The sequence below is a fragment of the Apteryx rowi genome, unplaced genomic scaffold (genome assembly GCF_003343035.1).
Source record: "Apteryx rowi isolate R43461 unplaced genomic scaffold, aptRow1 scaffold_35, whole genome shotgun sequence".
NCBI lineage: Eukaryota > Metazoa > Chordata > Aves > Apterygiformes > Apterygidae > Apteryx > Apteryx rowi.
The window spans coordinates 1,484,224-1,626,685 of NW_020449974.1; the positions used below are offsets into that span (position 1 = coordinate 1,484,224).

Here is a 142,462-nt window from a genome sequence, read left to right on the forward strand (position 1 = left end):
CTGGCTTCCTCCAGATATTTGAAAACCTAGAGAGCAGGCTTTGAAGGCCTGCTGCCTGCTCCCCTGCCTGCTGCTTTAATACTTCTAAGAATTGAATGCTGTTTGCAGATTGTGGCACTGGGAGTAGTGTGACACTTATAAGTGACACCATTAATTGGGATCTGCCTTATGGACAAACTTGTTCAGTAATAAGATACAGCATTTCTTGCACATAAGTCATGATTTCTTTTTTTCTTCCCCATGAGCCAGGAAGCTTAAAGCGAACATGCTGTTTTCAGCTGTAGCTTTCTTCCCTGCTGCTCCTGGTAGGGATAGGCTTTGTCCCAGCAATAGCCCCTCTGTGGTGTATAAAGGAATCGGGATGGGGGATGTCAGGCTTATCTGAGTAAGGAATGAGCCACAGTGAGTTGRAAGGAGTAGGAAGGATTGCCCAGACACCAGGCTGGGACCGAGGAGACCCAAGTCTTGCTCTCTTCCCCTTGTGAACTCTGGCAAGYGGGTCTATCTCTGCCTTGATCTCCTCAAACGCTTCCCCCCACACACACACACCTCAAAGCTGGAAAAACCATGCAGGAGCTGGGGTACCTCCCCAGGAGATGCTGAAAGGCCGGGACGTTTTCAGGCATTGTTATCCGATCTTGCGGCTCGGTTCCCGGTGCGCGAGCGCAGCCCGAGGGGGGCAGTCCCTGGAATCGGGTAATTGCTGCAAGCTGAGCCGAGCGAGCGCGGTGTCTCCCTCGCCGGGGCTGCCAGCACAAACAGCTTCCCCGGCTGTCCGAGTCAGGAAGCGGCTGAGCGAGCACTTCCCCTCCGAGCCGCTTCCTGAGGCAGGGGGCCTTCCTGCCTGGGAGAATGCATGCCCTTTCACGGCTATATTTGGAGGAGCCCCGCAGCCCGGCCCGCTGTAACTCTTGCAGCATCGGTCCGGGCGCAGCGCTGCTGCGAGAAGCTGCCAGAAAGCTCTGGGTCGGGCGGCGGGTCTGTGGATGCGAGGCTGTGGGCTGGCCTGCAGCCACAGCCTTCCTCCCCCTGGGGACAGGCAGTGGTGGCAGAGCTGATGAATGGTGCTGGCTTCAGATGGTGAGCCTGGGGGCAAGGCTACCCCCTAGGAAATCCACRGAGCTTGTGTTTCCCTGCCTCCCGCTTGGGACAAGGGTTCCTGAGCAAGCCGTGAACCAGATGGCGAGAGCTATCCTGGTGTGAATTGGCTCTTTTCTTTCTGCAACTCACTGTTAGTGTGCCATGCTACCCAAAGACAAAATGCAAAACGAGGCATCTGTGCAGTGTGTGCCTCACGAGTTAGGGTGCCACGTGGTGGGAGGTGCAATCAGGGACCTTCTGCTCTCTCTGCTCTGCAGAGCTGCAGGGTGGAGGAGAGGAGGTGGTGTTTTGGGATACCCTGGATAGCTCCTGCACTTGCTGATCCCATTCAGACTCCCACGAAGTAGCAGCTTCGTTCACATGCRTGCTCTTAGCACAAGTATGTGAGCRGCAGTGTGCTTTGCTAATGGCTGGGACTTGCAGCCCTCATGTCTCAGAACTGGGTTGGCCAAGAGCTGCTTATGAAAAACACTTGGAATCTACTCAAAAACTGCTAATCTCAGATTCATTGAGATGTTCCAGCTCGGAGGATTTGGCTCCGAAGGCCAGAGGACACAGGTAGAAAAGGGCTGTTCTTGCGGTTTCCTGTAACGGTGACAGCCAAGTGTGTTCCAAGATTTCAATGGCATTGAGGTGTTTTGGGCAACATTGGGTTCTCCTGGTTATTGGGGGATCCCTGGTCAAGTTGCATACTTTCACAGTCCCCAGTCACTTAGCACTCCAGTGCCAAACACTGTGCTGATGTCTAATGTGTAATGGGAACACCACTTTCTCAAGTGCACTGTCTTCACCCAGAACGTATGGATGTCCCTGCTGCTAGGTTTAGGAAATGTACGGTGTGGGAAAACTTGATTCTCCTATCCTGAGTACACCCTGCTGCCCAGCCAGTTCTTGAGGAGGGTTGTTTGCAAGGATGTCTGTTACTCCCTCTGATATGGAGGTCTGTACCTSCAGGAAGCCAGCTTCAAGGCATCTCAGCTGCTTCCCCCAGGGCTCCCAGGTCTGTTCCTCTTGGCTGCTGTGCTTGGGCCTTTCAAACAAATCAACCAGATGGCAGAAATCACTGGTGCAAATCACCTGGCTTTGGAGCAGAGGTGCTACTGCTTCATCAGGCACCCAACTTCCAGATTTGAATCCTTTTCTGTTAGCAGCAAGCATGCTGTCAGGATGCTTTGGGTGGGCAATTATTTAACCCCTTAACTTGGTTTCTGTAGTGTTCCCCTTTGTACTGTTAATCAATTCAGTCTTTGTTAAACTATGCTTGTCTCAGTATTGTTATTGAGGTGTAATTCATGGATAGAAGTGGAATGTAAACTTGTGTTACTGAGCCCAATTTGCTTAACCTTTCCTCCAGGCCACTGCTAGTTTTGTTTCAAAGTTGTGCAGATCTGAATGGCTTTATGATCTGATCTCTGATTTCTAGAACCACTTGGTTACTGGAAGTGGAGAGAAAATTGCAGCTTATCCAGCAGATGATGAAGGAAAAGCTCTGGGAGCCAAGGAGAAGTGTTCTCTTCCCTAGTTCCTTGAACTTATCTTGTCTTCCTGTAAAATACTGCACTCCAAAATGTAGAGGTGTCCGGGCTGCCTCCTGCCCAGCAGGCCTAGGCATTGCTGCAGTGTCAAAGGCAATGATGAGCATAGGTAAAGGGTAGCTTCTGTATGAGGAATGACCAAAACTTAAGGTTTCTTGAGCTGGAAGGGACCATGAGACTAAGAGCACAGGAAAAGTAAGTGGGAATGAAGGCATATCAGGCAAGTTGTCAGTTAAACTGGCAGAAGAAAGCTGTTCTTGTGACCCATGCTATGCTGTGGACCTCCTTGCTGCAGGACTATGCAGGTGCTAAAACACATGTGGCTTCAAGGAGAGACTGGATCCTTTCATGGAGAAGTGTGCTGCAGCCTATTAAGTGCAAAGACCTCTCCTGTAACTCAGGAAGTCCTTGGAGTCCAGAGTTGCTGGAGGCTCAGAATAACCTAGGAGGTCTCCCTTATAGGCTGGTCTAGTGCTGAAGTTATCCTCTAAGCATTTGCTGGTAGCTGTTTTCTAGTCAGGATACTGGGCTGGATGGAGACATTTTGATTGGTGGATGGGGTGGTTCTTAAACTCTTGATGCTCTTGCTTTGCCCCTACCTATCATTGGGAATTGCCATTATATTCAAAGCTAATGTGCCTATAGCAACTGCCTCAGGCCTCAGCTAGCTTTCTCTGCAGGACTGAAATCTTAATGGGATGTGTGGAGGAAGTGTAACCAGGAACCCTTACTACTGTGTGCGTGTTGTAAGGAGGCTGGATGAGCCTTTAACTGTCTGCATTTCTCACCCAGTTCTTACTAAGCTGCTCCTGGATACTTTTTGCAGGACTTCCTAAACTGTTTCTCACTGTTTCTATTACTTGTTCTTGACTTTAATCTCTTATATGGAGGAAGTGTACCAGCTGAACCTTTTAATCCTTCAGAAAGGTAACAGTCTTGAATCTGGCTCAGATGGTGCTCTTGGCACTTCCCTGTGCTCTGTGGGGTTGGGACACTGCTACTGAGTGACTTCAGCATCTTTCATGAATGAGACTGAAAGCAGTCTGGTGACTCAACCCATACCAGATCAAGGCAGTGATAAGTCAGAGTTTGAAGTCAGCTGGAAATTGCACTAAATGGTTCTGAGCTGGAGCATGTACCTTGGGCAATAAGGGCAAGACAAACAGGCTTTGAACTGCTCAAGTGCTGCCAGATCTCATTTTCCTGGCTTGGGGTAGAGTTTGAAGCCTGAACTGTTCTTGSTATTGGGACAGAACCAGCCTGTCTCCAGTGAGGGCACAAAGTGCTTCTCCCAGTCTGCTGCCAGGGGATAGCAAACCAGAGACATGATGTCTGGGCAGGCTGTCTGGTGAAGGATTGCTCATGGTGAGGCTACCTGAAGATGAGCAGCAAACTTAGGTCAACCCTTCAGGGAAGTCTCTTCCTAAAATGGGTAAGAGCACGTAATTTATCAATGAGGACCAAGATGGATATCTTCATCCTGACCTCTTGGGTACCAAATGCTCCTATACTGCTGAGGTGACAAAAGGCCCAGGAAGGTGGTGTTGGCTGACCACTATTGCACTGTTAGCGCTTGGCAATCCATGTAGTGTTGCTTTAAAGTATTCAGACTGTGATAGTTCAGGTAGTAATTATCAAAATGGCCTGGCTAAACTGAGGGAGTTCTGGAGCATGTGTTAATAGCAGTTAACTGCTAGCCATATCCTGTGTTGGTCTCTGGTGTATGTAGTCAGTAAAATACTTACAGTAAAATACTTAATACAATGCGTTTGAATAGAGGAGTTGACTGCTCACTGTATAYGCTTTATGTCTCCAGGCTGCCAACAGTACTACATGAAAGCCACAATCTGCCTGAGCAATGCAGTCATTCCTTTAAAACACTGCCTTGATTTGCTCCCCTCTGATTTTTGCAAGCTGACAGCAATACAGAAGCTGTTGGTAGTTTGGACTGAAAGTGAGAGAAAGAGCCTTGAAGGAATAAAGTAATGCTGTGACCTGGGTGGGTGCAGGGTTGGGGAAGACAGACGACCGTTCTGAAATACCCTATCTCTTTGGCCACGAGGCTATGCGCAGCCACGAGGCTTCTTATCCAAACCTCTTTGCATTGTTCTAGGGAACAGCAGTGCTATCTCCTTAAAGTACAACACAAACGCTTGGCAGGTTTGTGCTTAGACAAATAGACTTGTAGAAACACTGGGATTTTTTTGGCAAGGTATCTTTTGACTAGTGTATTGGGTACTTAGGGGAAGGGAGGTCACCCTGCAGGAAGGTTGCTGTGGGATTTGCCTCACTGGGCCATGCACCTTCTTTCCGCAAAGCCTAGAACAGGATGGAGTTGCAGTAGACTCGACCACTTAAGGGCATGCTCTGCTTGGCTGTATTGTGCATCAGTGGTTTAATAATGCGAACTCTCTGACCCTCCTTCTAGTTACTGTTTTGGTTCTCAGCAGGTCTCAAGTTAAAGTTCTTGATGCTGAGAGAAAATGATCAAGATGGCACTGTCTCTGAGAAAGCTGGGAAGGGACAAGCAGTTTTTCAGGGGAAACAAAATGTTGTGATTAGAGAAAAGAGCTGTTCCTRGCTCTGAACTCAAATGTTCCCAAAATCAAACAGCTGTCTAACTTTCCAAGGTGTAAAAGTATTCTTTAGTGGGAAAAGCATTTGCAGGTCAGTCTAATAAGCTGAATGCAACTTTCTGCAGATCTGTCAATTGGAGTTAATCTCTGATACAGCTTAAATCCCCTGAAGACTTCTAGTGTGTTTCCTCCCCCACCTTTCCCCCCCCAAGTATGTTTTTCATCAGGAGAGTTGGGAAAACCTTTACACTACCAAGAATATTTGGATGCACTTAAAGCATTTAGAAGACGCATGGCTGTTCTGCAGCCAGTGTTAAAGCAGTGCAAGGCAAAGCACTGGATTTGGCTGTTCTGGTGCTGTCAGATCAGAAATGATATCAAGGCTCCTTTTGCAGACACCCACRGCCTGGCTGAACTTTTGTGGACTTCACCCATCCAAAAAGGGAAGGACACAGTTTTTTGTGGCAAAGCAGCTAGTTTGACAGATATGATTTACTCAGTCTCTGGGTAGTCACTTGCTGCATCCTGGGACTGCAGGACCTTCTTGCTCCCAGAAGGCTGATGAAAGGGCAGGGCATGTGGGAGCTCCCTGGAGAAGCAAATTACTGTYGAGTTGCTCTCGGCTTTAATTTCAGTCCCTTCTACCTACTTCCTCAGGATTTCTAGTCAGGAGCCAGTCTGTCTGCAAGAGGAAACCATCTGAATGGATGGTAGTGTGCCAGCACTTCTGTAGGTGGCTTTTTGAAGTCTCGTCATTATCTTCAGCTAGGACACCCGAAAATGCAGAAACAAAGAATGGGATAGGTGTTGTAACCGCAACTGTCTGCGGAACAGGATCTGCAGCTTGCTGTACAGAAGTCTGTTGTGGTGAAYGTTTCTGAATACAGCGCTCAAACCGGCAAATGGCTTCTGTGGGCTGGTTTTGTCAGTTTGGCTTATAAAACCTATCTTGGTTCTGTGTTGGGGTAAATGCTCTACTAATGCCTACAAAGGCATTCCATATAATTCTGCAACCTCAAGTGAAGAATGAAGGCAGGGGAGAATCCATGAAGTACGGCTAGGCTAATGCAAAAAAGGAGGAGAAAAAAGTRGAGTCCCAGAAACTGTAACTTTCAAGCTACTCTTCTCTTACCTAAGAGCTGGTAAGGGGTTTGAAGGGTCTGAGCATTTGAACACGGTTGTATAGCAGTTTGCAGACCCCAGACTTYAGAGAGAAGAATCATACACTGAATATCTTGCATTGCCTTACATATGAAGATCTTTCCTGTCACAAGGAAGTGATTTTATATTCTCCTGGCACAGAACTGGAAGTAAGACACTGAATTCAGAGATAAGAACCCACTTGTTTTTCTTCCAACTCTATTTAAAAAAAAAGCTTGTTTGCTATATGGTAACCCCTGTTTTTTTTCCAGTTTGTGCAGGAATAATWCTCTCGTGGGAGAGGATGACTAGATTATAGTCTAACTGGCTTAATCATTGAAAACTTTCCTGCTAGTCAGCCAAAATTACCTTGCTCAGTTTTGTTCTGTTCTTTTCCAGTTCCTCTGTCTTGAAACCTATCCACAATTGCTTTCCTCACAGGTCCGTTTTCTGAGAAAYGGTAATCATTTTATTGTTTGCTCTCAGGATCCTGTCAGTTCTGCCAACGACCCTGAAGGGAGCAATTCCAACTGTAAGCTTTAAACCTACCTACCCCAATATTTAATGCTAAGTAATGGAGCTGAATTATTAAAGTTCTGACTATTAACACTAAGCTGCTTGCTTATGGGTAGAAACTGGTCAAATATAAGCCACAATCTGCAAAACATAGAAAACTTCCAGGCAGATTGTTCCAAGAAAGTTTCCAATGTCCCTCTTAACCCTTTCTAGGCTGGCAGGTGACATTAAGCTTACTGAATGCTGGAAGTTCCCCTTTCTGCCTTGCAAAGACTGAAAACAAAGCCAGAAGCTTCCAGTTCTATCCAAAACAGTTTCTTTCTTTCATGAAGAGTCATGGAATAGCAGTCACTTGTGAATGATCTCAAGAATGGCTTATCCAACTGTGCTTTTTTCCCCTCCTTGAGAGCAGACCTCCTATGGAAGATGGAGGTTTATGCCCAGTGCTTGAAGCACTGGGGGGGAGGAAGAGGTGGTGGTTGATGGTGGGGGAAGGTGCAGATGGATATGACCCAGTCTCAGATAGATCAGTGACTTCTGTGTCTGTAGACCCTCCGAGCTCCTACAAGGGGCTCTTGCAAAAGCGAACATCTACCTGCTGACAACAAGCCCATTGCTTAGCATTTAGGAAAACTCTCCTTGAAAAGGACCAACTGGTTCAACATGGGCCGTGGATAGTTCGTAGAGAAATGGTGGACTAAAATGAAGGCGGAGAAGCAAGGCTCTAACCTTTGAGTTAACTGCCCTACACTCATGGTCGTGCTGTGAAGCAGTATCTTTTGCATTAATGAACAGAAGAGAAATGCAATTGAGACTTTAAGACTCTTGTTCAAAGCATTTCAAATAGCAATCTCTCCTGCATGGCCTTGTACTTTGCCAGTATTCACAGAAGGAACAGATAAGCCCCTGATGGCATCAACAGTCTATGGCATTTCATGCAAAAATGTAATCTGAGCTAATGGCAGTAAGGGTTTTATTTAGCCAGTCCTCCAGGCAAGAGGAATGCTACTGGTCCAAACTAGTTCTAAAGAACAAGTGCTATCTAATAGCTTGTATATTTGGGTCAGATGGACTTTTGACATCAAAAGAGCTTGGTTTCTTTTAATCTGGCAGTAGGGTAACTTTCTCTTTGTGTGGGAGCTGGTTTGCAAACTCTTGAATTTGCTGTTGAGAGGTGCTACTAGTGTTTATGCTATAGCAACCACCAGGGCTGCATAATGACATGCTAAACAGCCCTGTGTGACAGCCCCTCTGCAACTGTCTGGGGTGTGTGTGTGTGTAAATAAGGCAAAGCTGTGGCTGCATCTTCAGGCACCAGCTCCTGTGGTCTATTATGCCACTGATCATCAAGCAACTGATTAAGTTTATTTGATTAACAAGAGCACTAACTTAATAGTCTGTGCTCCAGTATGTACCCAGCTATGGCTTTCATGCCCTAATTAGTTCTGAAAGGCTCACTTGTAAATGGGAGTATTTCTATCCCGTATCTGTAAGGGAGGAATTGGATGGAATGTTTTTGTTGAGACTTGAGTGATTTTAGGAGGTAAATTCTACATAGTTGCTGTGTGCTGGAGTGCTCCTTCCCAAGGAAGGTCATGGAAGTGGTTAATATCTCCTTAAATCTATGATCTTGGTGACTAAAACATGTGCCTCCATCCTCTAGTGGGAGTAGGAGATTGCTAACCAGGCAGCTCTGCACTTGTCCCTTAGTGACCACCACTAAATTGTAAAGGCTGTTAAATGGGTTGTGTCCCATCTGCTGCTGAGGTGCTTTAACTCTTGTGGCTTTTTTTCTGGAAGACTGGGACAGTGTTCCCTTGGCCCTTCCTTATTGCAGCCTGAAATTTGGGTTTGTGCTAATGGTGGGGGAGGTAAAGCCATGAACTGGCATGTCCACAAATATGGAGCATGGTACATCCCTGCTACTTGTATCCTACTGTCCCATTGCTGGGGAAGGGTGGCACTTCAAGGAGAGAAGCGAGAGGCTCTTCATGCACCACAAATTAAATTAAGCAAGCATAGCAAACTGTGAATCTGTTTTAGTGGCAAGTAAAACATTATTGGGCTTTGAAGCTTATTGTGGAACTTGAGGTTTTTTCTGTTCTTGGGCATTTGCTGCCAGCAGCTATATCTGCTCAGTAAGATGAAAGTTGTTATCCCAAAGTGTGAAGAACCTTCACAACCGCATCCCAGCATATGATCCCTTTTTGTGTCAGAAGTGAGGTTTTAGCCTGTCTGAGAACTTTTCCAGTTGTTCTTGACTACCAGCTTCTCTCTGTGGGTCCTCATGAACCTGCTGCTGAGACCTTTAAAAATGACTTTTTGCCTGGAAAATGTTTGTCTTCATTAGGTTTGTTTTCATATCTATTGCTTTCTGTGTGCATTTTCTTGGTATGAAACTGCACTGGTGCCCTTGTCTTGGTGTTCATTGAAGGCTTCAGGTAAATCTTTATTTCCATAGATGGAGTGTGATCTAACTGGATGTTGGGCAAGGGGCTTTGCAAGTGTGCATGTTTAGTAAGAAATAACTTTAAATCTTCTTACATTTTTAGATGTTGCTGAGTCTTTCTGTTCTTTATCTATTGCTTTCAGCTGTGTAATTATTCATTGCTCTATTATGTGACATCATTTGGATCTGCTGCTCTAGTCTGTTCATTGAGCTTCATAACATGTTCAGCTGAGTCTTGGGTAAGGACCATCATTTATTTCTAAATCCATTAGCATTCTGAAAATAACTAAATAAACACCGTGCTAAACTCCTTAACTCCAGTGCGTTGCCTCCAGCAGCAGTGAAAACATTCCCGTTGTTTGAGTTGCTGTTCTCTGCAGAAGAGAGGCTGTGTTTCCACCAGCTAGACTAGTTACTGAGGTTTTTTCTTTAAATTGTGCTCTTGCACAAAAAAGGCTGGCAAGTGTGTTCTGTACTGGAATTACAGATCTCTCAATGTTCTGAGGCTAAACTAAGGCTGAAGTCAGCTATTCAGTTGTGGCTCTGTACAAATCTCTATTGTGTGTTTTATCTCAGCCTAAGAACCACTTATTATGTTAGCAGGACTCTTTGTATAGCTGTAACATCATTTAAGGGTGTATTTTTTCTCTCCTTCCTTTTTCCATGGTCCTCTTCATCTAGAAAGTGAAGCAATGGAAGACTAACTTTCATTCTTGCTGTGTGTTATGTCTAAAATGTCACTTTGGTACAGATGGATCTTGGTGATCCTGCTATGTCAGTTGATACTCTACCCCATAATGATGAGACACATCGGTTCTCAGGCACATGCCAGCAGAAGGGAGATGGAGCCAAGGCTGTCTAGCATGTGGGTAACTTGTGCTTCAGTTCCTGGTTGCCTGTTGCTGTGGGGTCTAAGGAGCCAACGATTCAGGCAGAGATGTTGTGTCTTGTTGTTAATGACCCATGAAATGTAGATGTGCTTCAAGAGCTCCATGGAGACGCCCTTTGTTTAATTTCCATGGAAAGGTAAACTGACACTGGGGTGTTAAAGTGGCAGGGTGTAACTTAAGCTRCTAGCAGGGAGGTGGATTTGAATGCCACACTCCTTTAGCAGTGGATTTTTTCTCTGATAGTGAAACAACCATGAACAGTGTTTCTTGAAACTGTCCCAAATCCTGCCTTCAGGTGGAGGGTGCCCCAGTGCCTGAGGACAGACCGTATAGCTGCAGGAGCAATGAATTCTGCAGGCCTGTATGCTAGTGCTCCTCTCTTGAGGTGCCCTCTTAATTTTATCTCCCTCTACCCTTTTCATTCTTTCTACTCTTAGAGCATGCTGCTATTCTTCTTTCCTACAAGAGACGGATAGACTCCAGACAGTGTCTGTGTGGTAGCACTCCAAGATCTGCATTAGACTGAATACTTTGACACTTTATTGGGGAAACCTCTCTTGCTTTCCTTTACCTATTTACCCAAGAGTTTGGGGTGCCTTGCTATATGGTGTACTGTACAGGATGCTTTAATGAGGCAGCAAAGAGGAGTGCATGGGGCTGTGCTGTCTAGTGGAAGCTTTCAGCTGCAGCAAGCCCATGCCAAATTTATAACTTGCTGCACATTTGGGTCAAAGCAAGCATGTGTTTTAATAATGTAGCAAAAGCTGTGTCAGGCTGTGRTCTAGAGAGATTTCCAGATAAATCTTTAGCTGACTAAATTTCAGCCAGAGACCACCCAAATGTCATTCTAGCTCTCCTTCTTTCAAAAGAAAGACCAGCTATTAGGGAGATGGGTGTGATTGCCTTGTCTTAGTGCTGTGTCCCCATCCTTCCAGTAAGGTGCAAGTTTGGCTAGTGTCAGACTGATCTCAAATGTTGCTTGTAAAAGTCTTGTGAAAACAGGCAGCTGGATGAGGGGTGACTCTCAAATGAGGAGGAAGGGAATGGCCTGAGCTTCCTCCATTCTTGGACACATGGGAAAGGGGTGACTTTCTTAACCACGCCACTGTCTTACCAGTTAATACCCCTTTGGGGAAAGGAGCATCCAGAGTGAGGAAGAGCTGAGCRTTTCTGGTATCTCTTATTTTGTGAGTGAGGAAACCTGCCCTCCTTCAATGCAAACTGTTGCTGGCTTAAACTTTAAGCTTAATGCTTGCGTTTTCCTGTGTGCATGGTAATATCCAGGCAGTAATCATGCTTACAGTGTGAGCAAGAGTATGGCAACCTTCATGTGCAAGGCAAGCACAAATGTACCTTGTTTTGAGTGGCTTTATGTAAATTTTGCTGTGGGCACTTTGTTCCAGCCAGCAGGATGTTGGAGATATGCCCTTAGGGTCTCTGAAAAGGAGAACGTCRGGGGTTTGCGCAGTCCCTCCTAGCCAATGTGATCAGGAGACGCGTGCCAGGGCAGCATTGGTGTCCCTCACGTGAACCACAGCTTAGTGTTGCCAGTGTCCAGCCTTGCTGGCATTTGCTCAGCTGCAGGATGGGATCTACACAAGGGACCTTCCAGCCAGGATGTCTGGGTTTTGACAGGGAGTCCTTACTCTTGCTGCTCCAGCAGAGGTGATACCTGCTTCAAAAACTGCCTAAAGAGGAAAGTTTGTTCCTGCCCTGTACCTATAGCCTCTTAGAGGGGCTGGCTGTGGGGGACTTGGCAGCCAGCTCCTTTCTATGCTTCTGTTTCTTCCTCCTGTGGAGTTCAGCTCCCCTTCAGAAAGGCGATGGTTTGGTCAGTTGCCTGCTTTGCAAGGGAATCCTTAAATGCCCCTTGAAGGCAAGGGCATCCTCCTTTGCCAAAAGGAATTGTGTTTTGGAGCATGAGGAGGGAGTTGCATTTAGGATAGGGACTACATAGCAAATATGCTTAATCACTTGGTCTTGTATCTTCCTGGTCTACTTGATGGTAACATTAAATTGCCAGAACAGTCCTGGCTTCACAAAACTTGCACRCTGGTATGACTTTTGCCAGGGGGGTTCTGGCTCTGGCACAGTCTGCAGGGGAGACTGGCAGAGGATTTGGGGAAATCGGCCAATGCCAGGAGGAAATCTGGATGGAGTCTGTCTATGGGAGTCTGACCTTCCCAGTAGCCCTTGGTCCAAATGCTGGCTGTGTCCTTGCTGGCCTTGTGTAGCTCCAGGCATCCTTATGTGAGAGCCAGCTGTACTTGCACAGCTGTAGGAAGCTTTAGAAAGAAGATCTAAAGGAGAAGGAGAAAAGTTATGTGCATTTTTGTTTCTTGGTCAAAGAACTAATTTCTCCTTCTCTCATCAGACATGATGCCTTTCCCCTTCTTAGGCGTGAACATGTGTGAGGAGAGGTATGGTCTGTAAGAAGCAAAGTGCTGTGTTTGTCTCTAAAGCATCAAACTTGTGCATTGTCTCCTTGTGCTGCCAGCCCTTAAACTCTCCTGATCCCCCTCATCCTCAAAGGGACAGTCTTGCCTTCTAGACTGGCTGTTGCTTTGTGTATATACTTTTGTTTTGTTTTCCCCCCTCTGTGACTGTTTCTTTGCAGTGGTCTTTATCTGCTAGTTGGATGAGTCTCTCTCTGGGTGGAGGGGGGAAACTAAGAGAAAAGGAGATTTGACTTTTAAATAGTAACTTGAGATGTGCTCCCTTGCATCTGGAGGGACTGACTCAGTCCTGCCTCAGTCTGTCTCTGTAGGACAACCAACAAAAAATGAAGACTGCTGCCGAATCCACAGTGAGCCCTTAACCTGCAAGCTGCAACTGTTCAGATGGTGAGGTCACTAGTCACTTTGGCCTTTAATACTGACTTTTTTTTCCCTAATTAAAGACAAATCTGGTGTCCAGAACCAACCTGGGGAAAAGCCTCTGCAGGCTAGGGTGCCAGTGCAGCTTCAAATGTGCATCCTGAAATGGGATCTTTGGGACTGGGAGAGATCTGTGGGATCCAGCTCCAGGAGCAAGCTGGAAGAGCATCAAAGCAAACCATGGTGGTAGGATAAATGCTTAACTCTTCCTAGTGCCAAGAGCTTGAAAAAGGAGCTGTGATCTGGTTGCTGGCCCCCCTGGAGGGGGCGGTTCCCAGCAGGTTTCTGTGCTCCCTCTGCCGTGCTGCAGCATTTATTGCACTGTCCTGGAAACAGAGCTGGCCCCTTGCAGCTGATTGCACAAACCAGGCTATGTTTGACAGGAGTTTGATTTGTGAAGCAATCTTATGTTTAACTTGAGTTACAGTCAGAGCACCAGGAGCAAGGGGGGGTTCGAAGGAGTTCCAGGTATGATTAAAACTGAATAAAACAACTCTGAGTGCAGGTATAGTAGTACTTAAATTTTTTGATCTCATGAGCAACTCTTTTAACGTCCTGGCAGTGTCACAGGCATGGGAATCCCAGCACTACTTCATGCATTAGTATTGGATAAGTTTCTCTGCAATGCTTGGGTCCACCTAGTGTTGCTTTCTGGGCTCCAGACTCTTGTAGTCTCCAGTACCAGCCCACCAGAAAAATCATAATCTTGATGGCAGTGTCCTACTCAAAAAAGTATAGTTGATATCTGCCCGTGGCTTGGAGGAAACCCAGGTATCTTCTGCTCAGATATGTGGCTGATCTTGCTGCACCAGGGCATCAGGTCCTGTATTATCTGGTTGTGAAGGCAAGCAAAAAGCCCACTTCCAGTTGGATTCAGCATGAAACCAGTCTAGGTACAAAGACAGACCTATTTAATGTCAATCAGACAGTCCTTGAAGTGACTTGCTAAGAGGATAATAACCATCCTCCCTGAAAGGAAGTTGTCCTTGTGCATAAAGTTAGTTACCTGCCAGAGGTGAACACAAGGATAAGGATCCTGAGAAGCTGAAGAGCTCAGGGTAGGGTGCAAACTCTTGCTTCTTGTATCTTGCTCTCTCTGGGTGACCATGCTTAACGTGCCAATGAAGACTGTCTCAAATGCTTGCAAAGAGCAGGCTGGAGCCATCAGGAGAGACCAGATAGTGCCAGACAGAAGGTATTTGATATCTACTCTGGTGCCTCACATCAAATCAGATAAGCTGATACCTGTGTTCATCTTCCAGAAAGCTATCCTGGCAGTGGGACTAATCTCTGGCAAGAGACACCTGCTGCTATAATAATTCTTCATGGTGAAATCTAGCTGGGTTTGAAGTAGAAAAGGAAATTAATATGGGGCTCTGGGGGTTTTTTTGGTGCCTGTTAGCTGCGTGCCCACAGGATATAGGTCTCTGAGGAGTCCCCACAACCCTCTGGGAGATTTGTGTGAAGTAAAACTGGGATATAGCCTGAAATCCACTAGAATAGCAGGGAGCACAGGGAAGCAGAGAACTTGGCTCCTTAGCCTCTCCTCAATATGCAGCTCCCATGCAGCCCAGCTCCTTTCTCCCATGTGGTCTCTGCTCCTGGATTTGCAGGGGATAGTCCTGTTAAAAGTCTCTCTTCATGCTCTTGCATGCAGTCCCTTTCTTCAGCACTGTCTGCTCTTTCCCCTGCCAATCTGGCTAACTCATCACTAGTTAGGGGTCTCAGTAGCAGAATCATGGGATGGTAGGAAACACTATGGTCTCTTAGTGTCTCTCTTCCAAACCTGCAAATGCCCCTGCTGTTTTATTGTTTGTTTTGGCAACTCTTCTTCCAGCTGCCCTCTTCCTCCTCCATGCCCTAAACTTGATGGCTTCTCCATGTGCCCTGGCCCCTTGCTGCAAGCTGGGGAATGGGGTTTTGCTACCAGCTGGGGTTTGTCCACCCCCACCATGCCCACGGCTGAAGTCCTGGTGCAGCTGCATGTCCCATGTTATTCCAGACTATCACTGTGGAGGAGCAGGAGGAAGAGCTGTTTGTCTCATTAAAAAGACTTCCACTCCTAGAAATGTGTTTTTCCTCTTATCGAAACATTTATGATGTCCAGATTAGGATCAAAAGGCAGTAACTTTACTAGAGCCTTCTGCTTTGCCTTCCTTGCTGTTCTTCCTCCYTTCCCCTTGGTCATCCCCTTTCAGGAGGGGCTGGCCAGGTCACCAGTGGAGATGGGGCTGCCCCAGTCTGGGGATTAGCAGGGACACCCCCCACCATCTGATAGTCCAGTGCAGAGAGGATGTGGAGGAGTGAACGGTGATCTTGTTCCTTCTCCCATGCAGCATGTATGTCTCTTGTTAGCACAGGACACAGTTTTGTTCTTGCCCAATGCTTATGGACAGGTCTAGCCTATCATATTCTCCAAATTCTGTGTTGTCACCTCAGTAYGGTACAGGTGTCCTTGGGAGGACTTGCCTGGCATTGCAGGACCCACATCGTGCAGGGCTTCACCCAGCATCGACTAGTTGAAGGCTGAAACTGTTGAACATCAGTAACAGACAACTGCAAAAGCCTCCATCTAATCACCTGGGGTAACTGAACTTGGTGTGTCAGCTTGTGCGAGGAGTTAAACGCTGTATTAAATCTGCACAGTTTAAACTACCAAAGCATCTATCAGCTTATGCAACATAAGCAAAGCTTCAGCAGAACCACGAATCATTGCTTTAAAATATGTTCATCCTCCAAACCAACATAAGCAGCTTAAAACCAGAGCTCCCCACTCTTCTTGTGATTTTTTTTTTGGATGGTTTGATCTTGTGAGCCGAAGGAGGTTACACTTTGCATTTGAAACTGGAAAATTAGTTGACTTCTCCAAACTAACCTAGGTACTAAGTAAGCCTAAAGGCTTCTCTCCAGTATTTGCTGCCTGGATCTAGGCACTAGTTTAGCCCTTCAAGCCTTAGGTGGAAGGGAATTTGATTCCCACCTTCAGCTGAATTGGTGCAGACTACTTGATTTGGGGGGGAGGAGGGAAGAGGAGGTGTCTGTTTTCCCTCCTGAATGTGGCTTAGAGGATGGGGAAGGTTCAGTCTGGGTATAAAGCCTTGAGACCAATTCCTGGTAGCAACTGCATGCTAAGACATTTCTGGATTTACTACTTCTACCTGTTTTTTTCCCCCCTGCCACCCCAAACTTCCAAAACTGATTGCTGCAGCTAGTTCACCTCAAAGAACTTTTCTCCTGAAGAAAGGAAAAATGGGGAAATGGGCAAAATGGTTTTGGGGTCCAGCTTTTATGATGCGTTATATTGCATTAGGATAAATACCTGTATGCACTGGAGATAATGCAAATGTCCCCTTGCTTTTGCTTGAACAGAAGTGTTAAGTTTTGTTCACTACCTTTATGTTGATATTCAAGCTGTGCTGACATGCAACAGGCTCCTCGCGAGTCCCTGCTCCCCTTCTCTAATTTCTGTATTTTGCATTCCTGGTGTCAGCACCTCCCTGCTTTTGGCGTGCTTTACACAGGGTGGCTAAACACCAAAGGTTGTGAATAAGGTAGCAGCAGCTGGGAAAAGCTCATAAAAAGTGAAGTCTCCTGTAGCTTAAGTGCCTGCTTGCTTTAAGCAAAGGATGCAGAACACTGCATCTGCTTTCAAAAACTTTTTTCGAAGCTTGACTTTGTGTGCAAACTCAACTTGCAACACATGCAAGTGGATCTGTGCAAAAGGGTGGGGGTGTTTGGGGACAAAGCTGGCTGGTTCAAATGTACCTTCATCAGGTTATCTCAAAAGAACCAGGTTTTGAAGGGCTTTTGGACAAAGATAGAGACCTGGACCAAATGAGGAGACCTCTTGGTGTAAATCAGCCCTTGGAGGGTATCGGGGAACTGGGATTTGCTAGCCTTGTTTTTACCTGGTGCCAAAGTTTTTAGTTGCTTCTCATCTAGCAATGATTTTGGTAGCATTGCRTACAGTCTATTGCACTCTTTCCTTGTCGAGAAAAGTAAAATGATTTTTTTGTTCGTTTCCCCCACACACACACTTAAAACTTTAAGACTCAACATAGTTTGGGGGGGGGGGGGAGAAAAACTTTAAATCCTGTGTTTCCGTGCACCTCAGGCTGCGCTGATCAAGCCGGCAGCATCCCGGTGGGCTCTTGGCAGCAGGCCGGGAAAAGGCTGGAGGCGGCGGCGGCAGCGGGGCCTTGGAGCGAAGCGGCTGCGTGGAGGGTGCCGGGGTCGCGGCGGCGGCGTCGCCCCGCGGCTGCGTCCGGCCCCGAGCGCGAGTGGGCAGAGGCTGCGGGCGGGCGCTAGGACCCGGGCGGGGCTGTGACACCGCGCGGTCCCTTCCCCTTTCAGCCTGCGCTAATGCACAGCGAGTTTCATTTTTGGCCGCGCTGCCCCTTTTTTTGGAAGGGGAGGGGGGGGAGGGAAGAGGGGGAAATAAATAATAAAAACTCGAAACCCCAAACCGCAAAAAAAAAAAGTCCGAAAGTGTCAAGATGGTGAAGACAGGATGAGAGGAAAAGGCGAAGCGGCCCCAGCAGCCATGGCAGCGCGACGGGTGTTTCACCTCCAGCCATGCGGTGAGAGGCAAAGTTGGCACGAGCGGGGAGCCACAAGTGTGATGAGCTGCGCCGGGCAGCTTGCAGGGGTCCGTCCCCCCCCCCCCATTGCTTCGGCTTTTTGGAGAGGTGGTGGAGGGGGTGCGGGGCGAGGGTCCCGCTTGCACCGTAGCCCTTGGGCTGCGGGATGCAACGGGGAGGGAGGCTGGACTGGTCCGAGAAATGCGGTGCGGTGGGGACAGACGGACGGATTCCGGGTTGCCGTTTCCTCCTCTTGCGGCGGGGGGGAGCGACCTGGAGGGGGGTCGGAGCTGCAACTGCTTGAGGCTTTTGTGCAGGAGCTGGTCGCTGTCTGCTGGGAGGCAACGACACGCTGCAAATCCAGGCGGACTTGACAGCCGCGAGCTGCTTAAACCCAGCCGGTGCGGATACGGTGTTAAGGAACTAGCAGAGGATAAAGGAGCGGTTTTAAACTTTAGGTTTTCCGTCCTTTTTGTTTATTTACTTTTTTCCCTCTGCGCTCTGGTACTTGTTTATACCTAACCGGGGGAGGAGGGCAGAGCGCGGCGTTTAACTCTGCTCCGCCGCTTTGCTGACGGATGCGGCGTTGCCCGACTTCACATCGGTAAATGGTGCAAAAGCGGCAACAACAAGGTGAAAAAAAAACTTCGTGGCTCAGACGGAACCGGCGCAAAGGGCCGGGGTGTTAGTACGCCCCGGCGAAAGCGCAGCGGTGTGTTATTGAAATCCCCGTTTTGAAAGAGTGGGAGAGGCTGGGTCTTTAAGCGCGCTTAGAAATATGGCTCTCGATTCATGCTCAACTCCGAAAGTTATCTTCTGAAGTGTCTCTTCCCCTCCGCCTTACAAAAGGAAGCACTTCCTTAATCAGCATGGCTGCGTTACTGCTGCTTTTATGCTAAATTAAATGCCACTGACTCCGCAGCAGCTTGCTAGGAAAGTTTGGTCTGGAGTAAAAGCAACTGTAGGTGGCACAACAGCTTTGCTGCCTGTAGAGCGGGCGATCTCCAAACTGGTCCTCAAGCTTCTTCCTGGGGATGTGTTCTTGGCGAGGAGAGTGCCCCTGCCACCTTGTCCCACTGTAGTTTTTAAAATATTAAACAATTTGCTTCAGATCTGATGTTGTTCCTCTGCTTTCTTCTGTGCTGCTGCCTTTCATGTCCAGGACTATCACCTTTTCTTTCTMAGACCTGGTGGTACAGGCTGGCTGGTCGCCTTGTCTAGCACATTGGTTGCCATCAGTGGTGTGCGGGAGAATAGTTGTCTTTTCTCCCCACTATTGAAATGTGCAGTGTTTGCAGAACTTCTTAGTAACCTGGAGGCTTTCCTAAGGTGTGAGAACCTTGTCCCTGCTGAGCAGAATTATTGCTCCACCTTGCCCAGAGTTCAAGCAAGGGATAAACCACTCAACCCAGCAAAACCTGCAGCGTTTGAACCTTCTCACCGAGGTTGCTGTCAGGGTTGGGATTGTGGCAGGGGTGGCTTTTGCATGCCAGAAGGAACCAGTGATGTAAGGCTTTAGTCTCATCTCTGCTACAACCTCCATGGTGGCTCCTACCACCCCGTGAGCCRTGTCCCCACTTCCCTCCTGTAATCGAGGCATGTTGACTAAGGCAGCTCAGCCAGAGCCCTCTAGTTTTGAAATGTCTGTGGCTTTTAGGCAGATGCCGCTTTGTAAGAATTACGCACTGCAGAGGAAGCTCCTCTGTCTCGCGTGTCATTCCCTGGCAATTCGAGCGCTTCAGCTTGTTTGAATGAACATGGCTAGAAATATGGGTTTGGCTTTTAAGCGCAGTATTCAGTTGACTCCCCCAGTGGCATAAGATACCAGTCTGTAAACTTGTGGTGCCTTGACTTCGAGTAAAGCTGTAGTAAATCATCTGCAGCTGTAAACAGTTGTTAAAGCTTCAGTTTGGTGTTGAGTGAATGTGAAAACAAAGATGCCTTGGCTTTAAAAGCAAAGGGGTGCAGAAACGGAAGCTTTCTATATTGTCTTAGTGTCAGTAAAAAGCTTGATACTCCTTGCAGCTAACTTGCCAAGCTGCCTTCTAATTCTGGATTAAAATCAAACTTTGCAGCTTAGTCTGATGCTATTTGATTTGCCTATTAGACCCTATATGATACTAAAACCTCAAACCTTGTACTTACACACGTGGAATATCACTGCAGCTCTGCACTTCATKCATAAAAAAGGTGTTAAATCATTATCTAGTGGGGAAGCTGCTCTTTTTTGTCAGTAAACTATCCAAATGCCATGCTTTGATTTTTAGGTGGCTCTGGAAGCCCTGGTAATTACTACCCAAAACCTTTCTACTGCTCTAGTCAGGGCGATACTTAAGCTACCAAGAATCTTCCTAATGCAAAACCACTTCTCAAAAGGTCCCATTCTCTTATGCAGGATTTCTCTGGGAGTAAACAGCTCTCCAGGACACTTTAATGACTTGTCATGGTGAAAGTGTCATCCACCCTCTAAATATGCAAATTACTGCCAAGTGCACCAGCAGATACCCAGCATACATTAAATCCAAGCTGCCTCTGTGACCGCTGCTAGAAGCAGTGCAGGCATGGTGCTGTGGCTGGGAAAGGAGTAGGGGGTCTGCAAAAAGGACGTGCTGCCCTAAGACTACAAACAGGGAGCACTGAGGCTATTTCTTCAGTGAATTAACACTAATTGGGGGGGGGGGGTGAGCAGTGTTTTGCCATCCTGAAGCCTGCAAAGTGGCTCCTTCAGGACCCCATGGTGGGATTTGGTGAAACAGAAGTCTATGCTGCGTTTAAAACAGTTCTCCTAAATGGGATCTAGCATAAGCTCCCATTAAAGCTGTTGCGAATCCGGTGACTTGCTGGCCCCAAAGCAGAGCACTGCAGGCTTCTGCATCTGTCAGCACTGGCTGTGATATCAAAGTATTTAGCTGTCACTTAACTCCTCTGTTTTTTTTCCTCTCAATTCCCTGTGTGTAAATTCAGCCCTGATTCTCACTGGCAATTTAAAGTGGGGAGAAGCAGTACTAAGGGCTTCAGTCTGACACAGCCAGTCCRGCCCTGCTGTCAAACCAGTGGAGAAAGGTCTCTGCAAGGTCCTATGCACTGGTTGGTGCCCTACTTTTGGTAGGGCACCAAAAAGGAATAGCAAACTGGTGGTGCTACTCATAGAAACTGCAAGGAGAGCCCAAAAATCCAACGTTGGTCACCAGCAGGGGTAATGCTGACTACTAAACCAGGTTCATGTGTAAGGCAGGAGCCTTTTCATGTGGGCTCTGCTCAGAACCCTGGGTTTGAGGACCCCAATGCTTCCCTGCAGACCTGCTTGGCTGCTCTTGGGGCTGGCAGTTGTGCTGGGGAAGCACTGCTGCACCCCACGGGGCAGCTCGGGTGGGCGATGGTGCAGGCACATGTGGGGAAGGAGCAAGCGCAGCCCCACRGAGCAGGTGGGGAAGGAGCAAGCGCAGCCCCACGGAGCAGGTGGGGAGAAGTGCTTGGAGGAGCAGCCTTGGGTGTGTGATGTGGTGGGTTTTGAGCCAGAAGGGTGATGAGTGGGTTGCTAACATGTGCTTGCCATCAGTGCCATGCTGCAGTGCCCACAGGGTGCCCCGAAGGGGACTGCTCATGCAGTCCCTGCTGTATGGCTTCCACGTGGCTTGATGCACGGTTTCTTCTGCCCCTGTTTTTGAACAGACCTGGAAACACCCAAACAGACCCTCACGTGGGAGTGACAGCAAGACGAACCCCAAAAGTCCCACCGTGCTTAAGAGCAAGGGYGAAATGGTGCACATGAGCTCACTTAGAGGCAGCGTGAGGGGCTGCCTGCTCAAGGGGGCAGGTGAGGAGCAGAAAGCCCAGCAAGGGACAGGACCTGAGGAAGAGGTGGCCTTCCTCCCCTTTCAGCCAAGGGGATGGCGTCAGGGCAGGCACCGCTGCCCTGCAGAGGCGGTGGCTGCAGCTCTGGCTTGTCCCCCTGCAAAAGGCACCCCTGGGGGTGCTGAGCCAGGCGCCAGGTTTATTCCCAGCCCTCCTTTTTTCCCTTGCCCACTGCYATCTCCAACAGTTAAATGCCTCTTTCCTCTGCTCGGAGCCTAATTGCGTCCCCAGGGTTTAACACGCGTGTGTTTGTTTTATTCAATGCATTGGCTGTTCCCACCGGAACAGGCTGACTTTTTTGTAGGGATTGGGCTTTTGCTTTTTTTTTTTTTGCTTATTGTGCACAACAAGCTACCGCTCGAGATATTCATGGGGGGGGGGTGGAGGAGGAGTTGTAGTAATGCCAATACTTCTTGAATATTATAAACCTGGCTTATCAGCCTGACGCAGGGCTGGAATTTGTCTCTTCCTGTGCTGCATCTCCGCTCTCGGAGCGAGGCGCGTTTAAATACGGGCTGGAGACGCAGCCCTTCCAGTGCGCTCTGCTGGGCTGCGACAGCCGGGACGGGGTTTCTGTAGGGGGTTCTCCCTTGAATCCCCTTCTGGAAGGAGCTGTGCGGCAAGGCGGCTCCGAGCCTGCATGTCCCGAGAGCACCCGCTCAAGGAGGCGAAGGGGGACGCGGTTTGCTTCGTACCTGGCTCGCCTCTCTTCTCCGTCCTCATGGAGCCGGCGCCTTTCTGCTACCCCCGGCTCACGTTTCTCCGCTCGCCCTACGGCCAGTTCGGGGCCAGCACCGACACCGCGCAGAGCTTGGCCCCGTGGCCCCAGCGCTTGGTGACGAGGTGGACCGGGGCTGCGGATGGTGCGTGCCAGGGTGGAAGGGGCTGAGGAATGGTGGGGTGGGAGCTGGGGAGTCCCTGAATGTGATGTCCAGGCATCATGTTAGGTTTGGTAGGCGCGCTGGGGTGGTTGGGTTGATGTTCCCCTTCTGGGACATCTCTTGGCACTTGCTTGAGCGATTGCATCCCTTCCCCAGGAGCAGAGCTCCTGCGGCTGCTCGGAGAAAGCTGATAAACAATCTCAGTGCAGACCAACAACAACAGCAACAAAAAAATCTTGGCTGGCCTTTTGCTCCGTAAGGCTGTTCGCTGGCCAAAATGGATCTGGTGGCATTGGAGACCTGAAGCACCTGCTGAAGCCTAGGTGGGCTCGGCTTGCCTTTAGGACTGTGGTGCTTTGAGCTCGATTTCATTTAAACGGCTGTTAGAGGCATCAAGGGTGGGTGGTGGAGGGGTGGAAGACCCTCTATTACTGATTACATGAGGAAATACTTTTTCACTGTGAGGGTGACAGAGCCCTGGAACAGGTTGCCCAGAGAGGTTGTGGAGTCTCCTTCTCCGGAGATATTCAAAACCCGCCTGGATGCAATCCTGCACAGTGTGCTGTAGGTGACCCTGCTTGGGCAGGGGGGTTGGACTAGATGATCTCCAGAGGTCCCTTCCAACCTCAGCGATTCTGTGATTTTAGTCTTCCTGCAGGAATTAGCTTAGATGTTTCAGTTTGGGTCAGAAGTGAATTTTACGTGTTATGTTGTTGTGAAGATGCTAAACTCTGTAAACGCTGCTGTTTTGGGTTGAGCCCTGCTTTAAGTGTTGATCCTGAGGAATCTCTTGCTTTCTGTAAAGCTCATTTGAGAAGCTGTTAGACTCCCTGAGACGAGGTCCTGCCAATCTGATTTAATGTTGAAGCCAGACCCGCTCCGAGAGCTCCCAAGGCCCTTTCCAACCTCAGTCATTCCATAACTCTAGAAAACTTTCTCGATGCAGTAATAACGCCCTGACTGTGATGGGCCCTACCTGGAAAAGCTGGTCAGGTGGCACACAAAAACGGAGAGGACTGGATGAGCAGTCTCAGCAGAGAAAATGCGTAGGAGGTGTTTAAAAACATGCATTGCCGGTGGTTTTGTGCAGCGGAAACAAGCCTGTAGCAGGGACTTAAAAAAGGGGTATGTGGCTTTGACTGAATCGGTCTGCTAAACCATAGCTTTTCTAGAACGGTGCCCTGCCTAGGTTCGCTTCGTGATGGAGGATGTTTGCTGCCTCCTGGTAAACTTGATCCCTGGGAACTTCTTTAGGCACCATAATTGTCCAAGTTACTGTAAGGGTCTTGGAGATGGAAGTGACCCAGTCATTCCAGCATTTGGGCAATTAAATACTTATTTAGGATTCTACTTTTTTTTTTTTTAAGGCTGACTTAATGTTGCTTTGGAGTTTTGGAGGGGTTTTTTGCTGTGTTTTTTGGGGGGTGTGTGTTTTTGTTTTGGCCAGTGTAAACCATTCCTCTAGGCTTTAAACATCCAGCTGGGGACACTTGGGTTATTGTTATGAAAATCTTGAATTATAAGGAAAGTGAAGTAGTAGAACAGGCTGGTGGGGGGGGGGGACAGGACAGGGGGAGGATGTGGCATCTTCCCCTTGAAGCTTTTTAGGAGCTGGCTAGTTGAGTGCTGGTCAACCAGACTTGGAAACAAGGTCTGCTTGGATGAGGTGAGGTCTCTTCAGCTCCGTTTCCTGCAACTCGCCGTTTCGTTGCAGGGCGTACTGCCCTGTCTCTCGTGCAGGCTCCGCGCTCGCTTCTGAGTTTCTGCGTTAACCGTTGCRTTGCTGCTGCGCACGCTGCTGAGCTGTCTGCCGTGTCGGGCAGCGTGCAAAACGCTTGTGCGCCGCTCTGCAGCGGGGCGGACAGCGCGCTCGCAGAATGCAGCGGCTACGTCTTTAAGAGACTTGCTCTAGCTACCTCTCGGCAGCGGTTTTTCCTCTTCTTCCTGCATCTTCACATCCTCTTGTTTTTTCTCCCTGTACTTCTGTCCGTAAGGTACAGTATCTCCTCACTTGCTGCGAAGCTTTCTTAAGGAGGCGCCCAAGCTTTCTCGGCACGGCAGCCAGCGCAAAGGGCTCAGCCGAGAAGCGCAGGGTCACTTTAATTGTTCCATTTTTTCCCCTCCTTTCCTACCAGAGGCAAATAGCTCCGAGAGACGGCAAAGCTCTCGGCTGCAGGAGCGCGAGCCCAAATCCCAGCCCAGCCGGCTCCGCGGTGGGATGCGGAGCGCGGCCGCGTTCGTGCGCTCGGCGGCTCGCCGGCACCTGGGCTGTCCCGGCGCTTGACTTGGTGCAAAGGCTGCTCTTGGAGCCGAATTGCCTGGGCACCTCTGGGCTCTCATGGGTCGCGCTCTCACTCCACCCATTCGCCAGGCGCCAATTGGAAGTGAGGGAGAAAGATGCCCTGGATGGATTAATCTTGGAGCCATTGAAAAACCACAAGCCGCTGCCTCCGTGGCCACCTGAGCAAGTGGCTTTCAGGAGCAAGTGGTTGCCTTGGGGAGGGCACCAAGGAAGGGACTTCTGAGGCTGTTTGCATTTGAGCAGCATCTCTATTAAAGAAGTAGTGCAGGTAAGTTGTGGTCTGAAAAAATACTGAAGCGCTACTGTTGCTGGATATTGCGATTGCACAGGAGATTTAGAAAACCAGCTCTTTATTTAATTCACTAAAGTAAGGCAGCACTTGGTGTGATTTCAATAGKYTTTTCTGCTTCGTGATGATATCTATTGCTTGTGCCTGATGTCTCTGTGCTGATGCGTTTAGGGATGGAGAATACCTTTTGGATTTGGGGTTAAATTAACCAGAGCGCTGTCTTTCAGAATTTGATTTTAGTTTCAAGAAATGCATGGGGAGATGAGTGCAGAGAGCTTACCTTTCTTTTCTAAAATTAATGCTAAAGCATCCTAACAGCCTGTCAGATAGGCTTTACATACTGATGTTTCACGTGGGCAAAGTGCGCTGCTCGGTGAAAATAAAATGCATCTGTGTAATCTGTCCAACATGCTAGCAAACATCATCCCTGTTGCTGTAGCCATGGAAGCCATGTAGACGAACCATAAACAATGTTCTAATGAATAACACTCAAAYGTGTGCTGTCAGCCTGCAATTATTTCACCAGCTGGACCATGGCATTTTTATTTTGGGCTGATGATGGACAGCAAAAGCAGATTTGGTGCTGCTCGCTCCCTGGTCCTCCTCCCACCCATGTTGTTGTTGTTGTCGCTGCTGCTGCTGTTTTGTGGCTCCTCGATATAGAAACTGTATGGGGTTAAGATTTGTTATCCTGCCAAGCCTCTCTTGACCYGAAATCCCTGTTTCTATGGGGAGGGTTCAGACTGCAAAGGGCAGCTGGGCTGCCATTTGTGCGCCCTCGGACTGTTTTCACTTTTAATGGCAGGGAGAGATTTTTCTTCTTTTGGTGTGCTGTCTGGAACCACAACTAAAAATATGCAACTTTTTGGTGATCAGGTGACTGGGCTGGCTGCTATACTTCCGTGTCTTTCAGTGTTTCTAGTATAGAACTTGGTTTTCGATCTAACTTCTGGTTTCGTATGAATTAAAGCTGGCCTCTTGGTCCATCCAGATGCCTTTTGGGTGGTGGTGGGGAAGGGTGCAGAATTAAGTTAGCTGCCAAACTTGGCCCAGCCACAGCTGCCTTTTTAACAGCTATTTTTATTCTTTGTGGCAAGAAGATAAAGACTCACATGTTGCAAAACCATGATTTGGGTACCCCCAGGGAATGCCAAAGTGTGAAACTGCTTGGTGCTGCTGGTGGAAATGAGCATCTTTCGCCCAAAACCTAAGCAAGGGGGCTGTATCTACTATTTTACACCTTGCAGCTTCTTGTTTTTTTTTTTTTTTTACAATGCTTAACACAGCTGATCTGTTCCAGAGAACAGCTCCCTTTCTGAGTAGCCTTGAGCAAGTGAAATGTTGATAGACTTCTAATCTTTTTTCTCTTGTGTGTCTTACACAGCAATAATGCAGATAAGTGGCAGGCGGTGGCCTCTGGAAGCCCAGCCTGTACAAGGAAAGCGTTTTAACAAAAAACATCCGAAGCACCTTTTGGAAGCCCAGTCCAATCCTGACCAAGATTTGGGGCCAGTCAAGTGTCTCTCCTAATTAGGAGTCATGAGGATTTTTTGATAGGGCCCTGCAAGTAAAATAGCTGGCTGAAAAGCTGTCAGCAAGAGTTAATGCTTTCTGAATTATTTAAATGTTTCAGGAAAAGTCTACTGAAAAGCCTCAACTGGTCTCTCCTTGGGTCTTTGCCAGCTTGTGGGATCTCTGGAGGTATTTGCTTTCTCTCCTCTCTGTGTAGCACTTATGCAAGAAATCCTTGCAAGTCTTAAATCACTTTTCTTTTAAGCAGGCCCAACAAAACGAAACCTCCCCCTTCAATCTGAAAAATGTGAATTGCCCAAATTCTTTGTCCGCCAGCCAAATCCCGAAGTGTCACTGTTCCCTGGCTCCTCCGCTTTTCCTGATCACCTACCGAAGGCCGCTGCTGTGCGTAAACCCCGTGCAATTTCACGCTGGACAGCCACAGCTGTGCAAAGCGCAGGAAGCGCCAAGAGCCTCGGTCCCTCTGCCACGCGGGGACCTGTCACTCCAGTGTGACACCTGTACAGAGACGCCAGCCAAGAGACGGAGCTGAGGAGGGGAGCGTATCCTGCTAGTGAAGCAGCTGCGCAGCTCTCCCTTCGCAGGGCCGCTTCCTTTTCCGAATCACCTCTGGGAGGCAGCCTTGCATATTAATTGCTCGGGTGGGCTAATTTGTGATGAGTCAACCTGGGCAGSCTGGTGCTGCTGGTTAAATCCGAATGCCACCGACACCAACCTTTTGTGTGCGTGCTGCTTTTTGAGGTCTGGGGTCGCGGTCATCGCTGCTGCAACTGGTGATCTCTTAGCAAATGGTTTTACTGGGGTGTTGGGTGCTCTAGAGGAGGCTGCGGAGGGACTAAAGAGAGGAGGTATTCAATGCACTAAGGCAAATGCTTTGGAAGCAGACATGTCTGGTGCCTGAGCTTGTGCGTGGGTGTGTGTTTGCCTGGGAGCGAGCAGGCAGAAGGATGCTTCCTGCTCTATCCTTTCAATATGATGCTTTCTCTCCTCGCAGCCAGCTCCTGTGAAAATGAGTTTTCCTGATGGCAGGCTGGGATTTCATTTACCGGAGTGACCATGGCATGATTTAAGACCTCCTTGCCCCGTATCTCTGGATCTGAAGAATATCCAACTCCTTGCACATAATCTCTGGGCTGTTACTTTAGTGCCTCCTGAGCTGTGAGGCTATAAAGTTGTATTTTCCCTCTGTCAGCAGGGTTTGGATCCGGACTAGCATCCCGGGACAGTCACGCTTTGGTCAAGGATACTGTTTAGCTAGATCCATGAAGCAAAGTTTTATGTCTGAGTAACCTCTGGTGCACTTTGGGGTACCCCAGGAAATGTCAGAGGGTTAGTGTTGTGTTCTCAAAAAAAGGAAATGGGACACATCCCAGGGGTTTTAGAGCGTTTCAGGGTTAATGCAGACCTCTGTCCCAGAAATGGGAACTCTGGGGACATGAGATCCTTCGGGAAGTAAAGATTGGGTGAAAAGCCTTCAGGAATACTTTGGCAGGAGAGAAACACATCTACACATGTTACTGTAGTAAATAGAGTATGTGAGATTAAAATGCCTTTGACTAACAGAAACATGCTCCTCCTGCAAGGACTGCTAGAGGATTAGCCCATGTCCCCAGCACTTCTGCGCGTAAGGAGAGCAAAGCTGGGTTTCCCTGCAGATCTGAGTCTCTTGGCTAGAGCTACTGCTACAGTAATTTGCCATTGAATTGAGCTACTTAAAAGCACTTTCCTCCTTAATGCTGGCTCTAGCCAATGTTTTATCATCTTCTAAAAGCTTACTGAGGTGAAGGGGGTTTGTAGTAGCTTTAAATCTCACCAGGTCATGGCTGTTGTCTCGGCTACCTCGCAAACCTCACAAGCTGATTTCTTGGGCGCTCTGTAGCTATTTGCACATAGAGGATGTGTTAAATAGCCCATTTAAGTTATGGTCTCCAAAGAAATCAGTGCTCTGCTATGATGTCATGCCAATGCCTGCGATAGTGTACTGATACCTGCTTTAAACTTCTGGGCATGCTGTATGTGCGTAGGTATCTGAGACTAAATGGGTTTGGTGCATTGTGCCTGTCCTTCAGCACCTGGCAGCATTTTGCAAAGACTTGATAGTTTCACAAGAATAAGCTATGAAGAAAAGTGTGGGGTGAGTGGTATACGAAGGAAATGTAGACAGAGGGAGTCTACATTCCTGTGAATACCAGCTCAAGTATATCCTTAGGCTATCACAGTGGTGATCAGTATTTACTAACTCAAATAAAGCTGTAGAAAGCATTAGGAGCATCTCATTAGACACATGTGATGGAGAGGCACCATGCATATCTAATTGGGAGGAAGAAGGTAGAGAACTGTTCGTGGAGCCCAGCCAGCAGCTTGTCTGCAGGGCTCTGCTTCGCCCTTCCCTGCGGCCATAGCCATGGGCTGAAAAACAGGCAAGGGAAGGAGGGACCGTGCTCCTGCATGTCTCGGGAAAGAAGACTTTCTCAAGCAGAGGCTGACAGGGATATGAGGCACTGATGGGTGTGTGTATTCCTTGAAAAGGCATGCGTGGTGCTTCCAGGGGGGAATAAGATGGTAAAATCGCAGTGAAGATGAGGCCTTTCATTGATCTTAGTTTTCTCCCCTGACAATAAACCTCCCTGGAAGGTGGTAGAGTGCTGATATTGCCCATTTAACAAATTATCAAAGTTCTCCCCCGCACTGCTCTGAGCTTTTCCTATTACATAGTCCTCTACCTTTATCAGTGTAAACTGCTTTCTGGGGAGAGGTCTATGTTTGAGCTTGCTGTGTACATTGTATTTACCTGGAGCTTTCCTGCCCAAGTACTAACAAGCGTGCCTTACTCATCTTACACTTCCTTGAATTAAGGTGATCAGTTTTGAAACCATTGAGTTGTGTGGTTTGTTTTTCTTGCCTGTTGCACCTTTTAGGTGTAGGGAAAATGGGTAAAATTTCAAGCCTTTGTTTTGAACTTGAATCATTATTGCCCAGAATGGCAGCATAAGGGTATGTTTCTTATCTTTGTGCCAGTATGACAGATGTGTTTTCACCAGAGCTTTCCAGTTGAAGTATGCAGTGCCGTGGGAATGGGTCAGCTACTTAAGTTACTTGTGCCACTTGTCATTTCTGTCTACACCTTAAGGCAAAATAGGAAGGTTTTCAAATGCTGCTGTCCATTAATTCTTGTTCACTCGAGCAGTTTTCAATAACTTGCAGCAAATGCCTCTGCCAGGAGACCTCACTTTTCTTTGGTTCTTTCTTGAACGCCCACTCCTAGAAACGATTGTGTTCTGTGATAAACGTGAGCAATGCTACCTGAGAAAATCCTGTGATATCAATACCTTTAGACCTGATCAACAGGCTAATGCAGTCAGCGGATTCTTATTAGCTGTCAGTCGGGCTCATTTCCTATTCCTCTAAGGCTATCCAGTTCTGTGTCTCGAAGTATGAGGCTTCCTCTTCCTCCTGTTGTTCAGCTCTTGCTGCATACAGAGATTTCTAGACTCATTTGCAAGCTCCTTTCTGTCAATGTTCCTTATTTTTAAAAATAAGTCCTCCCCTGCAGGCTTTCCCTTGGGACATAATTCCTTGTGTGTGGTTTTTCCTCTTATGTCTGTCTGGTTTTCTGCTGACTTTGGGTGGAGGAAGGAAACAATGCAATTTGGTTATTAGGTATGTGAGTAAAAAAAACCTGCTGCTCCATTCCTGCCCCAAATCACATGAACCCAGTGATGCCTGGGTGCAGCTCTCTGGTTATGCATACAGCTGCAAAGTACCTTGTCCTGCAGTGTTAACGCATGATGGGGGCAGGAGGACAAAGAATAAGAAGCAAGTCCATAGCTGAATATTAAAATACCAGATCTGGTGGAGTCCTGGACAGGGATAGCTTTGTCATTTTTCTCTAGCTTTGCTTGTGTTCAGGTGAGGATGTTCACTTATTTAAACTGAGATCTGGGGCCAAGCCCATCTGAGGTAGCATGACCAACTGCAGTGTTCCCACCATGCAGGGAAGCCTGCAGCCATTTCTTTAATGGTAGTGACAGATGCTTTCAGCCTTGACCAATGAGTTCCTGGAAGTCAACTTGAAATGGCCAAAACCTTGCTTGAAAGCTGAAGACCTACTTGTCTTTTGAAAGAAGGCTTCTTTCTGTGGATAACTGGTTTCTTCTGTCATGCTGAGAATTAGTAATTGCTCCTGACAGGCAACTGGGAAAAGTTGAAAGGTTATTCAGCTGAACAGATTATTTTTTGTTGTGATTTCTAGCTCAGAGGTGGCTCAAGTGATTGCTTTTTTATCAACTGTGAGGCAAGGTGTTGTATGTGCTGAGGAGATTCACAATTGTTCCCAAAGCTCCAGTAATGCAGTGCTGAAGAAGGGTTTACCAAGGAGTAAGCAATGCAGGAAATGGGATACTGGAGCACACGCTGGGTAGAAGATCAGTAAGGTACCTAATGCTTCTGATCCTGAAACAATACTTATGGGGCAAGTAAAATAGCACTACCCGTAYGTACTCCAGACATATTTGTGAATGCAGGCAGCCTCTACAGTGGAAGAGGTGTCATCATTAAAGGCCTATAAATGCAAAAATTCCTTTCAGATAATTGTTTAAAAACAATATTGCCTCAAAGTAGGCTTCTGCTAAATAACAAGATACCAGAACTTGGAGAGCTCTATTGGCAGGAGGTAATAAGATGCAGAAGTCTGTAGTACTGCTTGTAGAAGTGTCCATGCAGTAAACTTGTTAGAGCTATGTTTTGCTTCAGTATAAGGCTTGAGCTGCAGAGGTCTGTTTACTTGGAAGATGCCAGCAGCAGAACATTTTAATCAAGTTACCAAAGTATCTAGAGAATGTGTTTTTATTTGTAATCCACTAATATTGCAAGGCTCAAGAGAGCTTATTACTAACCTTAAAACAAGAGAGTTAAAATAGGTTATTAGGAGATCTGAGACGCATCTCCCAAAGGAATTTAATAATAGAAGATAGCGTGGTAGGGTTTTGTCTCTGTTTTTGTTGTTAAATGCAAATGTAAAAATGGTAAGAATGTAAGAAATCAGGAAGCACGTCCACTCTGTCTGATACTTCCCACTACAGAACGATGGATTTGTCCTAGCCTTAAGACTGAGCACCTTAAACTACAACAAACTTGACTGTCCTACTAGTTAAGTACTGCAAACTTCATATGCCTTTCCCTTGGTGGCTCTTTGAGTCACTGAAACAGCTTCAAGTCAGAAAAAAAACCCATTTTTTGAATCAAAGTCTTAACTTATGTCCCTGAAACTAAAGAAACGTGCTTTTCCTCATTTTGCAAGACTTTAGTGGACTTTACCTTTGAATTCAGTGCACATAAGGGATGAAAAAAGCTAGTGAAAAGCTCTTCTATTTATATATTTTTTTCGAAAAAGCAACTGTGGCCTGACACTCTTAATGGCTGTCCAATTTAGTCTCATTTAGGTAGACATCCCTGCAGGGAATATGGTGGGTTGGCAGTAGAAACTAAGTAAACTAACTCATAAAATGAAAACACGACTTAAATTGTCCAAAGAGCTGTTCCACAGGTTTCTTTGGCAGATGATGGAAGGTGGCATCTTGTCCTGCCTTGGCTGGATAGAGGAAGCAATTGGAGAGTCCGGTTCTCTTCATAGGTGTTCAATGAGGAAAGTCTGAAGAGCTAGAATGTAGATCTCTGGGTGAGATACTAGATTCAGGAAAAGGGAAAATTTGCTGTGTTGTGAATCTTAGTTCCTCAGGGTAATGCTTTCCAACTTTGTCTCTAGAAGCCTGACCTTGTGTCTTGCTGAAATTGCTTTGTTGGATTTTAATTGCTTAAATTTGAGGGAAAACCTGGGGGAAATAAATACTGTGGAAAGGAACGTGCAACACTGCTGCTGTGGATTTGAGAAGTGGGTGTGCTGGTCCAGGAAAAACTCCCACCCTGTAGTAATAAAGCTGCCCCCAGACTGTAGGTCTGCTCCTCTAGGCTGCAAAATTTAGTGCAGGGTCTGATTTATACTTTGTGAAAGCACTCTTGCAACTCTGGGTGAACCCTGGAGCATTGTAATGTTGATCTCTAACATGCTTGGAGTCTTGTATCTCCACCCAGTCTTTCCTAAGCTAAATAAATGCATTGATTACTGCTATGTCTTATAACTGCCCCCTGTTTGGGGTCTTTGAATTTCAAGAGCAGAGGGGAGATAGGGAAAAAGAAATGCAGTTTCTTTTGGGTATGTAGTTGTATTGCTAGGGGAAAGAGGACTAGACTTGCTGTCAGTTCTGCACAGCTTGAACCCATTGGTCCAGTCTTCTGTGAAACATGACTAAGGAGCAGAGACCTCAGGTATTAAATTCCCATAAGCCTTGTGAAAGGAGAGCCACATGAGGCTCACTGATGCTTGACGTGCCGCCTGCTACTCAGCATGCACTTAGGTATGGTCTAGCTGGCCTTGCCCTTAGCTAGCATCCCATAAAAAACAAGATAAGCTTGCTTGTGCCAAACCTGTCAGGGGAGTATAGGGGTGAAGGAGGCTGATGTAAGGAGGAAAGGCATTCATCTCCATCCTCCCCTAATCTGTGTCTCCATTCTGCTCAGTTAAGTGGATCTCACTTTCTCTAGATAGTCTCTAAGACACAGACTGTGTAGCCCCCAGTTTTGCCCTTCCTACCTGCACTTTTACGAATGTGTTGGCCTTTGAGCTAGTCCCGTATTTCTGTGCACATTTGGATTTGTATAAACAACCCCTATCACCTTTTACCTCCTGGGCACACTGTGGTCAGTTATTGATATTAATGTGTTTAGTCCCTTCCGTGGAGGATGCAAGAACTTTTCAAAAGGCTCCAGCACAACTGTTTTGAAGACTGAATCCAGTTGGAGCTATGGGACAGCGTTACGTAGGGAGATGCTAAATTACTGAAGCTGGAATTTAGCCAGGACATAGTGAACGGGCAGGGTGAACGCCTGCTTTTTTCTCTCTCCAAACGTGCCATTGCGTCTTTAATTACAAGGTTAAGACCTCTGTTTTATGACTCATCTGAAAAAACAGCACCTCCAACATAATTGCCTGAGCATGTTGCCTAGGGGACTGTGGCTCATTAGTGACTCAGAGGAAACAGTGCCACCTAATGAAATGCTGCTACCTGCTGTAATACCCCAACCTTGCCCTTTTCATGTCTTATCCGAGCAGTGATCAGACCAGAGTCTCCTGTAAAGGAGTAATGTCAGTCCAGGCAAYGCTGTAATTAGGTATTTCTAATGAAGAAAGCAACAGACTCTGAATTTCTGTTCACTGGGCATTACCTAAACCACAGGAATAGGTGTGCATTCAGTTATCATAAAAGCAAACAGTGTCTTATTCTGCTTAGCAAAGGATGAACACGTTGCTTCGGACTTTCTCAGAAGTTGTAATGGACATAAGAAATGGGTATGCCATCCCAGGTGGGAATGTCAACCTCTGCTATTCCTTAGGTAATCCTCCTGCCTAGGCGTATTTTGTTTCTCTGAAATACGTAAATGCAATCATTACACAATAAGAGCCTCTTAAACAAAACAAAACAACCTTCCTTTGATCATTAACATGCTAATCAGCCTGGATGGATCTTCTCCTTCCCTTCCAGGTGGAGGGAAACAATTGACTCGTGTAATCGGTGCCCCTTGGCCATGGTGCGTTTGTTCCTCTAACCCATTGTTCTGGGATGAACTTGGAACATTGTGTTTCTGTCTTGGACTAGACACTTGAATTGCCCTGATCTGTGTGTGTGGTTGTGTGTGTTTTTTTTCTTTTCTTTCAAACTGTTATCAGGGTGTCCCTCCAGGAACCTGTGCAGCTGAATGCTGTCTGCATTGAGCTGGTGCAAACTCTTAGCCATGTTTAGCTGTGACAACTGTGAGGGCTAGAAGTTAGAGAATGGTACTATTGCCAGGGGTGTGACCTGTATCTGTCTGGCACGCAAGGTCCCCTGGTGGACCAGAATGAATTATGATGCTTGGAAGTGTGGCATGATGTGAAGAAAAAGGCACATAACCTGTAAGCCAAGGAAGTTATGGGGTAGAGAAAAGGATCTTTGGGGAACTTGCTCTCTCATACCTCAAACTAAAAGCAGGAAGCCTAATCTGCAGAACAATAAAGCAGGCAAAACCTCTTTCCTTCTTGGCCCAAATTCATCCCAGGCTTGCGTAGGTAATATTTGATTAGCCTAATGAAGTGGGCAAAGACAGTAAACCTATTCCTCTTTCTGATTGCATTTTGGCTGGGAAGAAACACATAAAAAGACAGCATCTAGTAGCTGTTTTCCCAGGGACTGTTCAGGTGACTCTTGCTGAGGACTTGAAGTAGAGCTCTCTTAGCTCACCATGAAATGCAGCATGTACCTGCAAGGAAAGGTTGGTCTTTCCAGCCCACACAATCTGATTTGTCAAATACTTCTAGTATTAAAAACACCAGACTGGGGCTGGGTACCAGATTTTGATCATACCTGAAATAGGTATGTGTGTTCCTATGACATTTGAACATCCCTTTGCTCTGYAAATATCTGTTTTATCAGTAACAATTGTAAAACTGTCTTGCTAGGAAATAAAATATCTTCCACAAGGGAACATGAGGGCTTGGTCCTGGCACTGCTGTGTTTGCAAGCTCAGTTGTGGTCAGCAAGATATTTTTTTCCTYTTCCTTGTGAGACCCTGTTGGTGCAGATGGCATATGTTTGCTGCAGGACCCCAGCTCAGGAAGTTGGCAAAGGAAGGCTAAAGTGTTCTTGTGCTTATCTGCAAGTGCCAAGCACTGGTATGGGGATATCCTAATGATTAGAAGCAGCAGAATAGGATGTGAAACCCAGTTTGCTTCTAAATCAAGAGCTGTTTTTTCTAAATTAAACTGGTTCTGTTTGTCCAAGCATAAGATACAACCTGGATTTCATTATGGCTCCTATTAAAAAGGAGTGTCTCAACAGCCTAGCCTGTATTAATATTAGTGTGCAACACTTCTTAATACTTGACAGATCCTGTCCTGATCTTCAGTCTTTCTGTTTTGTGGTCTCAGCACCGGATGCTTGAGATGGTTTAACTTTTTTCAGACAGTGGTCGTGACTGTATAAGATATTCTGGTAAATGCTAAGGTCAATAAACAAAAGGTTAAAGTTGCCACGTTCAGAAAAATCCCCAGTGCCTGCAGTACTTTGGGGCTAGCTTTCTGCTATATTCAATGCTTACAATGAGTTTAGCAGTAAGGTGAATACATTCAGCATCATGACTCGCATTTCCTCTTTCTGTCTTTTTAGAGTCTCCACCAGCAGCGATGTCAAGAAATGGATACTTCTTTGAAGAGAGTGGCAAGTATTATTTGACTTATTTATGCATTGTATCTCCTTACAGAGGATGAGCTGGGCTGCAGGGTTAGCTGAGAACATGAAACAGGTGATACAAGATCCATTTAGCTTAAAGAGCATTTGAACACAGGATTGAGTGATAGTTGTGTAATCTAGTACTGGCAGCAGACTCTGCATTTTTAAATCCTGTAGATGTTCTAGATATTCAAAGCAGTAAGTAATCATATTGCCAGCAGTRACTATTCTGGGTGGTTCCTTGTTTTTCAAGTTCTTTCAGGATGTTTTCCTGTCATGCAGGCTGGCAATTGTTCTCTGTTTTTCTTTTCTGGAGTTGAGACTGTGTAGGTGTCAGACCCCTCTCAGGGAGATCTTGCCRAGAGCATCAGGCAAATGTTGGATGGCTCCAGTAAATGTACCCTTTAGTCCAAAGTACTCAAGGATTTTTCTTTGCAACAAGATTAAGCTGTGGCCTTTGGAAACCTGCATCAACACGGCTGGCTGAGCTCTTGCAGATATCTTGCTGATAAAGGGCGGAAGTATCATACAACTGAGCTAGAAGTGCAGCAAAGTCCCAATTTCTTTCATGGTTTTAGAGGAAAAAATCACGTGCAGGGGGTTATTAGGGAGACATTGCATTGAGATACTAATTCAAGACTAACCTCTTCAGGATGTTTTCTCTAAGGGCCTGGGATTTCTTGCCCTTGGAAAGGTGCAGTGCTGGGAGTACTCAGAATTTCTAAATGGTGCRAGCACAGGACTAAAATGCTTCAGTTATATAGGCTTGCAGATGCTTGTAGTTGTCACAGTGATCTTTCTTGTTCCAGGGGCTAAGCCATCTGGGAAGGGRAAGCTTGAATATACACTGGATACAGCTGCATTACATCTAGCATTACTATTGACAGCACTTCCTTTGGCACTGGCTCCCTTGCCTTCACTGAAAGTGTTATATGGAGCCAATTTCTAGGAGTGAAAGGATGAAACTGGAAGCAAGTACTCAGCCTCAGTAAGAGGTCTCTTCTGAAACCTGGATCTAGTCTCAGAAGGGCAGGAAGTAGTGCCTAATCTCAGGAAGGCTTTGTTTCCCTGCTCTTTGCAGGTTTTCTGAGGGCATGTGGGACATGAAGCTTGGGTAGCCCTGCTGCTTCCCTCCTTGGCTTGCTTTGTGGCTGTTTTGGATATGGTTGGTGCTTTTTTGAAGAATGGGAATGAAAGAGGGTGTTCTGGGTTGGGACCTGGAGAGATGACTAAGCCTCTAGCYGAGAGCAGCATAAGGCTCCCTCAGGTCTTGGGGAGAAGGTGCCAGTGTACAGTTTGGAGGAAGGACAAAGGCTATTGTCTTCCAGAGCTGCCTACTTTGTCCTTAGCCCTTCTGGCAAAGGGAATGCCAGTGCAGGTGTCTGTCTTAGCATAGTAAACTGGAAAGGCTTTGTATGCCCACTTCCAGGACATAGTTGCCTTTAGCACATCAACTCAATGTCTTGAATTTTCCCTCCAGCTGGCCTAAATAAGTAGACACCTGGATATTTTTGGAGCACATGGTTGCAGTCATGGCAGTCCCTGTAAAAGCTCTCCTATTTGCTATATCTTTTTTGTCACCTTGTGGTCGTGAGAATTTATTTTGCCTAATTGTATTACCCAGTTTCCTCCTTGGTCTCATTGGTAGCTCAAAGGTATATCTCCCAAGAACTCCATGACATTGTGCATGGTTTTTCCCTGTTATGCTTCTGTGTGGTTTGGAGGAAGAAGGGAAGGTTGCTTGCAAGTTCCTCTTAAGTCTGTATGCAATATAAAAACACTGATTGTAATTGAAAATATGGTGGATCCCTTGGTTAGTTTGCCTCTAAATCTGCTGTAATTTTTATTCTTCAGAGCCCTCTAGTTATACGAACTGACCTTTCTCTAAAAGTTCAGTTGGTGTTAGGGTGATGAGTCACCTTTTATTACCTGATTTCACTGAGGGATCATGTTTTTTTCCACAGAATTTAGGAATGCCACATCTAGGGGGCTGCCAAGATGCGTATTCGCATTGCTCTGCAAGGCAGTTCTTTGGCTCTTTATGTATACGAGTTTCAAACAGTCTTGAGGGCTTGCCTGAAAACAGAAAGAATTTATCTTTTCACATAGTTTCAAAACTGCTCATTTTGAAATGGAGCTATGTAATCGTTAAGCTGTTTCTTGGCACCATATGCTGCTGTTCTGATAAGCCAGCTCAGTATGGAGATAGATGCTCTTGCCCCACCTTTAAAATAAAAAACTTCAAGCACCTTTCCTAGGCTGTGAAACAGCAACTCATCCTTGGTTCYCCTTAGCACTCACATTTTCCTCTTGCTTAATAGAGAACTATTTTGTCATACGATTGCTCTTTGCACAGTCAAACTTCTTTCCTTATCTGCTCCTGAAATCTCACATTTGTATTGTTTTCTATATCCTYTAGTAATTAGGATGCTTTGTTTTTTTGACTAAATCTGAGGCTCTGTTCTAAGAGCATGTCTGTCTTTGCCAGCTTTTTCTTACCCTTGTGTTCTCAAGAGCGGCTGCAGAGAGGTTAAAACTTAAAGCTGRAACTTCTGTTTTAGCTAAAAYWGAAGTCACTGCTGCAGCACCAAAGCAGTGCTTTGTAAGATTCTCATGGATATTTATCATCCTTAAGAACTTACTGAAATATGTAATAATTYGTAGTTCTGTTACTGAGGAGCTGAAGAAAGCCCTGGTAGGATTTTCCATTTATGGATGCTATTCTGAAAGCCCRGACAGTTGTTAAGGTGTCCCTGGATGTACCAACTTACTTGATAAGTTAACTAGCTAAAAATGYGGAAAGTCTATCTAAGGAGAAGCTTATTTTTGTGAAGAAGTGTACATGAAAGTAAACCAGAGCCCATGTCTTCAGACACAAGTTCCAGGTTTCCAGTATCTTCCAGTTCTCCAGTATTTCTGGAAGAACTTGACCTTTGTGGTCTTTAGGGTGTTGCAGAAGGTAGATGCACATGATATGCCTGGAAGAATATTCCATTTAATGGCTGGCTCTGTAGAGGCCAACAGCAAGAGAGGAAAAGTGAGAAAAGTCCATGTGCTCAGTTAGAAGTTTCTGGTAATGGAAYGTATGGTGGTGGTTAGCCACCTTCTGTTTTGACCCATATATTTCATCAGATTTAATAATTGTCCTCTGACAGAAATACCTTGTTGATTAAAATACATGTGTTTTTTCATCCTTTTGCGTCAGTGGAACAAGTCTCTTGTACACACAAATGAACAAAGTCTGGCACAGCACAGCAGTATTTGGTGTTCCTCCCTGCCCCATGCACAGGCAGTGCATTTAAGTCACTTGAATCTTCAGCAAGGTTGCCTGTCAAATGATTCTTCTTCCTGGCAAATTTAAGTGACTAATTAGATGATTGTATAGACCCAATCCAAACCTGAACATAATTGGAGCCCTGATGAAATGTGACTTGGCAATCAATGTTCAGAGTAACTCATCAAGCCCTGCATTGTGTCTCAGCCGTCAGGACCTCCTATGCTCTCGTGTCAAAGGGAGGGGTGCGTATCCTGTGCTCACTACCAGTGGATTAGCTCCAAAGAAATTGATATTAGCTGTAAGTGACTAAATTCTCCTAATGTGTGATGAGCTTTCTAATTGACCCAGGAACTTTCTATGATAAAAGATAGAGCTGCAGGCTTTCGTAATTCCTCTTGCAAAATCCTAAGGAAGGAATCCTAATATAGAGTGGGGATATCTGAATTGTGTCATTGTTTTAAAGCTGGCTCAACAGACATTGCAGCATAAATCTTGTCTTCCAGAGCAAATCCCTTACTGTTTGGTCTCCTCTGACTTATTAATTGGTTTTGCTCGCACAATAAATAGCAGTTGTGCTGAAGGGCCCCAAGGCCCCAGTCTGGCTTGGGATGTTTGGATATATTTTATCTACTTGTTTTTGTTTTTCAGTTTGCAGTTCAGTTTGGTATGTGGGTTGTGTGGGGGTTTTTTAATTGCCTTTATCTATCTTTGAATTGTTTGCCTAACTAGGAGATTAATCTGAATATCTTTGTAAAAACAAATCCTTTCACAATGAGTTTCCCTGATGAGATGCCCAGTTTACCAGCAGGAGATGCACTACTGCTACCTATGGAGAGCTGGAGGGGACAGCTTTCAGATCTCTTGCAGATTTTCTTTTTTTGAGAACTGTCTATCAGGTGGCCTATATTAAAACGAACTCTCCTGATTTTATTTTTTGTGGATTCTGGTACAGAACTGAAATTCCATGTGCTGCTGTGTTTTATAAAAAAACAAAACAAGAAAAACCAAAAACAGAGCCCCACTGAATTACTTGGATTATTCACAACATTTCCTAGAAATCTGGCTGCAAAATACAATACTGGAATTAATTCAAAAGTGCCTGGGTGTTTTTTGGGGTTTTGTTTGGAATTTTTTTTGTAGCAGATCAGCTCTTTCAGTTCTGTTATGAATTATTACTGAAGTGGCAGGGGAAAGTTTATATTTTTATCTGGCTTTTCATAACAAAAGACAAATACAAAACAGGGTGGGAAACATACAACTGAGATGCTATGGCTGGCCAGTAGTGGAGGTATATCTGTCACTTCAAGGAGGCACATCTGCTCTTAGTGACTCACCTGTTAAACACTTTCTATCTCTGTTTTCTAGAAAGGTTGATTTTACTGGTGGTCTTGGAGCACTCAAAGTTTAGGTAATGGGTTGACATCTCCATAGCAGGCGGCCTTGCCTACAGAAGGGAGAAAGCCCTCATCTGCTGGGCTTGCAGTGATTCCTCAACAGCCTAGAAGCATCACCCAACCCTTCCCTAGCTCTTCTGACCCTTGAACTACCTGTGGAGGGCCTGGAGACAGGACACTTCTATAAAACCCATCTAGATGGTCCAGAGAAGTAGTCATTCACCAACCTGTTCCAACTCATACCATTAGGCTTCCTAAAAGATGTCTCCTAACAAGTATAGGAGGTAAACTGGGGAAGTCCACTGGACCCCTCTTGCTAATGTCAGCACCAGTCCCAYAACAGCCCAACAACACAGCCTGCGAACAACCCTAATCTGAGCTTATCTTTCAGGCTGGCATAAACTCTGTCCATGTGGCTGCCTGTTGGATGCTTGGTAAATCTCCTTAGGGTAAAAATAGTCTTGCCAGGGAATCTCTCAGCCATGAATCAAAGGAAAAGCTTAAAATTCTAGCAAGTATCCAGCTGTATGCAGAGCTGCTTTATTTAATCAGCATGGCCTAAATGTTTAATTTTGTGGGAGACAGCCTTGCAAAATGTGACTTGATAGCAGCCTCTGGAGAGTATTGCCCTGTGGCTACAACACTGCGATTGTTCTTGTCTCTGACACTGAGTAATTTCTTAGTAAGAGGGGGATTTTTTTCATGACTGCTTTTCAGACTGTTGTGATAAGAAATAACCTTCACCAGCTATTTTTCAAGTTTAACCTCTGCAGGCAGGTGTAAACTTAGGCAAATACTTGCCTAAAAGACTGTTCTGTCCATATAATTGGCTTCATTTTGCCTCCCCCCCAAAAAATCAGTTTAAGTAACTATGCCGAAATCAGTATATGAGATGTGACCAGAAGCTTGCCTTGGGGGGGGGGGGGGGTTGTGCACATGTGTGAGCAGGGTGTGATTTAAACCTCTGTTTCTGGAATATTGTACAGACCAGAGAAATAGTGATGATTGTACAAAGTGCTTCCCTGTCTCAGGAATCCCATGATTGCTTTTCCCTTAACGCAGGGAATTCGAGTGTTTTCCCTGAGAGGTACAGTGATTCCACAAGCCTGAGATGCTTGGAGTGCACTTTCTGATAACTAGAAGCTCAGGCTGATCATTTTAGCTCAGGCTAATTAAAACCTCAGTCTGTCTTGAAAATTAGTGTCTATTTTTGGTAAAGCTAGCTGAAATCCACAGGAGTGGGGGAAATCAGATGAAGATTTTTAAGAAGCTTAATGCCTGTATCGCAACTAGTTTTTAGGCTGATATGAGACAGAACTAAGGTGGTCCGAGTATCTTAACATTGCATTGTATCAGAGAATTGGGTACTTGGAGAACCAGACCTGGCTTTAGGGCAGCGTCTCTATTCCAGCTGGTGTTTTTTGCCTTTAAAGCTATTGAGTATGTATCCTTACCTGTCCTGTTGTTCCTCCATAATTAACCTGTAATTSTTTAGAGAAAGTGGACACAAATAGGTCTTGGGCTGTTCTAAAACCAGAACTCGCAAAYGTCTGTGCTCAACTAAGACTGCTATAGAGCTGAGCTAAGCTATTTGGCTTATGTGAGGCCTATGGCTTGAAATGGTAAGAGGGAGGCCAACGGTTGGATTTCTGTTCTGAATGGATCAGGCTCAGTGACAACTATTTCTAAAGTAGCGATACTGGAAGGAAAGCCTTTCCTTTTTTTTCAGGGGAAAGTGACTGGAGCTGCTGAATCCAACAGGAGCAGTGCCATATCGTTGCACTCGTATTATGGCAGGGTGACCACAAGTGCTTTCCTGCAAAACCAATAAAAGGGGCTATCCTGAAGCTCACTGYRTTCTGTGCCTAGAAAATYACTTAAACCTGAGATGTCTTCTAAYATGGCTAGCTTATCTTGCTGAATTGCCAATCATAAGTGCTCAAAAGAATCTCTTAATGTATTTTAGCTTTCTGGCTTTTTGAAGAGTTTTCATGGGAGAGGGGAACTATAATTTCTTAAACAGATGCTATCGCATGATTCTGGATTTTGAGGCTTTAAGGAAGTCACCAACTGCTGTGGGACTTTGATTTGAYTGAGGGAATAGTCATTGCTGTGCAAGCAAAAGTACTATAATTGAGAATGTTTTTTCTGGACTTGTAGTTAGACTGCCTTGGAAATTGAGGGTAAAATTAGTGTGTTCAGACAATTGCTYTGAGTATTGGTAGTGTTAACATGGTATATATGGTCCTTCAGAAATCCAGCAAACTTTTCCTGAGACTTGRCAGAAATCAATAACCTTAGAAAAGCTGAGATCGAAGCTCATCAGCTTTGTCCCACTAATCCAGCTACATGGATATGTACCTTAATCTCATCTATGTAACTGCTACTAAAACAGTAGGAAAAATTTCTGAGAAATTCTTATATAGCTTGCATGTGCCCAGAGCTATACAACATCTGGGCAATGCCAGAAGGAGAAATGCCTGACCTGCTGAAAAAACTCCTTGGATGTGTTGTCTGCCTTGCTGTGCATGCATCAAAGTCTGGACAGATATTTTGTACTTCTAACCTCCTGGTTAGCACACATGCTTGCAGATGCAAATGTTGGCTAATATACAGTGCTTGGTTTTGTGCCTCAAGGAACACCAAAACATTATGGCAGGGCTCTGTCTGGCATGAGTTTCCTAACCTGGGATGTGAGATGATAATGTGTTACAGATGGTCTCTCAGCCTTAATTTCTAAGGCTTGGATGAGCAAAGTGAAGYTACCTGCCATTGCAATTTAAAACCATGATGGCCAAGGTACTGGGCGCTTGGCTCATGTCCTTTGAAAAATGTCACCGAGCTGCTGACCTAGCATGCTTGTGCTGGAGGGGCAGGGGGACAAGGGGAGGGGGGGCCTTCAGGATTCATGATAACTGAGGCTGTTTGTTTGTTTTGTGTGGTTTTTCTCCCCCTGCCCCAAGCTGCTGACTTCTGCTAGGCTAACCACTTGGGAGGAGGGTTTTGTATGCTTAACCACTCTACTGTGGGGCTATTCTTTCAGCCAAAATAGTTTTCTCCTTAGAAGGAGGGTTCAAGAAAGAAAAGCAAACCATGCAAAAACATAACCCTAACCCACCTCTCTGCTGGCTATGGTGCTGTTCAAAAGTTTGGGGGAAAGACTGACTAAAAACTGACAGGAAAGGTGTTCATCATGGGTATAGCTTTAGTTCTGCTGGGAGGCTGAGCTTGACAGTTAAAAGATTTCAGCTTCCTTGGAGAGGTCTGCAGCCCCTGGGCTGTGAGTGCTGCTTGCACAGAGCAATTAAGCTTTTCTGGAGAACATGTGTGAGGTTGAAGTGATGCTTTCTTGTAACCTTTGTTCTGCTGATTTTATTGCTGCAGCTACCAGATACCTCTCCCAGCTCTGCCTTAGCAGTAATGCCACCTTCAATTGCTGCAGCTCATTTTGTCATTCTTCCCATCAGAGCCCAGGGCTATTAAAACACAACTTGGAAGCAAAAGAGCTGCAGTGAAACACCTTGTCCAGGTTGGGAGAGGGTTGTTAGTGGCAGGACTTGAGGGTAGTGAGGGAAAGAGGTGTGAAGAAGCTGGAGGTGATGGGAGTAACAGCAAGAGCAGGGCATGAGTTACTAGAAGGTGCAGTCCTCTGGTGCACCCTGCCCCCATGTCTTGGGCCACTTGGGACATCTGTCTCTAGCAGGGTCCTTGCACAAGCCCAGATGGCACATGTGAAATGAGCAGCTCTTCTGTGCTTCTCCTGTGAAGTGTGATAAGGCCAAAGTGGTTCAGTCCTGCTCTGAAGACTGATGGAAAAGTCTTGAAGTTTGCCAAGGCTCATTGCTGTTATGTTGAGGTGCCTTAGCTGTCTAGTTTGTCCTTCAGCATGATTTCAACTTTGGGGATGAGTTAATGGACAAGGAATTATTACAAGTGCTCTGCTGCTGAGAGGGGAATGCTTCCATTTTTCTTCCCAGCACCCCTATAAAATGAGGGAGATTACTTCACATTACAGATGGTGGGCTGAGGCACAAGACTTAGGGTCAAGGCATCTGTACTTTTGGCTGCCCAATGAGAGGAGTGGTTTTTGTATTTCCCTGGTGTCCTTTAGTGCTGTGGCACTGAATGAGGGTGCTGGTTTTGTCTGCAGCTGCAAGTCTGTTGCAGTCCTTGGCCTCATGTGCTTCATGCCTTGTATACAAAGGGGGTGAGGGGAACATCCTGATCCCAGGATCAGATCTTCAAGGTGCAGGAGGGCTGCGTCTATCTTGCTCAGCTAGCCTTAACTCAATTCTGACTCTGGCAGCTTCCTGTAATCCTGTGTTTTATCACTTGTGAGGTGGCACTGTTGCCTCTCTCTAGATATAAATTGCATGTGTGTATACAGACCAAGCTTTTTCCTTCCATCTTTTTGCTATGGGAACTATTTCTTCCAGGCCAGCACCCTGCTGTTGGGGTTAATCCCTGCAGGGTGGCTCACAACATGAGGTTGGGCCTTGGCTGTAGATGACTTGCTGCCATCCATGAAGCTTAGTGCCAAGCAAAGAGAGGGCATTAGCAGTGTGCCTGTGACTTCTTCTGAGGGCTCCCCCTGAAAAAAAGGCACTATCTGGTACCTCCACTTAGCAAAAATTATTTTCTATAGGCAAAACTACTATATTTCAGTCTGAAGGGGCACTTTGTGTTCAGAGGTCTGACTTGCTGCTGTGGAGCATCTCCTAGCACTTAGGCAAATGCTGGCTTTGAATGAAGATAGCAATCTGCAATAATGTACATGGGGTCACCACCTTTGAGGTCTTATAGCAGAATCCTTCTAGCCAATTTCAGGTAGTATGCAAAGGTGTGTCATGTTCCCCCCCTCTCCCCCCCCATAACTGTTTGTACACAAGCTAAAAAGTGCTGCCAAGCTGCTCCATATGGAAACCTGATCAATATTTATCAGTTCAAATACAAGCATCTGAAGGCAGCCAAATTATGCAATGTCTACATTGGATCCTGCTCCAAACTGCTTTAAAACACAAATCAAACCTCCAGGAGATCTGAACAGATTCTGTTGTCACCCACAGYGTCTGTGGTAGTCAAGCAGCATAAGGGTGGCACTTGGCTATCCCTYGGGATGGTGGGAAAACTGCTGCCAGGGTTGGAGATGATTGTTGAACCCTGCTCAGAGGGAAGGGAAAGTGCATCTGCCAGGCACACAGAAGGCASCTCAGTATTTTTCTTTTATCTTGAGGTGACCCACGCTTGACAGGAGCGAGTCACTTGCATTTTAGAATCTCTGGTAGAGTCGCAGGCTGAAGGATTCAAAATGGGAGTGGTTTGAAGCCTTGAGGCAGTTCAGTGACAAAGCAGACACCTGTCTGGGAGCTCAGTTCCTGTACAGCCTGAGTTCAGGATTTTTTGCAAYGCAAGTGTTTTGTTCATCCCTTGCCCAAGGGACACAATGATCAGCTGCCTTTTGTTCTGTTCTTTCCTCCCCCAAAGAGGGAGGAACCGAGGATGCTTCCCTTGCCAGAGTCCTCAGTGACCTCTGCCCAACCCTGTGGTCTTACTCCACCCTTGCCCTTCTTCCAGCTCCTGCACTGTTTCTTCCCATCTCCAGCCCACTCTGCTTTTAGGACCCACTGCTGCCATTTCTTCATTTAGCCAGTTGCAGAAGGCTTGGGAAGCAAATGGATAACCTTCTCACGGCTTGGCTCTTACCCATTTGTGCCTTAACTGCATTGGGATGCTGGAAAAGCTCAGCTGCCAGCTCTGCAGCTGGGATAAAGCAGTATTGTGTGCTTAAACCATTTCGGCCCCTGTGTGCCTTTAGTCTGACCTGCTAAGGAGGAAGAAGGGAGATGTGCAGACCTGTTGTGGCAACTTATTTGGAGCCACTGTCCTGGATATGCCTAAGATTAAAAGGTCAGGCAGTGGCAGACATCCCTGTCTGCCCCCATGGGCACTGCTATGAGTCGCTGAGGCCTAAATCACTGCAGTGTGTAAGGGAGCTCAACTAATACCAAGATTTGCTGAGAGCTCTAATAATATCTGCAGGGGCAACTGGTGCTGTCTACAGCTGGGGGAAATCAGTGATCCAAGTTGGAAAGGGTGACTTCTGTGCCAGTCAGGCTGGTCAGGGTTAGGGATGAGAAATGCATCCAGCTGTTATGACCATGGATGGGCTGAGTCTGCTTGAAGGGGTGGTTTTGCCAGAGCCATCAGGCTAATGCTCAACTTTCTTTGTTAAATAGCCACTGTCACCTCCTCAAAAGGTATTTTTAACATGCCAATCCTATATGCCTTACCGAGGGTGGCAGGGGGAGGACTGGAAATGGGTCAATTGTCCTCGAGTGACTGCCATCCACAGAGGGAAAGACCTCCTTGGGTGGTGCCTACAGTGGCACGATACCTATGTTTAGATATTTCTTATATTCTCTTCATTCCTATGCTCTCATCCCACTTCTCTTTGGGTGCTTTAGTCCAATTTCTGCCTTGCAGAGAGGAAAAAGCTGCCTAAACCCCATCGGTAGGGGAGGGCAGCACATTCTGTGCATTTTGCTGGCTGTTTGGGAGGTAGAGGTGGGGAATGGGAAACAAACTAAGCTTTTGCTGGGCTTCTCCCTGCCTTGGATAAGCAGTTTAGAGCAGAAGTCACTTGAAGGTTTAAGTGTTCTGGACCCTGGGACAGGCCAGGGTACTCCTCAGAAGATGCCAAGTGTGTGTTATTAGTCAGCACTTGAGGATAAGTACAAATGTCAGGACGTAGCTTGCAGCAGGAAGTGCTGCAGTCTGTGTCCTGGTTCATCAAGTTCCTGTTTGTGGCTTCTTCCTTCACAGCTTGTTTTTGCAGTGTCAAGCAGTCTGCTTGATATCCTTCAAGAATGTGTAGCTTTTAACTGCTGCTCTTGGTGCTGTTGCATCTACACTTGCTTGTATGAGGCTTTTTAAAAAAAAAAAAGCTATCAATATTTTTAGTTTCCATTCAAGTCTGTGCCTTGGAGCTCATCCTTTTCATTTTGCTACAGTGCCTAAAGCAAGCTAATGAAATATATCCCTCCTGCTTCAAATTAGGCATAAAAGACTTGTCAGAAAATGGGTAGAAGCTGCTGAATAATTCTAGTAATGTAAAAATTGACATTCTATAATGTCTCTAATTCTTCTAATTAAACATGATACATGAACACTCCACAGGAGTCCTCCAGCTGCTTCGGAATAAAACGTTGCAGTGYGCCAGTTTGCTGCTGGAAAAAGACTAGGTTAAGCTGTAATTACAAGTGTTGCAGAAGGATAAAGAATTGTCCATTGTAATTAACAAACTCATCTAGCTTTCTCGGTGTCGATGCCTCCTCCGACCTGTTCCTCGGCTCCACGGGGAGCGCCAAGTCTGTCTGTATCAGGTGTCTCCTTGGAAACCTTTCTCCTCAGTTTCAAGTTGTGAAGTTGGGTGGAAAATGACTGCAGYGCTAGTAACTCGAGCTGGTGAATAAGTCGAGTCTGAGGGAGGTGGGTGGGCTGAGGCCAAGGCACAGCTCTTGCTTCAGCGTTACGGCCTTCGTCCAGATTTTTTGGTCTCGGCGGAGTGAGACGTCTGTGTGGATCTGCAAGCCATGTCCTTGACTTGGGGTGGCCGCAGTGTCAGGACCTCCGTGTCCCCCACGCTTCTGAAAACAAACAAAAAAGACGAACCTAGAGGTTTTTGTCCATGCTCCCCTAGCTGAGTTTTAACACTTTCTAAACTATTTCCTCCCAATATCGATATTTCCTGCTCGATGGGCAGACTTCAGTGGACAACTGAGCCCCTGGAGCCCCTCACGCTGATGGAGCCGTTGCCCAAGAGCAAGGCCGGCGTTAGCCGCCACGGGCTGCCTCTCCCCAGCACGGGGGTGACTCTTGGCACCGTGTCGCCCACCCTGATTTTGGCACAGGGCTTTGGACGCAGGCAGGGGCTGCGGGCGGYGCCACGTTGGTCAACTCCTCCTCCTCCTCTGCCATCTTCTCGCCCGCAGGGTACCTCAAGTGCGACACGGACGATGGCTGCGAGGCCAAGGAGGAGGCGGGGGGCGAGGAGCTCTTCGACACGGTGAACTCCTCCATCGTCTCAGGCGACAGCATCCGCTTCTTCGTCAACGTCAACCTGGAGGTGCCGCCCAATGTCGCTGGTGAGTAGGGCCCGTTTCAGGGCAGGAATTAAATAATAATAAATTAAAAATAATAATAATGGAGGCTGGTGTAGTTTCTCTGGGAAAACTTGTACCTGTGCTAACTTTTTAATGGTGACGCTTGGAAAAACCCTGACTGAAACAAGGCTCCTGAGGCGGCCTTCGGCCCCCTGTGTGAAGCATCCTGGCTTCCCCCCCCCCCCTTTTTCCTCAAAAAGAGGGGAAAAGCAGCATGTAAAACTGAGGTGTTGCTGAAAAACGGCAGGTTGCTGCGAGGTCAGAGACAGGCCGGGGGGAGGGGCCGAGCGGTGCCTCCGGGGCCTGGTGGCTGCTGCAGCTGCTGCGGGCCAGAAGAGATGTTTTTATAGCGAAAATCGGTGTTTTGCTGAGCAGTGTGCGTGTGGGAGACCCTCTAAGTAGCTCTAATGCGACTGTGTTCTCTGGGGCTTCGGAAAACACGGGGCAGGTTTTGGGGGGGGGGTTTTGTTTGTTTTTTGTTGTTTTTTTTAATGGTGCTTTAAATTTCCTTAGGAAACAACACTTGAACAGTCAGGCCTGCAGGTTCATCCCAGTCGATTGCTGGTCTCCAGCAGCCAGAAAAAAGAARATAAATGGGGGAAAAATAGTAAAGAAATAGGTGAAGCAAGTGTGTTGGGTGTTTTGAAGCTGTGTTTACCCCTTTCGTGTTTAATAGTCCCGGACAGACACGACTGGCCCCACTGTGTTTAGGTATCAAAAATGAGGAGGAAACAGGTCCGTTGGAGGTGTCTAACGGAGGTCAGCTCTCTTGAACGTGAGGCCGGTGACCCGCCTCGGTGCCAGCGTAGCTTTGCGTTAGCGTTGGTAAAGGTGGTGGCTGTTCCCACGCTGAGCAGGGTAACAGTGCRCCCCCGAGACCGCAGCCTGTTATGTCTAGGCCAGTCCATATCCTAACTCCTCAGGGAGGTGCGATCTGTGGAATAACATGCTTTGGGCAAAGCCCGATGGCTTTTGGCACTAGCCAGAAGGCCGCTGACCCCAAACTTGGCCAGTTTATCAGTGAACGTTCAAAGAAAGCGTTGATCGTGTAGGGGCATCCGATGTTGTAACTAGATTTTGGGGTTGGACTAGAAGATCTCCAGAAGTTCCTCCCAACCTCAACCATTCTGTGATTATTTTYGGTATATCAGCAATATGCTGTTGTATTACGCTCTGTTTACAAATATCAAGCTGCCTGCTCCAGGTTTAGGGCCCAAGTGCCAAACTCCCCGCAAATATGCGTAGGTAATATCTGTGCCCGCTACAAGGCAGGCTTTCCATGTGGTGGAAGAGGACTCAGGACAGYGTTCGCTGCTGGCAGTGTTGCATGCAGCACTGCGAGATGGGACAGCAGAGCAGCTAAACGAACTGCTGAGACTTCTATGCTTGGCAAGCTGCGCTGTCGGCTCTATGCAGCTGCTTGGCTTGTACATGCCGAGTGTTTTGGGTGAGGGAGAGCTTTTCTTGAAATGCAAGTGGCACAGAGCACTCTGGAAATCGATGAAGGCTCTTTGCAGAACAGGGCTGAGCAGCGCAGGCATAAATGCTGTGCTGGTCTTCAGGTAGAGGTGGCTGTGAATAAAAAAGCTTGCTGTGCGGTTGTTGCAGGTGGACATGCCTGCCTGAAGCTATGCTTGTCATGTCCACCCTGCCAAGTCAGCATCCTTTAACTTTGCCCAAYGTGGGGTGTGAGGTGGAGAGGACTTCTGAGCAGGCTAGTTTACAGTGAATTGTGACAGTGTCTAAAATGTTTGCTGTCGAGGAATAAAATCCCTAGGCTGTTCTTGAGGCTGTGTTTGACTCTGGCCTACGGTTTTAATGTGCTCTGCTATGCCTCTGCTAAATGGTGAAGGGGAAGGGCTAATAAATCTGGTGTTTATGGTACGTGCCTAGGAAAATACAGCCTTAGGACAAGCCAGAAGCCTTGGTTTCATTCCAGCTGCTGGAGGCAGTCTCAAGCCTGCCTGTGTAGGCGCTAACTATTTTGGAGATTAAATGTGAGGGCTCTGGATTATACTTGGCGTCACAGTATTGGAGAGGCCTTAAAGTTTACTAGAAGTTGTTTTTAGATTGTAAGCAGATCCCAATTAATCTATAACAAGCAATTGCTGGAAACAGCCATGTAAAATAGATATGACAGGCTTGTGCTTGACTATCTTGAAGTCTACTATGTGAATGGTGACTTTAAATTAGGAATAATATCTAGTGATTTTTTTCAAGCCTGCAGTTTTACAAATTCCATCTTAATTGAAAGACTTAAGGGTAACTGTAGTCTGTTGTGGCAAGTCTGGGCTTAATGCCGTGGGGTGCATTGTTTGGGGATGAGGAATGTGAGCGCTGTGGATTCTTGTGTGTCCTCTTGGGCTTGTTATGAATGTTTTCCCTCCTATTCAAAATAGGACAAGAAAGGCTTCCTTATTTCCCTCAAGCAGTGATGTTTGCTGGTATTAGTTGTATCCTTTTTCTTCAGCTGAGATGTTTGAGATGCTTAAGGAAAAATGGACTTCTGAAGTGCTGGAGTCCCCTTTCAAAACACAGGGATGTAGGTTTCAAAATCTGCCTTCAGGCAGAACCTAGAGTCCAGACTTTCTAGGATGACAGGTGTGAAGTAAGGTCCTGTCCACCACCTGCTTTCCCCCCACAAGCAGCATCAAAGTGGGCTGGGTAGCCAAAACTCAGTTTCTTCAYGAGTATCGGGCATAGGATTCTTCAAACTTCAGGTGCTGGAGTGCTCTAGGCTTTCAGCACTTTCTCAAAGGTAGCTTGGTTGAATTATCTTCCAGAGTTGACTTTATATGTGCCAAACCAGCCTCTGGAAGTAGAGGAATCATAGCTGATTCTCTTGGAGAGCTGACTTCTCAGATGGTTGAAAGTGGCTGAGATGAGCTTCTTTAGCTCTTCTGCTAATGGAACTAGCCTGAACTACTGGAATCACTTGGGGAAGAAAAACAAACTTCTTCATAATCTTTTTAAGCTCTTTCCAGAAATGAGACTTAAATTCCTTATGACTGAAGTACCTCTAGGGATACTGCTCCTCACTCAACTATGCAAGGAGACAACTTTTAGAAATGTCCTTGCACTGTTGCTGCTCTCTGGATGTTTTGTTTTGTATTCAGACTTTGAGTTCTGAGCTGAGCACTTGCAGTGTTTGTCCCCAGCCCTGGGGAAGAAAAAAACCCTGCTCTGTCCAGGTAACCAAAACCCTACAAAAACAGATTACTTCCAGCTCCCAGGGGAGCTAGTGCACCAAGATCCTACAGCATCAGACTCTAGTACTGTTTAAACAGTGGAAAAGCAAGTGTGGAAATACCATCTTTTCATTTCCTATCTCATTTTCTTGCTTTCTGAAAGTTGGGTGAAGGCTATGAGCTGAAGGGCTTCCTTGTGCCAAATGACTCAGTAGGGAATATCGCCCTCTTGTGTCATGCAACCCTTTATAAAAACAGCCTGGGCTGGACAGATGCTGCCAGTTTGGAGAGGGACTGACCACTGGCCCTCAGTGCTTAAAATACAATTGCTCAATCTCCAGCAGGAAAAAAACTATAAGGTGACTTGAAACGAAATAAATAGCTGCTATGAGGTATCTGTGAGCCTCTAATGTATGCCTGTTCTGGTCACCATAACTTTGTTCCTTTTGCTCTGTGGTGTCCAAATTGTCTCCTGCAAGAGACCACCTCTGGCAAGTTGCTGTGAGGTTGTTGCCCACTTTTGAGTATGGGGCTAGCAAATGCTCCTGGGGAAGGTGAAGAGCTGGTAGCACAGAGGGTGGGTGCTGGCAGGCAACATAAGTGGAATTACAGACTTGGTGACAGCTCTGCTATCAACTTGTCGAGCTGTTAATCTCCATATGATGGATGTACAGCTCGCTACAAGCATAATTAGATGCACTTTACTGTAATTCTGTTTTTAAAAGATCTCTGCGTGGGATTAAACGTTGAGCCAACAAAACATAGCATGGCCCATAAAACTCTGACAATTAGCCTTTGTCATAAATTGTTGGGCTGTGTGCACAGACGTATGTAAAAGGGGATAGCTTCAAGAAATACAGGGTTTAAGGTATGGCCTGTTTTGTTTTTAATTAACATGGGCTGCTGTTAGATTGAATATTGAGCCCAAATCGGTGCAGAGGCCCAGACACTAAAAACATTTCTCAGTTTTGACACTTGGGTCCTTTGTCCTGTGTTTTATTGCTTCCTTGTGGTAGCTGATAAGCTTTCTTATTCTCTTCTGCCTCCGAGACTCCTAGATTAGGTTTTGGTGGGGAGAATTCAATCTTCAGCAGGTGTCAGTAGCTCCACCCTAAAAGCATGCCTTTTTATTTGAAGCTGGATACTTTGAGGCCTGGGATCACTTGTCTGCTTTGGGAGAGATTGGAGTGGTTTATCAAGAGACTTGTGCCTGAAACAAAGGTTTAAGCAAAACCCAAGTTTTCAGGAGACAGCTGTTCCGGAATGGATGGGTCATGGTGAGGGTCTGTAGGGCATTCACAGGAGAAGTGGTCATCTTTTGGGTCTTGTTTTAAGCTTGAGCCTTAGAAGCAGCCACGGTAAATATGTGCAAGTAAAATACACCAAGCCTGTGCCCTGTTGCCATTGCTCTTGTAGGAGCTGGTACTGCTTTCCTGCCCCAAATGGAGTCCCTTTTCCCTCTCATCCCCTTTCTTACATCTCTGCCCAAGGCAGAGGGCAAAGCTGTGTTCACATGGCAGCCCCAAGCTGGACTGATCATCTCCTGTCAGAGGACCCGGGTGTGTTGATTAGCCACCAAGTGAGAGGTGCTGCAGGGCCGAAGAGCTTGGTTCAAACTATCTCGGTGCATAAATCCTCCAGAGCCCAGGCTGTGAGCAGACATAGCTGCAGCTCTGAGCCCATCACTGCAGTACCTCACTGGGTTTAAACACTTGCCTCCAGCCATATCACTGCCCTGTGTTTTGGGGAGAGGACAGGATCCTYGGCATCAGCGATTCCATGTCGGGTGGGCAGTGGTGGACCTGTCACCCCTGAGGGGACCTGTTTTCCCTTGGGACCGATATCCTACATACTCCTACCTATTTAATAGCTACTGCTAGCTATGTAGTAGCTTGTTGGTTCCCTTACCTGGCTTTACAACTGTGTTTTTCTTCTCTCTTCTATCTAGAAGTGTTAATCCTTTTGACTCAGAGTTATGTAGATGTAAATTTTGTTTGACTGTCTGTATTTTGTATGTGGGCTCTGCATAAATCTCCCTGGAGCCTGGGGTGTGGGCGTACATACCTGCATCCTCTCAGCCTGTAACAGAAGCATCTAACTATATGGGGTTTAACCTGTTAGTTCCAGCTTTATCTGTGGAATGCTTTGAAATGAATCCCTGTAAATTAATACAGCAACAGGGAGGCTTGGTTCAGATTGGGCCTGAAATCTGGCAGGTTTCCCATTGCAAGCATAACTGGTTGCGGTGGGTCTGGGAAGTAAGCAAGGACACAGCYGTGCAGTTGGTCGTGGTGCTCTGATGGTGGCATGTTACAGTGGAGAAAAGGGTGCAAGGGACCACTGCCTCGAGCTGGAGAGCAGCGGTCCTCCAGCACAGGCATCCCAAAGCAGTGCAAAATTTGGCAGCTCCCTTTAATCAGCCACAGAAATATTTTCACAGCTTGGCTCTTATTCTCATGGCTTGGGGTTTTTTTAAATGTCTCTGGCAAATCCACCATCTCTTCCCCATCCCAGGTTGCAATAGAGGGATTTGCACAATTTTTCCTAAACTTAGGTCTCGCTTTAGCAGCTGTAGCTGCTAAATGTTTTGCAGCGTGTGCTGCCACTTACAGCCAGTGCTCATATTGGTGGCTTTAGCTGTAGAAGGCTTCCATGAAGCAGTGTGAAAGGGTTTTTTGGGGAGGGGAGGAAGAATTCCGATTGCTAGCGAAAAACCAATCGGAAGGCAGGATGTGGCTTTGTGTGCGTGGGGAGGGGGGTGGAATAATGGAACACAATTTACGCTTCACAAGAAATTAAAGCCTGTTCCACCCTCGGCACAATTGATCATTCCTAGATACGGAGAATCAACAGTTTCCTGCCATCCACTCCAGAGACACGCACGTGCACACCCGCGGCTGCTACTAGGAAAACACCGCTTTCTAACTCACAGCCCAGCCGCTGCAGAGATAACTTTTTTTTTAAGGGGACGAGGAGAAACGCTAGATGCTGGCGCCAAGGATATTCCAGAGAGAGTAGTGTCCAGAGACAAGTGGTCTGGGCCTGAATGGGTATCATTCTGCACACAATAGTCACATTTCCTCACATTAATACCAAGGTCCTTTTTATGTCTCGAGGCACAATACTGACCCACGCGTTCCATCTGATAACTCCTATTTTAGCAGTTTGATGTCAGTGTGGGATGTTGGACTCTTAAAGCTTCCTATACTCTAATGGAAAGTGGATACACCGATTGTGTTGTGTGGGGGGGTGGCCTCCGTCCGAATTTCCTGATTAGGGTGTTTTCAAAGCGATGTTTATTAAGTGGACGGAGGAGGGGGGGGAGCGGGGATAACGCAGGCGTTTATGCAAGAAGGCCGTGTTCTCCGTGCTAGGCTCTTCGCTTTGGGTTTGCTTTGGGGACCTTTCCCCAAGGTTTTGAGTGCCCAACCCTTGTTTAGGGGGCCAGCTGGCATGCAAAGAAATACATCTTTGCCCTGCCCCCCCCCCCCAAAAGATAGTGATAAAACCTATTGCTGCTTTTATTTTAAAACTGAAAATTTGCTCTTGTGGGGTGTGTGTGTTTGAGGCGTTGTGGGAGGGGTGTCGAGTGACACAGTGCTCGATGCTCTCTTATCTTGACCCTGGTCATGTGCGAGAGCTTTGGTCAGTCTGTGCAGTCTGTCTCTTTCCAATCCCTCAGCAATGGCCCAAAACTGGTGTGAGTCGATAGTTCTCCGCCTGCCAGACCGTTGCAATGCCTATGCTGATTTTTTTTCAGGTGAGGCTTTCCTTCCCATCCTGCCTGCCCCTTTCCAACCTGCTTCAAAAACTTGCAGCTAGCTGCTAATTTCCAGCTGCCTTTAATGTGGCTGTCTACTGAAGAGGGGTGAACCTGGCTGTTTTTAAGCTTTCTGCTTGGTGGAGGCCCTTTGCTAAGGGGCAGTTCAGCCCACCACTCTTATCGTGGGAATGTGGGATAGCTGGGCTATGAACATAGTTTTCTAGCCTAAATAACTCGAGTCCGATGGGGATGAGTCCAGGCTTGGAGCAGCCAGGCCACCAAAGAGAAAGATATACTTGAGATCCTACTCGTGCAATCCTTCGTCACCAGTGACGAGCTAGCGTTATCTCCGCTGCTGCTAACAGGTTCCCCTTGTGCCGTGTGTCAATGTGTTCTTTAAGGCACGAGATTCTCATAGCAGAACAGTTTTGCCRCTTACAGTGTGGTCCAACATAAGCAGTTGAAGTTTAGATTTGCTCAGGGCCCTGGAAAAATTGCCAATGTCCAGATAAAATAGCTTTTTTTATAAAAACCTTGAAATGCTTCCACTTAAGCTTGATTCTTGGTGTTTTTCTGAGAAAAGCGTGGAAGTGCTAATGTAATATTCTTCTCTGATTTATTAGCCTATTTGCTATCCTGATGTGCTGGGGATTGCACACGGATCTAAAGTAACTTTGACACCTGTGCAGTTAGAGTTCCTGCTCTCTAGTTTCTACCCCTGTATCCTAAAGAAAATGTGGCCTTAAGATGTTACATATATCCTCTGTGCCCCCACAGAGCTGGTTCCCTCCAAAGACTTTTTGGTTATCCCAGGTATTAAGGATAGCACTGGGGACCTGTGCAGGGAAGGGGCATAAAAGGGAAATGCAAGTGAAGCAAGATTTCTAAGGCAGAAGGAGAAAAGCTTTAAACTTTGGCTTATGACTTTGAGTTTGTTTTCAGGGTTGCCTTTGCATAGGAAATGCTGTGAACTTCTAAGGAGAAAGAAAAAGCAAGTAGATGACTTCATTTCTCTGGGCTGCTGTGCTCAGCAGTGTTATGTAAATGCCAGTTGGGATCAAACTGCTTTGGGGTACAGCAGAGAAATTTCCCACTGCATTTCTCGCTTCCAAATATTAAATCTCTTTGCTAATATCTAGAAGCTGACTGGTCCTGCTCTGCTACAAATGGTGGGAAAGAAAAAATGGAGGCATGCCATGGTGCACTGCCAGGGCTCTGAGTGTGCTGACATAACTGTAAGAACAAATCTAATGTTGGCAATTTATCACTGTTGCTAAAAATTGAAGTTAACTCTCCGTGAGCCGCTTGCAGTGTATTCAGTAATACTGCATACTAGTGTATGTACGTCCTAGAAAACTGGGATATGCTTGTTACCTTGATGTAGGCTCCAGGGAGCATCTGATGTGTTGCTGACTTTTTGGTTTTCCTCTGGTCAGAACCTGGAGCACAGCCTAACAGATAGTCAGCCCCCTCTAGCAGCTCTCCTTTAACTATGTGTGAAGATGAGACAATAAAAGGCTCAGATCTAGCAGCCTTGCCTAAAATAGACTTTTGCAGTGTTTTGTCCAGCAGGGAGGACCACAAAAAATAGAAATGACAATATTACATGGCCCTGACCTCTTCTTTCTGTTTTCGTATAGCTTTATTAACCAGGTTTCATACCTGAAAGTCAGGATTATTATGCCTGGCAGCAATACATAACTGATGGTTCATCTGTAGACGCTTCCCTGTTGTCAGTCGAGGATGAATTCATATTTTTCTATAGCCCCTTTGCCCCGTGGGGTGCAAGGGTGCATGCTGTCACTTCTTTCCAGCCCCTCCAAACCTGGAAGGAAGCAGTGGGGATGCCAGGAAGGAGACGGTTGTGAATGAAGCTAGGAGGGAAGTGTTACTTAGTCCTAGCAGGCTTTTGCCCAACCATCTCCCAGCAGATGTGCCATTGGCAACCTTCTGCGCGGTTTTACCTTCTTTCGCCTAGTGGGATTCCCCTGTGGTAGGCAAACGGGTAGCTCATAAGCCAGGTAAAAAGGCACTTAGGAAGTCTGTGTTTCCCCATTTTTCTGTTAGCTACTGTCCATTAGTCATGTTATAAACCCTCCAGTGGGCCTTTGAGATCATAGCCCAACTGGGTTGGTGTTATCCATCTGTCTCCTTCCTTTGGACTGGGACTGAGGCGGCATGTTGCTGGATGAAATGATGAATGAGGCCTTCTAAAAGTCACCATGCCCGGAATGGCTTTTTTGAGAACTTTGAAAGACCCTGGTCAAACAGATGTAATTTCATGTTTTTGCTTGTGCTGATAAAGCAACCCTGAGAGCTCATCCAAGATGAGTACCTTAGTGCTGTCAACGAAGAGGATTGGTATACACTTCAAATTGATAGGAGGAACGAAGGGAGATGCTGCGTGATAAAAGGGCAGCATGAGTTTCTATTGTGTTTGTGTGCATCTAAGAGTGGAGTGAAGGACAGACTGCAGATATGTTTTTCACGCATGTTCTCTATTGTTCAGGGTTGTGGGTATTTTTTTGTCTCTAGAATGATTTCTTGCAAAAGCTGAAGAACCAAAACATGTTTTCTCCTGGATGAATATTTATGGCTTCTAAATCTTCCAGCATACTTCTGCATATGTAATTAGACTGCAAATTGAGTAAGTGAGCACTGGAGAACTACAAATGTAAGAGCCTGAGGAAAATGCCTGATGTTTCTGGTTTAGCTGGGTGCTTGCTTTTTAATAATAAATAGCATTTTCAAGATAAAACAGCTTTTGTTTTCCAAAGGATGTGTCAAAAGCAGTAATAACTGGGACTGTTGCACCAGGCAGACTTGTCTAGTAAGTGATTCTTTTAATCACATGTACAGCATCCAAGCAAACTTTGGGAGAAGATGGGTAACATAACCACAGCCTCTGAACAGTCTTAAATTTGTTCTACGGGGGAAATGACTGCAAAGTCAATTCTATTCCCTGTTCGAGTCCCAGCCTTTTTAACCTAGGTGTGAACACAATTTGAATTCCTGGTTGATCAGTGATGCTTTAGGTTTAAAAAAAACTAAATTTCACAGCTTTTCATCTGCAGTTGTCATTGCTTTTTCTGGAGCTCTGGTGTTGTCATTCTGTCTGTGACCGAATTGCATCTGCAGGCAGCTTATTTTTTCGGAGGGTAGTGGAGTGAGGCTCACAGGCGCCTGCCTGTGGGGTGAGTCTATGAAATGGGATTGCAGCAGTTTTTACAGGTGAGGCTTTGGAAATCCTGATATGGAAAGGAAGGGAAAACTTCCCCTGAATATCTGTAACTGTGTGTAACATCTCTGCTTTTCCACAGCTTGGCCTGTGGAAAGGTTTCTGGCCTTCAATGTTTTTTTTTCCATGCTGTCACTACACTCATTCAAATGAAAACTGTTCACACACTTCCYGTATAATTTTGGTAGTGGCTGAATGCTTGTGTTTTTGGAGAGTGTGAAGATGAGGACTTTCAGGAAGAAGGATGCRCAAACTGTACCTTTAGGGACAGATGTCCATACATGGTACTAGTGATCCTACAGAGGAGCATTTTTCGATGAAGACAGTACAGAGTCAGTTGTGGCAAAAACAACGGGGCTTTTTTTAAGACTATTTTTAGTTTTCACCAAAATACTTAATAGATACCCTGAGAAAGTAATAACCTGGATGCTTGGAAGCTTGAAATGGGAACTTCCTGGGTACCCGCATCCTTGTAACTTAGCTACATATTAAATGACACTTAAAGAAAACTGGTGTTTAGAGACTTAAGAGCTCTGTTTCTTTACAGTTAGATTTATGGAGGCAGTGTGGTGAGTTGACAAGACATTAATGTGCTCATCTTCAAGTTGCTGTGTGTGATCTCTCGCAGCCCGCTCCCTTGGAAGCGCCTGGCTGTTGTTGACTTTTTGACGAGTATGAGAATGGGCTCCGCACGAGGATGACTCATGCAATTTTAGCCTCARTCTATCAAACAGCGATGCATGGGATTAAATGATTACCTTAAGGGATTAGGAGTCCTATGAGGATCTTCTATCCAAGAGGGGAGCGGAGAGTAAAAATACATATGAAATCTTTAAAAAACAAAACAAAAGCTGCAGGACAAAAATAAAAACACAGCTGATCAGATGATAATACAGAAGGCTGCTTCTGTGCTTGGTTCACATTTCCAAAACTAGAAATGTTGTAAAATTGAATCTCTGCTTCTCTCTAGAGATCATCTGCTGCCAAGAGAACAATCTTTCACCTTGCTCTGAGCCTTCTGCTTGATCCCTGCTGCCTGTCAGGTACCTGTGATAGTAACATTTCCTCAATTTTTCTTTCCAGCTGAAAATGAAAATGCTGGCTGCGTGTTACTACACACATCAAGGAAGGTAAGTAGGAATTATTTATAATAAACTAACATTTTTTGTAATTTAGAAGCAGAGAAAGGAGCCTTGAAGCACTTGGAGGGGGTAGTGTTTTGTTTTTGTTTTTTTTTTCTGGCTTGAACAGAAGACATTAATGCCTCTTTCCCTAAATTCCTCTGTCTTCGTTTAAATCTTAAAAGCCATGTGGTGTTCGTTTTCCAAACAATTTCTTTGTAATTCTGATTGTTCCCCTGTTTTTTGTCCCAGACAATTCCTTGACACATTAATTCATCACTCTTCCGCAGCTGCCTGCGAAGGGATCCAAGTGTACGCCATAGAGATTCGGGCTGCTTAGCTTGTCTCGAGCCTAAAACAAAAACACCCAATAGACATTGCTGTGATTTGGTTTCCTGTTTATCCCAGCTAATCAGATCTGCCTTCACAAGGTTCAGCAGGAATGAACTCCCTGGAAACATGCACTCTTGAAAGGACGATTGTGAAACGGCATTTAGTTTATGCTTACTCTGGAGACCCTAAATTGATAATGATAAGGCACAAATGCAAAAGCCTTGTATTGGTGGTATTGCTGCAAACCTCCAACTACGTGAAAATATGCAAAAAGCATGCAGCAGGGGAAATGGACTGATGCTTAATACCAGTTGCAATCTTGTTTTTTGGGGGGTTTTGCATGGCTTGTAGTGCTTTTTAAGTCACCCTGCCTCTTGCGCGGTACACTGGCTGGAGGGGCCAGCCRTCTGCATGAAAACCTTTCATCGTTGATCCTGGCAAGTAAACTATTGCAGGTTTCTTCAAAGGTCGTAACCTGGGTTCATAAAGCTCTGCACCAAAGCCATGGGGTTTTTTAGGAAATCCCTGGCAGCTCTGCTTTGCTTTTAGGCCTCTAAGCCAACATTTATGCTCAAAGCTTGAGAAGGTATTTCAGCAAACTGAGTTAGTACTGCGAGGCAAATGTGTAAATACTTCCAGGAGAAGTAAATACCCACCCCCAAAAAGTTGTGGTGGTGGTTGTTTTTTTAATCTAAACATAAGATGTTTGTTAAGTCATAAAAGCTCTAATTTACTGTTCTGTATGCCTGACAGCCATGCTCAGGAGCTGAAGTCTTTGTAAATAATTTGTCTTGGTTAATATTAGTACCTAAGCTGCTTAGAGTTTTATACTCTAGATTTAAAGTAACATAAGAACTTGGTCACTTCAAATGCAATTCTAAACACAAATGCAGGATCCTAAATCTGATAGGAAATAGTTGGGAGGTGCTAACACAAGTGACTTTTCTAATTTCTTTTTCTTTTCAGGTCTGTAGGATTTGTGCTTTCTTGGCGCATAATTCATGCTTAAGCATTTTAATGTGCTGTTGAGCAACAAATACCAGAGCTATCCTGCTTTAGCTGGGCTTGTGAAAAGATACTACTGCCAATTTTGTCCTCCAGGGAGGATAGGTGGAATTGTGTGCTTCAAATATGAAGGAAATTGGGGACTAGAGGCATCTACAGAGACGTATGGGTTTTCAATCAAACTGTTCCCACGCTGACTGTATAGGGCTAGTCCTTCACTGAGGACTTAAGAGGATTTTGTGCACAGAGGCTTTTTTGGAGGGGAGTTTCTACTGTTTGCATCTTCAGAATATCTGTGGATAATGCATTCAGAGGTGATGCATTGCTGCAGCCTTCCCTATATAGAGGCAGCCGTGCATAAGACACTGGAACAGAGGATTGACAGGATGGCAAGATCAGTGGGAAGAGCCTTGCGGGGGGAGATGTGGGACTGCCTCACTTAGCGAGGACACAAATCTGGGTCACTGGAGAGATGGCTCTGTGTGACTAGGAAGAGGGAATCGCTAGAAAAGTGGTAGAATCAGAAGCTTTGTCTGGAGATGTTTCCCCACCAGGGTGTCCCTGTCTCTGGCTGCACATGTTTCTGTGCCTCTCTGGGAGCATTGGCAGGGCAATCCATGTCTTGGGCAAGTTTCTACCATTGCACTTGGTAGGTACAAGAACGGGGAAGCTAGAGAGGCTGCTGTTGGGRTTTGAACTGTTTAATCCCTATCTCGGTGAGTTTCTGAGGAAATGGCCCTGAGTGCCCATGACAGCAGCAAAGATGGAGTTGTGCTTGGGACAACACACTTTGGCACCTCTTCTTGTAATGTGCTTGCAGTGTCTGGAAATGGATGTGATCCAGAGCAGCAGCCCAGCAGATAACTAACCTTTGGACCTTCTTGAGTGTTTGAAAGCTTTATTTTGTACGGATCAAGTGTGCAACTTTGACTTATAGTGGGTGGCCAGTAGACCTGCCTGCCTGAAGTGAGGGAGGCTGTTTCAAGGCGTTCTCGTTTCTGTAAGCTCAGTAGCCTTTGTTCTTCCTGCCATAATATGTGTGCAGCCTTGCATTTGTGGATACTTGGCTCTGTTAAAGCTACTATTGGGTAGCTGTCTTGGGTTTTTTTGCTAAGCAGATTCCAGCACCACATATCTTTGTGTGATTTGACTAGCTAGCTAAAAATACTTGTGAAGGAGCAGTCATTAATTTCTCTCTAAACCAGTGGGTGTCCTGACTGTAGAGCAGGTTGTTTGAGCTAACTCCCAGGTGTTGCTGTACCAGCACTTCCAACTAATTCTCTTAGTGTGTCAGCTAGAAAAAAATGTATTTATATCCTCCCATGCTAGCAAGTTATCTTGCGATGTTTAACATGCATATCTTTCCCTGATGTTATGGGCATGCCAGTAAGGACTCCTGTTCAGGAGTGGGGAAAGAAAACAGGACTGAGGTCTAGAAAAAGRTTTATCCAATGCATTGCCAGAAACCTTTGGCAAAGCTGGAGYCAAATCCTTGTGATATGCAGTAAGTTGCTGACAGCCCAGTTGTGCTCTGCGAACCCCACCCCACACAGGGAATGGGGTTGGTGCTGTCACCGCTTTCTCTGGGGCACAAGGTGGTGGGAGTGCCTTTCCATAACAACCTGGTGGTGCAGATTTGCACAGCGTGCTGGAGAATTGATGTTGATTGAGATGATGCACGCATGTGATAGTCCTGTACTTAAAGGTCTCTGATTCATTTCTGTCATCCCTTCAGGCCAACTTTTCCCCTTTATGGTTCTGGGTTTTGGGGCTTCCCTTGTGCATGGAAGAAGTTGGTGCCATGAARCCCCTGCTTTGGTTTTTTTTGGATACCTCCCCAGTGCAGTGGTACCCATGAGGGCACCTTCATGGCAGGCCGGTACTCCTGATGCTCTTAATCCTCCCAATATCTCCTTGGCTACTATCTGTGCCATCCACGTTATTAAATCCTCTCTAGGTCATTTGGCCTCTGCTGTTTGAACCTACATCTCGGGTTGGACTCTGCATGTGAGATAACTTGCTTCAGGAAAAGCAGCTCATCTCCTCTGAGAGATGGTTGCTGGTCATGTGGTGACCCCACAAACACCTGTTATGACCAGCTTACAGCAGCAGCTATACGTGTTTTTAATCAATTCTCGTGCAGCGACAGCCTAAGACTCGGCCACTCAAAGTTATGTGGCCTCATTTGGTTGGGATTGTAATGCAATTATTTCACTGTCTCCTCTCCTAAGAACAGATGGCAACAAAGGCTTGTGGGTGGGAGCTAAAATCCTTGAGAGACTCTTCTGTCTCCACTATGCTGTGTAAGAAATGATTGATGCAAAGTAAAACAGTGTTAATTGCAATGGATGTGTACTGACAACTTGATAGTTGCCTTGATAATTACAGTAATTAGTGAGATGTTAGCATTCTTCGCTGTGTCTAGGCTATAAATGGAAAAGGTAGAGGGGGTATGTGTGAGGAGGGAATCTTTTGGCTCAGACTCTGGGACAGTTTGGTAACATGGGAGGAATGTGCCAAGCTCCTAGTCATGGAAGCAACTCGGAGTCAGATTCGTAAAAGGAATTTGGAGCTTGATTCTTACTGAGTTTAAGGGGAGCAAGGAGCTCAAATCACAGAATAGCTGAGGTTGAAAGGGACCTCCTGGAGGTCATCTGGTTCAACCTGCCTGCTCAAGCAGAGTCACCTAGAGCAGGTTGCCCAGGACCATAAATGCATCTATAAAATCTGGTTCTCAACATCATGAACTCAAGCCTCACTGGTTTCCAGTGGGATGGAAGATCCATATAATGGAGTCCAAATCCCATTTCTGCATTTGATCTCAAACTGCTGAAGGAGGACAAGACCGTTGGTCACTTTTGACAGCTACTGTGAGTGCTAACTGTATGTGTGGATTTCCAAGAACTGTGAATGGGAATGACATGTTGTAGTTTGATAATTCAATTAAACTTCACAGCTGACAAATGCAGAAGGGAAATGAGACTGTAATATAGCATGGCTGTGTTTTCCATCTCTAGAGGTCTACAAGCCTGTGACTGGGACAGCAGAGGGAACCAGCAGAGAGTTGAGACAGTGTCAGCCTTTCGTCTTTCTTCTGTCATCTCCTGTCACACGCTGATTCAAAGTTAAATGATATGCTCAAAAGACAAGAACTTCCTTGGGAGTGGAACTGGGGATGGGAGGGGGTATAAGGATTGTGAAAAGGGGATGAGGTAGACAGTGTTCCCCATCTCCCTCTCCAGACTCCCTAACTGGGAGGACAGGGAGAGATAGCTCCTGGTTTGAGAAGAGCTGGTTTTGGATGCAGAGATGCATATTAGTAATTCTTCCTGATGCTGAGCTCAAAGTATATTTCTTCATATAACTTTTCCTATGTTGTTGTAAACATCTTGAATTACTTAAACCAAAAGAGACTTTTAAATGCTACCTTAAGCATTTATGATTTTAGACTAACTTTTGCGCTTCGTCCTAGGTGATGAAACTAATCTTAGTTCTGCTTTCTACATCGGGATTTAAATGGTGTCTAGGCATTCACCTGTGATGACTAAATTAGCATAAGCCTTGAAAATGTAGGCCTTCAATGCAGTAATATCACATAAAACTGTCTTAAAAYGTAATCTGGTTGGGGAAAGTGATTCCAGAATCTTTGGTTTGGTGGTGGTAATCGGAATAAAACTTTCTTGTGARCTTGTTCTTGTGAACTATGCAGATCCTAGTTCTTCGCAGTTAGGTATTGCAGAAGGCTGTCTAATATTTTGGTCTCTTCTTTACACAGTACCTGAAGTTAAAGAATTTTGAAGAGGAAGTCAGAGCCCACCGAGATCTGGATGGGTTCTTGGCCAGAGCCAGCATCATCCTTGATGAAACTGCAACCTCCTTGGACGATGTTCTTAGAGAGATGCTGAAGCATTTTGCTGAAGATCCTGATAACACRGAGCCAAGCTGCAACTTTGAAAAAATCATGAGCACTTTATTCACAGATTCAGGGACCCCCCGAGAAGGGAATGGTAACTAACTCTTGATTCATGTTTGCCTGCGGGTTACTGTTATTTGTCAGTCTTTCCATTGGTGGTGTGTTGAACACTTGCTACTGCACAGTCCTCAGACTTGCATGTTGCATGTCACACCCGGGGGTTTATTTATCTGTGTCACTTGGACTGAAGAGTCTTGTGTCTCTGGGATTTTTATACTTTAGTGGAATCTGGTCTCTCTCACTAAGATGAGACATACGGGTATTCTCCAGAGGGAGAAGTCTCCAGCACTGGAGTGTTTTGTCTGTCTGTACCCATTAGGCTGATGTGCTTGTCCTTAGACAAGTGGCTGATGCTCTTAAGCAAAGAGGCACTTGCTGGTGTCCCTTCAGAAATGGCTCCTTTGCCTTGTGATTCTCCATCTGAATTCACACAGGCTGGGGAAGTTGACTGCTTTGACCACCTGCCTGGTATAGAGGAATTGGCTGGGGAGGGCTGTGCCTTCACATTGCTTCCAGTCAACTGGAAGTGGTGAGAAGTGCTTTGTTTTTCTCCAGAAATTCAATACTGGAGCAGCCCTAGCCAATGTTGTTGGCTTAAGTGTCATCTTAAGCTACAAGTGAATGTCATAGCATAGACTAAAAGGCTACCCTCTAGCCTAAGATGTAAAGAAGCTTAACTAAGCGTTATTTCTCTGTAGGCACCCATGACGTTTCAGAGCCAACAGGAATGAATAAACAAACATGTACATCGCACCTCAAATGTAACTGTCACAGCCTGAGTGAATTTATTTAACAGATATGTCAAGTCCTGAGCATGTAGTAAGCATGTTCATGCTTTGGTTACTTCTTGCTGCCTGTCTTAGCGCTTTGCGTTTATCTCGTTAATTTAAGCTTTCTGCCAATAAAGGAGAAAAATTGAGCAGTTTCATAAAATGACCTGTAAGAACAGTAATTACAAAGAGGGGAGAGGGCAGGGGAATTGGAAGAGGAAATCTCTTCAAGTCCTGTCTGTGTGTGTGTGTTGAATAATGCTAATCTAATAATCTAATATTGTGGTAGGATGAGTTTAGGAGGAAAAAACAGCTGTCTTTTCAAGCTGTGAAAGATTTAAGGACAGAATTCAGAAGCATCAGGTCAAATATTTCCATCTTTCCCTGTTGTCCCCCCCCACCCTTGCATCAGTCCAGTATGCAGATAAATAAGTATGCTTGGTATTAGCACTTAGCTTCAATTTGAAAGGAAATGTGCTGTTGCAGACCAAATATATACAAACCTGTAACATTTCCCTCTCTTTCTCTTCCCCTCCTAGTTCATCTYCTATCAGATACAATTCAAGGGGTCACAGCGACAGTCACAGGGGTGCAGTATCAGCAGTCCTGGCTCTGTATCATGTAAGTACCCGGGTTAATTAGCAGAATCCACAGGCTGTTCAAAACTTGTAACTTTTCTTGCTGTGTGGAAGAACAGTGCTCCARAATATGTTCTTGTAAGTCAAACTGGTAATACCCTATCTAGTTATCTGTCCTGGTCTGTGGGATCTCCATCTCTGCATCAGGTCTCTGTTTTGCAGATGGGGGAGCAGCAGCCTAGGCAGAGATGGCCACAGCCTGTGCAGGGCATTAAGCTGCTGGAATACTATCTAAATCTGGTGTTAACAAGCTAAGAATAATGAAAAATCTCAGAGACTGAAAATGCTAAGTACTGAGAAACATTAATGAAGTACTTCTGAAAAGGACAAGGGAATTTGTAGACTATGTTCACCCTGCCAAGGACAGAGACCTTGTATCAAAAGGCTTTTTAGGCCCTTTGAAAACATCTAAACTCTGCAGCTGGAGACTGAAGTCAGAAATTCAGACACTAACGAGGTTTCTGATTAATTGCTGATATTGTTAAACATTGGATCAGACCCTTAAGATAAAGGACTCTGTCATCTGGGATTTATAAGGCAGGATAGCTTCCTCCCAGCTACTGCTTCACTGAAACTGGTTTGCTAGATTTTGAAATAATTGTAGAGCCAATTTGGCTGGGTGAGCCAAACTGTCCCTTCCCAGGTGAGTCACTGGGCCAACCAAAGAAAGGTAATTTGTCTTCTGTCTGTCTGCTGTATGCGTATGTAGTCTCTAAGTCAAGTTGTCAAGAAATATCCTAGTAATTTCTCTGGGATTTAACATATATTGGATAGGAGCCTTAGGGCTCTGGGAGTACATGTGTATAATGTAGCATTCACAGCCAGTTTGCTAGGACAACTGTCAGAATAGCTTTTCTTCTCCTAGCACTGCTTTTCCTACCCTCTGCTTACGGCTGGAACAAATGGAGATTATTCTGCCTTGCAGATTTTTTCTATTTTTATGATTCTGCTCTCTTATGAGATAGAAAGATGTGATCTCTATTTAAAAAGGTAATTATTGCACATCAGGGCTCTGTTCTATGAAATAAGCAAACCACGTAATGTGTCTGCTGTGTATGCACTACTGTCAGCTTTGTTTTTACACCTGGGATTTACAGAACACATCACACAAATGAGAAAATCAGTTCACATAGCAAAATGGTCTTTCTCTGACAGTCAATCAAGAGTGTTTTTGTGCAGTTTTCTCCCTTTGCCCCTATCCTGCGTATGCCATACAATAAGGGTAAGTGCATGCTACTCTGGGAAGGGCAGAGTAGTATGCACCTCATTGGAAAAGTCTGTTTTCCCCATCCCTAATCTAATCTTGCCACAAACTGAACTGGATTTTTGTCCAAATGTCTGGAGGTGAATAYGAAGATGGAATTTTAAATTTAAAAAATTAAAAAGTTGTGTTTGAAAACTATACTGGAAGAAGAGGAGAGCCTTGGGRTGGGGGAATGACTGGCTGTCCCTTGGTATCCTCCACCCCAGCATGTCATATGTCTCTGAAGGGCTTTGGAGTGCTGTTGACTTCATAACAACACACTTCTAGAGGTCATGATATAAATGGTGTGATTACATACATGAAGCTTAATAGTGTGAGTTCAGCCTTTCTGTAGAAAGTGAGCCAAARCTTTGAATGCATCCATGTGAGTAATAGCAGCTTCCATAACACGATTTGAAAAATAAGCTTACAGTCTGAAGGTGTCTTGTGCAAAATTTTCTTCGTTTCTTCCTTTTGTTACTGTGAAGAGAGAAGAAAGTGTGGTGGGAAAGCAGTGATGAGTTATTAAATATAATAGATAATTATTGTACTGTATTTCTGCTGTAGCTATTGTGCAACAGATTGAGAATCATATTTTTAAACCTTACACTTTTTCTTTAAGTCAGATTGCAAAACACAGCTTCCAAAGCTCTGAAGTAAAAGGAAGCTTTGCTGGTGAAGGATTGTTTTCCTATACAAGTGGGAAGAACTTAACTTTTCTCTGTGCTGTTCTTTATCCTTGCACTTTAAAGTGTTTGCTAAACTTTATTTAAAGTTTAGCAAAGAGTATAGGTTAGCACTGCTGGTTTGTGTGTGCCTTAACTACTTATTCATAATGAGTGAGAAAGTCTTGAGTATTGTGATAGTATTATATTAATGAGAGCAGCTCAGAGGCATGGTTTTGGTAGTGCTGCTTCTGCCTTGATTTTTTAAGGGGAAATGTTAAAGCCTAAATTAGCTTCARTCCGTAAAGGAAAAACTTGTGTAGGATTTTTGTCAAGTTTTGCAGAGGCTGCCTGGAGAAGTGCATTCCTAATGGAAACACAAATTTGTGTCCCCCCGCCCTCTTCTGTGTTGGAGGGAGGACTCTTGTGCTCATCTTCAGTGGGAAGAGCTGGAGAGGGAGGGACAGGGAGAAACTAGGGTGAAACAGCCATTCTGCTTCTGCTAGAATTGGCTGCCTCCTGACAATTTCAGGTCTATTGAACCACTAGGAAGGTCAGGTTTCCCATGCAGATCTGGGCTTCGTCCACATGAYGGAATAAGCCATTGGGGAATTGAAGATCTTGAAGCCTGAAGATCAGGAAAGTACTGGCTTCTGACCCAAGACAGATTTGGGGGCTGATTCAGGTTTAACTTATTTGGTTTGTGGAAGGAGCTTAGGAAGGCATGTTGATACCCCTCAGGCATGCAGTGACTGCAGCAGGTGCGTGTACTACCAGGCAAGTGCTTTGAGTTCCCTAGGAACCAGCCAAGTCCACCATGACCCAGAACCTGAAGAGGGTAGACTGGATGCTTTGCGTGTCTGGATTGGGAAGGATGGGGAAGGAGGCCCCTATGTGAGGGCTATTAGTTTTGTTCTTGCACAGCTTTTTTTTTCCCTTGGGTGGGAAAAGGGGTCCCTAATGTTGAGAATGTTAAAGTATCTGTCAACTGACTGATGGTGCGTATCTCTCCTCAATGTCCTCCTAGGAGCAATAGCAGTTGTGTGGATTATTTAATAAATGCTGGCTGAGTTGAATGGAATTCCTAGGGCAGCACCATCTCTGAGCTATAGTCTTCTCACCAGGGTATATATAGATAAATGTTTTTTCCTAAAGTTGAAGGAAAAAAAAAAAGGGGGGGGGGAGACAACCTGCTTCATAGACTGTAYTGAGTAGTTGAAGAGCTATTTCTTTTGGTTGCCTTGATAAGGCACATGGATTGGCAGCAAACTTATCTTCAGTGTGTTAAGCTAATTTGCTAAAGCTGCTGTAACAGGCAAAGGAGGGGGGGGRAAAGCCTCTCTGCAAGCAAAGAGGGTAGCTCCATGGGTTCATGTGGTCCATGCTGCTRTAAAATTGCTTATTCTGATAGTGTCATTGCAATGGTTCCTGTGGAGGAGCATAATGCAAAAAAAACAGGTAGCCTTTCAAAAATGGGAAGTGTGAGGTGATAATGGAYATTAAGTAAAACTGCTGTCCAAATTAACATTTAAGAGTAGTAATTTCTCAGTCTTAATGTAGAATTGATCATTGTGTGGAACACGTTACCAATGCATCTCTAAACAAAAGTAAAAGAGCCTTTCTAGCATGTTTAAGAAATTGTCTGGACCTTGAGGTATGTGTGTTCCAAACTAGCTGCAGAAAAAGCCATATTGCTGCTATGTTAGGTGTTGAATAGATTTCAAATAGTGTTTCAGTTACTGTGTATTCCTTAAAATGTGCCCCTTCTTTCAAATAACAAAGGGGATGCCGTAGGGAATTAAATAATTCAACAGTTACAAAAACAAATATTATCCTTTATAGGACTCCAAATTCTGTAATCAATTCTGCTAAACAAGAGCCTCTTTTCCAAAGTTTACAAGTGTAACCTCTCAAGCATTCTTTGGGTTCAAAGAATTAAAAATAGAGGTGCCCATAGCACCCTTCTCAGCCTGTCCTGGGTAATGCTGCACAGCTGAAGCTCTTGCAGCTGCCCTGTAACAGAAGGGAGTTCTTTAACTCAAACCCTTAACTGGGAATTTGAGTCCCCAAAGAGCTGTTAGTGAGAAGGGTGCCTTGGTTCAGTGCCTGCAGGTATGTGTGGAAGGAGGAGGAGGTTTTCTCCTGTGTATTGGACTGTAGGAAATACTTTCTCCCCAATTTCMTTAGAGATTAACTGCTAGAGAAGATGAGGCTTTTTAGAGCTCAGCAGAGTGCCTTTAAGCAGTCCCAAACTATATCCAGCTTGGGGTGATTTTGATATGTCTTGCTGAAAACACTGTGCTGAGCTGTTGGTGCCCTGGTGAACTGTCCTGCTGGTCAGAAGTTAATTTCTCGCTTGCAAATTTTGGTTTCTGAAAGCCTGTGCCTGGAGCTGGTTCACAGAGGAAGATTTATTTGCAGTGTGCGAGAACAAGAAGTGTCATTGTTGTTCTGCATTGGGACAGGAMAAGGCTGGCTAGCTGATTACCTCTACTGGGCACTTTTTCTTACTGCAGGGGATAATTTGTTTCTGAATTAACTTCCTTTCTTGCCCTGTTTAAAGAGGGTTTCTGTTTCTCTTGGGTCTCCATAATTTGACCCTTTTTATGATTTGTTTGAGAAATGTGTTATTACTCTGATAACATCTTGGGCGTAGGTCAGATCTTCAGCGTGTGTGACTCGGTGTATCAGTGATTTCAGTGGAGCGTTGCCAGTTCTCACCATCTGAATGCCATACTGAACGCTGCTAGATACGCAGCCTGCAAAGAGAAAAGGACAGCAAAGTAGAAATGGGTGCTATAATTGAAATGGCCTTTTAGTGAATTTAATTATTGGAGGATCAAGATAAAATTGCTGAAAACACAACCTCGTATCATTAAATCATAGCCCAGCATTTCCTTACATGACTAATACTGAGTGAAAATAGATTTTTCAGCTTGCTGGCCAAACCAAGAGAACCAAATTTAGTTCAGCCCAAACCAAAAGGGAACTTGCAGGCTTTGGCAAAACAAGATTTGATTTTTAGGGTCAGCCAAAAATGTCTTGTCCAGAGCTTCATTTTGGCTTTAGATATTTAGGTTTTTTAAGTGGGAATTTAAGTGCTGCTTGAAGACATCTGCTCCATTTGGAAAAAGTGTCTCATTTTTTTTTAGGCAGGAGATATGCCAACTTTTACCTGAAATCTTCAACAGCTTGGAGTTTCTCCATGTGAACCAAAGAGGTTTGTCTTCTACAGATGTTTGCACAAGTCTAGCAGGGATCTGTATTCTGGTTCACAATGTATTTGTATCTGGCGTCTGAAGTTAAAACAGTGGGAACAGTAGTGTTTAGACCAGGGAGTAGGTGAATTAGAGCTGACAGTTTAAATTCATAGAAAAGTTTGTGTGATGCAGAATGACACCTGGGCAGAACTGACCTGAYGTGGCACTGAAAGTAGAGACCACTTATTGCTTGGACAAATGGACTTAGCAGAGTGAGACCAAGCCCTGCGCAGATGAGACTGCGTTCCTTCCCCAGGCTGCACTTCTCCGCTCCGTGCTGCCACACATAGATGTCTCGGAGCCGCTCTCAGTGTCACTTTCTTAAATCTGGTTTTATTCTGATCCTCACTAAACCGACTCGGCCAGACTTGTACAGATATGTTGACTGAGACTCCATCCCTAAGTTGCCCTATACCATCTTCAGTGGTCAGCACTCAATTTTATGGGTGTAATATTSGGATTTAGATGTGCATGTCAGTGCCAATAAAGCTCTTAACAGAAGAGCTGGAAGAAACTGTAGGAAGATTTCTTTAATCCAGTCTCATGAATAGTTTTGAAGTCTCAAAYTCCAGCTCTGTGGATAAAAGACTGTTCCAGATATAAAAGGATAATGATGGTAGAGGGTTTCCTGGTGTCTTGTGAATGCGCTCAGCGTTGCTATATCTTTCAGTATTGCATAAGCACTATGAGATGCTGATATTGCTCAGATTTCCAGTCCCTCAAGCCAAGGGAAATACAGATTGCTTGTTTAGAAAAATGAAGAGGCTTGGGGTGGCTGCAAAGAACATTGAGAACATGTCTAGAGAGAAGCGACAGGCCAGGGAGACAGTGATGAGGAGCAACCTTTTAAAGAGTTAGGTTTTCCTCCCCTCAACTCAAGAAGCTCTTAAGTTGAAGTGATATTGTTGCCCTGTGGACTGGCACTGTTGGCAGTACTGTCATCTCTGGAAAGCATAACCTTAGAGATAAGTTTTTGGAGCTAAAGCATGACACTGTCACTTCAGAGAGAAAGCTAGCTGCAGAACTCTAGTCTGAAGAATGGGTAGGTTGCTTAATTATAGCCCTATATAATAGATTTTCCAAATAACAGCTGTATTGCAACATGACTTCACATACTGTAGCAAGGGGAGAGAGAGGTTCCTGTGTGCTGGTATCAACGCAACAAGTACAAGCTTTTGTTCTCCTGCATGCCTTTGTGTCCTTCCCCACTTCCAGCACTGGGTCATGTGCTAATGGGACCAGTGCTTGCCATGTAATAAGCCTTGTCTGGCTGCACTTTGCAGTTCAATAGAGTTTCTTGCTAGGTCAGATACTACCTGACTTGTAGACAAGCTAGGGTCTGGAAAGTGTTAATGCAGTCCTCTGTGCAGTAGGTATCTGATATCTGGTTCTGGCCATCTCCAGAATACGAGTGATGCTCAAAATGCCTAGAAAGCCCTCCTTTTCAAAGCAAATAACTTGTTCAGTGAGCTCAGAAGCTGAAGAATGAAAATGCTGACTGAGAACAAACAGAGCAGGATACAAATGGGTCATTTTTCCTAATGCTGCATTAACTATTCACTGCCCTGTTCATGCAGCTTATTGGTCATCTTGCCTTCATCCATCTTCACCAAAGATATTGGTTAACTTTATGGTTCTCCTGTTAGCCTAAAGCCCAGAGTTCATGCATCTGCCCCATCAGCTTGCTCATCTGTAACACAAGGTAACTTTCATGCTGCCCAACCACGGCAGGATTGCTACAAGGGGCTCTGGAAATTGGTGCTGACTGTGCTTATTTCATCATTTGGGAAGGAAGGACAAGGGCTGTTGCAGGTCCTGAACTAAATCAGGTATTGACAGTGGTCTCCAAACTCTAGGCATTTTTAAGCCTAGAGAAGAGGTTAGCTTGGACTGTATTTTCAAACACTTTAGAGGAGACTTATTCCTAACTTTAGGATTTGCCCTGACTTTTCCTCCCACCCCACCCCCAAGGCTGATTTGAGTAGAAAAAGGCCAAGGGGCCATGGTAGAGGGGAGTTAGGAAATCTATGAAGTACTGTCATCTTCCTCATAACCTATAGTATGCTAATAAAGCTGTTTGGAAGTTCCCCTTTCTAACAAGTGCCTTTGTCAGATTAATTTGCATGAATCAAATGACTTTCTGATCACCTATTGGAAGGAAACTTGCTAAAAAAATACTTGGGGTGACTTTGTATGCGAGTTATGGACAACTTACAAAATCTCATGTCTGTGTCCTATGCTCCTGGCTAGTACCTCTCTAGCCAAAGAGCTTCAGGAGCCATTGCGGAAATGGCCTTCAGGGTGCATGAGCTTGAGAATACACGTTGGAAGAAAAGAGATGGGCCGTGATTTTGGAGAAGAAATTAAGAGATGACTTATTGACTGTGACAGGTGTTTGCTGGATGAGAAAGGAATAAACAAATAGTTTAAGTGATTTTGAACTACCAAAAAAAAGCACTTTGAGGTGGGAGAACAGACACTTCTATACCTCCTTCAGTGTCACTAGGCAAAACCCATGTGCYTGTCTCACCAGCGCTTTCCAGAAGATCTGTGAAGTATTAGGCTTTTATGGGAGTGAAAGGGCTGCAATCCAGGCTGGCATTAACCTCCTGCTGCTGCCATGGCATTGTGCAACTCCACCAAGTCACTTTGCTGCTTTTCCTGAGTTTCCAACAGGAAAAAYGATCACAGAATGGTTGAGGTTRGAAGGGACCTCTGGAGAATCATCCAAGTCCAACCCCCCTGCTCAAGCAGGGTCACCTAGAGCATGTTGCACAGGATCGCGTCCAGGCAGGTCCTGTGATGGTTCCTTGGATCACAGCTTTGTTTAAATATCCCAGTGTGGAGATAGAYGTGGTCTTTGGACTCCAAAGATGGTCTCTGTTTCAAACAGCTGGTCACTGGTCTTGGTTATGGGAGTCCTGCTTAATCGAATGGCCTTTCTGTGCCTAGTGCAGTTGCCTGGATTGCAGCTGAACACTTACATCCAAGCAGGAATTCAGCCTGCTACAGCCTATCCAGGCCTTAGYGTGGAGGTCAGTTTAGTCTCTGTAATGCACCCTTAACAGAAAGGGGAAAACAGCTGAGAGCAAAAGGGGAAAGCCATTGAAACAGATATTGATAGATCTGCCCAAGGCACAAGGAGAAATGGAAACCTGTTGGTTTGGCACCTTGCCTTAACTTTTCCAGTTTCGTTTCATCTCATCTCCCAAAGTGCTTTTGGAGGTGTGAAATGCTTACCRTTCATTTAGGTGTTTGTTTTTTTAAGAGGACCCTTTAGCAGGAGCTTCTGTAGCACTGCAAATACAGGTTATGTTCTTGCCTTTTTTTTTTTTGGCTGTTAAAAAGCAGATGGGGAAGAGGGAGACTGAGCCTTTTAATCATGAAAGCTATTTTCCATAAAAGCATGGAGGTCAAGTTCTACAAAAGCACTAATCAGGCTGAAAGTAACTTAAAGTCACTGTTAAATACTTAGTTGTGAAAGGCTCACTTCTTAACAGCATCTTGTGTGTTTCTCGCAACTGAAATGTCTCCTTATAAACCTTGCACACCAGGAGAGAGCTGTGTGTTTCATAATGCCCAAGATATAATCATGCTATCTCCCTTGACAGTTGCACTATAAAGTCCCTTCAGCGACGTCATGTTTGCATCAGCCGCCTGGAGAGGCCTCAGAATTGGGGTGAAAATTCCTGCGAAGTGAGATTTGTGATATTAGTCCTGGCTCCTCCTAAAATGGTAAGTATTGCTCTTGTTTGCTCTAGTACTTCAGAGGATTCTCCCAGGATTGCTTTTCCTTGATTTCCTCCTTGGGTTAATGATAACCCACTTTTTTAGGCACAGCAGGATGTGACAAGGTCTGAGTTTTTTCCCAGCAGYTGTCAAGACTGCATTCTAACAGTGTGCATGAGGGACAGATTACAATGAACTGCATCCTTGTCTCATGCTGGAGAATGGCCTCTAGCCTGACATGGCGGGGAATACCGCAAGTCAAGTGTGTCTGTAGTCTCCATATGCTCAGCTCTTGCTAATACTACAATCTGTGATTACTGCACGTAATTGTCTACAGATTTTTTTTTTCCTCAAGCTTTACTGGCTTAGCTGCCTTTTTTGGAGGTAAAGACTGCTGTTCCTGGTTAAAGCCATCCTTGCAAAAGAGTTCTTTTGGGTCTGCAGCTGATGCTCCACATTGAAGGTTTGGGTTGTTTACCAGTAAAACCCTCTTGACCGAACTGTGCGCTACAGTGTAGGTGCAGTTGCAGCAGTTGTAGACACACTGATTTAGCTAACAGGGAGATGTTGTTTTGTGAGCTCTACCGCAGTATGGATGAGGCTAGTTGGGAGCCAGGACACTTGTAAGGTTGTATTGTACTGAGGTCCTTGTGGATGCATCTTTACGGCTGTTACCTTAAGCAACAAGGTTAAAGCTTGCTCAGGTGCACTTGCTTGTTTTGCATGTAAACAGTGCCAACAAATGACCTGGTAACACATTCATTCACTGCATTATCGTGGGGGACACTAAGGCCAGTTGAGGATCACTGTTCCCACTTTCTAGAAAATGCTGGGATGCGGACTTGATCAAGTCATGTGTGTGTCCTGCTAACTAACGGCTGAGCGGCTCAAAGCTCAAGACCTTTTCACACTCTAAGCTGTCTGGCTACACTTTTGGGCTACTGTGTCTGTGCTGGGGAGGTTGGGGACCTTGTCTGAGATGTGAGAGGTCCGGATTGAATTTCCTGCTTCTTGATGCTATCCGTGTGACCCTGGGACCTTCTAGTCTGGTCTGTCTGTCTTCCTCCCTGCACCACCACCCTTGTTTAAATAGAAATACTGATGTTTCCTTATTTCCCAGGATTTTTGGCAGATCTTTCCAGACGGAGTGGTTCAATGCTTTTGGCATAGATCTTAAACCCTACAGGCTGAAAACATATTGATGTCCCCTATGAAAAGCAGCAAGCAAACAACTGAACAGGCTTGCAATTGCATTGATCTCTCTTTCATTGCATGGCACTTAGCTTATCTCCAGCCAGTTACGTGCAAAGCACCCAGCAAACAGCTCTGCATCCGCTTGTATCCTGAAAGTTTGCAATTTTAATGGACAGCATCAAATTAAGGAAAGGGAGTGGAGGCCAAGCAGAGCTGCAGTTGCCAATATGCTTTACTTTAAATGAGTTGATCTAGCCAGCTCTAAGTACGCATTTCTGGTACAGCAGTTAAAATAATTAACCTGCTGACAGTAACAGATTAAAAGAGCCTTGCTTGGAGGGGGGGAGAAAAAGCCCAGAAAATGGGCATCTGTTGTGCTAAGGAATACATTTCTTTGGTAACATAGAGAATGGGAAGAAAGACTTGAGTGTGTAAATCTCTGTGCTCCTCCTCCAGACTGTTCATCTCTGTGCCTGAGAAAGGTTAGACTGGGGAAACAGTGAGCAGTATTGGGCAACTTGAAATAACTCTTTGCAGCACTCAGCCTGAGGAGACTGCTTCTCAGAGGTGAAATAAGAAGCCTTCACCCTTTCCCCTGCTGACAAATCCATCCAAATTAAACCAGTCTGGATCAAGCTTAAAAGCCCTCAAAACAAGCTCTGTAGCCCTCAAATCCAAACCTTCTCTGGAAGCTAAAATCAAAGGTGTTCTAGCGAGCATGTCTCAAGTGACTTTGGCTGCGATAGAAGGGGGGAAATGTGTGATAGAGGAGAGGAGGCAGATCAGTGCGAGTGATGAGCAATTAGTGTTTAAAGGACGACTCTGGGACTAGTGCGGTGCCACCCACACATCCATGCCTCTGCATCAAGCAGCACTGAATTAATTTGGCTGTGTTCATGAAGAAATGGTTCATCTGCTTTGTTGTGAATCCTGAGAATTAATTCGGATCAATAGCGTACAGTCACTGGTACTTTTCACAGTAATGCTAGGAGTTTGGAGGCTTTCCAGAGGAGGGTGGCTGTTTGGGTGTCTCTAGCAGTGGCTGTATGAAGGGTGCTGAGTGTAGCAAAGAGGATGTTTAAAACATTTGCATCAGAAGCAGCTCTTAGTCTTAGTCTGATTCTGCGTAGCTTGGAAACTGCCTTGGCAGGTATCTTCTCTTTCTGCCCTGACCAAAGTGATGCAAGCAGTTGAGCAGGTCAGGATTTATAGAGCATGGACTTAGCTGTTTTGTGCAGGGACAGAGAACTCAGTCCCTTAGTGTTGCCTTTGTATCTAACTTACAATGTGCTCGGAGTAATGGGAAAGTGGTTTTTTGATACTGTTTAAGCTGCACCCTCAAATATCAGGCCTGTAGCTCGCAGAAACATTAAAGCCTGTGAATAGGCACTTCTTTTTTTCATGCTTTTTAAGTCTCCTACCCCTTCCAGGCAATTGTTGGTGAAGGCATACAGTGCTCCTTGTATGCATGCTCAGCTGTTTATTTCCTCTGCTTTTCCCTGTGCCAGTAGTTGCTTTAGCTGAGTTCTAAATCTCCACTTCTGCCAGAATTGCCCCAGAGAAACCAACCAAATCTGGTTTTAATGCCCAGAAAATATAAAGCTGATGAAGCAGATGTGCACAATAATCCCGGTCTTCTGGAAAATACATCCAGACATCTCCAGCTGCAGGAGCCTTGACTACTGTGTCTTTGCACCACAGTAGTAGCAAAGCATGAAACACTGTAGGATAGCAAGGACCCTTATTTATTTAGTCTTAGCCTTGAGGGGGGACCAGGGCAATAAAATGTATGGTCAGCACGATTCAGCTTTGGCTTGTGTCCTGGTAAGTTGACAGACTGATCCATGCTTCTGCTCAGGGCCTGTATGTCAACGTGTGCACCGAGCTCCTGCTGTGGCTGGTATGTTCAAGTCTGGAACAACTTCTGCATGTGCTATTCTCCACTGGGAATCTCTGGGGTCCTGAAAGCCGGTTAGCAGGATGGCTTGTTCTTCAGAGGGTGGTGCTGGAAGGGGCAAGCCAGTGACTTTCTCTTCTGGAAGAGAAAGAAAAGTTTTTGGGAGAGGGGATGATAAAAAGCTTAATTTGTTCTTTCATCTTTCTTTCCCTGCTGCATCCCCTCCTCAGAAAAGTACCAAAACAGCCACAGAAGTGGGCCGGACCTTTGCCACAATGTTTTCAGACATAACCTTTCGGCAGAAACTTCTAGAAACCAAAACGGAAGAGGAGTTCAAGGAAGCCTTAGTCCACCAACGCCACTTGCTCACCGTGGTGAACCAGAGACCCTCAGCAGTGAGCGATGGGCATAAGGCGCACAGCCCTAAGCCGCTCAAGGTAAGACTGGCCAACATCTCCTGCCTTTCTGCTGCGGTGGTGTCTAAATGCATAAATGCAAGGTTTTGTGGGTAAGGAGACAAAGCAGTTGCACTGCTTGGGTCCATCGGGCCCTCCTAGCAAGCTCTCCATATTGAGGTTTCTACAAACGGCTGCTGTATGATCACGTTGTTCAACTCCTGCCGTAAATCTAAGGAAGACACTTCAAAGGTGCAAGCATTGATGGGACAGAGATCAGTAGGGGGTTGAAATGGTTGCAAGGCTTTGTTTCTAGATGCCTAGTTGAGGGTGGGATTAATGGATTGTTGTGCTTTGTCAATACAAGGTATTTAATCCTTACAATCAGAAGAAGTCTCTGAAGAAGCTGCTGCTTGCCTTTCCTATGGTCAAGAGACTTCTTGGCTGTTCCCACACAGTAATTTCACTTGCAAGTTGCCTGCCAGTGTTTTGCCTGATTTCTGCTGTTTGATCTGTAGCTCTGTAAAGTGTACTGGCTTTCTGCTCTGAAGTTTGAGGGAAATGCTGTAATTCAGCTTTCTTTTCTGGAATTTCCTGTGTATTGGTCACTGCATTTCTTTTCCGTTCATAAATTCATTCTTTAACCAAGCAACATACCTGAAAAACAAACTGGTTTGTGCCATCTCTAGCCTGCTACTCTTGTCCATGAATTACAAATAACCATAAAGCTTTGGGTTCCCTATGGTGTGGTGGCTGGTAATTTATCACTTTTATTTTTCCTGGAGTGGAATTAAAGGTTTGATCTGCACAACTGGAAATGAGCAAAGTCCATGGTTGTGTGTGTGKGGGGKGKGKGTKTTTTTKTKTTTTTTTTAGCAGAGTACCCTCCCTTATAGGTAGTGGCTTGAACTCTGCCAATCCCCGTAACTACTGGCTCTTAAGTTTGCAGGACAAGTCCTGAAATGTTCTTCAAAGACAGTCATTCAGAGTGGTGATATTTGGACTAATTGCAGCAATGTTACATAAGTGAAGCAGGTTTAACCCTTTGATCTTAGTACCTCGAAGGGATTGCTGGTAGAGTAACAGCTCTGCATCTGCAGGACAACTTGGTCTTCTGCTAAAAGCAGCTTTTTTCTCTCCCAAGACTGTGTAGGGATTTCTGCTCTCTGATTCTGTGAGCAGGACAACTGGTTTCCGTGCTAGCAATGCTGATCTGATAGGTATTGGCTGAGAGAAGTGTTCCTTATGTCTAGCTTGGCAAGAAGTCTTGGCCAGGCGGACCTTTGACTGCTCTGAGACAGTCCTGTAAATAGCGGTGCCCATTTCTGTAGTGCTTGTTCTTGGCAATGGCTGTTCTTAGTCTTACTGACTTGGTCAGTCCTTGTTTTTATGTGTGTTTTCTCCTTCAGTCTCAGGAGATTCAGACATGGTAGTAACTGTGCTTTCTGATGTCTCTTGGAAGAACTTGCTTCCACTGCCCTAAGTGAGTTTGCCAGCATAGATCTTAAGAGCTGGTATGGAGATATCTTTCCATGTTCTTGGCAAACAACTTCACTTCTCYAGACAAAGCTTTGATTTGGGGTCATTATTCTGCATTCATCAGTTCATATGAGAACCATCTCCAGTAGTCCACCCTCTTTGCCTGCTCTGTGTGATAGACTGCAAGAAAGGAAGCACTTAATGTGGTAACTAACTCATATGAGACTAGGGTGTAATTACAACCTGTGAACCACCCCCAAGTGAAACAAATACCCTAATCTGGAGCTACTGTATTATACAAGTGAGGGAGTAAAGTCTATTGGTAGCCTGAAGATTACCTTCTGCCTCCCTTTTTCCACTCATCCTGCAGTGACAGGAGAGAAATAGGCCTCAAACACCACGCATTTGTGTGAGATTCTTCTGCAAGTGCTCGTTTTTACCTCTGCTAAAATGTTGAAGGGGGTATGACAGTTGTGTGCTGTGCCTACAAGCAAACAGTAAGTCTGCTTTGGCTCATCTTGGAGGACATTTCAGGCTGACGTAATTATGGCTGCGAGCATGGTGTCTTGCCTAAAGTCCTCTTACTGAGCCATTCAATTTTGACTTTGTTAGTGGAGAAGGCGCTAACAGTTTTGAGGCTTTCTAGCTGCGGTTTGTGGCCGTGTTATACCTGCCTGCATGATAGAGGTGTGGATTTGCTGAGAGGGTTCTGTGTCAGCAGGAGAGAGGGTTGTGTGGCCATGTGCCATGTGAAACAGTCATACTATTTTCGTGCTATAACCCCCACTATTTTAGGTGAGGGCTGAGAAAAGGGGTCAGCGTTTGGATCACATATTTTCTGTTTGTGTAATTCATAGGACTGACTTAGCCTCTTGCTTTGACCTGAACAATAGCAGTTTATGGCAAGAGACTTGAGGGAGTTTGTAAAATGGAGAGTGGATGTTTCATAAATTTTGAGCAAGCTGGTTTGGTTTTTTGTGCTCCTTTTTGCTGCCTTCTACCCCCACCTCTATTAGCAGCAACACAAAGTACTAGAAGGACTTACAGCTTGAAAGAGGTGGTGTTGTGTACCTGAGCTGTGGTTTCCAAAGGCTAATCAGACTTTAGCCTGGTGGGGGGGGATGCAGCTCTGGGAAAGAGGCCTTCTGGAGCAAGCCACCCAGTACCAGCATGTTGCATTGAGAGGACTACAGATGGGGCCATGAGAGAGGTGCCACCACTAAAGGGGTGTAGACTTCTGTTTTGTTTTCTAGAAGTTTATACGGAAAGATTGTCAGACTGTTTGGGGTAGAGACTTGAAATACAAGTATATTGGCAACATGCTAATGGAAACTGAATTGATTCAAGTAGCTGAAATAAGAGACGTGATAATGACTGACAAAGGAGTTGGTCTTCTGAGCGATCTTTTGCACCTAAAATTCTGGTTGCTCTGGCAGGGGTGTATTGTCTCTGACGCAGGGGTTTTGTTTTCTGATGTGGGTTTGAGGTTTTACTTTGTGGTATGGCTCTGAACTTCCAGGCACTGCAAGGCAGGTGAGTCCCATGAGGAAAGGTGAGGCTGTGTAGTCTGTTAAATGAACACAGTAGCATTAAGTCCTTCATAAAGCAGTAGTTTCTGTCAGACTTCACAGCTCGTAGGCCAGGCAAAGAGTTAGGAAGATCTGTCTGTGCTGTGTTGAGTCAGTTTGTTGGCATAGGTATTGGATCTGTGATTTTTTTTTTTTCCCTTTCCTGTTACACCCTTCAGCAGAGGTTGTACATATTCTATGTCCAGGTCTGCAAGAAACACGAAATATTTCATGTGAGTTGGCTTGGGGTAATTAATGCTGTAAAAGGTGCATTTGATTTTTTTTTTTGGAGTAGTATTTATACTGAGTTGAAGATAGGAAAAAAAAAAATGTTGGCAGGTGCCTCATTTGCAAGTGTTGCTTACTTGATGCTTTCAATGTGTTTTCCTTAAGGATCTAGTTGTGAGATTTGGGAGGCTATAAGTCAATAACAGCTGTTGTGTATTTCTAAAAACCTTCGTATTGCCTGTGGTGCACATCAGATCTTGTAAACATATTTGCACCTTGCAGGTCTCCAAACAAGAAATAAAAGGGAACATGCCAGGTTTTTGGGAACCCCTTCATAGCAATCTTACTGTGTGGGGGGGGTGTTTGTTTTGTTTATGGACAGAAGTTAAGACTTGATTATCTGAAGTCATTCCAGCATATTCCCTTTCAATAGAGCTTGAGGGGTAGACAGTTGCCTTACTATTTTGGTTTGAGATCTTTCCCCTTTGTGGAGATGTTGAGGGAGAGAGCTCCTCATAGAGATCTTCTCCCAGAGTTTTTGCATGAATTTGGGGAAGAGTTTGCCTGGTGGCATCTGAAGAGGAAGATGTTGGCTGGAGGGGTGGGAAGGCAGCTCTGACCCAGCGTGGATGCTGTGGGTACCTAGGCATTACTCAGCCCTCAAAATCTAATCCTGTTGTTGGCCAAGGGTGTTTTTGGAGGGTCGCTTCCATGTTCTGTATCAACTCCCTCACCTGTGAAGCAGGGATATGAATAGGGAGGGGGAGCAGGGAGGGAAGAAAGGGAGGAAAATACCACTGTATGGGTACTCTTTTTCTTCTTACAATGCTTCGGAGGATATAAATTGCTATTGAAGTGTGAAGGGTTTATTTTTATTATCATTACAAAATCTGATTTGAATGCCCTATTCAAAATGACCAGTTTTGCTCCTATCAGTATTGAATAAGGAGGTTAATCTCTTTAACAATACATGAGCCTTTAAACTGACACAGCACTTCCTTCCTTTCTTTAGTTGCATGAGTTTCTCAATGTTGGCAAGGGGATTTCTGATGACATTGCACGAAGACTTCCAGTGTACGCTTTGGACTTCACTGACGGTATGTTGGCCAATGTTTATGGAAGCATTGGCCTGATTTTGAATTTTTGTGATATGATGTCCTGTTTACAGTGTGCATTGAATATGCTCTTTGATATGTGTAATAGCACTCTTATTTCTCATTTAAAAGAATATGTTGATAAAAGCCTATAAATAGGTAACATAACATATCATAGATAAGAAGCTTGCAGTGTTCCCTTAATGAAGATGTTAGCTGTATGTAGATGTTTTTAATTCTCATTAAGCAATGAGGTGATTAAATGGATTGATTATTGTCATGTGCAGACACAGATCAACTTATTGCAACTGAATTAGCATTTGCCTAATAGACCCTTCCTGCTATATTTGCAAGCCAATGTCAATAGTGATTGGGGTGATGCTGTGGGAGTTAATGCTCAGACAAAACCCGAGCTGCAGTAGCTTCAGCTTGGTGCCTTTTAAAAACAGGATATAGTTTGTCCGCTGTAGTGAGAGTGCAGAAGCAGCAATGCAGTGTTTATATCGAGCCTCGAGTTTCAGGATTTATATAGCTCCCACGATGGCCATATCAATTTTAAGAGTCACTTTTTCCCTTTCCACTTAAACTTTTACGTTCAGAAATTCTTAAAGGTTATAATGAGTCTTCGGGGCAAACCATAGTTATAAAGCCTCAGCCTGACATCGAAACACATTCAGTTTCTTACAGCTTATTTGGGAGTTTGTTAATATATTCAAGTATCTGAAATCAAAACCAAAAAGTTTGCGTAAAATAGTGATGTACAGCATAGACAGGGAGAATCCCAGGGCTCTGTCAAGCACATTTCTGCTGTTAAATCCTCCATAGCTCAAGATGTGATCGTCCCTGCACTCTCCCCTGTGCCTCCGTGAAGGGTTATCACCCTCGGAGTCAGCATGAGAAAACAGCATGCACGTCCAAACCCTGTTTACAGATAAGTGCTTTAGCGCAAAGCCGCCTTCCTCAGCAGCTTAAGCTCATGTGCCAAGCTGAGAGCCAGCGTGGTTGGGGTGCAGATGTGTCCTCGACTCATCTGTTTCAACACAAACTGCTGCACCAGTGGAGGTGCGTAGCAGTCAGCTGCTGTGCTGGAGGAGATGCTCTGTCTGTCTGGGGGAATTGCTGAGCTCTGTGTCCCAGGGTGGAAGCTTCAYGTGCAAAGCCAGCTTTGTTGGCTGGAAGTGCTGTGAGGTGGCAACTTCACCTACCACAATGTGTTTTGCAGTCAGTGGCCTGTGGTTATAGCTTTTGAACATCTACTCTGGAAAGAATAAAACAGGCCAAGCCGCTCGCTGAGCGTGATGATTGAGCACTGGATGTTTTCTCCAGGTGCTTTGTAACTGCTGGAATGAAGCTATTTCAAAGATGCTTGAGGTGAAAGGAGGGCATGTTCCATTTGAGGTTGAGCCCTTACGGCTAAATTCTCTGGGGACTGTGGGCCTGTCCTGTGGAGGAAAGGGGACAAGAAATTATTTTCAGGATAGCAGTAAGGAGTCTGAAAACACAACATTATTTCATGTTTTGTGTGTTGTTAACACCAGATCTGGCATGGGACTTGAGCCCCTAATTTGCACACCTCTGAAATGGGTTCAGGATGCTTCATCTCCATGGATATTGCTTTATAGAGCTGTCAAAGTGTCAAACTATCCCTTTTAAAGGGATAGAGAGGCACTTCAGAAGGGAAGTGCTGCAAGACCCTTCTTCAGGGAGTAGCATACTGTGGGGACCCACACGCACTTTGAGCCAGAGCAGTATCTGCTTGCTCTGCCTATGGCTGTCAGCATCCTGAGTACCGCAGCAACAGGTTTGCAGGCGTGTATGCATCATGCCATGGTCCTGTCAGAGTTGGAAGTACATTTTGGGGTCCTTGTTCTTGGTCTGTAGATGTCCTAAGCAACCTGTGCATGCCTAACTCGGCCCTGAGACTGTTGGCTATGACCAGGCTAGCAAGTTTTCCCCAGAGGGATCCCAGGAACCAATGTATATAGCAGACCAGGCTTAACCTAAATGAAGTGTGTAGATCAACTAACTTGTAAATTGCTTCCAGTCTTCCCCACAGTTGCATCTGCTGTTGCATCACTGAAGTGATGAAATATTGTCATACTGAGAATCCAATATGACAAATATTCTGGAGAATTGTTTTGGTATAAAATGTGAAAGTATATTAAAAGGTATCTGTCCATCATTATACAATTTCTGGAGAACTGGAGACATAAACTCAAGAACTACTGCAACTCAGTGTGAAGTACTTGCCTTATAGCRGTTGTGCTCTTTCATGCAGAATATGAGGAGAGCAGGATTTAAAAAAAAGTAAGTTAGTATGTGCCACTTCACAGGAATCAGAAAATAAGATGAATTCTTTAAGGATCTGCATGGAATGAAAACCACATGGAGTGTTAAGCATCTGCTGTAAACCACCAAGAATGAAGGTGATCAGGAATGTGAAATTCCTGGACCATCTCAAAGCAGCAGTGTACTAGAACACTGGGGACTTAAGCTATCCAAATATCTGTTCTCCAGACAACCACGTACATCATCAGAGATCTGTTACAAAGATGCTTTTTTTTTTTTTTTTAAATGTTTGGAGCCTCTAAATCTTCAGTCTGAGAAGCATCCTGAGGCTTTGGTTTAGACAGATAAACCAATTAGAGCAGGGAGATGAATAACAAAGGTTTTTGTAGGGCAGGAAGTGTTTTGTCAGTGGGACTCTTGTGTGTCTGGTCTGTCTTACACTGAGCAAAGTTGGCCATTAAACTATCCTTAGCCCTTATGACTTGGGAGGGCAAAAGGAGTAATCTTTAAAACCTGTGTGTGTTTTGGGGTGATTTTGTTGCTTTTCTGTTCAGGTTAGAAACTTATCAAGCTTAGGTCTGCTTTAGATTATAGAAGTTTTGTGTGTTTTACTGCGGTTTGGCTTCTGCAACAATGTACAAAGATCAAGGAAGTGTTTTCTAAGCTGTTGCTGCTAAGACTTTGGTGTGGGTGTCTTGTGATAGGTGTCTCTTAGCAGGAGCATCTGAAGATAAAAACTTGGATTGTGCTGAACTAAGAAAAACTAATTTTCCCTTAAAGTTGGGATTAAGACAATTTGTGTAGTCTCCTATTAATGACTGCAACCCTTGTTTATGGGATTCTGCTTTCTTAAACTTTCTGTGCAGCACTTCATCCTGAGCCTGTCAATAGGTGCAGGACACTTGTGTATTTATATCATTACTCTTTAAAATTAGAATGAACACTAGGAGCTTCCTGAAACTTTCAGATCTTGAGAGACTGGTTTGAATGAGGGTGCAGAATCTGCCTGGGCTCTGCTACAAGTTTCCTGCAACTGCTTAAAGTTAATACCTTTACTCTTTGCATATTTCCTGCTATAACACAGAGGAATACGCCATAAATGCTTATGTATGTAGTGTCTGGAACATCCAGGGGAAATTCTGAGGTGTCTGGGGTTTTTGTGGTGAGCTTCAACACTGGACCCTTTCTGGGTTTGCATGTTTCACTTCTTCCTCCCTGTCTGAAAGAGTTGAGATTTACTCTGAGGTTCTCTTCCCCCACCCTTGTCCTCAGTGCATCTTGGTGTGTGAATAGCTCAAATGAAAATGTGAATTCCTCTCTGTCCTTGGTCCTGCAGAGGGTCTGTAACCAGCCCATGTGAATAACACACACACATGTGCAAGCAAAGTCCTCCTGTCTTGGTGGTGCTGGTGGTTTGCAGGGAGGAGGTCCCTGAAGCACCCTGTAATGTGGGCATGGCTAGAAGGAAGGGCTTAAAGGTGCTGGGGTAAATGTGATTTGCAAGGCAAGCTTTGTGTTTCTAGCCACCTGAGTAGCATGGAGCTTAAACCTGCAGAAATGTTGACTGCAGCTCTGCTGTGGTGTATCCTGAACCTTTCCTGACCTGTTTGCTCTAGCTGCCTTACTTAGCAGGAGTACATTTTTTGTGGAGAAGAAATAAAAGGGTTTAGAGATGCCCTTTTTCCCTTCTCTTGGGCCTCTCTAGCCCTAGGTCAGATGATGGGGGGAGCTCTTCCTTCCTGAATGTCACCTTGGTGTAAAGGTTCAAAGCCCGTTTGAGGACTGACTTGTTGGATGCTTTGGGGCATTATGACCTGGGTGTTCACAGTTCTGTTCTAAGTCTCTTTTGCAAGGAAATGCATTGAAGATGCATAAAAGCTTTTTTTTTTTTTTTTTTTTACTATGAATATGCTTCCAAGAGAATAGCAGTTCATGGGAAATGGACTGAAAGAAATGAAGGAAGAAGCTGAAGCTCTGGGCCCTTGATTCTTGTTTCTTCAGACTTCCTAAGTCTGAGCACATGCATGGTTTCTCTGCCCAAAAATCAGTAAGAGGGGATTTCCTTTTCTGGCTAAATTCTTTAAGTAGTCTCATCTGTTGTACTTTAGGATTTACTCTTCACAGTACTTTGGAAGATTAATCTTCTGTTCATCTTAAGAAAACTGGGCAGAGTCCAGCAGCTACTAACATGTGAAAGCCCAGCTTGAAAGCGTTAGCAGAAGTCTGTAACTCTTTGCATTTTTTTTTTTTTGAGTTCAAATCTATGAACATCTATCCTTACTGTGAGGTTTCTACCGTAGAAAAGTGTGGGTGTGGTTTTTTTATTAAATTGGGGTTTTAATAGGTGTGGTCTTGACAGTGTGGTGCATATCACTATAATTAAACTTGTTTTGCACTAGATATTTCAGAGAATTGGGAAGGAACATTAATAGTCAGACATTTCACAGAATGTCTGTCTCAATTTTGATTCAGTAAATGTACTATTAGTAGGCTTAAGGAACTCTTTTCCCAGCCGCTGAGTCTCTTGGTCATTAACTTCTTGGTGTAGAATATCAAGCAAAGTGAGGCCAGTAATGCTCTAGTGTTCTGAGACTTTAACATCTTCCTTAAAAACTAAGGCTTTTCAAAAATTAAAGCAAGTAAAATAGAACTGTTATACTGATGAACATAATTACTTTCCATTTCAAAGTGTAGATGTACCTTAATTTCAAGGGATTTCATCTGTAATAGCTACTCAAATTTCACAGCTGGACTGTGAGTTGATTTTTGTGCTACAAATTTACATTGTGCAGTTAGTGACACATTTTTCAAAGGCTTTATGAGCCTGCTGCAGATGAAGTACTGTCATAATGCAGCTCACCTTCTTTTAAATGAAGTAGTGTCAGTCTCTGGATTGCAAATAGCCCTTGAAAATATTTATCCAGATGTTGACTTTAAGAAGGCAAAAAGGTATATTGTGACTAACACTCGGATTTAGTGGTAGTGTCAGATGAGTCTGTGTAGGACTCAGTATTTGCTCATGATTTAATTTTAAAGAGTGCTCATGTTTGTGAAAGGGTATGTTCAATTTGCTATAGTTGTCTCCATTGCAAAGTGAGTTTCAGTGCCCACGAGAAAGGACTCTGTATTCCTCAGATCTTATCCGGCAGATTATGGACTGAAAACAATGATAGCTTTTACTGGAAAACTTGGGCCCAGCCATGATATTACATAAGAACCTCTGATCAGTGATCACTCCTGCTGTAACGCTTGCTTTGAGGATTGAAGTTGAAACTCAAATCCACACATGAGCTTTTATGATGAACTTCAAGGCTTCTCCCATCCTCCCACCCTCTCTTAATGTGGCTTATCTACCTGCATGTCTTCTAGGAAGCACCTCATCTCTTACTAACCGTTCTATGCTCAGCAAATGAGCATCAACTTTGTTGCTTCTCTTGTTCCAGAAGTGTGGTGTGTTTTTGTTTTTTATGAATGTTTCCAAAGGTTTCAATCACTGCTGCCTCTGACCTTTCCTCTTGGAAAGAGTCCTTTGTCCAAAAAGCAGAGCTGTGTGGAGTACTCTGACAAGGATGTGACAATCTCTACTTGTAAAACTACCATTTTGTCCACTGTTGGCTCTGCCAAGTCTTTTATCTTCTCTAAAGGTCTCTGGGCACTTGGGAGTGTGAGGGAGGAGCCCACAGCTATTGGACTTGAGCTCACATGAGAACTTTTCATCTGTAAGAAGTAAATTTCAGACCTTGTGGTTGCCAAGAGTGGTCAGGAATGTGTTCTGTGGTTTCTGAATCTTCACAATAAACTGAAAGGAATCTGCCTTACAACAACTGGTCCCATGACTCCTGGAAGGTCAGGCTCACATTTGCATTCTTGAGATGTCTTCTGTGATGTTTCAGCCCCCCACTTTTTTCCTCAAGGACGCTGAGCATGAGAAGTCCTATCCATGTCTGTTCCTCTCATGTCTGAGAATGGACCCATCACAACATGTCCTACTCATCTGGTTGGTTGATCATTGAAAACCATCTGATTTGGGGTTTTGCGTTCTCCTAGATGCCCTTATCTCTGCACTGCAGATGGTGCAGAAAACGGATGTTAGATAAGATCCCAAAGTCACTGAGTGATTGCTTTTCACACCAGCTATACAGTCACCTTTGTGGTAATGCTCAGATTTTGAGTGTTGCGTCAAGAGCCTCGGATGCAATGCCCTTCCTTCTCTGATTCAGCTCATTGAAGCCTAGCTCCCTAGGCAATGGACTGATGCTAGCAAAGGCTTGGGGGGCATTTGGGAGTAGGGTCAGATGCTGCATGGGAGTTAACTGCTCAAGTGGCTTCCGGAAAGGGACACTGAGCAGCTCCACATCTGCCCAAGAGTCTCATGGGGGGCACCATCAAGGATGGTAGCACAGGCAGATCAAAGGCTGTTACAAGGGTTTTTGAAAAGGAGGTCTGTCGTATCCTCTAAAAAGGCTGTTCAGTAAAACAGCTTGTTCTCCTCGGGCAGTATCAGCTCCTGCCATCTCGCATCCTTTCTCTTGCAATGTGATATGAGCTCACTGAGGATGGACATCAGCCTGAAAACAGGAAAAGGACGGGAAGCTACTTCAGAGGCCCTTAAATTCATGTTATGACACTTTAATTCCCTTTCTGGCTACTTTTGTTTTGGCCTGGTGTGTTTTTCCGATGGAGATGGGGGGGTGGGGTGAGTGGATGGAAAAGAAAGAAGCCATTCTTTCAGAAGGGCTTTTTTTTGAAGTAAAACCCTTAATGTACGCATTCCTGACCTCTTGTTCTATTTGTTTTTGTAAGTCTGCTAGCACTAATTGGCTCGGCATAGCACATTATTGATTCAAGCCTATAACCTCAGATTTCTGCCTAGGGAAAAATGAAATACTTCATGTTTTCCTGCCCAGAGCATCATGAGTCGAAAAGACAAGCAAGCATCGCAAAGCTAACTAGGGTTATAGCACAGAATACCTACAAAGTTGGTATTAAAAAGGCAGGGCATGGGGGGGATTTATAAATCCTAAACTTATGACCTCTGTTTTGATCTTCTTCCAAACCTTTTGGGCTGGCAAAACCTAACAAAAGATTTCTAGTATTTCCTGTTCTGGTGATGCCAGAGATGTCTGTTGAAGCAGTCTGGTGGCACATTGGTGCTTCCAGTTCTGGTCCCAGATGAACAGAAGAGCATGGTTGTGCAAAAGCAAATGTTCAAAATTACCTATATATTTAAGACTTTCCCTTCCCCTTCCCCCCATATCCCTCAGATAAAAACTGTTCTACCTTTAGGCTTTTGGCAGTTCTTATTTTATCTCCAGTTCACTCTCTCTTCCTGAATCACTTCTCTCCTTGCCAAGAATATCCCTCAATGTTTTCTAGATAGAGATATGTGGCAAGATGCTTTGTCTATTAATTATTCTACTTGCCTAGAGAACTTTCCAGCTGCTGCATCAATGCTGTCCATGTATATGCTGCTTATAGACCGTGTATCCAAGTACTCTTTTACACAGAAGTGTAGACTGAATTTACACTTCTGCCTTTCAGCGTTGAAAGAACTAATGGTGATATGGCTGTTTTGAGCAGTGTTTTAATGCCGGGGAAGTGTGCAGTACTAACACTGCTTTTGTTTTGGTTTATGCTAGGTGTTATTGGAAACAACAAGGCTATAGGAAAATATATCACAACCATGATCTTTCTGTATTTTGCCTGCCTCCTTCCATCTATTGCATTTGGGTCACTCAACGATGAAAACACCAGAGGAGCTATTGGTAAGTTTGTCCATTTTGTGCATCTGTTTTAAGATCCCATGTGTTCAATTTGGTTAGACACATAAAGTTTTGATAATTTTCTTTGAAGTAAATATCACCAAAGGCCTTTCTCACTGTTACATTCATGACTCTTTCAGATGAGCTGGAAAATTACACATACTTTTCAGAGTATTATCTGACTGAAAAATACAGAGGTACCCTATTAGTTTTTAAATAATCCTGCGTTTCATAGCTATGCAGGAGTTGCCTGCAATTTTTTTTCTGGTAGCTCCTCTGCTTTTGATCTGAATTTGAGTGCCAGTATCCAAGCACCTGGTATAGTGCATGAAGCCTTGTGCTGTTCTAGCTGTAGCACTGAAGCCGTTTATGCTGCTATTACAGTTCATAGGACTCTTAGTTGAAATCTTGTCCTGAAGGTCTCCACAAAGCCTGTTTGAGGTTTTATAGTTGTTTTAAAAAATCACTTTCGAAGTTCAACATCTGTGAATCTTGACTGCGTCCTAAACTATTGGTGCAAGTTTGCTGGCAAAGGGTCACTGCTTATTCTCAGAATGTCTCGCCTTTAAATATTGCTGTTAGTCGTTAGCGGTTGGCTTTTATGCCTTGTGAATACAGTGTTTCTCGGTCAGAGTGGCATTGGTTTAAAAACTGTATTTACCATCCTTTCCGATTACTTGTAGATGTGCAGAAGACAATCGTCGGCCAGTGTATCGGAGGGCTGCTTTATGCGCTGTTTTCAGGGCAACCTTTAGTTGTACTCCTAACTACAGCTCCTTTAGCACTCTACATTAATGGTAAGTTTACTGAATGCATACATTGGGGGCTGGTGTGATTGTAATCAGTGGAATGGGACTTTGTACACAAAAGTGCAATCCTGTGAGAGCTTTAGTTGCTTTTTTAATAAATCGGGGCTGCTTCTGGTGCTGAGGGAGAAGGGAGGAATCTGATGCAGACTTAGTTAAAGAACATTGATTTCTAATGGAATCGTCTTGTACAGAAAAACAATTTCAGGGGAATAAGCACTTCTGCTTCAGGGAGGAAACTTTTCATCTGGTTTTCTTGTGTGGCTGTATTTAACCACCTTGAGGATAAGAGCCTTGAAACAAGGATTCCTTATTGGTCTAATAAGGTGTGATAGGTGGATTTCCAGCTGTGGTTGCAAGCTGAGTTTTGTGAGCCGGAGGTATAAAGGAGCAAACTTCAATTAATATCTCTAGAAAGTCAGATGAGCTCTGGCTAGTTTGGGAGCTTTAAGACATGAGCTCTTAGCCAGCAATGCAATGACTGGTTGCGTGCAGTGCAAAAACAGATATGAAAATCCCTGATCAACAGCACCATGAAATATCAGTAGGTCCAGTAAGGCAAATTCCAGGAGTTGATTTCATGGACTTGCTCCCTAGAAGAGATGCTCTGAGCAGCATGGGAGGGTATTTTCCAAGTGCTTGTCACCCTGTCTTTAGGGGTGGGGAAAAAAATCTGTTTGGATTGGTCCAGTGTCTGTTTCGTGCACGCAGGCGCAAGGAAAATGTGTGGGGTCTGGCTGGCATTACTCTATCACAAGCCTTATTCAGTGCTCAGGATGATTCCAGACTCTGGTTTGCTTATATCCATTGAATAGGTTGGTGCAGCAGGGCTCAGTCTTAAAATGGTTCTTTTTGCCATCAAATAGATAGGAATCTCGGGATGGTCATGACAAAAGCTTAATCTGACATGTGAATGCTTCATTGTTTTTTGCAGTCATCCGAGGAATTTGTGATGACTACAACTTGGATTTTAGTGCTTTCTATGCCTGGATTGGACTGTGGAACAGCTTTTTCCTTGTGATGTACTCCCTCTTTAATTTCAGTCTTCTGATGAAGCTCTTTAAAAGGTAGCTATTTTCAAGAAGTCATATTTTGATCAGATTATTCAGAAAATGGAAAAATTATACATTCCAACAAGCTCTTTAATTATAAACTTGCTACAAAATGTATTTTACGAGATGAGGCTAGTATCATTTCAGCTTATTGTTCCAGCTCGAAAGAAGCTTTTAAAGATTCGCTGGGTTTTGTTTTCTGAGTTGGAGTCTAAAATTGGTGTATTTTCATGTCAGTGCATGAATATGCTGATTTCCTTAGAATGAAGTTGAATGCAGATTCTGCTAATAGCTATATTAATTCATGGGATTTTTCCACAGGTCAACAGAAGAAATTATTGCACTTTTTATATCCATCACGTTTGTGTTTGATGCCATCAAAGGCATTACTAAAGGTAAGTCTTGCAGTGGTGTTCTTCATTTCAGATATCTGCTTAACTTAGTTGTTAAAGGGAAACATGAGGCTGAAAATACATGTGATGCTTGCTTGTTCTGTGTTCATTCAGGGTCTTCTAGAAAAGATCAAAGTGCATGAGACTGAAGCAGCCTTGTGCCAGCAGTTTATTTGGATATGTGGAATTCCTATGAGCTCTAATATTCATTAGTTAAGATAAGGTCTTAAYTTACCAAATGGATAACCCATATTGATGGTGCTGTAAAAGTCTTTCCCTGATACTAATTTGTCCTGCTGACCCACCTGGGTTCTTGACCAAAAAATGCAGTCTGATTTAATGTGATCCATGCAGGTCAGACCTCTTTCCTTATCAGATTATTAAATCTGTGACCATATGCAGAGGGCAGTTGAGATGGGTTGAGATTACCCATTTTTATGAGCTCTGGAGACTTCTCCTGTAAGGCAGTGCAAAGATGGTGAGGCCTGCCAGCATGGTCCTAAAGCAATTCTGCCATTTCCAGCCACTCGGTTCCTATTTGTGGCTTAACTTCTGGATGTACACCTTTTGAGAACAAGTGGGGTTTAACGCACTAATCTCTGGCAACTTTCTGCCTTCTGATCAGGAATTGCAGGAGGTATATTTGAGGATAAAAGCCTTTAGCAGAAATGGCATGCAGATGGCAGTCTTTCTGCTCATCCTGACAAGGAATTGGTTGAGTCTGCCTTCCTTGTTTTATGATCAATTGTCCAAAAGCCCAATGTCTGGGCTATGTCCTGGAGTCCTTCATGACATACCTAACCATGCTGAACAAAACCTTCATTTTTCCAGATCATCGGACTTGGCTCTTTATGGTGCCTTGCATGCAAAGAGAACACCTTCAAAGAGAAGGTTTAACACTGCAAAGCAGTTTTAAGTGAGATGTTTCCTGACTTTATTGAGCATCCTTAATTGGCTTCTTGGGAATATGCTTTAATTGTGCAATCAGTGTTTTTCCCTGCAGAACACCTGTGTTTTTCCAAATATCTTTCCCAGACAAAGCCTGGAGAAGGAGAAACTGTTCTGCAATGTTTTGCCTTCTCAGTGCTCAATACGTAGTTCTGTTTACTTGGTGTGTGCTGTTAGTGCCCTGTTCTGGATGCACTGAACCATTTCCCTGGGGCGCTGAGGTGTTGCTCACCAAAATATTCAAGGGCTCTAAAAATTATAGAAGGTCACAGCACTTTTGTGAAGTAGAGAGATGCCTTCCTGTAGTGTGGCCCTGGGATGCAGGTTAAAGGCACAAAGCATCCATTGATCTTGGCTGCCAGACTTTCAGGAGTATATATGTAATACTTTGAGTATTGCAGTGGGGATGGGAGAGGAGCCTGGAAGTAACTAGTGTAATTCTCCCTTGTACTCGGGCAGGGCTCAGTTTATAGGGAACAGTGGTAATAGGTCAATGCTTTGCTTGTTTGCCATCTCTCATTGACCTGAGCTGCGTATGTGTGTTCAATATATCAACAAATGAAACCTCAGGTCAAACTGGGTCTTCAGAGACAGATGGGTGCAGATGCTGGCAGGCCTAGGGTTTATCCCAAATGATTTGCCCAGTGTCATGTGAGAGTTGCATGGTAGAGATGGAGACAGAACTTGGTTCTTCGGGCCATTTTTGCCAAGGGACTTGCCCTTAACATTGAGGAGCTGTTTCTCCTCTGACAATATCCTGCCTTGCCAACTGACTGTGCACCTGCTGACTTCTCAAGTGATCAGTGTCTCCGTGGTGTGCTGCCTACTCAGGGCAGCAAATGTGGTAGGGCTCAAGCAGCAAAATGCTGGGGGAGCCCAGGATGGCAGAAGGAGGACTTTGAAACCCTTTAGGTGCTCATATTTAAACAGAAAAGGCCAATGACACCCATGGAGCAGACAGGGCTGAAGGACTGGGAGCCAAACAATCTAGCTGTCCAATGCAGCCTCCTACAACTGGTTTCCCCATGGCCCCAAGCAGTGCTCCCATCTTTTTTTTTTTCCTTCTGCTCCTGTTTTGTAGCAGAAGGTAATGCTTGCTGCTGCTGTCGCCTCTTCCCACTCAGAACTTGAGCAGTTAGAGGAGAAAGCTGTGTACCTTCTCCACGCTGTCAGATGGCATCCCATTAGCAGCTAGCCAGCTGATGGTGAGGTTCAGACTTCCTTAGCAGTGCCGGGGGCATGCTGCTCTCGGATATGTTTTCCTCAGTTTGTTCATAGCATCGGTCTGCAAAGTACCCGTGCATGTGCAGGAAAGGAGGGGGAAGGGATGCAATATCGTACAGAGGAATTTGGATATGTGTATTCTCGCTCTCCCAGTGACACTTTGTTTTCGGCTTGTGGCCCAGCCACCTAAGCTGTGTTTGTTTGATCTTGACATCTGCACTCTACAGGAAACAGCTATGAACTGGCTGAAGCAAACAACACAAGTTAATATTGTTGGAGGGAACTTGAATGCACACTATGCTTGAGGATGGCTGTGTTTCAGGGAGAGTACTACCTGCTTTGCAGCCCTCTCTGAACTTGGGCAATAAGAGTCACTTATATTTTTTCTTAAATAACAGAAAGCTAAAAAACTGAATCTGCAGGAATTTAATATTTTAATAGAAACTCTTTAGTGCAGGACAAAGGTCCTTCCTAGCCATCTTGACACATTCTCGTTGCAGTAACTAAAATAAAACGGTAACTAAGTTGGAAAGTTTTCCCCAGATCAGGACTGAGTGGAGCAACCTACCTGGTTTCGAAGTGGTGTGAATTGAGTTGTAGACTGAAATGTAGTGTATGTAGCTCTAGTCAGGCCTAAATGCAGTACACCAAAGATGTGCTCAGTCCTAAATCTCTCTTTTCTGGACTGCTTGAAGTGGGGAGTTCAGAAACCCCAAAAGAATCAAAACTGTTTTTATTCATTTGAATTCAAATCTAAATACAAAGGCATGAAAATTTATCCTGTATAGCTGGACAGTAGTGTGTGCTGTCAGTTTATCGTACGCTCAGCAATTGTGCATGTCTTTGAACTTAGTAATGCTTAGGAGCAGCTGAGACAGTGAATAGGTTTTTAGCCCTGGCCATCTGTTAATCCCCAGGAAATACCCCCATTACTGTTGTTTTTTGATATGACAAGTGTCCTTTAATGTTCAGAGCAGGAAACTGCAAATCCTCCAGCAACCTGCTTTATGCTGGCGCGTGGGTCACGGCAGTGACCGCGCAGTGCTCTGCGCCTCAGCTTACCTTTCTGCACACTAGGCGTGGGGGTACTGCTTGKTTGGACACAGCTGTGAGGATGCAGGGAGGAAATAACAGCACGGCCTCGTCCGTGTCACGCGATACAGAATATACACGGTGCTAACGGAGTTTATAATGGGATCGTTCCTCGCTGGGGGAAGCTTTCTCATGATTAAAAACGCAATTATCTCCTCATTTCTAGCTGCCTCTGAGAGCAGATTGAAAAGGTAAAGCCTGAACCATGAACATTCCTCAAATTTATGTGCAAAGGTATTGAATGTGAAGTGACAGGTCTCTTCTATTGTGGCTTTAATGCCCTATTGACCCCATCCGTTTGGTGAATGTCTAGACTACTTTAAAAAACAGAGATGGTACAAGAGGGCCGTAAGAAGGGTTTTTACTGTTGTTTAGCCACTCTGACACTTTAACATAGCATATTTTACATCAGGATGAGATCCACACTGGTAGTAATCCAAACTCTGTGGCTCTGCCAAATCAAAGCTGTCTGCAAATATCAGTTGTGCTTTGCAAGAATGTTTAGACTTAGTTTTGCCTGTTTTCCCTGTAGTTGCTGACGGGAAGGGTGAGGGGATTGGGGTTTTCAGAAGCTGGATGGAGGGAGGGGGTGTTTAACCAGGAGCATTACAGTCTGAGTTTCAGATTCCTGGACTTTTGCCTAAAGAGGACAATCGTGGCAAAAGTTTGAGTTTCCCCCTCTGCAACGCTTGAAGGGATATCTTCACTAAAGCAAAGAAAGCTTAAAAACTGCAAAGCTCAGACATGCTTTTTTCCTACCTCTTGTGTCTTCCCGTTGGTGTGCAGGAGAGGGAATGCTGCCTGCTCCTATCTGATCTCACAGCCCTGCTGTACCAATGCTGCAAAGCTCAACTCGCATCTTTTGGATGCGCTTGTTCCTTGTGGCACCTCAGGTTCCTCTTTCCCAAAAGAGTTGAAACCATCCCAATGACACTTATGTATACTTGGAGCTATTCAGTGCCATAGAAATGGGAATGCAACAGATATTTACACTTTAAATGCTCACAAATGAGAGTGTATTTGCACAACTGTTAATTGTTTGTATAAATGACTGAGTTAATCTAATGTGTTTATGGACAGTTCCAGAGGCATTACTGAGTCTTTTACAGGTTAACTTTAGATGCTATGTAACTCTGACTATTTGCAGTGTAAATTTAAATGTTCTGCCAGGTTTTGCATATCATAAACACTAAATTATCTTTAAAATCTGGACCAGCCTCAGAAGAAAAGTTATTACTGTGCATTGTATAGTCCACTTAAGGATCTGGGCAGCTTACCTGTTCTTATTTTTTCAGAGATTCTGATGTGATTTGTTTAGCAGGCTGTAGAAAGGACCTGTTTTACTTAAACTTGTACTTCAGAGCAGTAATTCCAGTGCTGGGGACAAAGTCATATAAATAATGAGCACTGTAAACCTTTGCAGTTCAAAACTGGTGCTTAAGGTCAGTGCAACTTTTACCTGTTAAAGTAACTGAAAAATAAATTTGTAAAGYGCTGGCTTTGTAAAAGAAACGACTCTCCTGAGTTTTTACTGGTTTGAGGGGTAGAGCTATAAACCTGGTAAAGCTGAACGTTAATAGTACTGCATGATCAAGCAAGAAAGAACCACATTATTTTAGTTGCTTTGATTGTCACAAACCTATCCTAATGCTTGCCTGTTGGTTGTTTGTACAGTTTTTAAGAAATATTACTACCATGGGCGCACAGGAGACAGTTATTTGGAAAAAGCACGAATTGATGCTATTCCAAGCCTCGGCATCAATACCACCTTCTTGATGAATTCATCAGTGAGCAGATCCATGTCCCTAGAGAATCAAACAGGCAGTCATGATGTGCATTATGGACGTGAAACTGCCGTCCTTAGTATCATGTTGATGTTGGGTACCCTTTGGCTTGGTCATACGCTCTATCAGTTTAAGAAAAGGTGAGTTACTTTAGTCTTAGAGCTCAGAATACTGATTATTTCATATAACCCATGAGAAATTACTAGTGGTTCAGACTCTAATTTTGGACCCCAGTGCAATCAGGTGGAACTTTTCCATTAGCTGAGATGGAAGCCAAAGCCAGAGATGAACTTGGCTGGCCACCTGACAACTGTTAGTAGCAGAACAAAATGTCCAGCCACTGGAAGATGTCCTTCTATATTTGTTTTGGTGTCACAAGTGTTTTCTAGAAAGCTTTGAGTGAACCATATTTTTCACATCGGAACTCTTGTACCTTTCCCTAATTAGGCATTGATTCATTTTGGGGGGTGGGAGGGGGTAAGAGCAAAATCCACACTGATGTTGGAAGGTTTACTGGGAAGATACCTTCACTGTGCTCTTGGGAGTTGTGTGCCCAACCCTAATGTGGGTTTTACTCCCGTTGTCTTTAAAACTCTTCACTTGAAATGCTTGAGTAAGCAATTAAACAAAAGCGGGAATTAGGCACAAAAATACCCTGGTGCTGGAGGACTTTTTTCTAGCTTGCATTTTAGTTTCCTTTCTTTTGAGTTTTGCTTATACTTTCATCAACCTTCAAAGGCTAGATTCTAAAGAACTTGGGGCTGAATTAAAGACTTTAATTCTTTACTCCCAGCGTCTCTCTAGAATGGCAAGATTGGACTGAATACTCGTTTGTTAGTTTTAACAGTATCTGGTTTGAGCAGATGTGCCATCGGTGTGATGTTGATGAGGGTTTCTTTGTCTTCAAATTGCAGCCCGTATTTGCATGCAAGAGTCCGTGAAATTCTGTCTGACTGTGCCCTACCGATTTCGGTTCTGACTTTCTCTGTTGTGGGCTCCTATATCTTCAAGGAAATAGAAAGTAAGTTATCTTGTTGTTTTCTGAAATTCTGGGGGAAGGCGTATAAGGTGTATGAAAAAACTTCTTGGCAATGCTTTTTTTAATTAAAAAAAAAAAAATCTCAGCTCTTCTGTGTAATTTCCTAAATGCTGTGGTTTTTTTTAAGGCCCTGATTTCCTCAATATTAGATTTAAATCATTCAAAACCCTAATCAAATGGGGCTAAAAAAATTTTTCTCTGGAAAAATTATTCAAGCCTGTCTCTTCATTTCAATGTAATCTAACATATGTATCTCTCTTACAATAAAGAGGATCAACAATTTCTGGCGAAGAACAAACAGCAAGGTAATTAGTAGGCAGGAAGGGTTGCTGCCAGTTGTACAGACATAGGGTTGATGATCCCAGTCTGTCTTTGTCTCCACTTTACGTTTTCCTAATTTAGGTGAAACAGTGCAGAGCATCTGGGCAGTTCTAAGTTACACGAGGAAATCTAAAAATGATACACCATTCATTGGCCAAATAGATCAACTTTTCCATATCAGGAAGTGATAATGGGGACAGGAATTGCATTGTCCTGTGATGACGTGAATGGGTGATGTGAGGAAATGTATGGAAACAAAAAAAATTACTTTTTTCTGATGGTCATTCCATCCAGTTGGATTGTAAAATGATGCATGGCCATGTGCAATTTGTCCCTAGTGATGGATTTCTTCTACTGGCAGAAAGGGGCACATTTATACTGAAGTGCCTTGCACAGCTTTTGGATATGGGGAAGTCTTTAAAAATGCCTCTGTGAGTAAATTAACTGATCAGGAGGAGTCTACAGTTAGAATTAAGGATTTCTAATCTAAAAATACCTTACCTTACCTTGTGTGGGAAACAAATTTCCCTTTTGTTTCTCTCAAATATGTGCAACACCTCACTAGAACTAGCTGTAATCTGTCAAATCAGGATGGTATCCAAGTTTTAAGAGAGCAGAGGGATAAACCTTAAAAGCAAACAAAAGAAAAGGGAAGCTAGATGGGCCTATTTTCTGTGGCCTTCTGGCTCTCTCATGCCAGAGAACATCGCACCTTGTTTGCTGTGTTGATTTCCCCGTAGTTCATGGCATGGGTAAAACATGACTCAGCTCCATACTGATGGTTGGATAAGAAGGTGTAGCTTAACATCATTCCCCTCCTCTTTCCAGTGTCCAAATTTAACTACAACCCATCTGAGAGCTTGTTCGTGCTGGCCCCGGTCCGGTCTCTCTCCATCGGGTCCGTGATGAGTGCCATGGGGCTGGGATTCCTCCTCTCGATGCTGTTCTTCATAGAGCAGAACATCGTGGCCTCGCTCACAAACGCCCCGGAGAACAGGTAATGCTTTTGGCATGCCTCTCCCTCTACTGAGGGCAGGTCTTGAGCGTGTTCCCAGCACCACCGTTGCTGGTGTTCTTGGTAATCCAAACAGGTTGATATGGGATGGTGTTTGTGCCTCTGCATTGCTCAGTGGAAAATAGTATGGGTCTTTGTTTGCCATTTTTACTGCTGAAATCTAGTTGACTGAAAAGTCAAATTTGAAAAATGTGGCAGTATATAAATCTGGGGGAGGTGCCCGGTTCTGGTCTCTCCAGAGTGCTGTCTTATTCCAGGTCCTGCTGTGCTCAGTCTTCTGCTGCATGCTATTGGGAATAGTAATCAGCAGAGTCGAACATGTGTATGCTGCTATTACAGGAAAAAAAATAAATTTCATAGATTCAGAATACAATACATGATTCCACCAATCTAGTGTGATGAGTCAATGACAACTCTGCTAATATGGGAATTCTTTTTGCTGTTGTACTACTGTGTTTCCCCCTTTTCCTCCTCTAAATCCCCCTCCAAACTGATAGTGTTGTCCACAGCTAGTTTGGATCAGAAAAGATATTCAATGTCCATTCTTCAGAACTTCTCTTGTAGCAGATAATAGTAATTATCTTGTTTAACTCCCTGCCATGTCCAAAGGTTGGTAGTGTGGCAATGACTCAAAAATGCAGAATGTCAGTGAGCTGATCACCTCAGCCTCTTGTGGGAATGTTATGTAGATGTTTTGTATGCATGTACCTCCAGCTGTTTAGGGATTGTTTGACTGATGTAGTCACTTATATTGCTTTTGGAGTACAGAGAATTTCACATAAAAAGTCGGTCACCCGTACCAATGTCATAGGATCATGTGCTGCACTTGAACATCAGAAAAGAAGAGTTTGGAGCTGTTAGTTTGTGTCTAGTTCAGAAGATGGAAGCAGAGTAGAACAGTGTGTCTAATGTATTTTCACTTTTATCTGATAGGTCTGATTTATGTGCAAACTTGAGCCAAGATGTTACAGTGTAAAAATGTTCCCTTTGAAGTTTTTCTACCAACTGCGATCAGATATGGTATCAAGAATGAATATATATGACTTTTTTTCCAGGGAAACTACCATATCTCAGAGGATTTTTTCTTAATGCATGGGAGGGTTGTCTCCTTGCATAAACATACATTAGCACCCTCTGTGTTGTAGCTGAAGTTGCATTCAGTTGGGGGAGAGAAGACAAGCTCAGAACTTGGTTATACTACTTTGGTTTTCTTTGACCACTTGAATTTTCCTCTTATCTTGATTATATCCTTTTTAAGCAAAATGTTGCATAAGTCTGTAATATAAATAGGTCATCTTTTTCCTTACATGGATTTCTTTTAAACTTCTGTTTTCCCACTAGTATCCCACTAGAATATAAAATATTCTTTGTAGATTTTGTAATTTCTTTAAGTTATTCAGCATAATTCTTCATAATGCTGTAAATGGGTCTCAGCTTGTGCTTGATCAGATATCAGAGCATGGTTTTGTAGAGAAGAAAAGCTAGGACTTGACATCTTCTGTTTGTGGTATAATCACAGTATGAAAATATCGTGAGCCATCTGCAGTTGTAGTTCTGTATTAGCTATCTAAGCCAAATGGAAAGCATGCTTGTTAGTGTCCTACCAAATGTAGTGATTTCTTCCTGAAGAATGAATGAGGAAAAGATAATGCTTGCCCAAAGGTTCACTCATGTGCTTTGCTAAAGAATAATTAATGCAAAGCGCATGGGACTGTCAAAGGGAACGTTGGGTTGATTGGGCAGTGTGGATATAATCCAACATAAGGCAGCGCGGAGCTCTTGTTCTATATGTTGAGCTAGACGAGCTCAGTAGATCCCATCCATTTCTCAGAGCAGTTATATACAACACATGGTCAGTGTTACAAGACAGACCAAACAATATCCCAGGGGAACTAAAATGATGCTGGTGCTAGATGGAGGGCTTTATGTATAAAGGCCATGCATAAAGGGCAGACAGGGCAATCAAACAATAAGGGAATCCTCTGGGGATGCTGGAGATGCTTTTGCCCTGAGAAAGCAATGTGTGGGCTTGGGCTGTGCTTTCAAAGCATGAGCCAACACAGGAAGCATGTCTACAACCACACTGAATCCCACCCTTCCTGCCAGCATCTCTCAGCTTCAGAGAGGTTGCAATGTAGAGATCTCTCTGATCTAGTCACCCCATGGCCTCTTCTGTCAATGGAGGTGGACACTTCCTGCGGGGTCAGTCCTCTTGTTCTAAAACTGAATTCCACTCAAATTGTCTGTTGCCCAAGTTCTGCCATTTGAGATACCCTGGTTATTCCATAAGATCTCCTTTATGTCCCAGGTCATATTTTCTAGCCCCATGTGCCTCGTGTCCTATGTCATCTCGGATGGCTCACAGGTACTGCATAGGTACTGAGCTGAGCCTGCTTGAGTGGGATTAACCCACCTAAATGCTGCCTGAGCTCCTTTTCTAGTTGACTGTGCCTAAAGATCAATCCAGCTGATCCCTTGTGGYTGTTGCATCAGGGTGAGCTCAATTGCTTTCTGTGCCCTGATGTCCAGGGGCAGGAACAGGACTGTAGAACTTTAGCTTGGTTATCAAAGTCAGAGTTAAATCCTTCACCAGGGCTTTTCTAAACTTTGCTCAAAGCATCTGAGCAGTTGTTACCAGCTCGGCATGTTCATGAAGGGTACAGGCTTTGCACAAATGGCAAGGTTAAACTAGATGCACTGAAGTGTTAGCAGCCACTCTTTAAGACTCCTTACACAGTGAATGAGAAATGGCCAAGTCCTTGGTGAAGGCTGCTAACTTCCATCTCCCCTAACAAAGTGGGAAGCTATCCTATGTTCACCAAAGTTAGGAGCATGTCTCCTTGGTTGACTACCAAAGAGAAGATGAAGCTTAATGAATTCATATCCTATTTTCTTACCATGCAGTAATGCATAATTCTGGTGGATTACTCTGGTGTACCAAGCATGTGTTCAGCTGCTTCTGGAACTGCTTGTGGGGAAGGATGGAGATCAGGATCAAAAGCAAGAAGTCTGGGAAACTTCAGTGTCTGTAGTTTTGCAACCTATGCCCAGATTTCTAGCTACTGCCTGTGTGGACCCTGCCAGCAGATATACCTGTAGTATTTTGAGTGGATGCTGCAATAATTGTAGTGGCGAAATGCTGATGAAATTTTCATGGGCTGTTTTAGTGGGTTGCCTTTCTGCTCAGGATTGCTCTTTTGAGGAGATAGTCTTCTCCCAGAGCAGCTATCAAGTTTCACTACCTGTCACTTTCACGTAGTGTAGTCTATAAAGCAGGAGATGCATGAAATCATGCTGCATGTGGAACRCGCTTCAACATTTAGCGTTCAAGCTCAACTTCAGCAAGAGTGGCCCTGTTACTGTTAGAAGTGCTAAGAACTTCTGTTAACAAACTCTCTTTCAGGTTGGTGAAGGGAACAGCCTATCACTGGGACCTCCTCCTTGTTGCGCTGATCAACACGGGGCTGTCCATATTCGGCCTGCCGTGGATCCATGCTGCCTTCCCTCATTCTCCAATGCATGTCCGTGCTCTGGCCTACGTGGAGGAGAGGGTAGAAAATGGACACATCTATGAAACGTAAGTAAGAGCTGACGTGTCCACGGAGAAGACAGCAGGGTAAAGACGGACGTGGCGTTAAGTTGCTTTTTCCTGATGTGTGGATGAGACAGGCATAAATTTCATGTTGTAGGAACAGCCTCTGCTAACCCAGCCTGCAGCCGTTGAGCTGAGCCCGCCAATACAGCCATAGCTGGAGTGGAGGAAATGTCCTATAACCACAAAGCTGTCTAGCTCTGTCTTGGGCTTGATTTGTGGCTTCCTAATCCTTTGGGTACAGCGGGATATGTGGTCAAGAAGCCTGTCTCCTTGCAAAGACCTACAGCATGAAGGAGGAGGGGAAGATGCACTCAACAAAGCCATCTCAGCTAGCATAGCTTAGCCTGTGACCCAGCTTCATCCCACTTAACCAAGGCACCTGTTTTAGGAGAATACAAGTTTTTGCTCTTGTCAGTGGATGGAGGCACCCTGGGGTCAGTCAGCCCTCTCTGGTGCAACTTGCCTTCTGGAAGAGTGTTGGTTAAGGGACTTTTGCTAGGTTTCTCCCTGTGAAAGGCTGAGGAGATGCTTTAGCTAGGTTCTCACCAGATGTTCTCACCAGATCTTTCCAGATTCTCTTGCCAGAAAACATCCCATCTGATTCATTGCCTGAAACCTGTCTGGTGGTTATTACAAAGGGTAGGAAAAATGCAGCTTTATTTCAACGCATCCGTAGCATCTTTCACCACATTTCAGAAAGACAAAAGGCTTATTAAATAATTTTTTCCTGTTTTTAAACAAAAATGTCCAAAACCATGCTCAGGTCCTGCCTTTTTCTTTAAGAGCAGGCTTTTGCTGTTCTCAGAGTTGTCCAACACTTTTATCAGAGACCTATTTTTTTTAATAAAAAGGTCTCATTTCTCATGAAAACTCCTCCAGAATAGAGATTGTCTGGTCTGTTTGATCTCAGCACATTACACTTCAGTGCTTTTACCTCAGAAGTGGTAATTTCCACTTGCATTCCATTAGTTTTAATTATCCTGACTTTGTTTCCGTTTTCAGAGTTGTCACTTATCGAAAATGAGACTAAGTGGTCATTTACTTTGGGGGAATAGAGCTGGTCTGCCTTTTAATTTCAGTCTTGCCTTTATACTGTTCTCTGCCTGCTGACACAGTCCAGCTCGGCATGACTGCTTGTTGTCAGTGACAGGCTTCACCCATCACATCCAGGAACAGCTGAGCTCTGCTGTTCCTTGCAGTGCTTTTGCAGCCTTTTCCTGGGAGATCAGCCCCTTGCGCTGACGTTCCCATTAGTATTTGTTGGTATTAGAGAGGTTTTTCCATAATTATATCTGCCTTCAATAAATGCTAAACCCCACCTCAAAAAACCCTTTATAATTTGAGTTGCTTCAAGCAGCTCTGTAGGGTTTGAATTGCCATTGCTCCTGGTATCTGCAATTTGCTCCGAGATGCCTTTTCTCTTTGAGATAGAGAATTTACCCTTTGATACCCATGTGCCAAGCCTCCCTGCAATATCTTCTGTTGTTGGTGTTGTGGGGTTTTTTTGTACCTGGTGGCTCTTCCCCCCGCCCCATCTTGCCACCCACAGTCTTTATTCTGCACTCTGATTACTCCTCACTGACAAAGTACAGTTTCCTGCCTTTATGAAGGTCTGCCTTCTGCTCTTGTCCTCTGTTCCTTCCTCCAACTGCCCCAAAAAAGCGCAGGAGGTCTTTTTGGCCCTTGTTAATGTAGATTTGCCTCCGGTGATTATGCTTAAAAGGACGGAGGGATGCCCTGTCTAACCATGCTGAGTGTGTTACCTTACGGCACTGCTCTTGCTTTGCTGGAGGCAAGCAGGTACATAGATGAGTGCTCTGAACTGGATGTTGGGGGGGAGTAAAGAAGGGAGTCAGTATTCCTTCATTATTTGAGCTCCCTTTGAAATGCAAGCTACTTGTTCTCTGAACTATAAACAGGAGGCTCTGTGCAATGTTGTCATTTTTTTTTTTTCTTAGCCAGCTTTGCTGAAAGAGAAATGTACTGAAGCTCAATTAGAAAATCAAGCTGAGTTCTCTCAGCACTGGCTCCCTTGGAAGGCTCCTTTCCTGCACTCAGAAATCAAAGCACTCAGTGAGCATAATGACATAAACAAGAATAAAGATCTGTCACAAAGCAAAATTTTCTTCCCCCTCCCCCTGCAGAGTAACCATTTGAGTATGATGTGGGCTGACCTTGGAATCCCTAAATAGGCTGTTATTAGGCATATGTAGGAAGTCGGGAATGGCTAATCCCATGCTATCCGTATTTAAAGGATTCTGGGGGAAAATGAACCTAGATTAGGCTCTTTAATCTCCTGTAATTACTTCATTCCATTGCAGCACAAGCTTTCTGGAGCTGTTTCCTCAAGGGCCAAACCAGGTCTTGAACACATTTAAATTTTCGGGTTTCTTCTGTTGACTTAACATGACTGCCCTTTATGTCCTTACCCTGGAAATAAGAACAGTGGCAGACCCTATCACTCCCTCTTCTAACAGTAAGCTTGCTAAAATATCTTAAGAGAAGGGGCAAATTAAAAGACCAGTCTGAGAATGGAGGCTAGCCTGGGAACTTCACCTCAAAAAAAAAGTCAGTTATGAGCAATTGTATTGAAGTTCTGGTGAGATTCAGGCCACTTTAATAAGTAGCATTAGCAGGCATGGAAGCAGTAGTTGTAATACTTGTATGTGATCAAAAATTCTCCTGGGCTGTGTTTCCTCTGCCCCAAGAGATGACAGGTAAAAGAATTCATGAACTTCAAAATCCATTACCAAAGGGCTGCTACTCTGAGCTGTCCCATCCCTGCAGACTCGCATCTGGTGATTTCATGCCTAATATTGATCCTGAGTTCTTTGGTTTGCATCACTTCATTTGCGAGGAACCTAGTGGACTTGTGAATGCTCAGACTGATGCTTGCAGGTCATGAGCTTCCCCAGAAACGGCTTTGATTTCTGCCTCAAATGCTTCCTCTGTAGTTTGCACAATGATAAAGCTAGGGGAATTCTTGCTGTACCTGGGCAGCGCTAAATTAATCAGTGCAACCGTTCCCTTCTGTTTACTGTGTCATTTGAGAGGCTCTAAAAAGCAAAAGCCTGGTGGTTCTGCTAGCTCTGAAGTGGCTGGACTCTTCCTTATTAGGCTATCGGATTAGTCTGAGTTAGCCCAGCATTTGCACTTTAAGCTTGCTTGGCTCTGTCATCTCTGAGACTTCTGTTCTGCACTGATCCAGGCCTGGAGGCTGTGAAAATGATGCCAAATTCTATCCATCTGACTGAAGTCCTAATGCTTCCAGAGCTGGCAAGAATAATCTGCAGATAACACAATGGAAAGAACTGCTCGGCTCTCCCCCGGGTTCTCCAGGCATTGGCAGGAACCTCTGGACATCAGATCAGGGCAAAGCCTGTTTGGAAACAGAAAGCCTGTGGTTTCTGCTATTTAAATCTACCTGGGGGGTGGAGGGGGTGGGGGTTATTTAGAGGTTAATACCTCCAGTGTCTCTTCTATGCCTCTTCTCTTGGTAACACTGGATAATGTGTATAATTTTCTCCATTACTCACCAAGGAATTTAAATGTTGTCCTCAGGACTTTGCACTCTGTTTGCAATGTTTGACTGCTATTGCTTAGGTCTTTTGACTGATAGTGTTAGTTCTACCGCGTTATCCAAATCCTGAAAGAAAGCCTTTAGGCTGTTACCCTTTCTCTCTAAATAGAGGAGGTGTGGAAGACTCCTTCATCTGTTTCCCCACAACTTCATTACATTCTTTAATGTACAACTATGAGAGATCTGAAGTTCAACCTGACCTTGCTATAAGCAGGACTCTGAAAAACTTAATGTTGAAAGAATTTAACGCAAGCGGCTGGCAGTCGTCTTTAGGACAGAAGGGATTATGAAGTCCCAGCACTGCGTACATAAAAGAAAATATGTTCTGTTGGATCTTAAGACTGGCTSCTGTGTTAATCTGGGTATCTTGCATAGAAGTTAATTTGGAATATGAGGTTTCATATCCAGGGGATGAAACCACTAGATGTTACTAAAGCAGCCCGTGAACAAGCATGTTTCTACTGATATAGGGGGATTTGCTCACTAGAGATTATCCACTGAATTGGTGGATTTATTTTCTCAGAGTTATGTACAAGAAACCCCCTTTTTTGTATTTGTGGTAGCCTTGAGAGATAAGGCTTTTCTTTCTTCCTCCTGTTTCTGGTAGTTTTCTCAAACTAGAATGAGATGCTCACAAGTTTAGTTGAAATTAAAAAATGGAAAACAACAATCATCCCCACCCCCAGAGTAGACTCTGAAAGTTGCTGCATGATTTTCTGACAGTCTCTTTTTCCCCTCCAGGGTTTAAAAAAATAATAATAATAATATCAATCTGTGGTCTGTCAACTCTGGAAAAATTGCATTAATTAATTACATGTTTTGCATGGTAAYAGGCAATTTGCAGCACAATTGCTATAATCCACAGCAGAATTAAATTTCTAACTCCCTGCATAGTGGTCTTGGCATTCCCCCCATATAAACAGGGAGATCCTCGCACACATCAAAAATGCTGACTCTTTGTCAAGAGTGCAGACTTTTTTTTTTAAACAAGGAGTTCTTTGACTTCCATGGAAGTCAATGAGCTTTCTTTTGGATAAAAGCCAATTGTATATGCATTGGGTAAATCAAGGAAAGGATTAATGCTCAGAAAGCGGATTTTTGTGTCTGTGGGTTCTTTTTTTCCCCTCCTCCCCAGTGTGCTAAACTGAATCAGTTTGAGGGTRGTATAGTTCAGGATAGGATCTGTGCAGTTTTGGAGAAAATAGGAGAAGAGAAGGGGAGTTTGGCATTGTTGCAGGGGGATATTATTGTTTGCAAACAGAATAGTTGAAGATGGCTACGCAGTGTAGTCATAGCAAGCGAACCTTACTGCACATTTGTCATTGCCCAAGTCTCGGTTTCTTACCGCTCCAATGGTTTCTTGTCAGAGGTCCTCAACTCCAGGAGAGTAACCTTGAGAGGCGTCCCAGTTCAAGGRGAGATTCACCGCYGTGCAGCCTGCTGCTGTGCRGGAGAGCTCAAGGGGCTCTAGGCTGCAGCGTTATTTATGGACACGGGGTTTGACTCATGGTCATACAATATTTGGTGTGGAGATGTACCTTTTTTTGCAGACCTCATGCMGTGTTGGGGAAAATACCCCTTTTTGATGATCTCCTGCCTATTTCTGGCCTTGCCATTTGCAACCAGTATTGCCTAGTTCCTTTTGGTCAGCTCTGGGTGCTGTCAGTTATTTGTGGTCAGCTGGGGCCCAAGATAAGGGGGTGGGGGTGGTTGTGCTCTGCCACACTTTGGGCCCAAGATGGGGGCAGGGAGGGGGTAGTTGTGCTCTGCCACAGGCATTTTTCCAGCTGCTGTTTGAGTTGTGGATTAAGTGTCTGGCCTGGGTCCAAGAGAGCTCTGCCTTCTCAGTGTCAGCACAGGGCCAGAAATGCTGATCTCAGTGCAGTAGACATGAGCTGTCCTTTATGGGTGGCATGTGTCCTGGATAGCCTCAGAGCTATAAGCACAGTACTTGATTATTAGCCTCACCTTGTTCCTATCCTCTTGCCTCCAGGATTGTGAGTGTGAAGGAGACCCGACTGACGAGCCTAGTGGCCAACTTCTTGGTTGGCCTCTCGTTCCTGCTCCTCCCTTTCCCTCTTCAGTGGATCCCGAAACCAGTCCTCTACGGCCTCTTCTTATACATCGCGCTGACTTCCATCGATGGGAACCAGCTCTTTGAGAGGGTGGCTCTCCTGCTGAAAGAACAGGTACATGGGTTGGGGTGCCCTATGACCCTCAGTCCAACAAGGAGCTAATGCTGGGAGCTGGTGGTGCTGGGAACAGGCTTACCCCTGAAGTCACATTCCTGGGAGGCTGATTTCCACCTGCTACCTGCACCTTGCGTATCGCTTTCCTCTTTCTGTGCAGAGAGGAAGTGAAACTTGATGTCTCTAGTTTAGCTTGGCTGCCCCTGAGATATGAGCAAGAAAATGCTCAGAAACATAGAAAGAAATATAACATATGTCGTGTTAAAGCAGACAAATGAGTGAGAAAATAATGCAATGTTAACAACCAGAAATGGTACGGTTATTGGGTTTAAAAAAAAAAGTGGTAGCTGAGGTAGCTGAACTGTTCATAGAAACACACTGCCTCTTTTTTCGCTCAAATTCTGCATAAGCTGTTTTCTGCATTTTCTTGCCTTGAAAGCTTTGGGGTTTTCTTGTTCAGAGCACTGTCTCAGATAATCCTTCTTTTTTCAGTCTGCTCACAAGACCTCTGGAGCCCCTTTCTCCAGCAGGCAAAGATGAGTGAGCAAGAATAGCTGCCTGCAATGGAGACATCCCCTAAACTGTATAGAATACAAACCAAAAATACATTCAAACAATGACTTTAAAAAAGTGCTGTTGCCTGCTGAATGTAGTGTTTTTGTAAGTCTTAAATCCACTGTGATTTCTGTCAGCTGCAGAGCATGTGCACCTTATTAAAAAATGTCAGCAAATGGTGATCTATTTTTTTCCCAAACAAAGCTTCAGAACAGGTTATTTCTTTGTCTTCCAGTTTCATTTTTGACTTGTGTTAAATTCTACATGACAGTTTTAAAGTCAAAACAAAATGACTTGCATTACTGAAACCCTTCTGATGTGGGATGAAAACAAATCTGGAAGATCTGCTTTTGAGCCATCCCTATTACAAGTGCAGAGAAGGCATTAATTTGCAGTGTAGGCGGTATCTGGGAGCAATAATGAGTCTCCAGCTCACCTTCTGTTATGTAACAGAGGTCAAGGGCTTAAGCCCAACATTTGGCTCTGCACCTCTGCTAATCTTTCTTGATCTCTAATATTACATCCCAGTGGTTAGAACTGAAATCTGAGGAAAGATTACATTTGTCATGTCAATTTTTGAATGAAGAATGAATAGTTACTGGTGTACATGGAATATTACTTCTGGTTTTAGTACAAATTATGCTTGGAATTTTCCAAGCTTCAGTTTGGAAAATTAAAAAAATATTCTCAGATATGGATCTCTCCCCTTTCTGGAAACCTTTTAATGAGTCATGACACAATCTGAAATCCATCGAGTCTGTATCAGTGCCAGCAGACAGTCGCTCATACTCTTCATTGATGTATAGACAGTGAGTCAAAGCCTGTGCTCAGACATGAGCCAGTAACTGTCAGAAGAAACCACGAGCAATATTTAGCCTATTAATGTCAATTTTTTCCCCTCTTTCTCAAAAATGAGTGGCTTGGATGAGTATAAGCAATCTGAGTACAGCCTCTCCTATCATCTCCTGAATTCCTTCCTGTGCAGTTCCCCTCCAAGGGTTCAGGCGGGATAACAGACCATGAGTGTGAGTATTGGGTCTGATCAGCAGAGGTCAAAAGGCTATGAAATAACGAGGAGTTGGTTTCTCTACCTGAAACCCATCTAGCTGTCGCAACATCCAACACATCTGCTTACCATCACCCCCCTACAGGCGCTTCATGTGTTGCTGCAAAGCCCTGATAATCCTTCTCAGGGGAATCTCATTACTGTGTTTATCAAGATGATTTTCTTGTACTCCAGACACTCCCAAGGCAATCTTAGTTGCGTGGTGTGGGTGGTTCTTCCCCCAGGTTTCTAGTGCCCAGTCATCTTCTGTGTGTTGTTGCCAATGCTGCGGTTTAGGGCACTTGCTTTAACTCTCTAAACCCTGTGTTCAATGGCTGAACCTAACAAGGACTGTGATGTTGACGCACAAAGTGTGTGCGTGTAAATCCGACATCCTTAAAACCCTTGTATTCAAAAGCCTGCACTGTATCCTGCAGTCATGAGTCCGAGTTGCTCTAACATGTAATTCTTCTCTTCCTAGACTGCTTATCCTCCGACACATTACATCCGCAGAGTGCCCCAGAGGAAGATCCACTATTTCACAGGCTTGCAGGTCCTGCAGCTCCTCATCCTCTGTGGGTTYGGCATGTCACCATTGCCCTACATGAAGATGATCTTCCCACTCATCATGATAGGAATGATCCCAATCAGGTATGAAGCTCTTTATGGCAGTCTGGCTACATTTTGCCAGTGTCCCTTACTTTTTGTCTTCATGGCTGGACTGCAGGTAGTTTGAGCAGTCCCAAAAGGACACTTGGTAGTTTTCTGAGTAATCATATTCTGGAAGTGGGTGATGGTGACCTTCACTGAACTTCCCTGCTCTTCATCAGCTTCTCTGGCTTGAGGAAGCATAAGGCAGAGCCTGTGGTCTCACCGATGCTGGGCTGTGCAAAGGGATGTGAGCTGGCAGGTACTGCTCTCTTTCAGCTAGCAGAAAGGCAAATAGGCCTTCTGTTGCAGTGCTTCCAAGATGTTTGTTTTTCCTGGGAAGCTGCAGTCTGAGCCTCCTCTCTAGGTGTTTGATCATGTTCCTTCTTGGTTTGCAAACGAGCTTTCTAGGATCTGTACTCAGAGCAGAACTAGGCACTTTATGCCATGTGAATGTAAGGGAGGGATCACTACCTCTTACATGGGGCTGTACTGGGATGTAGTGACCTTGCAGAACTCCTGCACTGCTGAGTACCATAGCAAATGATCACAGTTAGGTCAAATTGGCCACGTTTAGCCTTAAAATATATCCCCTGTAAAACTGGGAGGATCCTGCAATATCTTGCAGTGTTGGGAGAAAGTCACTGAGAAATTACATTATCTTGTTCCTGAATGTTCATTAGACAATGACTGCCCATCATTCTCCAGTTAAATCATTCATGCTCTCCATCCTTTGGATATAATGAGAAGCCATAATAAGATCTTGGAAAGAGCAGATCTGTTTCTAGCTCACTTGATTATTTTTAGGCCAGTATAGCATCCAGTGATATCTGGTTGTCTTCAAACTTGCAATCCCAGTCTTTCCATCTGATCTGAAAGTTCAGGGCTATTGATGTGATAATCTTCAAAGGCAGTTATTGTAAAGTTTTCCTTGGGTGGTGAAGGTGGGTCTAGCTCTTTCCAAAACAAAAGCACATGTCAAAACTACCATGGCTTCCAACTGGATCAGGTTAGAGCTAATTGGGCTAGGGCTTTACAGATGAATATCTGGGGGGGGGGACCTGTGACTTAATCATCTAAATATCCATTAGCAACAAAACTTGGTCCCAAGTATCTATATTGTTCTTGCCATTCCTTTATTTTTTGCTTTTCTGCGAGACAAGAAGTTACTCTCTTGGCCAAAGCTTGTAGAAAAATCTCTGAGCAAGGCAGCAGCAGAAAGCATGAGGATTTCCAGGGGAGCTGGTGGGGAGAATTGTCCTGCTGTTGCAAGACATTTTTGACGCTAGGATGGGGGACCTTGTGGTCTGGCAGTGGGACTGACTCCCCTTTGTGCAGAGCTATCCAAAGGGTGAATTTAGATATAGGAGCAACAGAGTTGGCATTCTGGGTAACAGGATTCAGCTGGGTATCTTTGCTGTTCTGAGACTTTTTTAATTCAAGGACAGAGAACTAGAAGCATCTTTAAAACCATACCAATATGCTTTGCAAGCCATAAACAAAATCTTGGAACACATCAAAGTGATGATTCCTATGGTGGTAGTCACTCACCCACCCTTCACTTAACCACTTGTCCCAAGTGATGCTTAAATGGCTGGTAAACACTTGGGTTGTGTGCAGTGGTGGATGACTGACTCTTGTAGGAATTGCAGATCTCCAAACAGCAGCCCAATAAAGCAAAGCTGTGTTTTCCAAACATTCAAGTATTGGACATAATATAAGAGGCTAAGTTAGTGTGGAGAGTGCTGTGTCAAAGAACCTGATTCTGTGACAGCAACTAGATTATTCAGTAGTGCCAATATGTCTTTTTTGAACAAATAAGATGCTATCAGCTCTTTGTTGCCAACTTGCTCTTCTTTCCTGAGCAAGCTTTTCTACTGCCTGGATAATCAGCCCTGCTGCTGCAGGGACGACATGATGCATGCTACTTAGCACAATATAAAAATATGCCTTCAGCTTCCCTTTGTTCTGACTTCTGCTACTTTTGTGTAGTGTCTTTGGGCTTCAGCTGAGAAGGCAGCACCACGATACAAGGCACTGTAGCTAATAATGACCCTTCCACAAGGATTTGGTGCTTTAAATAGATAAGGCAGAGCAGAAGAGATGAAATGAGGGACCATCTTTTTCCACTTGTGTAATGTCAACATGAAAGATACTGGATTTCAAAGACTTCTCATTATTGAAGTAGAACAGCCTGTTAGGAGGAAATGTGATCTCTACAGGTATCCCCAATTCCTGCCTTTAATTCAGAGCTTTGGGGTGACTAGTTTTGGGTTTCTCTCTAATCCCTGCTCCAAGGAGTATTTTTAATGTTCAGAGAAGTGGGGGGAAATACATTCTTTTCAAGTTCTTCCTATGGTGCTCTAATCATTGTTTCATGACAGATCAATCTGAGGCGATTCTGGCATTGCTCAGTAGCAAGTGCTGTTTGAGATCTCTTTTCCAGTATTAAAAAGGCTCTTCCAAGTCTTAAACTGGCTTTCTAGTACTTTGTCTTGTTTCAACAGCTGAAGAACTTCCTTGTTATGCAAACGAAGTGTCAAACTATAAATATGCAGTGGGAATTAATAAGGAGAGCAATTTTATAGCATACTGTTATAGTGCTTTGCCTTTCTCACCCAAATACATTATGTCATGAGGGTGTTCTCGCAAAAAACAAAAGAGAATTGCTGTCCTCATAAACCAATGAAAGCCAGATGCACCAGGTAGGGATGGAGCTTTGCCAGCAGCTGGAGGGCTGAATGTCACAGCCCTGCTTAGCCTTTTGCAGTGATCTCAAGTCTTGCTGATGCGTTTCCACTTCTCAAAAGGCTGCAGAGCTCCTGGGTGCTTATTAAAATGTCCTTGTTATGGGGAGAACTGGAAGAAGTGACTCTGGGGTACCCGAAGGACTGAGAAGCTGTAAGGCAAATAACCTTCATATCATGGCCTTTGAGCCAGCCTTGTAACTTTGGGGGGAGGGTTTTTCCTGTGAGCTCTGAATGCCTGGTATTGGCAGTGTCATAGTGAGAGTGCAAGGCTGTGCTGGGTAAGATTTGTGGGGGGGGAAATTACAGGGAGAGCGTTGAAGAAATTAGAAGCTGCTTACAAATGGCAATTCTTGTCCAAGTAACCTATCTGTGCACCAGTTGGGGACAACGGGAAGGTAGCTATCTATGTGCCCTGTACAAAGCAGGAGCATAGCTGTGGGTCAAGTGAGACTGTACATTTTTGGTACTTCCTTCAAGACCACCTTGTAATAGTGCCCTTGGAAAGCGATTCTCTGCTGTGGGGGAAGAAGGACAATCTCTTTCCTCCTAAATAGATGTGGGGAGGTTTGTTCCAGGAGAAGCTCTGCACTGCTATTTCCATAAATGCTGTATTTGCTTGCAGAATTGGTTGTTTTTCATCTTCCCCCTCCTCACCTCTGCTCTGGCTGTGTGAATCTGTATGTATGGCCTTGAACAAATTAATCAAAGAGTCTGAGAGAGCGCAAAAAAAAGTTACACAGTGATAACCAGGCACTAATGCTGTCTCTTTGGTTCAATCTTAGGTATAACCTGCTCCCTAGGATCATTGAAGCCAAGTACTTAGATGCTATGGATGCAGAGCATTAAATAGGATCCGTCGCACACAGAACCACGAAGATGGCTCTTTCGGAGTTGAAAGGACAGGGTGGCTTTGAGGCGTAGAACAATCTATCTGCAGTTCTTTCTTTCACCACTTTCTTTCTGCTCAAATATGGCATTGGTAATGCACAAATATTAAAGACCAATTGAGCATTGAAGTGTCAGACCAAAACAGCCTTGGACTTGGAGGCCGATGCTCTTCAGAGCTTTGAGGCAAGCAAGCTTTATGGAAATGTTACTTTCTACAACCCAAAACTGGAAACCCCAAAGATCAGCATGTTCATACAATTGGAGCATGCATTCCTAGAGTTGTCACGTATTCCCTTGTTTGAGGGGTGGGGGGAATTTCTTTTTTATGCACCACATCACTCTTTTTTCCAAAACACTATTGATGTATAAGGACAGCAGCTGACCCTTCTTTTACAGAATGACAATACTGTTTTGGCCTTTGAATTCAGTTTCCCATGTGTCCAGTATTCCCAAATTGGTATTCCAGGTGGGATGGCCTCATGGTAAGCCACTGATGTCAGGAGAGGTGTGGCTGTCTCTTCAGACTGAGTAGTGGAAGGGTTGGAAACTGATTTAATTTGGACTGATAAAATCCACAGCTTTGGATGAGTATTTAATTCCTACAAAGGAGCTGGAAATGTTCAAGGGTTGGGCTCACATGGTGATGCTGATGAAACTGCATCTGGGTCTAAGCTATTTGGGAATTACTTTGAATCTTTCTACCATTACTGCTCAGTAATCAAATATGGAAGTGTGGTTTTGCACAACTGCAATGTTCTTGCTTGCACGCAGAGTCAGATGCTGAGATTTGTCAAAGTGCGGTTGTGTTAATGATTGCATATACATATGTACAGTAGTGCCTATGTGTACATATATACATATGGATTTGTGTATATATTTTGCATAGATATACAAATAGGCCTGATTCTTTCAAAATATCAGAAGTGTTTTGTGCAATCAGTGTTACCCATGATGTCTTGACCACATACTTGTTCTTTGCTTCAGTGCTGCTTTTTCTCATTTGAGATATGGTCACTTTTTTTTCCCCCATTTTGAAGCTGCTCAGTTACTGTTTTTGTTCATATGTGGCTTTATTCAAGGGTTTTTGCTTTCTTTCCATGGCTTTTGAGACCATCATTCTGTCTTGATGCTCTGACATGTGAATTTTGCATTTAATTTTAATGTACAGCATGTAATGAAAGTTTCCTCTTGCCTAATCAATAGTTGTTGGTCATTTCATTGTTTGTTTTGTAGCTAATCTCCTGTTTTTTCCATGCTCCCAGACATTATATTATATTTCTGGATGAATCTAACTTCCGCTGTCTCTTATATTTCAGTTTGTTTAATTTTGCTTGTACTATGGTCAGTTTTCTTATTTGAAGTACTGTGAAACAAGCTGTCTTTTAGTTCAGTGCTTTTCCTTTGCTGCACACTACAGATCACAGGTAAAGTGTTAAGTAAAAGATGGAGCTCTGAAGATAATGAACTTTCAAAAGAGCAGGAATGAGGAAAGGGGAATATAAAATGAAATGCAAATAGGGCAGATTAGCATGGAGAAGTTTTTCTTGCCAATTGCTTGCCCAGAAAAYGGTGCAGAGTCTTATCAGCATGTGCACTAGTGATTAGGTGTTTTTCTGCATGGTGGAGAGGACCAACTTTGTAATGAGAGAGGAAGGCTTTAGGGAAAATGCTCATATGCTGAAACTAAAACCAGATTCAAACCACTGAAGACTTAGGGTATTTGCACTAAGTATCAGATGGTATTTCATCATGATTAGTCACCTACAGTTTTAACCCATGTATCAAGAATAAAATTTTCAGTTTCAGCTGAAAACTCTTAATCACTATATTGACATTTAATGAAGGGGAGCAGTCAGTGTTCCTAAGAACATGCCCTTCTGGTTAATATGTCACAGCAATCACAGGAGAAATCTCTCAACTTTCTTAGCAAGCAAAGCAGCACTGTGTGACCTTGAAATCATGACCTTCATATTGCACCAGCCAACTCTCGTGGGACTGTTGAGAAGGCTGTGCATCAAGGTGGCCACCAAAGTACACCAAAGCAGGTAATGCCAAGCATTTGGGTTTCAGCCAAAAAGTCTTGGAGGCGGAGGCAGGGGTAACTCGTGCTGTGTCCAGTACGTCGCATGACAGATAGGTGTAAATCAGTATGTGATTTCTAAGCACCTTGGTCAGTGTTTTCTAGCTTTTGAGTTAGATCCATGATGAGATTGTTAATAGCTGTTGCCAGGGTCTATGTGTAGAAATGGAAGGTGAACTGTCAGGAGACAGGATTTGGGGTAGAGGTGGTGAATGTACGTCTGTGATCTCCAGTCAATAGAAAGAACAAGTYACAGCAAACAGCTGGATACTCACCGTAAGACAGAGAATGCAAAGGCATGATGATGCTTAAATATATATATGCTTTTAGCTGGATGTCAAAGGATCAACCAAAAGTCCTTAAATGGAAAGTGGCATCTTCAGATTGAGTGAACTATTAAATACAGGTGTCCTGGTGGTGTGTTCTTGGTGCCTGAGCTTTTGGCAAGCAGAAGCAGTCACACTGTGGACTTATTTAAATTGTACCATGGATCCAATGGCTACAGGAAGGAGAGGACATGCCAGAGGGAGCATAGCTGTAATTCTTTTTGAGGAAGAGCACAGGGTCTGGGTGAAATTCCCTGCAGCAGAGAGCATGGGGGAAAGTAGCAATGTGCAGGTCTTTCTAGAGGAAATAGTATTGAGATGGGCCCTCTCTTGGAAGAACCAAAAAATGCCCCTGTTTAAAGCCTCTTTGAAAACAAACATCAATCTTGAGTAGTGTCAAATGCTGGTAAACGATCTGATTTAAAATCCAGATAGCTGGGTCTGTCATGATGAGGGTGATAAATAACTATTAGAACTCTGTTGTTGTTGCTTTATCAGTATGACTTTAGTGTTTGTATTTTCTTTGTAGCATCAATAGGATTGTCCTGCAGGGGTTTTATTTCTACAAAAATCATGGGCCAAAGAATCAACAGATTGGAAAATCAGCACAACTCAGGAAAAGAAGCTGTGCTTAGACTGGTTGAACATTTTGACTCATGTTTCAATATGTGGGTGGTAGGGAAATAGATAACTCAGTGCCTCTTGGATCACATATGACTCGTAAGGGATTGCAATGATTCCACAGAGGATTTTTCATAGAAATACCTTTTCTCTTCTTGTTTCTGGTTTTGCTGACTTAAGTGTAGGCTTTTTCAGGAAGTAGGCTACCTAGGGAAGGAGTTTGTTCACAGAGTTAATTCAGCACTTTAATACTTCTGTGAAGGTTGAGACAGTTAGAATGTAAAATTTTATTATAAGCTCTTTATATACGCACAATGTTATGTATAAATATTGCCAAAGAATTGGATTTGAAAGATGTTAATTGTTGTTAAGGGAGCCCATGTTCACCTGGAACCACAAGGTAGTAAAATACTTCTGAAATGACTGAATTTTGGAAGTTACCTTTGAGAGTTGCCAAAACTATCAGAAACTGGGGATATGGTAAATTTTTACACTCAAATCTAGTTTCTGATCCTTGCACTGAATGTAGGAGCTAGAAGTTAGCTTGACAATTAAAATGGGATTTATACCTGAGTAGTTTTGTTGGTCTGAGACTTATTTCGTTGCCTTCAAAAATTCTGTTGATACACTATGGAAATATGTTTCTCCATGTAAATTAAGGGAACTTGGTGAAATACAGACTGCTGAACAGGCAATGTAGCACTTTCTGGATTGCTTAGAAAGCAAATCTGACAACTTCAGTAACAACAACCCCCCCAAATTCTCTGGTGTCAACTTTGAAGCTATTAATAAATGTCAAACTCAAGTTGGATATGCATCAATGCATCACTGCAAAGGGATGGGGATGGAAGAAATGAATTCAACTGGTTTGCTTCAGAGATGCCATCTGGTGACAAGCTTCAAGATGAATCCAATAACTGTGGGACACGGTGCACAATTCCTGATGAACTTTGTGAATTAGGATACTCTGAAAACAAATATGGTAGCTGGTCATGTTTCTGTATACCATAGGTCAAACTGTTGTCCCCAAAACACCCATGTCCTCAGCTCTAGCAACAGACAAACTGTTTTGTAAACTTCTTCATATTTCATTTGACTGCTTTAGAAACTGCTGCTGAACCATGTTCTCTGGACACTCCTGGAAGAAACATGATGTTTGTCGAAGCTGGAGATATCTAGAGATCACATGGGGGGAGGAGGGGAGTGAAGAAGGGGGGGTGGGTTTGAGTTCTCAGCAAAAAAATGGACCTGAGACTTGTCATATCACTGAAAGCACCTACAGTTTTCCACCCTGTGTTCAGCAGGGCATGTATCTACTATATCTGTTGACACACATTCATGTTATTCCTTGATCAAGCTTTTTTTCTTCACTGTGTTCTGTATCTGTCCTTCATAACATTACCATTTACCTTGAGGGTAACTGGCACAAAATCAAGGTTGGCTCAAACTCATCACTTATGGCCATTCCCCAGACTTCAGTGCAAGCTATTTACTGTGTCATCTCCTGACCCAGCTCTTGTCTCCCCCAGTCCCTGGGCTGATTGCAGCATGCCCTCCTCTGGATGCTGACTCTGTACTCTCCATCATGGAAATGCTGCCAAAATGCCTAGCATTTTTATTTTTTTATTCCTCTCTGGAGAACTTGAGCCTGTGTCTGAGCAGTGGCATGACAGTAGTTGCTCTCTTGAGGCTTACTTTGCTATAATAGGTAATTATGAAGGATTCATAATTGTAATACAGTTGCACTGTCTTCTGAATCTCTTTAGATGATTACTTCATGGCACAGTGTTTCAGTTGGACTGTCCTTTTTTCATCTGTCAAGCTTCCAAAACAACTTAAATAGACATAATGGGATGGGTTTGCCCCATTTTCTATCTGTGCTGAGGCCTGTGGATGTTAGAAGAGAACAGTCCTCTCTAATTGTTTTCATATCTAATTAAGGCATTCGAGTACGGAGCCCTGTCCATTACACTACTGGCTGCAAATCTGGTTGCAAAGAATGAGCCATCAATATTGTGTAAAGAGCAGACAGACTAGGGAGTTGCCAGCGTACATGCTTTAGAAATACAAATTAGCACTTTTCAGCCTTTGTGTGTTTTCCTTTCAAACTAAGACAATCCTTGGCTGTGTCTGTCTTTTCCTCGTAGAAAACTCTACATGAGCTTGGATCACTTGGCACAGTTCTGATGCTGCATTAAATATTAAGAGTGTCCTGCGGGACGTGCTGCCTTCTGTTCCCCATCTGCATCTCTGCTGTGAAGAGTTGCTTGCTTTGAGAGCTGAAGTCTGTGCTCAGAGCAGAAGAGGGGATGTACGCAGCATCTCATACCGTCATCTCTAAGGCAGRCTCTTGCTGCTGCAATAAATCGGACCATCAGCGTTCCTCTGCCTCAGGTGGGGCCCCCAAAGATGAACAAAATGGCAAGGAGTTGGAAAGAGCTGCTCAGTTTGCAATTAAATTATCTCCTTCTTGACCTGAGCTATGCTGGCTTTTTGCTTTTAGCATGCCAAAAAAAAAAAAAGGAGCTCTCTGGCTGTAACTTATTTGTTATGTGATCAGGGGGTTGTAGAAAAGCAGCATATCAAATTCAAYAGCTGGAGTATCAGTTTCAGTACTTAAGAGGCTTGCTGAAGGGCTGAGATCAGTTCTTGCTGTGCATATCAGCAACAATCGGTGTCTCAGCACGCTCTTTCCAAGCACCTAATTCAGATAAGCTTCAYGTGATTGGATGAGTTAGATTGTTTGCCCAAGTGTCTGTACAAGTGATGGCAACAGGGCCTGGCCATGCTGGTCTGCGCAAGACATGGCAAGGACAGAGGGCATAGCCCTCGGTGCAGTGACTGCACCCTGTTCTGCAGGTGATCTCCTTTTCAGGAGGTGGTTGATTGACGTCAGAGCAATGCCAACTGAGTTCATGCAGTGTATGTTCATCTCGGTGAACCTTGGGAGTCACGTCAGACCTTTCTATTATTTAAAGCATGCATTTCAATCAACAGCATCGTGCATTTCTGAACCCCTGGAATTTTTGAGACCAGAGCCACAGATTTAAACTCACTCCCCAGTGAAGTTCCAGGTTGCACAAATAGGCTTCTAAGTGTTCAAATCTTTATTGCTGAATACGCTGAGCTGCTTTTTGCCCACACAGGTGTTAGTGGGGTACCTAGCATCTCTAAGACTTCAGGTGCCAAACTGTGGAACTAGGAGCTCAGTTTTAAGCACCCACATCTGGAAGCTGTGGCAGCTGGAATGTTAGAGGTGTCCACCTCTGGCAGGTGGTGGTCCTTGGTCTAAAGAGGCCTAGCAGGTCTAAGCGGATGCATCTGTTCCCACAGGAAAAAGCATAATTCAGCTGCGAGGCATGGCAGCTGTGGGAAAGGGAGAATCTCATCTCACTGTTGAGCCTTTGAGCATTTCAGCATCTTGCATCTGGCAGAGTTGCTCTGATTTATTAAAAGAGGTGGTTTAGTGCTCTTTTTTTTTCTTTTCCAGAAAATGTTCAGCTCCAAGTTCTCCCTTCTTTATTGATGTGAAATTGTACTTCACTCCCACACAGGGGTTACCCCGGAAAACAGCGATTGTCTTGTTCAAAGACCCTTACTCCTCTAAAATACTTGCTCCTGGAAGTTACGCTGTGCAGACCAAATCCCCTTTGCCTCTGTCTGACCCAAGGAAGGAGCTGGGGGCTGAAAAGACTCCCTGTTTTCCGCTCCTGCTTTCTTTGGAGGGAGCGTAAATGCAGGATAAGCTGTGAGTAGGTGATGAGAGGGGCTGAGAAGGAACCATCTCGTCTAAATCCTGCATCCTGTTTCTGTGCTGGCTAACGCTAGCAGAGCTGCCGAGCTCGGGCGGTCTGTACCGTACTGGGAAAGGAGCAGTGGTGGGTTTATTTTTCCACGTGTCACATGGAATGTAACTGGTTAATATTTCTGTATTTTGTGACCAAGAGGTTTCTGTCACAGATTGCCAGGGAACTATTTTAAGTGAGGAAAACACATGTTCCTATTTATGGAGACGTGGCCTATAGATATTGCACTTGCTAAACATGCTCCTAAAGCGCATGCCTCTATCTAGTGTTGATTTTACAGTGAATGATTTCTTTTGATAAGAGTTGCTTGGGGTGTTGGGGGGGGGGGGGAGGGAATTCCTTTATTGTATAAGGGACTCTGTATTTAAAAATAAAATAAAAAGAAATATACTGTTTATATATTTCTACTTTGTGCCTGTTCTGTGTCTTTCATTTAACCTTTAGTTCCTAACAGAGCTTGGACTATGCTAGTGTGCATAGTTCTGTGGTGGCTGGTGGTGATCCCTGTAGTTGAGATGCTTCTGTAGTCTCCAATGCTTCTAACACTTGAACATCTGAACCATGAATGTAAAGATGTGTTGTCTCACAGGTGGGAATGTGAGTAGCCAAAAATGGGATTCCTCCATGCTTTACTGGGGATGAAAGAGAAATAACTACTTTTTTTACCTGATATGGTGCACTGAGAGCACCTGTACTGGGCTAGCTTTGCCAGGGTGGCTCTGACTTCCCTGAAGTAATCCAAAYCAGAGGTGAGCCCAAAACCTAGTGAGCTAGTGTCATGCAGGAGCCTGAGGATGATCCACTTTAAGGAACAACTTCATCAGCTACCTGCCCCTGCACCAAATGAGTTCAAAGCACAAAACACCTCTATGCAGTAGATGACTCCTCACCAGAAGTATGAGCCAGCACAGTAAGAGCACCACATTGCATGTATGCAAAAGTCAAACAGACACTACCTTGCCTATAGGTGAAAGCTGTTCCCAAGGACTCTCTGGCTATGCTGTATACGCCCATAGCTGGATCTTAGCAATAGCTATCTTTGAGGAGACTTGAGGCATGTTAACCTCAGTGGCAGGCTGCATTGAGACCCATTWGTCTTGGTCCTGGAAGTGGTCCTTGTGATGCTCCCTTGGGAGGGTTGACTAGCATAAGGACAGCCCCAGGTTTTCAGGACTGTGCTGCAGCATGGAGCTTCCTGGAGACCTTCCAAGTGTGGCAATGCCTGGGCTGGTGAGGCTGCCTGCAGGGAGCATTCAAACTGCCTTTGCTGCACCAGCCTTATCATGTCCTCTTCTGCAACAGGGTCAAGCASGAGCCGGGAGTGGGGGAAGTTTCACAAGCCCTTTTTGCAGCTGTATGTTGTCTTCAAGCAGGTGTTTTGTGGTTTCCTTCACAGCAAGCTCATGCATACCCTGGGTGCAAGGAACCAAGTATGGAGATCCTCAAACCAGTGCAAGGGTTAGGGGCTGCTCTACACCTGTTTCCAGGCAGRAAAAAGCTGGGGGAAGAGTGGGATGGGTGCTAAACATCTTTTTGCAGTGTCTATGTGACAAAGGACTGCAGATATGGGGTGACCTCTCCAGACATCTGAAAAACCTCTGGCAAGGTGACCACAGAGCAGGAGCTTGTTCCTCCCCAGGGCTGGCCTGGTCTGGGCAGGTCTTTAAGGCAGGAGGTCCCAAGATGGTCAGAAATGGTTGTGCACCTATAAAAGTTTCATAAGAGCCTCAGGGGGAGCCTGGGACTGCAGAAATGTGGGGAATTGAGCTGGGCTRGTGCTAGAAATTTTTCATAGCTCTAGGGTCAAACAGCCAAAAYCCCTGGGGGATGCAGGTTCCCCTGGCATTGCGGGTGATGCTGGGGAAGGATGATGGCATGAAAGGTGAACATCTGGTCTCAGGGGGTGRTGGGGAGGCAAAGCCAGCTGTGACCTAGCAGATGCAGCCCCTTCGCCCAGCAGAGCTTGAGGGCATGTTGCTAATCSAGCAGCTCCACAGAGAAACCTGCGGTTTTCCCGTGGGGGCTGCCTTCTTCCAGCCCGTGACCGCAACAACCCAAGAGCTGCCCTCCCGCGGGGTCTTGCCCTGAGGTCCCACGGCGCAGGCTGCTCCCAGGAGCTGCCCGCTGCCGCAGCAGTTGGTGCGAAGCCACGTTCCTCAGGACGGGCTCCAGGGAGCGGAGACGGGGCGGGCAGGAGAAGAGCAGCTCTGCAAGCGCCATCCAGCATGCGTGTCGCCTTCTGGCTGCCGCCGCGTCCGGTTTTAGCTGATAGACGTCCGCCTGCCGCTCCAGCCTGGCGCGGCCACAGCCCCGCGAGGTGCGAAGTGCCCCCGCTCCGAGCAGATGGCTAATAAGCGGCGCTTTAATCGTCGGCAGCGCTCACTGCGGCTCGGAGCTTGTGACGGAAGGGGTCGGGTGAGGACACTTCCCCCCCTTACCGTGTCCATCCTTCCTCCCCCAGGATGCAGATGCAACGCAGTGCCGGGAGCCTTGCAGGAGGGGGTTACCCATCGCTGGCCGAGAGAGCCACCAGGCCCCGAGGATGCGATCTCATTTCGGGGGGATGAGCACCAAGGGACAGGCTGAGGAAGAAAACAGCAGAAACGCTGCAGTCGGCCAGCGGTGCGGTATGCAAAGCACCTGGTGTGAGATGCAGAAGACCTTTTATTTGTAGCTTTTCTTCTGTTTGGGGGTTTTGTTTTGTTTTCTCTGGCAAGCGGTTGTTTGCAGCCCCGAGCCTTCCTAGGCGTCAAAACCTGTTATTTTTTTCATCAGGGATTTAATCTGCTGAGAGCAGGTGCCATCTAGGGGACAGACAAAAGAAGACAAGGAGGGTTTTCATCTTCGGACCTGGGTGATTTGCTCTGCCAGCTTAACCCACCCGCAGGTGCCAAAGGGTCTCTGCACACCACYGCTCCCAAGGATGCTCACCTGGTCGCTTCGGCATCAAGCTCCGGGAATATAAGGCTCAACATCGGTAGCTGGTGCRTGTGCGGCGCGATGAGAGGTTAGCCAGACCCTGAGTCCTGAGCAGAAAAACGTCTGTATTAATGCAGCTTTCATGCCAAAAGGCAGCCCCATGGACTGGCGGGGGCTGCAACGAGGTTCTTCCTCAGCGGTTTGCTCTGAGCGTGCTGCGAGCCAGAGCGCTGTACGCGTGTGCCTGCAGCCACAGCTCGTGTTTCCAGCACTAAGTTTGCCGTGATGTCCCGAAACATCCTTCCCTATTCCCAGCGGCCTCTCCAGGGCTGTATCCTGCCTGCTTTTAGGTGGTTCAGTCAGGAGAGCTTGCTCTGCACCGCCCGTTTCTTTCTCTCTTGGGTTTGGATGCTGCGGAGGTGCAACCCCAGAGCTACACGTTGAGGTGGGCAACCTCGGAGCTGCACGTCCTCTTCACCGGGGCCCCACATAAACAAATCAGCACCTACCTCACTGCGTAGATTTAAAAATCAGGCTCTGCCTGTACTCAAACCCTTGGAGGTGGAGGATCCCTGGGGACACTCAGGGACAGGAGACCTGGGAGGGCAGTAGGTGGAAATGTTGCAGAGCCAACACTTCACCGACACTTTGAGAAAAATAACGTGCTCCAACCATACAGGCTTGCTCATAAAAGATGGCAAATGGGTCGCTGCCCCTTCTCGGCTGCGTCCCCAAGGGGCTGTGGGTTTGAAGGGTTTGTTCTGGAAATTCCAGCTAAACGGCTCATTTTTCACCCTTTCCTCCACAATTTCAGGCTTTCTGCCGTTTCTCCCCCAGGGTCACCAGAAAACTCTTCAGCAGGCAGGAACCCACCGCGGACAGCTTCGACCCTTTAGGGCCCTCAGGCCAACAGGGTGCTTTGGGGGCTTCGTATGCAGCAGCTTCACATCGCCCCTTGCACCCTGCTGCCGAACCGTGTCCCCAGGAGAGCTGGACGCCTGCAGCTGGTCGTCCCCGCACGGCTGGCTTTAGCTGTGCGGCAACCTGAGAGCTCCCCTTGCGAATCGTCATTTGCCGCTCATTAGTGATTTAAACACTAAAATCTGCCTGTCCGCGCTCATTCCAGCAGAGGGAGCGTGGCTGGCTATCTCTGACACCATTAATATCCATTTCTGCTCAGTAAATGCATCTTTTTGGATAGAGCTATTTGGAATTCCCCTTTGGATAGGATTTTTTTTTCCCACGAGGCTCCCGATTTCTGCTCCCTGGCTGAATGCAGAAATCTGGGTGCGTTTTAGAGGCTCTTCCAAAGGAGCAGAGGAGAGAGAGAGAAGCAGCATTTGCAAGCAATGAAACTGCTTTCATTGGCCTGGGAATAAAATAATTTTAGATGGAGCATAAAGTACTCTTTAGGATTTGCAGTCACAAAGAAATTTCAAAGGATCTGTTCAAAGAGCAAAATTCACGGGGTGTTTCTATAAGTGGTCAAAAAGTTTCATTTTTTTCTGACTATTTTGGTCCAGTAGAAAAGAAAAAAAAAAATCTGAAGCCCCCAACTCTGAGAATTCAGACACACAGGTAGGTTGTTAAACTCCCCCATTTGCTTTTCCTCACATGGAAAAAAAGATTTGATGCAGAAAACACTCTGCTGGTTGGACCCCCTCGCTGAAATCCTTCAGCCACCGATGTCACCACTGTCAGTCCGGTCCCCTGATCCCTCTGTGGCACTCCGGAGAGCATCCCCTCGCCGTGCACAGGCTGGTCACCTCCTTCCCAGCTGATGGGTTTATGTAAGAAGGCAATTTCCTATAGTCTATATTTCTGTGGAATATTTTATCAGTGAGGAGGCTGGGCTAGAAAACAAGAAATGAAGAAGCTGATCCCACCACCTGTTTAATATTGGGATGTTTTTTCCTCCAAAGCCCACGAGACCGGGACAGCAACGTGGGTTGCTTCATGCATCTCCTAGGTGCCATACTCCCACTGCACTGAGACGGTGTTTGGTGGTTGTGTCTTTGGGGAGCTCCAGCGCTCATCAGGAGGAGACGGCGCTGTCTGTGGGCTCAGGTTGCTCCGAGGAAGTGGGAGCCCTGGAGGGAAGCAGGACACAAGCCCAAGGAGTGGAGACAAGACCCTGAGCGGTCCTTGAGACACCTCAAGCATCATCATTCCTGAGCAAAACAYCTGGCCAAGCGCCGTTGCGTCTGCATGCAGTTGGGTTATTGGTCATTTGCTATGAAAGTGGGCTAAACCCCTCTTTCTTCTGGATCAGGAGGTGTTGATACACCAGCCTGGTTCATCGGGAACATCTCCGGAGGCAAGAGCAGCCCTCAGCGATGGTCCCTGAAAGCTGGAGGAGTGTTGAGTGATTAATTTTATCTGTGGCCCATCTGGACAGGCTCTGTCTGCTCGGAGGGAGAAATGTCAACAGCTGCGATACGAGGAGGATGTTGGAGACAAGTCCTAAACGCACTGAGCAGTTGAGGACCTTGGAGTTAATGAGATTTCTCAGAATTTGCATATTAATAACTGTGACAATTACATTGCCATTAGAGTTAATAGGGCTTAATATTAACAATTAATAGTTAGCAAAACAGCCACTTTAATGGCTATTTGTATGTGAAGATGGAAGTATATATCTGGGCAAAGATTCACGCGGTCCATTCCTGACGTGGCAGGAGGACTCGGTTCATCTCCTGTCCACCTGCAGATAGATGAGGAAAAGCAGCGTACTTCCTACTGCTGCACAGAAATATTCCACTTCTCACTCAAATTTCCCAAGTGTAAATTAGCAAGACCTGACGTCAAAACATAGACCACGGCAGCACCCTCATTTTGGGGTGCTTGGCTGGAGAGGAGCCACCAGCAGCAGCTCCGGCCCCCGTTTCCTCTCCTAATTACCATTAAGAGCAATTAGCGCCTCCCAGGGTGGCCCCATGAGCAGGCATTTYTGCAAGGTCATCACAGCTTGCAGTTTGGAGAAATGCTGCACTCAGGTTTTCAGGGAGGAGAAGGTCTAACTAGTACTTTTAATCCTTCCTTCACACAAAAATTGGCATTTTTCTTCCTGCCCACCCCAAAAACCTTTCCCTGGGTGGAGAAGGACGGGGAGCTTGGTAATGCCTGCTTCTCCCTGCGTTTGCCTCAGTGTTATTTGAGTTATTGGAGGATATGGTTAGTGGTGAAGGTGAGGGAAGCTGAGCTGGGGGTGATGGTGCGGCAACTGCATGTGCTCTTTGAATTTGCTCAGTGAGTTGGATGCTTTTCTGGGCTTTTTTGGGATGTCTCAACACAGAAAAGCACATCTTGGCCCTCCCTAGCTGTAAACAGAGACATGAGACGCTGTGACCTTTTCCGGTATCTACTGGGGCATTTTAGTGTTGCAGCTGGCCTAAACAGAGCCTCATTAATAAAGGCAAGGTGCTTCACGGGGAGATTTCTTGCAGCTGATTGTTCCCTGGGTGCTTTTTCATTCCACTCAGAAAAACAGCAATAAATCTTAACCCCATCTGTTTTTTTTTGGTTTTTTTTGGTCCTGGCCCTGCCTGCTGCAGCCCTTTTGCTCAAGAGCACTTACCTATCCCAGGTTAGAGGATGCGGAAATGCTTTGGAGAACAGCTTTTTTCCATGAGCTGTTTCCACGTGATCTACGCAGCTCTGGTATCCGGCTCTTTGGCAGCCACAGGGTTTGGCTTTGAAATTCCCGAATGATGGAAAAGCAGCCATGAGCTTTACAGGATTAGAAAGCCACAGCCGCACCGTGCAGAGAACATGCCATGCAGCTGCTCGCTGCATGTCCCACAGCTTGGCTGGGGTCTCACTCCCCTTGCTTTTTCCGGGGATTTCACAGCTCCGCTAATTACCAGAGCAGCTCATTCCCCTTAGCAAAGGGTTTTTGGAAGTGGGGAGATGGAGGCCAGATCCTAAAGGAATGGGGCTGGGATGTGAGAGAGGGACGTTCATTCTGCTGCCTGCGGCTATTGCAGGATTTGAGGACCGCTTGCAGGGGAGTCTRAAAAAAAACATCCATAATGCAAAGAGCAGGAAAGATGGAGCTTTAGGAATGCGCCAGCACACCCTGCTCTGGCAAGGCAGCTATTTTAGCCGGCCTCCCACACGCGCCGAGATGCTGGAGCAGCGAAGAAGCCCAACCTCAGTAGCCCCATTTTAGCTCACTGGAGCTTTCCTTGCAGAGCTGTTTTTGGAGCGAGCGGCGGGGTGGTGCTGCCTCCAACGCGGCGTAATGCAGCACCCTGCTCCCGGACCAAGCTCCCCGGGAACTCACTTAGGAACGACCAAYGCTGGAGATGGCTTTGCTCCTCTTCCTCACCCAGGGAAGGGTGAAACAGCAGTTGTCTAACGCCCTGGGTTTACATGCCGCCACGATCCCAGCGTCCAAGCACCCACGAAACATTGGCAGGGAGGGAAATGGATGTGAATCGCCGCATGCTCCTGCCTGGTTTGTTTATGCTCCCTGTTTCGATTTCACTAGGATAAGGCAAAGGTGCCTCTTTGGGGATCAGGCTCCAGCTGCTTGCTGCTCTCTGGTGCAGAGCTGCAAGAACGTGGGACCTCCAGGGGGGAAAAAAAGGGATGGAGCTGGGGAAGAAACCCTGTGCTGCAAAATAATCCCCTCCGCAGGTATTAAAAAAGAAGTGGGAAAGAGCACTGCTAAAATAACCTTTCTTTGCCCCTCTGATTCCCACACTCAGCGGTCACCACCGGCCCGTCACAGGGCGGGTAAACGGGTGAAATCCAGGCAATGCGCAGAGCTGGCACCCCCCAGGTCCAGGGGCTCTGGGGCAACGTGCCGGATCCGAAACGTGCGGAGGCGAAACGCTGCGCTGCGGGATCCCGTCTGGAGCGAGGCGTTTTTCGCCACTTCCAGCCTTTCCTTCGAGGCGGCCGTTGCACGCTCGCCCCGGACCCGTCGCTGCAGGGCTGGGGGCGCAGGGCCCGGGCTTCGCACCCGGCCCCCCCCCCCTTATCCGCAGGAGTTTTTGCTACCCACGAGGGCTGGGGCAGAGCCGGGAGCAGCTGGGTGCCTGCCCGGGAAAGGCGAGGGGAGGGCGGTAGGAGGGACCGCCGAGGCGGGGAGGGGAGAAGGATGCTCCGGGGGTGGCTCTTCGCTCGCTCGCTCGCTCGCAGGGGCTCGCCCGGAGGATGTCTCGCCCCCTCGGCACAGGTAACTCGGGGACCCCCCTCGCCCCGGCCCGGGGAGGGGCGGCGGGGGCTGGGGGGGGGGGATGCAAAGGCGTTGCAAAGGGGAGGGGGTTGCAATCACGCTCTGCTTTAAACAAAACTCCCTTGGAAAGCAAAAGCGGAGGATGCGGGTTGCGCAGGCTGCTCCGAGCCCTGCGGACACAACCTGCCCCAAAGTTTCCCGGCCGGCGACGGAGGCGGGGGGCTGCGCCGCCCCCGCACGGGGTTGAGGGCCGGGGGTAGTCRCGCTGTAGCCGCTCTCCGGCTCTATCTCCCGTGTGCGGGGCCGCGATGCTGGTGGCTCTAGGCTGGGGGTTGCGATGCCCCGTCCCTCACCCACGTGTAAATGGGCACCTGGGGTTGGGTGCGGGGGACGGGGGACGGGGACGGGGGGGGTGTCATGCACGATGTAGCGGCGTGCGTGCACTCAAACTATGAGCTGTAACTCAGCGCTTTGCTTCTATATGGACAGTCAGAGGCGTTGCATGTTGTAGCTACATGCCGCGTGCATGCGTGTGCAGTCATGTCTTATCGGTTTGCGCATGAACACTCGTGTGCATGCACGAGATAAAGCTGGTGGTATGTGCATGCACACAACTGCGGATCTGATCTGTAGCACCCCGTAACACTTGTGTATTCATGCACAGGCGAATGCATGTAGTTGCATGTGATTGAAATGCACGGAGGCACAAGAGAAGTGCAAGAGCAGCGGCGCAGCTTGGCAGCAACGCCCAACGATATGGACAGCTACGACCGACTGCCATTATCCGGCCTTCTGGAAAGGCACGTAGGCAATTAGGCAGCCGTCGCAGATGGACTGGGCAGCTTGGACGCCTTTAAGAGTGGAGGCGAGCTCTCTCCGAGCATCCTCTGGCAAACTGTGCATCTTTGAGCAGACTTGGGAAGCTGCTTCTCACTGAGCACGTGAGATCCAGCTGCAGCTTTGGGAAGCAAGAGACAGGTTTGGGGGGGGGGCGTACTTTATTTTCCTGGCTCGTTTGTGATAAAATGTTCTGGTTTGTCACTGGAGGTGTCATTGCTGGGAGAAAACTGGTGCCATTGCCCACTGCGGTAAGCTCAGAGCATGTTGCTAAGGGCCAGCCCCAGCCAGTTTCTGGAGCACCATCTTCTCTTTGTGGAGAACGCAGAGCAGCAGTTCCCAGCTCAGAAACCGCTCCCGAATCCATTCATGACTGAGGAACCCTCCATCCCAGCCGAGCCAGAGCTGCCGCCCTCCAATCTCACCAACGTGACGGACTGCGGTGAGGAGATCCTGCTCTATGGGGACACGGAGAAGATTGTCATCGGAGCAGTGCTCTCCATCATCATCCTAATGACCATCGCCGGCAACGGGCTGGTCATCATCTCCGTGTGCATCGTCAAGAAGCTCCGGCAGCCTTCCAACTACTTGGTGGTGTCCCTAGCAGCGGCCGACCTGTCGGTGGCCTTCGCTGTCATGCCTTTCGTGACCATCACGGACCTGGTGGGAGGCGAATGGCTCTTCGGGAAGGTGTTTTGCAACGTGTTTATCGCCATGGATGTTATGTGTTGCACCGCCTCCATCATGACCTTGTGCATCATCAGCGTGGACAGGTAAGGGAGGCTGAGGCACCAGCTGCGTGTATTCAGGTGGGCTCAAACACGCGGGTGGAGACTGAGGGCCACCAGAATGATTTTCCCCATTGGGTGAAAGCTGCTGCATGTGTTTTCCAGGTGAACGGGGTGGCCGAGGGCTTTCTACATGAACCAGATGCCCCAGTCCTTCTGGAGGAGCTGGGCTTAAGTTGCTTTCTTGAGTAACTTCCCTAAGTTACTTCTTTAGTCCTCCCCCTCCAGGCAGCTGACTCAMATTGTTCTTCCATGGCTTGAGGAACGGAGCCTAGAGCATGGACCTGCCACCCCACCTTTGCCCATCCCCAGCTCTGTGAAAGGCGGCTTGATCATACAATTATTAAATACAACAAAACAAACCCAGGCACTTTGAAAACCTGGGCATTGGGAGCTGGTGGAGCCCGGTCCTAGGCAATGCTCTGCAGAGCCCTGGACTTGCGCGTTAGCTGAGGATGGCAATAACTCCCTCCCACTCCATCCTAAATCCCAGAAAATCCTGTTTTAGCCCAGAGCCTGTGTTTGCGTGGTTGTGCTGGCTTGAGCCCCCACACTTGGAGTTGGAAGGGGAAGGCTGAGCCCGTCTCRCAAAGCGATGAGGCTTGGGCAAGTCAGCACCCCCGTGGTCTAATTATAGCTGCCTGCGTCAGAAGGGACACTGTGCTGCTGAGCCGGTGGGCCGGATCCAGTGCTGACGTGCACGCTGGCTTTCTCGGGAGGTTGATCCAGGTTTACTCTGGCATCGCTGAGACGGGCTGGTTTGCCATGAGCAGCTCCGGGAAGGTGGTCACGGTGGTGGCCACGAGCCCACGTTGCGTGCCGGTCACCCAGCTCCGGCAGGCAGAGCCACCCAGGAGGCCCCCACCAGGTGACTCCCCCGACCACCCCAGCCAGCCACCCACGTAGGGGACCAGGTGGAAAAGCAGAAAGTTTGGGGGAAAGCCAGCTGCTGCAGCTCAGCTGACATTATCCCAAGGCAAAYAAGCAGCGACAAATGCTCTGGAGCAGCCTCCACTTGTCAGCCAGGTGCCCTCATGCGGAGATAGCGTTGCCCTCTGCTCCGTGCCCCTGATCGGCTCGCTGGTGCTGGTGAGAAAACAAAGTCACCCACAGACCACACGGAGGGGTCCCGCTCTGCTGCTGCACTTTGCTTGGTTTCGAGAAAAAGCCTGTTCCTAAAAAGCAGATGTATTCAGCACAGACAGAAGAAAAGTCCACCTCCGTTTGTTAGAGGAAAGAGCTCAAATGCAGGAATGGGATATATGAATGTTTCTGCTCGATGGGTGAGGTGCAGAGAAGCAGCGAGGTACCAGCTACCCACACGTTAATGGGAATGGCTTTGCTTTGGAAACCTAACCTTCCCTTCCCTTCCCTTCCCTTCCCTTCTCCTCTCCTCTCCTCTCCTTTTCTTTCCTTATCACAGCAAGAAGGAATACTCCTCAAGATATGCAAACAAAATGGACAGATCTTTTATGAAAATTACTGCAATTTATTCCACTTCTTAATCACTTCTCCCTAGTCCAATTTCGCCGCTGATGTAGCGGACAAAAATCCGAGTGTCCCAGGGGGCAGGTGGCCGGGGTTGGTGTTGGCTTCTCATCTTTCACCGCTGAAATGGGAAGGGGCACATAGCTTCGGGGGACCCAAAAAGTGCTTCCTCYCGCTGTGCCGAGGCCAAACCCCGGGTGGTGCTGGGTGCCCGGGGAGGTCACTGGGGAAGCAGTCGCTTCATGTAGGGTGGACGGGGGGGGGGGTTGCATCTGAAATCCCCAGCTGCAGCGGGAGCAGCCTTGAGGCTGCTCTAAGTTGCATGGGCCGATCATCTGGCCAAGGGGACACTCACAACCAGGGGCAATGCTTTCTGCTCTCGAGTAACCTCCCATTTAGCTGCGGGAGCTTCTCCGCACGGCTCACCCCGGACAAGCTTTGCTAGGCTTGGGGCATCCAGGAGCAGGGCAGCTCCAGGCCCTTCTGCTAAACCCGTGCAGCCAGCGCCAATTTGCAGTGGGGAAAATCTATCCCGTGGGGACTTCACCCGTGTGCCCATCTCATGCAGCTCCCAAGCACCTCTCTACTCCACTGCAGGCACCTTGTGGTGCTTTAGCACAGGGATGGTGCCACACTGGGAGCCCGGCCGGGGCACGCGGGCACCGTTTGCTGTCAGCCGTTCGTCCCCCCACTCAGCCAAACACCTGATTGGGAAGTTGAGCAGCAAATTGTGAATTGCCTGAAAAAGCATGTTAAGGTGTGGAAAAGGGAAAAAGAGCAAAGGTGGTAATTTGAGCTGAATGAGGGCTGGAGGAGACCGAACCCCAGGAGAGGTGAGAGCGGCTGTCTGCAGAGAACCAGCTCCCATCTGACATCTCTCCTGAGGCCCCCTCATCTCCAGAAGTCCCTTGCTCCACTTCTGCGCTGCTGGCCTTGATCTGGGCACGTCCTSACAGCGCAATGGCCCCACACTGCCCGTCACTAGCATGGGCTAATCCTCATGTCCCTCTTCCCCTTTGGTTATCTCTGGGGTCACCATCCACTCCTGGATGTTGCCATGCCTGGCTTTCCATTTTCCACCAGCCTTAGGGTGCACAGGACAGGATTTTTCAGTTATCTCCCGATGAAAACATATGCAAAAGCATGCATTTCCACTTCTAGCCTGATGCAAATCAGAGCTGACTGCAAAGCCAGAGCAAAAGCATTGCAGAGTTTGCAGAGAGCCTGAAATGCTCTGAAAGCAATAACCTGCCCATWCATCCCAGTTGAGGGTTTAACCAAAATTTCCACTAGTGGCAATTTTAGCTGTTCCTCCCCTCCTGTAAGAAAGAAGAGGGCCAACAGCAGTGCTTCCTTTCCTTGGTCTATTCAAAGAAATATAAATACTTCCCCTAGTCCAGTCCTGACTGCTGACTTGGTCAGCACCTTTAGGCAGCTGCCTGTTTCCACCAAAGAGGAGGCTGTATTTTTATTGACAGCTGAAGTATCCTCAGACTTTGCTTAGCATATATATAAAAGATGCTTGGTTTGCCCAAGATGATGGGTACTATTAAAATGCAGGCTGCTATTATTGATTATTAATGCAGAGTGCTTTCTAAAAGCCTCTTGAYTGAAGCTGGTAGAACTAATCTTGTCTGAAGGGGTTTTGATTGATTGATTGATTTTCTTTTAAATCAAAAAAGTGCTGGAAATGTCCATCCTGCTCTTCCATTTGCCTTATATAATTACGCCAATGTTATAGATTCTTCGTTGCCTAAAACCAAACAAAAAAAGCCTTTTGGCTGTTCAGCTTTTGATGAAACTTTTTGTAAAAATACCAAGCAGCTGATAAAAGACCTCCCCCCCCCCCAACCCCAACGCCAAATCCTCAAGTGGCTCTAAGTTTTCCTAGTAGGGGAAAAACGTCTCCAACCACTTCCCAGGCAGCTGCTCTGGGAGCTCCCTTTCTCCCTGGCAAGCGTTGCCTACCTGAAATCAGATGTGCTCTAGATGGGCATCATCTCCAGTAGAAAGGAAACCCAAGAGAGCCAGCRGGACAAAGTCTGAGCAGCTGGGTTTTTTGGAGTCCCTTTCCTGTGTCTGTCATCCGAAGGTGCCCCGAGCCAGGTAGGTCCCTGGTTATTACAGAAATGCAGTGTATCTCCAGCGAGGTGAAGAGCTCTCTGGGATGCCCATCATYCCTGGCTTAAGGCACGGGCAGATGAACCCAGCTGCGGCTTTTCCGGCAGTCGCGGTCTCCAGCTGCCCTCTGCAACGTTCATCTAGAGGTTACCTGTCCTCCAGCAGGATGGGGCCAGCACAGCGTCAGAAGCCAGGTGCAGAGCTTAAATTTGGCCCAGGGAAGGTATGGGATTGCAGTAAAACAGCAGGGTCCAGGAGACCTCAATTCGGGGCTCTTTCGGGTCCAGCTGACTTGCACGAGCCAGGGCTCACCCAGTTCTCCATCTGCCGAATGGAGAGAGCAGAGGGGGGGCACCTTGGAAAGGTTCTGCTTTTCTTTGGAAAGGTTTTGGTTTTGCTTTGGAAAGGTTTTTTTTGCACAACCAGCTCTGTGATGAGAGGTGCCTTGCCATGTCACACAAACTGCCGGTAAATCACTATTCTGGGAGCTGGCTTGTGTTACCTGATTACTGCTAAACTTGATTAATAACAACAACAGTARCAAAATCAAAGCAGGCAAATTTGATTTGAATTTCTGTGCATGTCTGTGCAATCCAGCCTCCCGCGCTGCTGTAAGTGCTGGCCTATTTTGAGGTCTTCCTGCTTTCATCGGAATTATAAGCGAAGACCTCAAAACGGCCCCATTTCGTCGAGCAGCGACTGCACAAGGCACCCGCCGATGAAATGTGTCATCTTTGCCTGCTTTTTAAATCTCATCACTGTGTGTTTCGCTTGCCTAGCATGTAAATTCCTTGAAATTCTCAGCAAATCCCGAGTGTATCAGCTTCTAAAGAAAACCCAGTAATAGCATAAAAAAAGGATATCACACAACACAGCACACATTAGTTTGAGAAGTTCCTGGCCTGGACGTACCAGAGAAGTGATTTTGGGTGCTGAACTCGGAGACTGGCACGGTCATGATTTTTAGAGGATGTGCTCTCTATCCCCTTTCTAAGTATCTTGAGGTAACCCCAAAAAAGTAGGTGCTGTTGGATAATGCTGGTTTTTAATATATTGGTGGGTGTGAGAGACGAGGAATGGGGTGTGTGGCTGGTTTCCTGGCTCCACACCTTCTTGACTGCTTCCCTCCCAGAGGATGCAGGACAGGCTGATACGGGATGGACTCCAGCTGCTCCCAGCCCTGCAAACACCAGCTCCATGTCGTGGAGGTGACCTCATTTAGGGAAGATCTTTGATACGGAGGATGGGATGAACTCCAGTGAGTCTCCCAGCCTAAAGGATGCGGCAGGAGATCAGGTCTGCTCTCCCTCCTTAGCCATTTCCTACAGCAGGAGGGATGTCCAACAGCCTCCCTGCATCCCAGTCAGCTGAGTGGGAGTGCTCCCACCCATCCCTCCGCATCCCGATCGTTCACCTCTTCTCGTCCTTGCTGCGTGCAGCCAGGCAGTAAGGAGGAGATGGTGCTTTTTGGAAGCACAGCACCAAAACCAGCCCTGCTGCCCCATTCATCTATTTATAAGAGGGAGAGGAGTGATGGACCTTCAGGGCGATGGGCTTAAAAGCCCTTTCTTGAGGGGTTGCGTTGCCTTGGCCTACACAAATGTCACCCTCCAGCCTGTACCACTGCTGGGTATTCAAGGAACACAAGTGGTTATGCGTTGTTTCGCTTTTTTTTGTGTGTGTGACTAGGGCCAGCTGAAGAAAATAGAGAAGAAAATAAGAAAAGTATAATTCAGTGAATGAATTYAAATTTATTTTATTTGGTATTCAGGGGAGAATACTTTGGGCTTCAAATTTATTTAGGAGTTYGAGGTCTGGGGGAATTGGTTTTCTTTTTTTCATTTTTTATTGTCTTCCACTCTTGGGGGAAGAATTGGAGAAGGGAAAAAAATCAGGCAACAAAAGCCTCCTAATATCTACAATAAGACTGTTTGATTGTTGGATGAAATAATAATTCAATAGCGGTAAAAAAATTCTCCACAGACATTTTCCTTTGAGCAAAAAAGCCTGTTCTTTCTTGAAAAAGCTTCTAGCAAAAAGTGTCTATATAGATGCTGTCCTGACTTCCCCTCTCGATTGACCCAATTTATCCAAGACAATTCAGAGGTAACTTGATCCTGCCTAAAAATGCCTACAAATTCCTGACAGCAGGCAGCGTTTGAATCAAGGAGGCTGTAACCTAAAAATATTCATGTGACAACTGGAGGTTATCGCCAGGCTGCTTGAGACTGAATAGGAGGCAGAAGTTTTCAGTGGGAACTTTGACTGACAATGGCCAACTACCGATTTATCATTGTACAATTGCGATTTTCCAACTAGCAGTTGACACAATTTCTTAGTCCCATGAACGCTCTCAGTCAAGACTGGGGATATTTCAAAACCACACGCCATAGTCTGACAAGGAGATGATGGGTTGTTGCAATCTCCAGCTCTTTTCAATCAGGCTAACAAAACTGTAGGAATAACTTCAGCCATCAGGATTTGCAAACCCATGGGTCACCACATGCTTTTTGGGTCTCCCGGTTGGAGTTCCTCTCATTTTATTCCCCATGGAGGACTGGACACAGTCACCTCAGGAGCTTTTGGCCTTGTAGCGGGGGGGACAGCTGCTCCAGCTGGCACTCGCTCCTGTCTTGGCTTACAGCAGATGTTACAGGAACATTTAGGTTTGTACTGCTATTGCAGGATAGCCAGAGATGAGTGAAGTGTGCTATTGACTGTGGTGTTTCATATGGGTGCTAGTAATGCAAGACTCAATCATCCAGTCAATTGGCTGAAAGAGGGTGTGAATTAACAGCTGCTAATTTTGCACCATAGTCTACCATCTGATCAGCAGCTTTGCTGTCTGTACCTCTCCAGACTCATCCTGAAGTCTGCTATGTTCACTTCCCAAAGGTGAAATTGCTTCTGCCTTGCACATTGCCTCAGGGGCACTTGAGCTGCAGGTTGCAATTTCATCCCCAGGTTTCCGAAAGGTGATCTCTCTTCCTTGGCCAAATAAGAGAATGACTTTGTCCTTCCCACTCTTTGTTAAACAGTGGTATGAGTCTACTTGCTTCATCTGGAGTCACTTCTGACATATCTTGGTGCAAGTATTAGTTCATAGATCACCCATCTCTTTCCCTGGGAGGGCAACCGGCTGGAGTGAGCTACATGTCATGGCTGGAAGCTGTTGCATTTTCTCTGTACAAGCTAGTTTCGGTGGGAAACTAAGCTTTTTAAGCACTTTTTTCCCCCATGGAAACCCCTGGAACCAAGACTGTGCTCAGCAGTTAGACCACATCTCCTGTCATGCATGAGGTTGTTGCAAGAAAGCTTCAGGGAATAGTCAAAACAGGACATTTAGGCAAGAGAGCTGAAGGGGTATGAAACACCATTTCACAGACGACACTGCAACTGCACGTCCCCAGGAACATTTTCATTTAGGGAAATTGTTTCTTGTTCTCTCACCAGGCTGAAATTCTCCTGTGATGGAGCATTAATAGCTGCTTAGGAATGAAAATCCCCCAACACCAACCCAAAACACCAATACCTTGTGACCCCCATAAGCTTTGAAACTTTTCTTTTTTTTCCAGGTATCTGGGGATCACTCGGCCACTGACGTACCCCGTGAGACAAAATGGGAAGCTGATGGCCAAGATGGTCTTCATCGTTTGGCTCCTGTCTGCCTCCATCACGCTTCCTCCCCTTTTTGGCTGGGCCAAGAATGTCACTGTGGAAAGAGTCTGTCTCATCAGCCAGGACTTTGGGTACACGGTCTACTCCACGGGGGTTGCCTTCTACATCCCCATGGCAGTCATGCTTGTCATGTACAGCCGGATCTACAAAGCCGCCAAGGTCAGTGCCGAGAAACACCGATTCATGAACTTCCCCAAGCACTACGAAGAGGAGGGCGTTTACTGCCTGGAGGCCTCCAGCCGGAGCCACCACAGCTCCAAGCGCACCAAAGCAGTGGAGGAATGCGCCACGCTCTCCAAACTGCTCCGGCAAGACCGAAAGAATATTTCCATCTTCAAAAGGGAGCAAAAAGCAGCCAGGACCCTTGGCATTATTGTGGGGGCATTTACATTTTGCTGGTTTCCATTCTTCCTGATGTCAACAGCTCGGCCTTTTATTTGCGGCATCCGGTGCAGCTGCATGCCTCTGTGGCTGGAGAGGACTCTGCTCTGGCTGGGATACACCAACTCCCTCATCAACCCCTTGATTTATGCTTTCTTTAACCGAGACTTGAGGACTACTTTCTGGAACCTCCTGAGGTGCAGATACAGGAACATCAACAGGAGACTCTCCGCCGCCAGCATGCACGAGGCCCTGAAAGCCACAGAGAGGCACGAATGCATCCTGTAGAGCCATGTCCTCTAGTTTAGTGCCTAATCGGTGAATTCCTGCCTCTCCATTTCAGGTTCCTTGCTTCTCTTGCCTCTCGGGGCTGGCAAAAACCATGCGTGCCATTGCTCCCCAGCCAGACATCGCCGCTCAGCATACCACCCATTCCCTCACCCCGGGAGCAGCTTCGGTTCCCTTCGCCCTCAGCAGGAACAAGCGGGCAACCCTTCCTTCCTACCGCTTCCCAAGTGGGAGCTGAGCAGCCATGAGCGAGACCAGGTGGTCCAAGACTTACCACCAGCTGTCTCAGGACTGTGGGCAAGTCACACCACCTTTCTGTGCCTCGGTTTCCCCATCTGTAAAAAAAATAAACAAACAAAAAAATCATCCAAACAAACAAAAAAAAAAAACACCACAAACTACATAAGACTGTGACTCTCCACCTTTGAAAAGGGCTCTAAGGTCTGTGGAGGGAGCACATAATACACTATGTAAAGATGACACTGGCTGCACTTCTCTATCAAATACAACAGCAGCTATAGGCGCCATCCTAGAGCCATGCACTCATACCATCCCAGCTTATAGGAACTGTTTCCACTGATTTTGCATTTCCACACTGAGCTCAATCCCACGTTTGCACGTCAGAGCAGTAATACCAATGACCCTCTTCCCCTCACACTGTTGCACTACAGCACTTGAAAGAGGCACGCTTGCAAAATGAAACACAAATGAAAACGAAGCTTTTCTTTATGGTTGGGTAGAAAAGTCTGATGGGCTCCTCATCAGGGAGATGACCAGTGAGCAAAGACTGTTATGTTTATTGGGTTGTACTGTAATTCATTCTCAGACAAGTGATGTGTGTTCATAATTTGTGGCTAACTGACTCCATAAAAGCACGCTTTGGTTGACAACAGAAAAGAGTATATAATTTCTCTGACAGCTTTACAGTGCTTCAATATGATGTCCAGCAAGCTTGAAAAAATACACTAAGCGATGTATCCTTTTTTTAAAAAAAAAAATTACCAGTCTAGTTTCCTTATTTCAGTGCAGATTCTTTGGGCATTTGGGCTTTAAAGTGTGTCTTTACATTTATGCRATGGCAGGATTTGTTTTCCTCCAGGCCTCTTCTCTGTTCCTGACCATCCCCATTGCATCAGCCCTGCTTTGCACTTACCTGAACCCTCGCCCTGTCCATAGATGATATCTGCTCCGTGGGGTTAGCTATTTGAACCTCTCTTATCCGTCTTTCCTTCTTAAAGCCACACTGTTCAGACTGAGGCTAAGGAAGGTGTTTTCCAGCCCATGGACTCTTCCTTCACCTCAGATTTTCTTTACCAAGCAGGAATGTAAGAATGGTAGTAGTAGGTTGGGTCAGTCTATCTAGCCCCACATCCTGTCTCTTGCACCGGGAAAGGTGCAATAACGGGATAAGCACAGGGTGATGCTCTCTGCAGCACTCCCTCAGCCTCACAGGATTTCTGGCTCAGGGTTTTCCTGAGATAAAGACAATTTCAGTAAAAAAGGGCATGTCTGA

The 142,462-nt window shown here is 45.5% G+C and overlaps 2 protein-coding genes across 4 annotated transcripts; both read left to right on the forward strand.

Moving 5' to 3' along the window:
- Nucleotides 1-17,562: 17,562 nt before the first annotated feature.
- On the forward strand, nt 17,563-117,718 carry SLC4A11 (solute carrier family 4 member 11). Of its 3 annotated transcripts, none has more exons than XM_026072776.1 (21): nt 17,563-17,663; nt 35,781-35,831; nt 48,506-48,658; nt 59,949-59,995; nt 65,100-65,331; nt 65,996-66,058; nt 66,607-66,688; nt 75,485-75,608; nt 78,924-79,130; nt 83,376-83,460; nt 91,386-91,511; nt 92,192-92,305; nt 93,249-93,381; nt 93,688-93,761; nt 98,697-98,946; nt 99,721-99,827; nt 100,995-101,163; nt 104,585-104,758; nt 110,350-110,545; nt 112,627-112,796; nt 116,326-117,718. In XM_026072776.1, the coding sequence occupies exons 1-21, from the start codon at nt 17,594-17,596 to the stop codon at nt 116,387-116,389; spliced, it is 2,691 nt and encodes an 896-aa protein (XP_025928561.1). In that variant the 5' UTR covers nt 17,563-17,593; the 3' UTR covers nt 116,390-117,718. The 3 variants fall into 3 exon arrangements, with proteins under 3 accessions (XP_025928561.1, XP_025928562.1, XP_025928563.1); XM_026072778.1 differs by lacking the exon at nt 17,563-17,663 and adding an exon at nt 24,896-24,969; XM_026072777.1 differs by lacking the exon at nt 65,996-66,058.
- Nucleotides 117,719-132,468: 14,750 nt separating this feature from the next.
- Nucleotides 132,469-140,974, forward strand: LOC112969436 (5-hydroxytryptamine receptor 7-like). The gene is made up of 2 exons (XM_026072769.1): nt 132,469-132,978; nt 140,178-140,974. Exons 1-2 carry the CDS (start codon nt 132,470-132,472, stop codon nt 140,947-140,949), a joined length of 1,281 nt encoding a protein of 426 aa, XP_025928554.1. The 5' UTR covers nt 132,469; the 3' UTR covers nt 140,950-140,974.
- Nucleotides 140,975-142,462: the final 1,488 nt, after the last annotated feature.

Bases quoted from the DNA above. Each gene is read 5' to 3' on its own strand.
- LOC112969436 (XM_026072769.1), top strand. From the start codon at position 132,470: ATGTTGCTAAGGGCCAGCCCCAGCCAGTTTCTGGAGCACCATCTTCTC. The intron at 132,979-140,177 runs GTAAGGGAGGCT...TTTTTTTTCCAG, and splicing joins TGCATCATCAGCGTGGACAG to GTATCTGGGGATCACTCGGC.